The sequence below is a fragment of the Mytilus californianus genome, unplaced genomic scaffold (assembly GCF_021869535.1).
Source record: "Mytilus californianus isolate M0D057914Y unplaced genomic scaffold, xbMytCali1.0.p SCAF_7, whole genome shotgun sequence".
Classification (NCBI taxonomy): Eukaryota; Metazoa; Mollusca; class Bivalvia; order Mytilida; family Mytilidae; genus Mytilus; species Mytilus californianus.
In genome coordinates this window covers 113411827-113548517 of record NW_026262723.1, presented here as the reverse complement: position 1 = coordinate 113548517, position 136691 = coordinate 113411827, and the positions used below count along the sequence as shown (strand labels likewise).

Below are 136691 nucleotides of genomic sequence, written 5' to 3'. Positions count from 1 at the left end.
GTAAGAGACATAAATGACAAGTGATGCATTCTCTGTGTAAGAGACATAAATGAAAAGTGATGCATTCTCTGTGTGAGAGACATAAATGACAAGTAATACATTCTCTGTGTTAGAGACATAAATGACTAATGATGCATTCTCTGTGTCAGAGACATAAATGACAAATAATACATTCTCTGTGTAAGATACATAAATGACAAGTGATGCATTCTCTGTGTAAGAGACATAAATGACAAATAATACATTCTCTGTGTAAGAGACATAAATGACAAATAATACATTCTCTGTGTAAGAGACATAAATGACAAGTGATGCATTCTCTGTGTAAGAGACATAAATGACAAATAATACATTCTCTGTGTAAGAGACATAAATGACAAGTGATGCATTCTCTGTGTAAGATACATAAATGACTAATGATGCATTCTCTGTGTCAGAGACATAAATGACAAGTGATGCATTCTCTGTGTCAGAGACATAAATCACAAGTGATGCATTCTCTGTGTAAGAGACATAAATGACAAGTGATGCATTCTCTGTGTAAGAGACATAAATGACTAGTGATGCATTCTCTATGTAAGAGACATAAATGACAAGTAATACATTCTCTGTGTAAGAGACATAAATGACAAGTAATACATTCTCTGTGTAAGAGACATAAATGACTAGTGATGCATTCTCTGTGTAAGAGACATAAATGACAAGTGATACATTCTCTGTGTAAGAGACATAAATGACAATTTATACATTCTCTGTGTCAGAGACATAAATGACTAGTGATGCATTCTCTGTGTAAGAGACATAAATGACTAGTGATGCATTCTCTGTGTAAGAGACATAAATGACAAGTGATGCATTCTCTGTGTCAGAGACATAAATGACTAGTGATGCATTCTCTGTGTCAGAGACATAAATGACTAGTGATGCATTCTCTGTGTAAGAGACATAAATGACAAGTGATGCATTCTCTGTGTCAGAGACATAAATGACTAGTGATGCATTCTCTGTGTCAGAGACATACATGACTAGTGATGCATTCTCTGTGTAAGAGACATAAATGACAAGTAATAATTCTCTGTGTAAGAGACATACATGACAAGTAATACATTCTCTGTGTAAAAGACATAAATGACAAGTTATACATTCTCTGTGTAAGATAACTTAATGACTAGTGATGCATTCTGTGTTTCAGAGACATAAATGACTAGTGATGCATTCTCTGTGTCAGAGACATAAATGACTAGTGATGCATTCTCTGTGTAAGAGACATAAATGACAAGTGATGCATTCTCTGTGTAAGAGACATAAATGACAAGTGATGCATTTTCTGTGTAAGAGACATAAATGACAAGTAATAATTCTCTGTGTAAGAGACATACATGACAAGTAATACATTCTCTGTGTAAGAGACATAAATGACAAGTGATGCATTCTCAGTGTAAGAGACATAAATGACAAGTGATACATTCTCTCTGTAAGAGAAATAAATGACAAGCAATACATTCTCTGTGTAAGATACATAAATGACAAGTGATGCATTCTCTGTGTAAGAGACATAAATGACAAGTGATACATTCTCTGTGTAAGAGACATACATAACAAGTAATACATTCTCTAGGTAAGAGACATAAATGACTAGTGATACATTCTCTGTGTAAGAGACATAAATGACAAGTAATACATTCTCTGTGTAAGAGACATAAATGACAAGTAATACATTCTCTGTGTAAGAGACATAAATGACAAGTAATACATTCTCTGTGTAAGAGACATACATGACAAGTAATACATTCTCTGGGTAAGAGACATAAATGACAAGTGATACATTCTCTGTGTAAGAGACATAAATGACTAGTGATGCATTCTCTGTGTAAGAGACATAAATGACAAGTTATACATTCTCTGTGTAAGAGACATAAATGACAAGTGATGCATTCTCTGTGTAAGAGACATAAATGACAAGTGATGCATTCTCTGTGTAAAAGACATAAATGACAAGTTATACATTCTCAGTGTAAAAGACATAAATGACAAGTAATACATTCTCTGTGTAAGAGACATAAATGACAAGTGATGCATTCTCTGTGTAAGAGACATAAATGACAAGTGATGCATTCTCTGTGTCAGAGACATAAATGACTAGTGATGCATTCTCTGTGTCAGAGACATAAATGACTAGTGATGCATTCTCTGTGTAAGAGACATAAATGACAAGTGATGCATTCTCTGTGTCAGAGACATAAATGACAAGTGATGCATTCTCTGTGTAAGAGACATAAATGACAAGTGATGCATTCTCTGTGTAAGAGACATAAATGACAAGTAATAATTCTCTGTGTAAGAGACAAACATGACAAGTAATACATTCTCTGTGTAAGAGACACAAATGACAAGTGATGCATTCTCTGTGTAAGAGACACAAATGACAAGTGATGCATTCTCTGTGTAAGAGACATAAATGACTAGTGATACATTCTCAGTGTAAGATACATAAATGACTAGTGATACATTCTCAGTGTAAGAGACATAAATGACTAGTGATACATTCTCAGTGTAAGAGACATAAATGACAAGTAATACATTCTCTGTGTAAGAGACATGAATGACAAGTGATGCATTCTCTGTGTAAAAGACATAAATGACAAGTGATGCATTCTCTGTGTAAAAGACATAAATGACAAGTAATACATTCTCTGTGTAAGAGACATAAATGACAAGTGATGCATTCTCTGTGTCAGAGACATAAATGACAAGTAATACATTCTCTGTGTAAGAGACATAAATGACAAGTGATACATTCTCTGTGTAAGAGACATAAATGACAAGTGATGCATTCTCTGTGTAAGAGACATAAATGACAAGTGATGCATTCTCTGTGTAAGAGACATAAATGACAAGTTATACATTCTCTGTGTAAGAGACATAAATGAAAAGTAATACATTCTCTGTGTAAGAGACATAAATGACAAGTGATGCATTCTCTGTGTAAGAGACATAAATGACAAGTAATAATTCTCTGTGTAAGAGACATAAATGACAAGTGATGCATTCTCTGTGTCAGAGACATAAATGACAAGTAATACATTCTCTGTGTAAGAGACATAAATGACAAGTGATACATTCTCTGTGTAAGAGACATAAATGACAAGTTATACATTCTCTGTGTAAGAGACATAAATGAAAAGTAATACATTCTCTGTGTAAGAGACATAAATAACAAGTGTTGCATTCTCTGTGTAAGAGACATAAATGACAAGTAATAATTCTCTGTGTAAGAGACACAAATGACAAGTGATGCATTCTCTGTGTAAGAGACATAAATGACTAGTGATACATTCTCAGTGTAAGATACATAAATGACTAGTGATACATTCTCAGTGTAGGAGACATAAATGACTAGTGATACATTCTCAGTGTAAGAGACATAAATGACAAATAATACATTCTATGTGTAAGAGACATAAATGACAAGTGATGCATTCTCTGTGTAAGAGACATAAATGACAAGTGATGCATTCTCTGTGTAAGAGACACAAATGACAAGTGATGCATTCTCTGTGTAAGAGACATAAATGACTAGTGATACATTCTCAGTGTAAGATACATAAATGACTAGTGATACATTCTCAGTGTAAGAGACATAAATGACTAGTGATACATTCTCAGTGTAAGAGACATAAATGACAAATAATACATTCTCTGTGTAAGAGACATAAATGACAAATGATGCATTCTCTGTGTAAAAGACATAAATGACAAGTGATGCATTCTCTGTGTAAAAGACATAAATGACAAGTAATACATTCTCTGTGTAAGAGACATAAATGACAAGTGATGCATTCTCTGTGTCAGAGACATAAATTACTAGTGATACATTCTCTGTGTAAGAGACATAAATGACAAGTGATACATTCTCTGTGTAAGAGACATAAATGACAAGTTATACATTCTCTGTGTAAGAGACATAAATGACAAGTGATACATTCTCTGTGTAAGAGACATAAATGACAAGTGATGCATTCTCTGTGTAAGATACATAAATGACTAATGATGCATTCTCTGTGTCAGAGACATAAATGACAAATAACACATTCTCTGTGTAAGAGGCATAAATGACAAGTGATGCATTCTCTGTGTAAGAGACATAAATGACAAGTGCTGCATTCTCTGTGTCAGAGACATAAATGACAAGTAATACATTCTCTGTGTAAGAGACATAAATGACAAGTGATACATTCTCTGTGTAAGAGACATAAATGACAAGTGATGCATTCTCTGTGTCAGAGACATAAATGACAAGTAATACATTCTCTGTGTAAGAGACATAAATGACAAGTGATACATTCTCTGTGTAAGAGACATAAATGACAAGTGATGCATTCTCTGTGTAAGAGACATAAATGACAAGTGATGCATTCTCTGTGTAAGAGACATAAATGACAAGTTATACATTCTCTGTGTAAGAGACATAAATGAAAAGTAATACATTCTCTGTGTAAGAGACATAAATGACAAGTGATGCATTCTCTGTGTAAGAGACATAAATGACAAGTGATACATTCTCTGTGTAAGAGACATACATGACAAGTTATACATTCTCTGTGTAAGAGACATAAATGAAAAGTAATACATTCTCTGTGTAAGAGACATAAATAACAAGTGATGCATTCTCTGTGTAAGAGACATAAATGACAAGTAATAATTCTCTGTGTAAGAGACACAAATGACAAGTGATGCATTCTCTGTGTAAGAGACATAAATGACTAGTGATACATTCTCAGTGTAAGATACATAAATGACTAGTGATACATTCTCAGTGTAAGACACATAAATGACTAGTGATACATTCTCAGTGTAAGAGACATAAATGACAAATAATACATTCTATGTGTAAGAGACATAAATGACAAGTGATGCATTCTCTGTGTAAGAGACATAAATGACAAGTGATGCATTCTCTGTGTAAGAGACACAAATGACAAGTGATGCATTCTCTGTGTAAGAGACATAAATGACTAGTGATATATTCTCAGTGTAAGATACATAAATGACTAGTGATGCATTCTCTGTGTAAGAGACATAAATGACAAGTTATACATTCTCTGTGTAAGAGACATAAATGACAAGTGATGCATTCTCTGTGTAAGAGACATAAATGACAAGTGATGCATTCTCTGTGTAAAAGACATAAATGACAAGTTATACATTCTCAGTGTAAAAGACATAAATGACAAGTAATACATTCTCTGTGTAAGAGACATAAATGACAAGTGATGCATTCTCTGTGTAAGAGACATAAATGACAAGTGATGCATTCTCTGTGTCAGAGACATAAATGACTAGTGATGCATTCTCTGTGTCAGAGACATAAATGACTAGTGATGCATTCTCTGTGTAAGAGACATAAATGACAAGTGATGCATTCTCTGTGTCAGAGACATAAATGACAAGTGATGCATTCTCTGTGTAAGAGACATAAATGACAAGTGATGCATTCTCTGTGTAAGAGACATAAATGACAAGTAATAATTCTCTGTGTAAGAGACAAACATGACAAGTAATACATTCTCTGTGTAAGAGACACAAATGACAAGTGATGCATTCTCTGTGTAAGAGACACAAATGACAAGTGATGCATTCTCTGTGTAAGAGACATAAATGACTAGTGATACATTCTCAGTGTAAGATACATAAATGACTAGTGATACATTCTCAGTGTAAGAGACATAAATGACTAGTGATACATTCTCAGTGTAAGAGACATAAATGACAAGTAATACATTCTCTGTGTAAGAGACATGAATGACAAGTGATGCATTCTCTGTGTAAAAGACATAAATGACAAGTGATGCATTCTCTGTGTAAAAGACATAAATGACAAGTAATACATTCTCTGTGTAAGAGACATAAATGACAAGTGATGCATTCTCTGTGTCAGAGACATAAATGACAAGTAATACATTCTCTGTGTAAGAGACATAAATGACAAGTGATACATTCTCTGTGTAAGAGACATAAACGACAAGTGATGCATTCTCTGTGTAAGAGACATAAATGACAAGTGATGCATTCTCTGTGTAAGAGACATAAATGACAAGTTATACATTCTCTGTGTAAGAGACATAAATGAAAAGTAATACATTCTCTGTGTAAGAGACATAAATGACAAGTGATGCATTCTCTGTGTAAGAGACATAAATGACAAGTAATAATTCTCTGTGTAAGAGACATAAATGACAAGTGATGCATTCTCTGTGTCAGAGACATAAATGACAAGTAATACATTCTCTGTGTAAGAGACATAAATGACAAGTGATACATTCTCTGTGTAAGAGACATAAATGACAAGTTATACATTCTCTGTGTAAGAGACATAAATGAAAAGTAATACATTCTCTGTGTAAGAGACATAAATAACAAGTGTTGCATTCTCTGTGTAAGAGACATAAATGACAAGTAATAATTCTCTGTGTAAGAGACACAAATGACAAGTGATGCATTCTCTGTGTAAGAGACATAAATGACTAGTGATACATTCTCAGTGTAAGATACATAAATGACTAGTGATACATTCTCAGTGTAGGAGACATAAATGACTAGTGATACATTCTCAGTGTAAGAGACATAAATGACAAATAATACATTCTATGTGTAAGAGACATAAATGACAAGTGATGCATTCTCTGTGTAAGAGACATAAATGACAAGTGATGCATTCTCTGTGTAAGAGACACAAATGACAAGTGATGCATTCTCTGTGTAAGAGACATAAATGACTAGTGATACATTCTCAGTGTAAGATACATAAATGACTAGTGATACATTCTCAGTGTAAGAGACATAAATGACTAGTGATACATTCTCAGTGTAAGAGACATAAATGACAAATAATACATTCTCTGTGTAAGAGACATAAATGACAAATGATGCATTCTCTGTGTAAAAGACATAAATGACAAGTGATGCATTCTCTGTGTAAAAGACATAAATGACAAGTAATACATTCTCTGTGTAAGAGACATAAATGACAAGTGATGCATTCTCTGTGCCAGAGACATAAATTACTAGTGATACATTCTCTGTGTAAGAGACATAAATGACAAGTGATACATTCTCTGTGTAAGAGACATAAATGACAAGTTATACATTCTCTGTGTAAGAGACATAAATGACAAGTGATACATTCTCTGTGTAAGAGACATAAATGACAAGTGATGCATTCTCTGTGTAAGATACATAAATGACTAATGATGCATTCTCTGTGTCAGAGACATAAATGACAAATAACACATTCTCTGTGTAAGAGACATAAATGACAAGTGATGCATTCTCTGTGTAAGAGACATAAATGACAAGTGCTGCATTCTCTGTGTCAGAGACATAAATGACAAGTAATACATTCTCTGTGTAAGAGACATAAATGACAAGTGATACATTCTCTGTGTAAGAGACATAAATGACAAGTGATGCATTCTCTGTGTCAGAGACATAAATGACAAGTAATACATTCTCTGTGTAAGAGACATAAATGACAAGTGATACATTCTCTGTGTAAGAGACATAAATGACAAGTGATGCATTCTCTGTGTAAGAGACATAAATGACAAGTGATGCATTCTCTGTGTAAGAGACATAAATGACAAGTTATACATTCTCTGTGTAAGAGACATAAATGAAAAGTAATACATTCTCTGTGTAAGAGACATAAATGACAAGTGATGCATTCTCTGTGTAAGAGACATAAATGACAAGTGATACATTCTCTGTGTAAGAGACATACATGACAAGTTATACATTCTCTGTGTAAGAGACATAAATGAAAAGTAATACATTCTCTGTGTAAGAGACATAAATAACAAGTGATGCATTCTCTGTGTAAGAGACATAAATGACAAGTAATAATTCTCTGTGTAAGAGACACAAATGACAAGTGATGCATTCTCTGTGTAAGAGACATAAATGACTAGTGATACATTCTCAGTGTAAGATACATAAATGACTAGTGATACATTCTCAGTGTAAGAGACATAAATGACTAGTGATACATTCTCAGTGTAAGAGACATAAATGACAAATAATACATTCTATGTGTAAGAGACATAAATGACAAGTGATGCATTCTCTGTGTAAGAGACATAAATGACAAGTGATGCATTCTCTGTGTAAGAGACACAAATGACAAGTGATGCATTCTCTGTGTAAGAGACATAAATGACTAGTGATATATTCTCAGTGTAAGATACATAAATGACTAGCGATACATTCTCAGTGTAAGAGACATAAATAACTAGTGATACATTCTCAGTGTAAGAGACATAAATGACAAATAATACATTCTCTGTGTAAGAGACATAAATGACAAATGATGCATTCTCTGTGTAAAAGACATAAATGACAAGTGATGCATTCTCTGTGTAAAAGACATAAATGACAAGTAATACATTCTCTGTGTAAGAGACATAAATGACAAGTGATACATTCTCTGTGTCAGAGACATAAATTACTAGTGATACATTCTCTGTGTAAGAGACATAAATGACAAGTGATACATTCTCTGTGTAAGAGACATAAATGACAAGTTATACATTCTCTGTGTAAGAGACATAAATGACAAGTGATACATTCTCTGTGTAAGAGACATAAATGACAAGTGATGCATTCTCTGTGTAAGATACATAAATGACTAATGATGCATTCTCTGTGTCAGAGACATAAATGACAAATAATACATTCTCTGTGTAAGAGACATAAATGACAAGTGATGCATTCTCTGTGTAAGAGACATAAATGACAAGTGATGCATTCTCTGTGTCAGAGACATAAATGACAAGTAATACATTCTCTGTGTAAGAGACATAAATGACAAGTGATACATTCTCTGTGTAAGAGACATAAATGACAAGTGATGCATTCTCTGTGTAAGAGACATAAATGACAAGTTATACATTTTCTGTGTAAGAGACATAAATGAAAAGTAATACATTCTCTGTGTAAGAGAAATAAATGACAAGTGATGCATTCTCTGTGTAAGAGACATAAATGACAAGTAATAATTCTCTGTGTAAGAGACATAAATGACAAGTGATGCATTCTCTGTGTCAGAGACATAAATGACAAGTAATACAATCTCTGTGTAAGAGACATAAATGACAAGTGATACATTCTCTGTGTAAGAGACATAAATGACAAGTTATACATTCTCTGTGTAAGAGACATAAATGAAAAGTAGTACATTCTCTGTGTAAAAGACATAAATGACAAGTGATGCATTCTCTGTGTAAGCGACATAAATGACAAGTAATAATTCTCTGTGTAAGAGACATACATGACAAGTAATACATTATCTGTGTAAGAGACATAAATGACAAGTGATGCATTCTCTGTGTAAGAGACACAAATGACAAGTGATGCATTCTCTGTGTAAGAGACATAAATGACTAGTGATACATTCTCAGTGTAAGATACATAAATGACTAGTGATACATTCTCAGTGTAAGAGACATAAATGACTAGTGATACATACTCAGTGTAAGAGACATAAATGACAAATAATACATTCTCTGTGTAAGAGACATAAATGACAAGTGATGCATTCTCTGTGTAAAAGACATAAATGACAAGTGATGCATTCTCTGTGTAAAAGACATAAATGACAAGTAATACATTCTCTGTGTAAGAGACATAAATGACAAGTGATGCATTCTCTGTGTCAGAGACATAAATTACTAGTGATACATTCTCTGTGTAAGAGACATAAATGACAAGTGATACATTCTCTGTGTAAGAGACATAAATGACAAGTGATGCATTCTCTGTGTAAGATACATAAATGACTAATGATGCATTCTCTGTGTCAGAGACATAAATGACAAATAATACATTCTCTGTGTAAGATACATAAATGACAAGTGATGCATTCTCTGTGTAAGAGACATAAATGACAAGTGATACATTCTCTGTGTAAGAGACATAAATGACAAGTTATACATTCTCTGTGTAAGAGACATAGATGACAAGTTATACATTCTCTGTGTTAGAGACATAAATGACAAGTAATACATTCTCTGTGTAAGAGAGATAAGTGACAAGTAATACATTCTCTGTGTAAGAGACATAAATGACTAGTGATACATTCTCTGTGTAAAAGACATAAATGACAAGTTATACATTCTCTGTGTAAGAGACATAAATGACAAGTAATACATTCTCTGTGTAAGAGACATAAATGACAAGCAATACATTCTCTGTGTAAGAGACATAAATGACAAGTGATGCATTCTCTGTGTAAGAGACATAAATGACAAGTGATGCATTCTCTGTGTAAGAGACATAAATGACAAGTGATGCATTCTCTGTGTAAGAGACATAAATGACAAGTAATACATTCTCTGTGTAAGATACATAAATGACAAGCAATACATTCTCTGTGTAAGAGACATAAATGACAAGTGATGCATTCTCTGTGTAAGAGACATAAATGACAAGTGATGCATTCTCTGTGTAAGAGACATAAATGACAAGTGATGCATTCTCTGTGTAAGAGACATAAATGACAAGTAATACATTCTCTGTGTAAGATACATAAATGACAAGCAATACATTCTCTGTGTAAGAGACATAAATGACTAGTGATACATTCTCTGTGTAAAAGACATAAATGACTAGTGATACATTCTCTGTGTAAGAGACATAAATGACAAGTGATGCATTCTCTGTGTAAGAGACATAAATGACAAGTGATGCATTCTCTGTGTAAGAGACAAAAATGACTAGTGATACATTCTCTGTGTAACAGACATACATGACAAGTGATGCATTCTCTGTGTAAGAGACATAAATGACAAGTGATGCATTCTCTGTGAAAGAGACACAAATGACAAGTGATGCATTCTCTGTGTAAGAGACATAAATGACAAGTGATACATTCTCTGTGTAAGACACACAAATGACAAATAATGCATTTTTTGTTTAAGAGACATAAGTAATGTATTATGTGTGTAATAGACATAAATGACAAGTAATGCATTCTCTGTTCAAGAGACACAAATGACAAATAATGCATTCTCTGTTTAGGGGACATTGATGAAAAGTAATACATCTCTGTGTTAAAGACATAAATGACAAGCGATGTATCTCTGTTTTAAGAACATAAATGACAAGTGATACATTCCTAGTGTAAGACATAAATGACATGAAATGCATTCTCTGTGTAAGAGACACAAAGGACAAGTTAATGCATTCTTTTTTTAACAGACATACATGACAAGTGATGCTATATCTGTGTAAGACATAAATAACAAGCGATGCATTCGCTGTATAAGAGACATAAATGACAAGTGATACATTCTCTCTGTAAGACACAAATGACGAGTAATGCATTCACTGTAAGTAGTATGGATGTCTTGTTTTTTTTTTTTCCTTTTTTTTTTAGGAGGGCAGTTTGTTTGAATTCATAGAATGTAACATTATTGCTGACGGACGTCGTAAAGTGGTGGTAATAATTAGTCGCACAGACCCTTTAAACCATATGCGCTAAAATATAACTACTATGATTTTTACTGATATAACTTTTTGTTGCAAAAGGGAAGCATTCATCTGTATTCTGTTGTCCTTTTTTTCAGAAAAAGACCTGTCAGAAATGTTGAGCTGCAGAAGATTTAAACGAATGGTGCCAGTTGTTCTTGTCCTACTGTTTATGTGCTTTTATAAATTCTACTATGACAACACATCAAAGATGCCAGGTGAAATAACAGAGGAATATTACCCGCAGAAATCATTCATACATGAAAAAATTGCCGATATCAAAACAGAGGCACAGCCCCTTCAGGAAACATTAGATGCAGTAAAATATATCAGAATGGATTGTGGAAAACTTTGTGAAACAAATGGTAAAGGGGTACCCGGACCTTACTTTGATCAAATAACTGTCCCAATTGATTGTCAAGCGCTCTTTAAAAATGAATACATAGATCGTGGCCACGGCTTATCTATTGCCCCCAAAACAATACCTAAAGATCTGCATATGGACTTTACGATGAACAACAGACTAAAAATGTCATCATGGTATTTCAATGATGAAGAATATTTGGGTAAGACGGCCAAACTGGCAGTGTGGACAGAACAAATAATCGAGGACTACATTTCTTTGGCAAAAGATAACAAGTTAAAAGGAACGTATGGAGTATCAGAAACAAATGCTTTACGAGATGGTTTAAAGCATGCACCTGGCATTATCAATGGTCGAGTTTTGGTTATAGGTTCAGAAATTCCCTGGGTAGAAGCATGCGCTTTGGAAGCAGGAGCACACGAGGTTGTCACGCTAGAATATGGTAAAATTGTTTCAAAACACCCTAAAATAAAAACAATGGTTCCCGATCAATTTCGGAAAAGTTACTTAAACAAAACTTTAGGAAGTTTTGATGCTATTGTTACTTTTAGTTCAATAGAACATTCCGGTTTAGGCAGGTATGGTGACGGACTTAATCCATGGGGAGACATTATTGCCATTGCCAGGGGATGGTGTGTAACTAAGGAAGGGGGATCGTTAACCATTGGCGTTCCATACAGTTATGAAATGGATTATATCAAATTTAATGCCGGTAGATGGTATGGGAAGATAAGGTATCCATATTTGACGACAAATTGGAAACAGCATTATCGAGGCTATGGACAACACCGCGTGCATGTTTTTACTAAAATCAATGTAAATTTTACAAGACAGCTTGACCATTACAAGCTGAAAGAACCGCATCCGTATTTTCCTTTAAACAACACTGATAAACACTACTCGCAAGCAAATCAGGATGAAACTGTGTATCAAATTTCCCGAAAAAAAAATGGATTTTTTGTTGAAATGGGAGCATACAATGGTGAAACGTTTTCAAATACTTTGTGGTTAGAAAGAAAACATAACTGGACTGGACTGTTAATAGAAGCTAACCCGGATCTTTGCCGTCAAATAGATGCGCTGAAACGGCAAGCTTGGCGCCTGTGTGCTTGTATATCAGATAAATTAAAACAAACTCAATTCATTCAGAGCGGTGCAGTAGGTGGCATGGCGTCAGAACTAGATAATGATCAGATGAAGATGGTAAAAACTATTCGAACAATTTCAGTTCCTTGTTTTAATATGATAGAAGTCATAGATCGGATAGGCGTGCAACATATTGATTATTTTTCGTTGGACGTTGAAGGATCAGAAATGATTATTTTGGAGTCAATAAGAAACGAACTGATATCCGGAAAAATAGTGGTAAATATTTGGTCTATTGAATACAGGACATGGGATGGAACGAAAAATATTGTTAACAAGTCATTCCAAAAATTACAGAATTTACGAAATTTTTTTGAAAATATTGGAGGTTATGTGGAACATTCTCAGTTAAATAATGAACATGGTGATAACAGGGATGGTATGGCATTGGATGTTGTGTTTGTTCGTACTTAAGCCTTGGATGCTTTCGAACGGCACAGTGTACTCAGTATACATAATAAGGAAATGCAGTATATCTGGTTATTAAACCGCCTTAGTTTTGATTTATGGAAACATTTATAATTAGGCCTTTTAACATCAAATGGTGGGAGGGGTCGTGTATCCTGTTTGTTTAAGAGGAACCAACGGTAAATTGATATGAGGATCCATAAATTTAAATCAAGTCAATTTTCAAATGAGTCCTTAACATGTTATATGAGTCGGTCAAATCAGGGTAGATTGGTATGTACTACGTGAAGAACTTCCGATCATATTCCACAACTATGTAAACATGATGATGAAATCAAAACGTACTCCCATAGGCTACAGCAATTTTAAAATCTCTTATTAATTATCACCTGTACATTGTATTAGAAATTGTAAAAAGTGAATTGTTTCTAGATCAATAACAGTAATTTGTATTTACAAATAATTACATAATACGAATTCGTACTTTTGACATCAATCGGGACGCATTCCAAAATTATCTTTAATTTCTCAATAAAATACAACCTTCATGAATGTACATGTTCCCATGATCACGTCACAACAAAGCACATGAAAACATATTCAAGCTTAATTATTGACATTAAATAAATACAACTGTTAAACAGACATGCTACTTAAGAACTGGATACGGAAGTGCTTCATATAAATTTAAATATGCTTTGTCCGTGATAAAAAGCTGTTTGTTTGGAATTTGATTTACCAGCACCGGAGTGCGTTTCAAGTTTACAAAGAAGATTAAAAATAAGCTACAGGCAAAATCAGCATATTGAGATGACGAGAACATTGGTTAGAAATAAGCTTATGTTACAAACTGTTCTTGTGGAGCTACGAATGGTGAATTTCTACAAAATGATTGTTTTAATAAAAACATTTGTTAGAAACTTATATGTTATAACTATATTTTGCCATATTATACTCTATTAATTTCATACTCTTATAATATTTTTTTTATTGTTTGCTTTTAATTTTTTTCCAGTAAAGGTTGCAACGTGTACGTATACATTAGGCAATTTTTGTCTCGTCTCGTCTTCAGAAAAAAAAACCATAAGGATTGCTTTTCCGGCGAAGGGGACGATGACGACGACGGCGTCAACAATTGTTAAGTTTTTTGCTCAAGTGAGTTTGATAGAAACTACTTGTGATAGATCATTGATATTTAATATAATGTTGAATTACTATCAGTACATATCGGTTTGACGACTATTTTGAGGTCCTGCACCCTACGACATGGTCCAGTGACTTTGAATTAATTAGCAATTTTCAATGTTAAGTTTTCTGCTTAATATAGTTTGATAGGATCTACTTGTGATAGATCAGTAATATTTTGTATGAAGTCGCATTACTATCAGTACATATCAGTTTTCTGCTAAAGTTAGGTTGATATGAACTGCTTACAATAGCAATATAAAGATATTTTCTTTAAAGTTACATTACTGCCTGTTCATCTCAGTTTGTCGACCATTTCGAGGCCCTGCCCACTAGATCATGGTCCAGCGACTTAAATGTTATACAGAGAGAAAAGATCAGAAGCAGACAAATACAAAATTAACAAATATGCTTTAAAACATAAAATTTACAAGTTCTTTCATAAAAACACCCTAAAATTTATAAACTTGCTAGTTGTAATCTGAAAAGTGATTTAAAGGTAGTATGGCAGGTTAAACAAGATTACTGTCACTGTAGAAATGTAAAGTTAAATTAAAAAAAAACCAGTCCATTTTTCAGAAAAAATAGGAAAAGGAAAGTGAAAAAACTCAAGATGGTGCTATCTCATGATTTTGAAGAAAGAAATTTGTCAATGTCTTGTAAAATTCCATTATGACAAAGTTAGCCAGATAAAATCAATTTTTTACTCTAAATAGTATCCCTTGATTATGAAGAAGTTTCTGTAAAGATTCAAATAGCTTATTCATGTTTTAACACTTTTAACAGGTCGGGAACTCTACCTAATATGGATATGCATAAATTAGCATACTTATGTCCCTGCACATGTAACTGTTTATTTACGTATGACGCTTTTTCTTTACCTGGGTTTTTGCCCAATCCATTAAATGAGTAACATTTTTGCCCAATCCATTAAATGAGTAACAATGCATGATGGACTACTACGTGTTTACGATCAACCCAGAACACGTGTTATTTACTGAAATACAACCCATTTTTTCATGCATTGCGGGATTAACAATTTCGCTTAGTTTTTATTTTTTGTATCCACACTTATAGTCCGTGATATAAAGTATTTGTTCCATGCTCAGATTAACAAAGAGTTGTTTCTATCCAAAGAAACGAGTGTTTGGATAACCCGAAATATAGCCATTAATATGATTGATGATCACACGAAGAATTCAGGTATTCGTCCACAAGACAGCAACGAAACAACAGTGAAAAACACAATTACCCATAAGACAAACTTTCATTCAGATAGTTAAAAAAATAAGGGATCCTTAAATTTTGGGTTCGTAAGAAAGGGAAGACTTAGAGTGTGTCAAATATCTGTTGGCGTTACTAAAATTTCCCAGCTTTTCATAACATTGATGTTATGATATTGTACCTTCTTTTATGATCAAAAAGTCATTTAAATCGAGGAAGGGTATGTATTTAATAATTTGTGTTTAAGAAACAAACACGTGTAATCGTCAATCAGGGCCATGTATAGCCGACTAGACGGTATTGGTTTTTCTCATTGTTGAGGCCCTTACGGTTGCCTATAATTACATCCACCTGTAGTTTTGAACCTTGGTGGATAGTTGTCTGATTGGCAATCATACCACATCTCCATATTTTTATATACAAACACCTTTCAGAAAGATTGGTTTTCCAATACCTTGAAAAGATTGATTGATTGTTGGTTGCTTAACGTCCAGTGGCAAATATTTCATGCATATTCAGGACGACACCTTGAAAAGAGATATTTACTATAGAATACTGTGTAATATTTTTATATTCAGAATTTGACAGGTACAGAACATGAATAAAACCTATATCATCTATCATATTTTATCAAAACTGCTCAAGACATTTCTTAATTCTAATCTATAAGTATTGATTTTTTGGCATATTCAGATGTTTTGACTTTTTTTTTCTATTTCAAACAGTTCCCTTTGTTCTGAAGGCAATATGTTTCCTCAATCAATGCAAGTAGCTGTTTTCGTCTTTGCAAAGTTCGTTTTCTTCTAATGTAGATATTGTATTATTTTTAATTTTAGTTTCTTGTGTACAATTTGGAGTTTAGTATGGCGTTCATTATCACTGAACTAGTATATATATTTGTTTAGGGGCCAGCTGAAGGACGCCTCCGGGTGCGGCAATTTCTCGCTGCATTGAAGACCTGTTGGTGACCTTCTGCTGTTGTCTGTTCTATGGTCGGGTTGTTGTCTCTTTGACACATTCCCCATTTCCATTCTCAATTTTATTGGAACTTTTGATATTTTTAACGGACTCGGATATTTGCCAATCTTAATAAAAAGCAATTATGATGCTATCCATGTTTATGTGCGACAAGGACACGAACTTTGATAAGTTTTGTGAAAATTGCAGCGTTGGATCTAAACTTATTATGTTTCTCTCATTTGTTGGATACTTTCTCTTCTCGTTTTGTATAGAAATTTGGCCGTTGGTTTTTTCGTTTAAATTGTATGCCAATTTTCGTTGAAAAAAATCACCGTGGGATCAAAACTGTATCGTATGCCCTTATACAGGATACGAAAAATCCAATAGCATATATATATATATATAGATAGATAGACGTGTAACCCATTCCTTCAAACTGTTTTGACAGATTTAAAAGAGCTCAAATGATTGTTATACTGGACAGCGGTCACTTCATTGGAAATTTCACTGTTTCATGTGTAATTAATCCACATGTACAATGCATAACAATGGACAAAACCTGTTCAACTACTTTTACAAGGCGAAAAAGAAAGTCGAATCGTGAAGCCAGTAAACAATATTTTTTTAATCTGAGCATGCAAATAGAAGATTATGTTATATATTTTACATTTATCTAAACACATTCTCCTATATAAAAACATTTATTATTAGAGTCCCAGACACTATACTAATTGACAGTTTTCCCACTAATTCCACGTGTTGTTAAGTGGTAGTAAACTTGTAGTAGCCCACAATGCATTGTAGTTCATTGAGACGATTGGTCAGTTTTTTCAAGGTCATGTTTACCTTCTATTGGGGAAATTACTATGCAAATATATTTTGACGTCAAGAAATAGATAGAGTTCACGACCTGTTTAACCCTAGAATGTTTCTAAACGTTAACCAAGAATTAAACAAACTAAGTCCCTGTTCAAAAATTGAAGTCTCTGTATCAGTAAAATGTGGAAAGTTGCATCTAAATATTTTATTCAGTTACTATCTTCTGACCATTAGGAAGCTTCTACTCAAGTTTTAAAAAATTCCATAAAAGAAAAAAAAAATCTGTCTCGTGCAACTCTTCTTTTCATCGCAATGATTTTTTATACTTTAAATAAATGATAAGCGGTTTTTTATAGGTAAGCTCAATTTGCGAAAGTAAAACCCATGTTTTACGTACTATGCTAAGCTTCAAATATTATACAGTTATCTCCTAATTTTATAATATTTCTTAACTAATAATTTGCTGTCATTTGTAATTTAAAATCACGAATGACTCCCATACTACCCCAATTTTTTATAAGGGGCATTACCTGTCAAATTCATGTTCACCAATTTGACCCAAATTTTCATATTTGATTTAAAACATACTAATTTGGACATTCAAATTACAAAGTCCAAAAGAAACAATTAACAATGCATGACCTAGTTATAATGTATCAGCATTCCATGCATATTTTAAACAAAACGCCATCTAATTGTCCTTGGAAAAGACTCTGAAGATAGCTGATGGTTATATAACCATATGTAAGAATAAATATAAAAATATAAAGACAGTCAATCACGTGAAAGTGTATCATAACGATTTTTTTTAGGTCTGTTTGATTTCACGTTTTATATAAAAAATATGTGTATATTTTCGTTTAACATGTATAAGAATATTTTTTTATTTTCTGGATCAGTCAAAGAAATGGTTATTCCCGTTGATATCCCCTTGTTTCATTTTTCAATGTTGACATTCTTTTCTTTTTAATGAATGAAACACATGTGTGCCCATCTCCTCTAAAGGTTAAATCTATAAATGTTTGAAAGAAAAAAAAATATATCTTAATTTTTTGTCATAGCAGCAGCTAATGAATGCCCATTTAAAAATCTGCAAAGGACTCCACTTTCTCCTTTATTCTTAAGAGAAGTTTATTGGCATGCGTTAAATTAAAACTATGACACCAAATGTCCTTCAAATTTACAGCCTCACACCAGGCCTCTCTTTTTCCTTTTATCCCTGGTACTGCCTTGGTACAAGGGGCCCATGGTCTAGTTTTTGACCCCTTGTACCAATGTAAATTTCTGTATATTTTCATCCACCTCAATTTTCCCAGCTTTTCCCAGCTGTGGCCACTCCCCGGCATATTAAGCTAAATTGGTTAATTCAAAATTGCCCATAGCTGGAATTCATCAAATTCCTTTTGTTTTTTTTTTACTCTCTTTCTCTTTCTTTCCTATTATAACCTGAAAAAAATAAGTCCACAGTTAATAAAATTCTCATAAAATATTAAATTAGTATATATATAAAAAATATTTCACAATACACAAACTAATATATTGTTAACTTTGCCGCTGGAAACAACACGCCTTAGTCTTACTTCTTTCACTAGGTTGATGCAAGACAAAAAGAAAGATGTAAACATTTCCAACATAAAAAAGTCCTCTATATGTGTCTCTAAAAATAACAAATGAAGCTATTGAAAAAAGTCTGTTTTTTAAGAAGAAAATGTATAATAAGCTAAAAAATAACGATTAACTGTCACATAAAGACATGATCTACATAACCTGTTACACTTTATTTAAAATATATTAATGTAGCCCTTGCCAATTCGATTTTTAGATAACACCATCATCTATAAACTTACAAGAGGAACTATCAATATGGACAGTACATTCAGAATCAACAGTCATAGTTTCTTCAATTCTGAAATTTACCTTGAACAACTTTTTTCTCTTTTATTAATTATATCATTGACCGCAGCCATTTAATGAACATAAGTTTCAAATTTCGTTAAAAATAATCCAATAGTCTCAAGTTCAATTATTTCATTTGCTGTCTGTTGACAATAAATTTTACTGGTGTATAAACAGAGTTATTATAAACACTGTTTTTTTTTTTTTTTTTTTTTTTTTTTGCTGTACATCATATCTGCTTTTTGTGTATTATTTTGTACATAAATCAGGCCGTTAGTTATCTCGTTTGAATTGTATTACATTTGTCATTTCACGTTCTTTTACTGCTGACTATGCAGTATGGGTTTTTCTCATTGTTGAAGATTGTAAGGCGACCTATAGTTGTTAACTTCTATGCCATTTGGTCTCTGGTGGAGAGTTGTCTCAATCATACCACATCTTCTAATTTTAATATTAGCATACTGTGAACAGCTTTGAAGCAATAATTGGTAATCTTAATGTCATCATTTTGTATGGATGACAACCAGCGTAAAATTCTCTATTTACCTGTCTGCAAGTAAGAGAATGTAATGGCATATAATTTCTTTAATAATAAACAAAAAACTAACATCTTTCAGCTAAAACTAAAAAAAAATCTTTTAATCAAATTTTATTACATTCTGAGGCGTACCAGAAGCCTGAAAACGCCTGGTGTTTATGTTTGATGCAGTAAGCAAACCAATGACACCACCTTGTTTATTTGTAAAAGAAGATAACATCATTTTGGGGAATTTGTGTTTTATGAAATTTTCATCAAAGTAATGACACTAAAATAAAGATCATTTGTACATGTAGTTAGAGCCACCGTATCAATTTCATGACTAATTGATTTTAATAATTTTCCAAATAAACAACAAATTCAAAAACCCATATGTTAGAATTAAACACTAGAAAACTTGAAATTTCACAAAATTATTAAATTTTCTTAAAGGGGTATTAGCTACAAGATATACAAAAAAAAATATGATTATTTTTTTCTTTTAATTCGCTTTTAAATTCGCTTTTTGCAGCCAGTTTGGTTCAATTTTGTCAAAATAAGCTAAGAAAAATCGCTGATGAATTATTCACCTGCAAGTGAATAATTCGACCTCATTGAATCCGTATTCACGTGACCTTCAATTTAACCCCCTAGCTAGAGATGGGTTACGCATAAATTAGGCGTATTCGGCTATTAAAAGGAAAGGAATGTAGACATTGAAAGTGAAACAAGGGTAAACCATTTGATTGACTGATTCGATCCACACAAACTCATTCTTATACAGGTGAAAACGATGATTAACATAATTTTCAACCTATAATATGAAATCAAACAGACCAAGAAAAATCCAATTGCACATGTTCGCTATCTATTTATATCTATATTTATGTTTATATCGGGTTATATGACCGTCGGCAGTCTTCTCGGTCATGTCGATGATTATTTAGATGGCGTCTAGACTAAAATACACACGAAATGCTGATATATATTATCGAGCCCATGCAACGTAAATTGTGTATTTTATAAGTTAGATAGATATAGGAAGATATACGCTTTATTTTTATATAAATCAAATATGAGTCAAATCGGTGAACATGAATTTGACAGCTAATACCCCTTTAAAGTTCTGAAATAATTCTTTGTACATCAGAACTTAAATTTGAAACTGGAAATTTAATATTAGAATAAATTTGGTAAACGTATCATTTCATGCAGTGCAAAAACATGGCGAACGAGTTGGGAAATATATATGTTACAGTACAAATTGGAATTCAGTAGGATCCAGAACCCTCCTTGTACAAATAGTACTGCAACTAGAGTTTATTTTTAAAACTTTAATGTACCGGAAGAACACACTCCTATATTGCATATCGATGTAAAGAGGAAAATGTGTACAATAAGAAAAAAATTTGGTCGAAAAAACCCAGAGTGGTCACATTTTTGCGAAACTGAGGTCAAAGGTCAAAGGTCAAATATATCATAAATTCAAACATGAACAAAAAAAGAAGGAATTTTCTAAGATATATTCAGTAGAATGCTACAAAAACGATTTAAAAACAAGCATATACTGCAAACGATGTCAAAACGACAAATTTAGCTATTTGTATGAACAGCTGCCATTACAAAATGGCGTCTATAAGGACTCTTCTGATTTTTTTTCAATTTATGACAAAGAAAATGTAGATGCTGCCTTGACCTTTTCACATCCATTGACTATTACATTGCTTATAATTTTTCAGCGCAGCATATCACAGAATTATTTTCTGAATTGTAAAACACCAGTTTCTCGATATATTTCAGTAATTTTTCTTCCTTTAAAAAAACAAAATTTAAACACTGAAACCGTGTTTTTCCATTTTGCATACACAGGGTTTTTATTTTGGAAAATTAGTATGTGATAATAGATTAACAAATATCATGTACTTAAAAGTCGAAAGATCAGTTATAACCCAAATAAAAGACGTTGTCAACAGAGGCGAATGCGAGGTTTAAAAAAAATCATAGGTGTAACATGCTTTGTTGGTTCAGTGTAAAACAAAATTAGTTTTATGCCATGAACATTCTCTTTTCGGGATTATCCTGGTAAAAATGTATAGTCTCATTATTTTTTTAGCAAAGTGATTGATTATAATGTTAATTTTGCTAATGTTGTAATTTGACAATCGACCAAAACCCTTATATAACTTGTCTTTGAAGAGCTACAAACATTAGTTTTGGTCTTCAAATAGGGGTAAACAGTAAACAATGCTTCACAATGAGAAATTATATACAAGAATCTTAGCTACACTTCAATCTTTTCGTCATTATTTGCGAATCCGGTCAGAGTATTAACAGGCTTCACTACCTTGACACGGACAAAATTCGGTGCGAGACAGATTTACAGGTTCAAAGTTAATCTTGCAAGTAATCTGAAGATATTTGCAGGGAGGATTCTACGACCATATTTATTGCTGGTTATTGTCCCTGTTTGAATCAACTCATCATAGATACCCGCAAAAAACATTTGTACGTCAGACGCGCGTTTTGTTTACAAAAGACTCATTAGTGACGCTCGAATAAAAAAAGTTAAAAAGTCCAAATAAAGACCGAAGTTGAAGAGCAAATCAGAGGACTGGGCAAAATGACGCTCAAAAGAATTTTCAAGTCTGGTCAAAATGCCTGCCATCAAACTTTCTTTGATGATTTTGATGTAGTTTTGTGAAAAATTACACATGCCCCCATATAGTTTACTCTGTATCTCTTACAAACTTAGAATATTGTAAGGTGTTCAAGGCTCAAATAATCTCTTGTTTTGCTTTAATGAAGAATTCGTTTCATTGTCAGTGCAATGTTAAATTATAATTAATGCATGACGTTCTTTTTAGGCATTTCATTTATGGATATGTCTAGGTTATATAGGGATAGATTAATTAATTGTGTTTTAGGCATAAGGTGACACAACAAATACGATGAAATAGTAGGAATTTCCCATTTGTGAGAATGAATGTTATTCAGTGAGAACGTGTCCTATTGTTTATTTACAGTTCAAATCAATAAATTCTATCTTTTAGTTACATTTAAATCTTATTCCCCGGATAATATTTGAATCTAACTCTTTATATCAAATACGATTTCATTAAGTAAGGTAATTAGATATAAGAAGATGTGGTATGAGTGCCAATGAGACAACTCTCCATCCAAGTCACAATTTGTAAAAATTAACTAAAATTAAAATGTTCCAATAAAATGCCTTTAAAATGAATTTCAAAGGTTCAACTTGATTTAACCCCTTATGTAAATACTATTCTTACCAACCGTGGATCCAGTAAACTGAAATGTCGTGATATATGTTAGTTTTGAGATTTATATTGTTTAATTTAAAAGGACTTTGCACTTTCTTTCCTTTTCCGTTGCTTTGATAATATTAGAAGTAGGCCTAAACAACAGAACAATCACTTACTAAAAAATGATTTACATTCATTCCTCACAATTAAGACACACCAAATCCTACAATTTCATTGGTGGAGAGTGTAAGCGTACTTTTATTCCGTCGTAGATTTTCAGATGAGAAAAGTGTGAAACAAAACAGGTAAATTTGGTTTATTATAAATTACTTTTTTCATGCACTCTCTAGGTAATTTCTTGGTGACCGTCATTATCTTATTTCCTTGAAGAATATCTTCAGCCAAATGCAGATAACATAAATTATCCTTTGTTTATTTTGTGTATAATTTTACCAGGATAAGTTATACCTAGGACTATTATACTAGTCCCATATTATACTAGTGTGAGGAAATCAATTTTACTATATTTTAGTTAAAACATACAATTCACAATTCTGGTAAAATTATATTTTAATATTATCAAAGCAACGCAAAAGGAAAGAAAGTGCAAAGTCCTTTTGAATTAAACAATATAAATCTCAAAACTAACATATATCACGACATTTCAGTTTACTGGATCCACGGTTGGTAAGAATAGTATTTACATAAGGGGTTAAATCAAGTTGAACCTTTGAAATTCATTTTAAGGGCATTTTATTTGAACATTTTAATTTTAGATAATTTTTACAAATTGTGACTTGGATGGAGAGTTGTCTCATTGGCACTCATACCACATCTTCTTATATCTAATTACCTTACTTAATGAAATCGTATTTGATGTAAAGAGTTAGATTCAAATATTATCTGGGGAATAAGATTTAAATATAACTAAAAGATAGAATTTATTGATTTGAACTGTAAATAAACAATAGGACACTTTCTCACTGAATAACATTCATTCTCACAAACGGGAAATTCCTACTATTTCATCGTATTTGTTGTGTCACCTTATGCCTAAAACACAATTAATTAATCTATCCCTATATTACCTAGACATATCCATAAATGAAATGCCTAAAAAGAACGTCATGCATTAATTATAATTTAACATTGCACTGACAATGAAATGAATTCTTCATTAAAGCAAAACAAGAGATTATTTGAGCCTTGAACACCTTACAATATTCTAAGTTTGTAAGAGATACAGAGTGAACTATATGGGGGCATGTGTAATTTTTCACAAAACTACATCAAAATCATCAAAGAAAGCTTGGTGGCAGGCATTTTGACCAGACTTGAAAATTCTTTTGAGCGTCATTTTGCCCAGTCCTCTGATTTGCTCTTCAACTTCGGTCTTTATTTGGACTTTTTAACTTTTTTTATTCGAGCGTCACTAATGAGTCTTTTGTAAACAAAACGCGCGTCTGACGTACAAATGTTTTTTCCGGGTATCTATGATGAGTTGATTCAAACAGGGACAATAACCAGCAATAAATATGGTCGTAGAATCCTCCCTGCAAATATCTTCAGATTACTTGCAAGATTAACTTTGAACCTGTAAATCTGTCTCGCAACGAATTTTGTCCGTGTCAAGGTAGTGAAGCCTGTTAATACTCTGACCGGATTCGCAAATAATGACGAAAAGATTGAAGTGTAGCTAAGATTCTTGTATATAATTTCTCATTGTGAGGCATTGTTTACTGTTTACCCCTATTTGAAGACCAGAACTAATGTTTGTAGCTCTTCAAAGACAAGTTATATAAGGGTCTTGGTCGATTGTCAAATTACAACATTAGCAAAATTAACATTATAATCAATCACTTTGCTAAAAAAATAATGAGACTACATTTTTACCAGGATAATCCCGAAAAGAGAATGTTCATGGCATAAAACTAATTTTGTTTTACACTGAACCAACAAAGCATGTTACACCTATGATTTTTTTTAAACCTCGCATTCGCCTCTGTTGATAACGTCTTTTATTTGGGTTATAACTGATCTTTCGACTTTCAAGTACATGATATTTGTTAATCTATTATCACATACTAATTTTCCAAAATAAAAATCCTGTGTATGCAAAATGGAAAAACACGGTTTCAGTGTTTAAATTTTGTTTTTTTAAAGGAAGAAAAATTACTGAAATATATCGAGAAACTGGTGTTTTACAATTCAGAAAATAAGTCTGTCATATGCTGCGCTGAAAAATTATAAGCATTTTCTTTGTCATAAATTGAAAAAAAATCAAAAGAGTCATCATTGACGCCATTTTGTAATGGCAGCTGTTCATACAAATAGCTAAATTTGTCGTTTTGACATCGTTTGCAGTATATGCTTGTTTTTAAATCGTTTTTGTAGCATTCTACTGAATATATCTTAGAAAATTCCTTCTTTTTTATTCATGTTTGAATTTATGATATATTTGACCTTTGACCTTTGACCTCAGTTTCGCAAAAAATGTGACCACTCTGGGTTTTTTCGACCACATTTTTCTTATTGTACACATTTTCCTCTTTACATCGATATGCAATATAGGAGTGTGTTCTTCCGGTACATTAAAGTTTTAAAAATAAACTCTAGTTGTAGTACTATTTGTACAAGGAGGATTATGGATCCTACTGAATTCCAATTTGTACTGTAACTGTAACATATATATTTCCCAACTCGTTCGCCATGTTTTTGCACTGCATGAAATGATACGTTTACCAAATTTATTCTAATATTAAATTTCCAGTTTCAAATTTAAGTTCTTATGTACAAAGAATTATTTCAGAACTTTAAAGGGGTATTAGCTGTCAAATTCATGTTCACCGATTTGACTCATATTTGATTTATATAAATAAAAAACGTATATCTTCCTATATCTAACTTATAAAATACACAATTTACGTTGCATGGGCTCGATAATATATATCAGCATTTCGTGTGTATTTTAGTCTAGACGCCATCTAATTAACCATCGACGTGACCGAGAAGACTGCCGACGGTCATATAACCCGATATAAACATAAATACGTATAGATATAAATAGATAGCGAACATGTGCAATTGGATTTTTCTTGGTCTGTTTGATTTCATATTATAGGTTGAAAATTATGTTAATCATCGTTTTCACCTGTATAAGAATGAGTTTGTGTGGATCGAATCAGTCAATCAAATGGTTTACCCTTGTTTCACTTTCAATGTCTACATTCCTTTCCTTTTAATAGCCGAATACGCCTAATTTATGCGTAACCCATCTCTAGCTAAGGGGTTAAATTGAAGGTCACGTGAATACGGATTCAATGAGGTCGAATTATTCACTTGCAGTTGAATAATTCATCAGCGATTTTTCTTAGCTTATTTTGACAAAATTGAACCAAACTGGCTGCTAAAAGCGAATTTAAAGGCGAATTTAAAAGAAAAAAATAATCATATTTTTTTTTGTATATCTTGTAGCTAATGCCCCTTTAAGAAAATTTAATAATTTTGTGAAATTTCAAGTTTTCTAGTGTTTAATTCTAACATATGGGTTTTTAAATTTGTTGTTTATTTGGAAAATTATTAAAATCAATTAGTCATGAAATTGATACGGTGGTTCTAACTACATGTACAAATTATCTTTATTTTAGTGTCATTACTTTGATGAAAATTTCATAAAACACAAATTCACCAAAATTATGTTATCTTCTTTTACAAATAAACAAGGTGGTGTCATTGGTTTGTTTACTGCATCAAACATAAACACCAGGCGTTTTCAGGCTTCTGGTACGCCTCAGAATGTAATAAAATTTGATTAAAAGATTTTTTTTTAGTTTTAGCTGAAAGATGTTAGTTTTTTGTTTATTATTAAAGAAATTATATGCCATTACATTCTCTTACTTGCAGACAGAAAATAGAGAATTTTACGCTGGTTGTCATCCATACAAAATGATGACATTAAAATTACCAATTATTGCTTCAAAGCTGTTCACAGTATGCTAATATTAAAATTAGAAGATGTGGTATGATTGAGTGTTTATAATAACTCTGTTTATACACCAGTAAAATTTATTGTCAACAGACAGCAAATGAAATAATTGAACTTGAGACTATTGGATTATTTTTAACGAAATTTGAAACTTATGTTTATTAAATGGCTGCGGTCAATGATATAATTAATAAAAGAGAAAAAAGTTGTTCAAGGTAAATTTCAGAATTGAAGAAACTATGACTGTTGATTCTGAATGTACTGTCCATATTGATAATTCCTCTTGTAAGTTTATAGATGATGGTGTTATCTAAAAATAGAATTGGCAAGGGCTACATTAATATATTTTAAATAAAATGTGTAACAGGTTATGTAGATCATGTCTTTATGTGACAGTTAATCGTTATTTTTTAGCTTATTACACATTTTCTTCTTAAAAAACAGACTTTTTTCAATAGTTTCATTTGTTATTTTTAGAGACACATCTAGAGGACTTTTTTTATGTTAGAAATGTTTACATCTTTCTTTTTGTCTTGCATCAACCTAGTGAAAGAAGTAAGACTAAGGCGTGTTGTTTCCAGCGGCAAAGTTAACAATATATTAGTTTGTGTATTGTGAAATATTTTTTATATATATACTAATTTAATATTTTATGAGAATTTTATTAACTGTGGACTTATTTTTTTCAGGTTATAATGGGAAAGAAAGAGAAAGAGAGTAAAAAAACAAAAGGAAGTTGATGAATCCCAGCTATGGGCAATTTTGAATTAACCAATTTAGCTTAATATGCCGGGGAGTGGCCACAGCTGGGAAAAGCTGGGAAAATTGAGGTGGATGAAAATATACAGAAATTCAGATTGGTACAAGGGGTCAAAAACTGGACCATGGGCCCCTTGTACCAAGGCAGTACCAGGGACAAGAGGAAAAAGAGAGGCCTGGTGTGAGGCTGTAAATTTGAAGGACATTTGGTGTCATAGTTTTAATTTAACCCATGCCAATAAACTTCCCTTAAGAATAAAGGAGAAAGTGGAGTCCTTTGCAGATTTTTAAATGGGCATTCATTAGCTGCTGCTATGACAAAAAATTAAGATATATTTTTGTTTCTTTCAAACATTTATAGATTTAACCTTTAGAGGAGATGGGCACACATGTGTTTCATTCATTAAAAAGAAAAGAATGTCAACATTGAAAAATGAAACAATGGAATATCAACGGGAATAACCATTTCTTTGACTGATCCAGAAAATAAAAAAATATTCTTATACATGTTAAACGAAAATATACACATATTTTTTATATATAACGTGAATTCAAACAGACATAAAAAAAAATCGTTATGATACACTTTCATGTGATTGACTGTCTTTATATTTTTATATTTATTCTTACATATGGTTATATAACCATCAGCTATCTTCAGAGTCTTTTCCAAGGACAATTAGATGGCGCTTTGTTTAAAATATGCATGAAATGCTGATACATTATAACTAGGTCATGCATTGTTAATTGTTTCTTTTGGACTTTGTAATTTGAATGTCCAAATTAGTATGTTCTAAATCAAATATGAGAATTTGGGTCAAATTGGTGAACATGAATTTGACAGGTAATGCCCCTTTTAAAAAATTGGGGTAGTATGGGAGTCATTCGTGATTTTAAATTACAAATGACAGCAAATTATTAGTCAAGAAATATTATAAAATTAAGAGATAACTGTATAATATTTGAAGCTTAGCATAGTACGTAAAACATGGGTTTTACTTTCGCAAATTGAGCTTACCTATAAAAATCATTGCGATGAAAAGAAGAGTTGCATGAGACAGATTTTTTTTTTTCTTTTATGGAATTTTTTAAAACTTGAGTAGAAGCTTCCTAATGGTCAGAAGATAGTAACTGAATAAAATATTTAGATGTAACTTTCCACATTTTACTGATACAGGGACTTCAATTTTTGAACAGGGACTTAGTTTGTTTAATTCTTGGTTAACGTTTAGAAACATTCTAGGGTTAAACAGGTCGGGAACTCTATCTATTTCTTGACGTCAAAATATATTTGCATAGTAATTTCCCCAATAGAAGGTAAACATGACCTTGAAAAAACTGACCAATCGACTCAATGAACTACAATGCATTGTGGGCTACTACAGGTTACTACCACTTAAAAACACGTGGAATTAGTGGGAAAACTGTCAATTAGTATAGTGTCTGGGACTCTAATAATAAAATTGAGAATGGAAATGGGGAATGTGTCAAAGAGACAACAACCCGATCATAGAACAGACAACAGCAGAAGGTCACCAACAGGTCTTCAATGCAGCGAGAAATTCCCGCACCCGGAGGCGTCCTTCAGCTGGCCCCTAAACAAATATATATACTAGTTCAGTGATAATGAACGCCATACTAAACTCCAAATTGTACACAAGAAACTAAAATTAAAAATAATACAAGACTGACAAAGGCTAGAGGCTCCTAACTTTGGACAGGCGCAAAAATGCGGCGGTGTTAAACATGTTTATGAGATCTCAACCCTCCCCCTATACCTCTAGCCAATGTAGAAAAGTAAACGCATAACAATACGCACATTAAAATTCAATTCAAGAGAAGTCCGAGTCTGATGTCAGAAGATGTAACCAAAGAAAATAAACAAAATGACAATAATACATAAATAACAACAAACTACTAGCAGTTAACTGACATGCAAGCTCCAGACTTCAATTAAACTGATTGAAAGATTATGTCTTCAATAAATGTTTTTATATAGGAGAATGTGTTTAAATAAATGTAGAATATATAACATAATCTTCTATTTGCATGCTCAGATTAAAAAAATATTGTTTACTGGCTTCACGATTCGACTTTCTTTTTCGCCTTGTAAAAGTAGTTGAACAGGTTTTGTCCATTGTTATGCATTGTACATGTGGATTGATTACACATGAAACAGTGAAATGTCCAATGAAGTGACCGCTGTCCAGTATAACAATCATTTGAGCTCTTTTAAATCTGTCAAAACAGTTTGAAAGAATGGGTTACACGTCTATCTATCTATCTATATATATATGCTATTGGATTTTTCGTATCCTGTATAAGGGCATACGATACAGTTTTGATCCCACGGTGATTTTTTTTAACGAAAATTGGCATACAATTCAAACGAAAAAACCAACGGCCAAATTTCTATACAAAACGAGAAGAGAAAGTATCCAACAAATGAGAGAAACATAATAAGTTTAGATCCAACGCTGCAATTTTCACAAAACATATCAAAGTTCGTGTCCTTGTCGCACATAAACTTGGATAGCATCATAATTGCTTTTTATTAAGATTGGCAAATATCCGAGTCCGTTAAAAATATCAAAAGTTCCAATATCTACATAAGAAGAAAACGAACTTTGCAAAGACGAAAACAGCACGAAACTACAGCTACTTGCATTGATTGTGGAAACATATTGCATTCAGAACAAAGGGAACTGTTTGAAATAGAAAAAAAGTCCAAAAATCTGAATATACCAAAAAATCAATACTTATAGATTTTGTTAACATTGTCAGACAAGAATTAAGAAATGTCTTGAGCAGTTTTGATAAAAATATGATAGATGATATAGGTTTTATTCATGTGCTGTACCTGTCAAATTCTGAATATAATATATTGCACAGTATTCTATAGTAAATATCTCTTTTCAAGATATTGGAAAACCAATCTTTCTGAAAGGTGTTTGTATATAAAAATATGGAGATGTGGTATGATTGCCAATCAGACAACTATCCACCAAGGTTCAAATCTACAGGTGGATGTAATTATAGGCAACCGTAAGGGCCTCAACAATGAGAAAAACCCATACCGTCTAGTCGGCTATACATGGCCCTGATTGACGATTACACGTGTTTGTTTCTTAAACACAAATTATCAAATACTTAAATGACTTTTTAATCATAAAAGAAGGTACAATATCATAACATCAATGTTATGAAAAGCTGGGAAATTTTTGTAACGCCAACAGATATTTGACACACTCTAAGTCTTCCCTTTCTTACGAACCCAAAAATTAAGGATCCCTTATTTTTTTTAACTATCTGAATGAAAGTTTGTCTTATGGGTAATTGTGTTTTTCACTGTTGTTTCGTTGCTGTCTTGTGGACGAATACCTGAAATCTTCGTGTAATCATCAATCATATTAATGGCTATATTTCGGGTTATCCAAACACTCGTTTATTCGGATAGAAACAACTCTTTGTTAATCTGAGCATGGAACAAATACTTTATATCACGGACTATAAGTGTGGATACAAAAAAATAAAAACTAAGCGAAATTGTTAATCCCGCAATGCATGAAACAAAATGGGTTGTATTTCAGTAAATAACACGTGTTCTGGGTTGATCGTAAACAAGTAGTAGTCCATCATGCATTGTTACTCATTTAATGGATTGGGCAAAAATGTTACTCATTTAATGGATTGGGCAAAAACCCAGGTAAAAAAAATGCGTCATACGTGAATAAACAATTACATGTGCAGGGACATTAGTATGCTAATTTATACATATCCATATTAGGTAGAGTTCCCGACCTGTTAAAATTGTTAAACATGAATAAGCTATTTGAACCTTTACAGAAACTTCTTCATAATCAAGGGATACTATTTAGAGTAAAAAATTGATTTTATCTGGTTAACTTTGTCATAATGGGATTTTACAAGACATTGACACATTTCTTTCTTCAAAACCATGAGATAGCACCATCTTGAGTTTTTTCACTTTCCTTTTCCTATTTTTTCTGAAAAATGGACTGTTTTTTTTTTTATTTAACTTTTCATTTCTACAGTGACAGTAATGTTTAACCTGCCATACTACCTTTAAATCACTTTTCAGATTACAACTAGCAGGTTTAGGAAATTTGTGGGTGTTTTTATGAAAGAACTTGTAAATGTTATGTTTTAAAGCATTTTTGATCATTTTTTATTTGTCTGCTTCTGATCTTTTTTATCTGTATTGCACACCTTTGTTCTGGTTTATATGAACAACTGTGCACTAAACTTGTCAAGAGCAATAAGGAAATAACAGTATTATATATAAAAATATGCCATCATTTCTACTTGACATTTGTTTTTGTCTCGACTGCGACTTTCGTCGCAGTATGCGAGACATAGGTATTACTATCCGGCGTCGTAAACTATTTGTATAAATCTTTATATTTCAGAAGGTAGAAGACCTGGATGCTTCATACTTTTCATGCAGATACCTTATGTTACAAAGTTTCTGTCTGTCATATACCTCATTTTCATGGTTTAGCGACTGTTTGAAAAAAAATTACATGTTTTTTTTTTGTCATGTGAATTTCTCACTTATTATGAGTAGTAGGATAATTATATTTGGTATATGGGTTCCTTGCAACGCCTACATGTCGCTCAAACAGGGTTTACCTGACCCCAACCTCATTTCATGGATCAGTGATCAAGGTTAAAGTTACGTGATTAGGTCCGTTTATTAGATACTATAAGCAGGAGGTCAACTATATGTGGTGTATGGAATGATTGTAAGGTTTACATGTCAGTCTGGCAGGTTTCATCTGACCTTGACCTCATTTTCATGGTTCATTGGTCAATGTTAAGTGTTGTGTTTTGGTCTGTTCTCAAGTATTATAACCAAAAGGTCAACAATACTTGGTGTATGGAATGAATGTTAGGTGTACATGTCGATCTAGCCGGTATCATCTGACGTTGACCTCATTTTCATGGTTCATTGGTCAATGTTAGGTTTGTGTTTAGGTCGGTTTTCAAATACTAATAGCATACTAGGTCAGCTATGTTTGGTGTATGGAACAATTGTAAGGTGTACATGTCTGTCTGGTAGGTATTATCTGACCTTGACCTCATTTTCATGGTTCATTGGTCAAAGATAAGTTTTGTGTAATTTTGTCAGTTTATCAGATTCTACAAGCAACAGGTTAACTATATTTGGTGTATGAAATGATTGTAAGGTGTACATGTCTGTCTGGCCTAGTTAATCTGACCATGACCTCATTATCATAGAACATTGTTAATGGTAAGTTTATGTGATACTTGTAGTAATACCTTCATGTTAAAGACTTTCAATATAAATTCAATGATAATTAAAACAGACGAGCCATTTCAGCGTGTGCACTCTTGTTTAAGTTTGTTATCTATGTGTCTAATTGTTGATATAGGATACTGTTGTAGAACTGTTAACTGAATTTGTTTTGTATAATTTAATGAAAGAATGTATCACATGTTAACTTTATGCATCTGGTGAACAAAATGAAAAAACATCTTTAATTTAAATGTTCTTATCTTATAAATCATTGGAAGTGTATTTCAAACTCATGTTGTGATCTGTAGATAATGTTGCTGTTAAACATTAATGCTTTTCAAATAGTGAAGGCAGGGAAGTTAAGTCTTCAAAACAACTTTTAAGTATCTTTAGGTAAAGCATGGAATGCAATTGGGTATATAGATATAAGAAGATGTGGTATGAGTGCCAATAAGACAACTCTCCATCCAAGTAACAATTTATAAAAGTAAACCATTATAGGTCAAGGTACGGCCTTCAACACGGAGCATTGGCTCACACCGAACAGCATGCTATAAAGGGCCCAAAAAATTACTAGTGTGAAACCATTCAAACGGGAAAACCAACGGTCTAATCTATATAAAAACGAGAAACGAGAAACACTTATGAACTACATAAACAGACGACAACTACTGTACATCAGATTCCTTACTTAGGACAGGTGCAAACATTTGCAGCGGGATTAAACGTTTAAATGGTACCAAACCTTCTCCCTTTTCTGAAACAGTAGTATTACATCACAACATAGAAAGACGCACTATAAAATATCAATTGGAAGGCTTAACTCAATCAAAAAACGTAAATTAACACACAATGAATAAATTTGATCTGTGATACCTGAATGCAAATACATAGTCAATAAAAATTATAAGGGATAAATAATTAAGGTCAAAAGTAAATAAACAGGTTTAAAAAAAGTTAAAGTATGATACCACTGTGAAATGTTAAACAATATTTAGAAAATCATCACTTTTAAAAAAAACTGCGTCATATTATACACAGGTAAAGGAAAATAATTTTGTTGTTAAGTATACTTCTTCTTCTGTGTGTATAAAATCTTCCGTTTAGGAGTACCAAGAAATTTCTTTAATATCAATAAAACTTATTTAACACTTGGTACATATGGGATGAATATCAACAATAAAACTATACAATAAGTGCTAGATAAAACTTCCTGTACAGGTGCAAGAACAGTATTTAAGGAGAAATGAAATAATTTTGATGTTCATAGTACGAAGAAGTGAAAATTTGTAGTAATACCAAATAATCAAAGCTGGTATATAGACAAGATCCATGTTAACATTAAATAACACAAAAGCATTACAAATAGTATCAACAGGTCAAATTAAAAAGAAAGTACAATTTGAGAGTACTCGCAGTTACTGACAGCTAGTTAAAAGCCAAAACAATTAATAATAAAACATCATGCATCAGAGACTGAAATCAACTAAAACACATCCCAGGGATTTAGTATTTTAACGTCATGAACAGTCAAAGAAGACATGACTTGTGCAATGCCAAAAATAAATGTATCGACAGGTAGTAGGATAGTTAGGAGTGATTTCTTTATAGATAAAAATGAACGTGTGTGTGTCTCTATACATCCCGTTTGAAAAGAAAATACAAATTAAGTTATGTTTTAATTTGCTAATCATTGTTATGACAAAATCGATATTAGTGCCAATGTAAACTATATTCAGAGATCTAATTACAACATTGGTACGATAACCCTTACTAATAAGTTTGTTTAAAGGTTCGATGAGTTTACACGGATCACATAGCTTTAAGTACAATATTACCGTAAAATTTAGGATGTGAAATACCATTTTTAATAAGTTTTCTACAGGTACAGCCAAATTTACTAATCAAATCTTTGTATCTATGAAAGAATTTAGTAAAAGTTTTAGTTAGTATAGCAGGTTATATAAAATCTAATCTAAAAGACTTTCTGTTATTCATCTTAATGATTTTTTTTCATATTTGAATACTATATTAATTATTTACATTGTCAACTCCTCCAAAAACACAAGAAATCATGAACCATGCCATTTCTTTATTTGTGGGTACCTATTTTGTATCATCAAATCATTTTAAATCCCCTATGACAATTTATTCAAGGTTTCTCACAATTTTTATCCAGACAAAGCCATTGTGTACCTCTTATTTGCTTTTTGGTCTTAGTAATTTTTTAGGTTTTCCTGTGCAAATATAGGACTATGCAAGGGATGGAAGTATCATTTTGAAAGCTTTCCTCCCAGCACTTCTTGTTTCTATAATTATGAATAATGTTATCTTGTTCAAACTTGAATCTAAAGATTTTGTTTTTGGAAATAGTTGCAAATAGCCAGTCTCATGATCATTTCCACTAATACATTAGAACGTATTTAAAGCAAATAGCGTACACATATAATTAGAAAATTATGTACATAATGCGTTTCCTACTGCCTGTCGTTACTTTTATTTTGGCATTGCACAAGTCATGTCTTCTTTGACTGTCCATGGCGTTAAAACACTAAATCCCTATTTGGGATGTATTTTAATTGATTTTAGTCTCTGATGCATGATTTTTTATTATTAATTGTTTTAGGCTTTTAACTAGCTTTCAGTAACTGCGAGTACTCTCAAATCGTACTTACGTGTTAATTTGACCTGTTAAATTTGTAATGCATTTCTGTTATTCAATGTTGACTTATTTTGTGTTATATCTCGTCTTACTGTTTTTAATATGTACCACCTTTGATTAGTATTTAGTATGACGATAAATTTTCACTTCTGTACTCGTACTATGAACAACAAATTTATTTTGTTGGTTGTCCTGTTTGAATTGTTTTACACTAGTCTTTTTGGGGTCCTTTATAGCTTGCTGTTCGGTGTTAGCCAAGACTCCGTCTTAAAGGCCGTAATTTGACCTATAATTGTTTACTTTTTACACATTGTGACTTGGATGGATAGTTGTCTCATTGGCACTCATACCACATCTTCTTATTTATAATAGACATATCAGATCATGGGATTAAGGTACATAAGTGACTGTGTGGTTCCTACAGTTCCCAATTTCCTAAAAGGATAATACTATTGCAATATTTCAGCAATGTAAAGCAAAACCATACATACAATGTATGTTAAATGAAAAGCGAAGAATGCAGTCACTTAATTTGACTAACATGGTCAACTAACGTTGTGCATGGCACAGCCTCAGTCAACTTACGTCATAAAAATGGTTCATGACAATAATGTATTAGAAAATAGCTGTGTGTACATCTGTATGGAGTTATGGATAATATAATCGTACATAATAGACATACGGTAAGTCAGTAATCAACATTAAAATTAAGATACTATGTTCAGTATGGATATGATGATGACATGACATATTTTCTTATTCACTTTTAAATTTATAAAATATGTCACTCCTACAAATTAACCCAAATTCCAATTGAATAATAATTCTAGAATTTGTTGTTTAAAGGTTTTAAACTTAGCTTACATATACATTTATTTTCATTACAAACCAAACTACTAATATTAGATAATTTTAACTGAAATTTATTTTAGATTAAATAGCAAGTTTTATAGAATGAACTTTAATTCAGTAAATTGGAAATTTAAAGTCAGTTTCTCTGTATCTTTTGATTTTAAATGTATGCAGAGAAATAAAAGTTACTATGACTAAATTAGAGAATCTAGAACCGACAGGTATAAGTAATAAATAATGTCGATACTATTTGACATCCAGAAAAAAAAATTACAATTTAAAACTACTTTTTTTGTATCATGACCAAAGACAAAATTTTGTATATGTGGTTACAACGTGTACAATGAACTTTTTTTAACCGTTTACAAGACGACATTACGAAAGGGCTAAAAATCACTTGCCAAATAAATAAAAAAAAGAAAACAGTTTTGTTGCAAATACATTTACAACTTACGTAAGAAAATATTCCCATCTTGAATATCCCAAAATGATTCGGAATGTCCAGGAGATGTATTGAGACCCAAGTAACGGTCGTATTCATAAAGTAGTTATCAGATTTTCACAGGCATTCTGGTTTATTTTTTCAATACTATCCGATGGAACAGAGAATACAAAACACAACAAATAACAAGACACTAAATAAATATCGTATCTTTGATAATGGCCAGAGCTAAATTTTATCGTCCAAGAATTTATTCAGTTCAGATTATCTTCCTTATAATAAACTAACTATATTTTGATAATATTTTGAATAATCATATATTATACAATTATTGACTTTTGATGAGGTTGGTACAATGATTTATCAACCCCAGAGATATGATATTCAACGAGGACAACGACCGAGGGTGATTGTCATATATCTGGGGCTGATAAATCATTCAAATTGTTTTATTATATGACTTTTATCCTTCTCCAATTTTCTAGTATTTGCTCAAGATACTTTTAAAACTACTCCTTGTTTTTATACTAAATATATCATCGTTTAGTTTGCCGCGGTGAATATAATGTTTTATTAAAGAGGATTTCCTATGCTTTTAGCCAATGAAAAAACAGAAAGTTTATAGTCATATAATAAAATCTATTATTGACAAACTATGTTAAAGCATATTTTGTTTTTAGTTTCGGTTATCTCCCATTACATATGCTAAAAGAATTATGTAGGTTTTTTTGTATTCCATACAGTATGGGTAATTCATAATTATATTATTGCACGTGTTTTTGGACTCACCGTTATTCAAGAAATGCATCTGCGATGAATTTCACAAAAATTCTTAAGAGAAAAAATTACTCTTAAGTCATGAACATTTCAGTATAACTTACAATCAATTTTTGTCGAAAGATTTTTGTGAAAAGAGCCCCAGTATCATTAGCTAGTTTTTTTTAATTATCTGTGACCCGTCACGTTTGGTGTTTTTCTGCGATTTAACGATCTGATGAGTTAAGCCTTTTTCAACTGATTTTTATAGTTTGTTCTTATGTTGTGCTGTTACACCACTGTCCCAGGTTAAGGGGATGGTTGAGCGCTCACAAACATGTTTAACCCCGCCACTTTCTTTACGTGCCTGTCCCAAGTCAGGAGCCTGTATTTCAGTGGTTGTCTTTGGTTCATGTCTGTCATATTTGTTTTTCGTTTAATGAAAGTGAAATAGTGAAATAACAATACGCTTCCAGCAGCCAGTTTGATTCAATTTTGTCAAACAAGCCAAGAAACATTGCTGATGAATTATTCACTTGCAAAGGAATAATTCGACCTAATTGAATCCGTATTCATGTGACCTTCAATTTAACTACTTCGCGATCGCTGGAGATGGGTTACGTATGTATTCAGCTATTATAAGGAAACTAATGTCAATATTGAAAGTGAAACAAGGATGAACCATTTGGTTGACTGATTCGATCTTCAAAATCACAGGTAAAAACGATGAAAAACATACTTTTTAACCTACAATATGAAATCAAACAGACCAAGACAAATCCAATTGCACATGGTCGCTATCAATATCTATTTATATTTATGTATATATCGAGTTATATGACCGTCGGCAGTCTTCGGAGTTCAACTCGAAGAATAATTAAATGACGTCTAGACAAAAATACACGCGAAATAATATCGAGTTCACGCATTGATAATTGTTTATTTTAAACTTTTTGTAATTTGGATATACGCTTTAGTATGTTATTATTCAAATATGAGAATTTGAGTCAAATCGATGAACATGAATTTGACAGCTTATACACCTTTAAGAATGTAACATGAATGGACTCCATTAAAATAACCTGTACGGATGTATGGGCAATCCGGTTTAAGAATCAACACTTGTGTCAAAAAGAAAAAAAATTATATATTATTTGTTTGCAAGAAACACATACTGATAGTTCCAAAACAGTTGAAAATAATTGGCAAGGGCAGTATTTTGAACCACGGGTCTAACCACTCTATGTTTATGTTTCAATAATTTAAGTTTTCCTATAGTGCCTGCAAACCACGACTTTATGGTTAAAACCATATATAAAGAATGAGAACACCAATCTTTGAAGGGGCTGTAAATATAACATAAAGAAAAAAGTGTAACTAAAATACTGAACTCCAGAGCAAATTCAAAAAGGGGAAGTCCATAAAAACTGACAAAATCAAACGCTATCAAACACGGAAAAAGTGAAAAAAAACCAACTGCCATACACCTGACTTGGAACAGGCATTTTCCGAAGAAAATGGTGGGTTAAACCTGGTTGTCGAGCCTGCGACTTTTGTCGCAAAAGCGAGACATAGCGATCCTAAATTCCGTCGTCGTCGTCGTCGTTGTCGTCGGCGTCTACAAATATTCACTCTGTGGTTTAAGTTTTTGAAATTTTAATAACTTTCTTAAACTATCCTGGATTTCTACCAAACTTGGACAGAAGCTTGTTTATGATCATAAGATAGTTTACAGAAGTACATTTTGTAAACATAAACTCCTGTTTATCTATTTTACATATAAATGGACTTAGTTTTTCTGCCAGTTAACATTCCATTCACTCTGTGGTTAAAGTTTTAAAAAATTTAATAACTTTCTTAAACTATCTTGGATTTGTACCAAACTTGGACAGAAGCTTGTTTATGATCAAAAGCTAGTATCTAGAAGGAAATTTTGTAAAAATTTATATCCTGTGTTTCCGTATATTACTTATAAATGGACTTAGTTTTTCTTCCAGTTAACATTATATACAGTCTGCAGTCAAAGTTTTTAAATCATTTATTAGATTCATAAACCATCCTGGATTTTTACCAAACTTGGACAGAAGCTTCTTTTTTATATCTTTCATTAACTGAAAATCTATTATGTGCATTCCACTATCACACTGAAAACATGCGGAACCCTTACAATTTTTTTTATAGCTAGCTAAATCTCCCATTTGTATTGCAGTTATTTATAGTTCCGTAATATTGACAAAATATAAGCAACCGAAACAGACATAATAGGTTAATGTGACAATAATTGGGATCTAGCAGTCAACGCAAATGACTAAACAAATCCAGACAAACACTCAAATTAATACAAAGACGCCAACAAAAAAGGTGAAGTAAATAGTAATACCCCATCATAGATACCAAGACCAAAATCGCGTCCCGTCTAGAAAAGACTCATCACTGACATAAATTAGACAATAACGTCACCAACAAAAAAAATTGTCGTTGACAGTACACACCGTATAAAGTATACACTTTCTCGAAAAAGTAAAAACTAAGTAAATAGAAATACAAGGATAAACAAAATAGAAACAACACTGTAAAAACCCTTAGTCTCCTAATCGAACCTTAGAACCCACCTGCACCAGAAATACACACAGTTAAAAAGTCAAAAATTCCGATGGCGGGATACTCAAGTACCGAGTCACGTCAAAAGTCATACGACCAAAATAAACAAAGAAGCACGAACACAAATAACGGGGAAACTAAAGTTAAATTAAAAAATACACAACTGCAGCACTTAGACTCTATAACTCAAGACCAACTTGTATTATTTGTGAAGAAGACACTGATTATTTATCTATTAGGTCTTGGTACTTTCCAATGAACTTTTTGAGAAAAAGGACGAGACTTTCTTTGACAAAACCATGACTCATTATTTTTTTGCTCAAACACTGATGACGTTTTACAAAGTCTGAGTAGCAGCTGCAAGCTTTTGAATAACGTATGAGTTGAGAAATGTATACTCAATATGTGGGTGAAGTTGGAATATTGCTGCTAAGGTGAGGAAAATTTATAATTTCAAAATTGAAATCGTCTTGTTTGCCATAGATTCTGGTATCGTGATGACCGCTGTTGTCAATTTCGAGGTAAATGTCTTGAAGTGATGCGGCGGAAGCAGAGTTTGTAGTTTCTTTAATCTGTAATTCAGGAGGATATTTTAATGGGACCCAATCAGAAAAGTTTGGAGGGTTAATGGAAAGAACATCATCTATACACTTTTATGTGAAATTAAATAATATAGCTCTTTGATCTTCTTGTTTTTACAAGTGTCTGAAGGAACTCCGACTCATATGAACGAGAGCATCAATATTTGAAGGGGCTGTAAATCTAATATAAGGATCGAGAACACCAAATCATTGACGGGGAATTTAAATTTAATATAAAGAGCATGAAATATTGGACTGGGACTGTCAATTAAATATAAAGAATAAGAGAACCAGATCTTTGAAGGGACATATGAATTCAACATGAAGAAAGAGCGCATCTAACTTTTGAAGGGACCTGTTAATCTGATATGAAGAATGAGAGCACATCTATGGAGGGTCAATTTAATCTTGTTTGAAGAATGGGAGCATGCAATCTTTGAAGGAGCCTGTAAATTTAATATCAAGAATAAGAAAGCAAATCTTTTTATGGACCTATCAAATGTTTATGAATAAAGAAAGTGCCACATCTTTGAAGAGACCTATGAATTTAAAATGCAGAATGAGAGCGAGCACAACAAATCTAAGGGGCCTTTAAATTTAATACTGTTAATTCAGAAATTATTGCGATGTTTTTATAGATTTTTATTGTGAATAATGAGACTTGTTGAGTATTGCCAAAAAAAAAAAGGACTTCGCATTTTGATATCTCATGCATTATATCTGCATACATCTTTTCTTGAAATCACCATTATAAATCTAGAACTTTGGTTGGTTATGTCAAGATGGCAATAGTAAATGCTAGAAATATTTTCAGAATTTACAGTATGAAGAATGTGAGCAACACATCTTTAAAAGTGGCCTTTGGATTAAATATGAAGAATGACAGCACCACTGAAATATTTGAAGGAGCCTGTAAATTTAAATCAGAATTTCTGACCATACAAATTGCATCACTGTTTCCTTATACAGACCAAACACACAGCTGGTTTCTTAATCTAGTAAAAGAGGTCATCTAAACAAGTTTTAAGTTTCATAATTATTATGGAATCAATAAAAATCATAAGTTAGTCGTATGAATTTTGACCTGATTGGGTATTTATGCAACCCGCCATCGGATTTTTGCCTTTTTACCTTTAGGCATTCCTGAAACAGGTGGGTCCTGGGGTGCAATTGGGACACAAAGGGTTTTAACAGTGTTGTTTCTATTTTGTTTACCCTTGTATTTATATTTACTCAATTTTTACTTTATCGAGAAAGTATATACTATATACGGTATGTACTATCAACGACAAAAACTTTTCCTAATTGTCTAATTTACGTCACTGATGAGTCTTTTGTAGACGTAGTCCGTCGTACAAAATTTTAATCCTGGCATCTATGATGAGTTTTTTACTATCTACTACATATTTTTTGTTGTCGTCTTTAAATTTGTTAGATATTGTATGTTTGCTTGAATTTTTAGTCAGTTGTTTTGTATCGTTTGTTTGTGATGTATTTTCATACAGTTATGGCTGCTTGATCCCAATCTAGTATTTGAAAGAGACCAACATGAAATGGAGGTCAAGGTCAGATGATACCGACTAGACCGACATGAACACCTTACAATCATTCCATACACCAGATATAGTTGACTTATTTCTAATAGTACTTGAAAAACAGACCAAAGCACAAAAACTTGACCAATGAAACATGAAAATGAGGTCAAGGTCAGATGAAACCTGCCAACCTGATATGTATCCCTTACAATCATTTCATACACCACATATAGTTGACCTACTGCTTAAAGTATCTGAAAAATAGACCTAATGACGTAACTTTAACATTGATCACTGATTCATGAAAATGAGGTCGAGGTCAGGTAAACACTGTCTGACGAACATGTAGACGTTGCAAGGAACCCATATACCAAATATAATCTCATAAGTGAGAAATCACATGAAAAAAAACAACATTTTTTTTCAAGCAATCACTGAACCATGAAAATGAGGCCAAGGAAAAATGGACATATAACAGACGGAAACTTCTTAACATAATGTATCTGCATACAAGATATGAAACATCCAGGTCTTCTGAAGTATAAAGCTTTATACAAATAATTTACGCCGCCGCCGCCGAATAGTAATACCTATGTCTCGCATATGGCAAATTTCGTCAGAGGCGAGACAAAAAACGATCCTGCTTCAATTATTTAAGCAAGTACAATATAAAAACAAGAGCACTAAATTGAACGGGACTGTAAATTTAATATAAATAATGAGAGCATATTTGTAAATTTAAAATGAGGAATGAGAGCTGAAGAATTAGAGCGAGCACCACAGATTGAGAGGGGCTTGTTAATTAAAATGAAGAATGAGAGAACCACATCTTTTAAATGGCCTAAGGATTTAATATGAAGAATGAGAGCACCACATCTTTGAAGTGACCTATGAATTTAATATGAAGAATGATAGCATCAAATATTCCAAAAGGGACATGTAAAATACTTATGAAGACAAAGAGTCCTAAATCTTTGAAGGGGCCTGTAAATTTAAAATAAAAAAATAGAGCACTACATCTTTATAGGGGCCTATAAATTTAAAATGAAAAATTAGAGCAACATATCTTTAAAGGGACCTATGGATTTAATAAGAAGAATGAGAGCATCACATCTTTGATGGGACATGTAAATTTAATATGAGGAAAGACAGCATCACATCTTTGAAGGGACCTATGAATTTAATATTAAGAATTTGAGCGAGCACCACAGCTTTGAAGGGGCTTATTAACTAAAATGAAAAATGTGAGCACAACAACTTTTAAGTGAACTATGAATATAATATGAGGAATGAGGCCGCACCACATCTTTAAAGTGAACAATTTGATATGAACAATGAGAGCACCACATCTTTTAAGTGAACTATGAATATAGTATGAGAGCATCAAATATTTCAAAAGAGACATGTAAAATAAGTATGAAAATCGAGAGTACCAAATTGTTGAAGTGGCCTGTTAATCTAAAATCAAGAATGAGACCGACAAATCTTTGAAGGGATCTATGAATCTAAAATAAACGAGCACAGATAATGGCATGGCAATACATAGTCCCCTACCGGTTCAAAATTCATTGTACTGGAACAAAGTGCAAGGACAACAACTCTCCACAAAATCACCAGAACGGAACAAAATTCGAACATGATCTGTTAACTAGTCATAATAAAACTACATACAAAATATCAAATCAATATCTTCAAGCACGAAGACAAAAAGTGTGGAAGACTGATTATTTGCATGAATTTTCTAAGTGCAAGGACCATAACTCTTCACAAAATCATCAGACTGGAACAAAATTCGAACTTGATCTGTAACTGGTCATAATAAAACTACATACGAAATATCAAATCAATATCTTCAAACAAGAAAGATTGTGGAAAACTGATTTGCTGCACTAACAACGGACGGACCAACAGACAGACAGAGGGAGTGCTAACCTAAAAATGGGAGCAATAAATCTTTGAAGTGGCCTTAATAAGAATTTCTGACCAGCCACAATACATCCTTGTTTTCTAAGACCGATCAAACCAAAGGCTGTTTTCTTTTCCTACAAATAATATATTGTTATTTCTCTCATGGATGATTATTGAAAAAGCATTAAATAGTTTCAATTAGGAATAAAACATTCTATAACCAAATGTAGTTTTGAGATGCCAATTTTGGAGTTATCATGCAAACAAGAAAAAAATAAATAGGAAATGTGTCCATGGGACACAGATGATGACCCAGCTTGCATATAACATTATAAAGGGACATAACTCAAGAACTGTACAAGTGACGCTACCCGAATTTGTACTTGATCTGAGTTTTGTGGAAATAAGCATTGTTTATAAGTTTCATGACATTTAGTTGAAGCAAATATTTCAGCAATTTTTCCATTTGTAAAGCGGCTTAACTCTAGAACGGTAAAAGTGACGCCACCAAAATTCAAACTTGATCTGTGTTTTGTGGTATTAAGCTTGTGTATAAGTTTCATAACATTTGGTTGTTGAGACAAACTAAAGTTAGAAATTTTGGGACGTACGGACGGACAAGGGTCAAACTTAATGCCCCCTCCACTACGGCAGGGGCATAAAAAAGTGTCCATTGAACATCATTCCCTGCTCTGGGTCAAAACCTTAATCTGGCATACAATTCAAAGTATTCACATGATTATAAATATGTGTACTTCCAAGTTGATGTGACCACAAATTCAGGGTAGTCTACCTTAAAACATAACTTTATATTGATACAGAGCTGACAGATGGACACATAGACTGGAAAACAATATACCCAACTTATATCTAAGATTGGCACAAAAATCAACAAAGTTTCTTTGCAATTATGTATCGTGATTATTTTTATGTCAAACTTAATATTTTCATTATACAAATGCAAACATTTGGTTAAAACATTGAATTAATTTACTGTATGCATACAATTCACCATAAAACATCACTTTATTGATACAGCACTCATGTTCAAATAAATAACACAATAATAAAATAACATCAAGAGTAATGAAACTTAAATTTCTCTTGACACTTGCTGCTACGATATATTTACATTTGCATTACAGTGAAACAATCTAAGTTTTTCTGTTTACAAAAGTAAAGATTCTAATGCAGTAAAGATGTACATTACAGGCTTATGCAATAAACATTAACCAGTATAATGTTGTAAGTTTATCAGAAAAACCAATAAAAGTCTCTCTTATTCGTAATCGATTTCTTCCTAGCTGGTTAATTTTTAATTTGCATTTAATGGTAAAATGTTCACACTAATAAGGCAGATTATGAAAAATTATCAAATCCCATTGTTAGTTAATCAAAAAATTATATAAACCATATGCGAGTTATTCAAAATCTTTGGTGTCTCCTACATTTATCCTTGTTTATCTATTCCTAAATGAGATGAACCCCTATCTTTCTTGTTTAAAAAAGCATTAACAGAGAGGCGAAAGATACCAAAGGGACATTCAATCTCATAAGTCGAAAATAAACTGACCATTCCAGTGGAAAAAAGAAAGACCAAAAGATAAACAGTACACACTTAGAAAACTGCAAACTAAGCAACAATGTGATTATTCTTAATATCAATGACTAGGTTTAACTGAATATTGAACCTACTTTCATTTCATTCTTACACAATGACCATATCAGTGTTTATGATGAGCCCTTCATGTACCTTTGCTGTGTAAGGATATTATGGGATAGATTCATACGATTGCTTTGTTTGTTTGACCAAGGTTCTTATTTGTTGGAATTTTAAATCAAGATTTTCAAGCATAATTGTGTTAATCTTACCCCCACTCACAGATATTTGAAAACAGGATGTACAACGAAGGTGTCTTGACAGATAGAAAATGTGCTAACATGTTACAACTGATTACTGTCATACAGCTGACCAAATATCAAGTCATTCTATCTGACAGTATATTCTGAGAAAAGTACCTTGAAAATATTTGTCTTCATTTAACGTATTGGAAAATTTAAAGTATAAGCAAACAGAAAGTAGGTTTCTGACAGATTGAAACCTTTAAACAACTCATCACTTCCAAAATAATGAGAAAAAGGTCATGAGGGGTATATGTCAATGAGACGACAAGTCAACAACACAAAATATTTCAAGACATTTACAGAACCAGACTGTGTATTTCCTTAATTCCCTTGCTTGAACGTTATCTGTATCTTAACTAATTATCTTTCATACATATAAACAGTAACTGTCAACCTTCTATGAGATATTTATCACATGCCCCAAGTATTCATTGAAAGGCACACATTTCAAATGAATATTTTCCTTTCTTGTAGATTAATTGATTTTTGGTGTTTAATGCCACTGTCAGCACTATTGGCTTTATAGTCATGATAGTGGCAGTCATTATTTATTGATGCAGGTAAAACAAAAAATACCATTCGGAGCAAAAATTTGAATTTCAATAGACAAATACATAAAGTGTTTTATTTTAGCATGACTGTACAATATCCCATCAAATCCTTGTTTTACATAACAAAAGTCCCCTATATTCAATAGTCATGCTATATTACTTCCAGATCAGCTGATATTTTACTTTTCATACTTATATTTTTTTTTTTAAATTATCAAAAACATGAATAGGAACAAAAACAATGCCTGAAAAAATTTAAATTCCCAATAGGAAAGTTAATTAGGAGAAGGAGTCTAACAAGAAAAAGAGGTTAGCAATTATGGATAAATAAAAGGAGATGTACGGCATTCATCAATTTAAAAAAAAAAAAAAAACATCAAATGTACTGGAACCATTATGCAAAACAGTTTATACATTAATTACTTCTAAGGCAAGTAAATTATACAGAAATAATATTTGAAAATTTTATCATAGACAGCAACATCTTTCTAAAGCAGAAGATATTATTTGACCATTAAGTATTGTATCTTATAGGTCACATACAAGTTAACTTTGTTAATTTCATTCCATTAATTCCAAATGAAGACAATTATCATTTCTAATAATATATATCGTTATATATTTACGACATATTATATTCCTGTACCATTCTTTTTTATTAGACAGGGATTGTAAACCTAAAGTTACCTTACTGGATTACTAAGGTAATAGGAAAGTGTAAGAGAAATTGAAAGATCATAACTGTAAATATGTGTTTTATGAGTAAACAGGACATTCATGTCTTTTTTTCCAACATACTATTTAATAGATAATGTTATTGTATTTTTCACTTGGCCTACCTAAAACATGAGTAAACTGTCTCAAATTGAGTTTTCCTAGTGATGCCTAATGAAGCTAGGTAATCTGATATTTGCAACAGTAAAACCAGTTTTACATAGGTCAAGCTTCAAACACTATAAAGTCACTTCTATTCTAATGCAAAATAAACAAATCAGTCCATTTCAGTCATTATTTAGGTGTATGTGTTCATAAAACTGAACAAAGGGACGTCATTAGTACTCTTTGGCATCAACCGTAAAAAAACAACTGTTTTTTTGCTTCTCATACACTTCAGATAGTAATAAGCTTTAAAAAGAAGACTTTTAGGTCAAACATAAGCTTGACAGAAGGCCCAGGTGGAATATAACCATATGTAATCGTTTATCTGATGATGTTAAAATGAATCATTTTAGATAGCATCATTTCTTAACACATGGTGGGATATATCTATATAAGCATGAATTTGTTAAAAAAACATTTAAAAATTGGTGCAAAATGCAATTTTCAATTAAAATATAGCAATTATAATCCAAACCTTAATGAACTAAATTGTAAATCATCAGTTAATTTACAATTCAATCGATATATTCATTATTTACTTTACATGCACATGCAAAGTAATTCAGTCCTATTCAGCAATGAAAAGTGGTCACATGGATTGTATAACACCTGGCTTTACTGATGGGAAGAGGAAGTTGGGCCAGGATGTCTGTCTAAGTGAAAAATGTGAGTAAAAAACTTATTGAAGAAATCACATGTCAATATATTCCTTAATCCAAAATTTCTTCTTCCCTAAGATACACACAGGTAGATTGAGAATTTTAGAGTGGTAATCAGAACCATAAATACAAATTAATTGTGTTAGAATTATTTTTTTACACTACATAGCAGATGATTGGCTGTTATTATGCAACAACTTTGATTGCTGTGGTATGATATGATGATGATCTTGATTGGTATTTAAATCAGAGGTATATAAGTATTGTAGATTCATCTTCCTTCAAGAGATCACATTTCCCATGCATTTCTCCTAAATCATGAAGTTAAGTTTGCATAGGTGTTCACAAGATTTTGAACCCTTCTGTAAAGTTTTAATCTAAAAAATCCTGACCTATTCCCTATTCCCTATGCATCAAATACTCTTATCAATAAGTAGTGCAAATTTTTGTTTTGATATAACATTTTTTAGTAATACATGTTTATTAATGTATGTAACAAAATCTTTCAGTAGAGCTGACAACCTAGCTTTCATTATATCACTATTTTTATCAATGAATTGAATCATAAACACACAACATTGTAGATATTTAAGTCCAATATTCTCGATCTGATCCAGACACACATGCAAAATGTGAATCAGATACAATGAACTTCATCTCCTGTGGTTGTCTGTCACATAATTAAGTCCAATATTTATGGATCTGATGCAGTGACCTCAGTCCCCTGTTGTGTCTATCACATATATTAATCTCTAACAAAACATATATAAATCTCTAACAAAACTGTCTATCAGCTTCGTCTCACTGCCGTGGAATACACTGAGATAAATGAATCATTTCCTCCAGCTGCTAACTTGACCTGTAAAATAAAATGTTTTTCTCTTATTCTTATCAGATTTAACCTTTCCAAGAACAGTTAGATATCTTTTTTATAACAATGTGTGATTTGGGTTGTACACAATACCTCATTTTTTTCATCTAATGTTTGGTACAGCAAAAATAATTTGATAAACTTAACAATTAAATATTTCTTAGGACATGTTTTTGAGAAAAGGCAATATAAAGTCAACTTATTCAATATCTTTTTTTATTCTTATTGTCTTATTTTGATTCAATTTTTTTTTAGCACAATATACTTTTGTACTTCCATCTGCAAAATATGTGTATCCTGAGGAAGAAAGTGTTACCTGTTGTCTCAGATAAGATATCCTGAGGAAGAAAGTGTTACCTGTTGTCTCAGATAAGATATCCTGAGGAAGAAAGTGTTACCTGTTGTCTCAGATAAGATATCCTGAGGAAGAAAGTGTTACCTGTTGTCTCAGATAAGATATCCTGAGGAAGAAAGTGTTACCTGTTGTCTCAAATAAGATATCCTGAGGAAGAAAGTGTTACCTGTAGTCTTAGTTAAGATATCCTGAGGAAGAAAGTGTTACCTGTTGTCTCAGATAAGATATCCTGAGGAAGAAAGTGTTACCTGTTGTCTCAGATAAGATAAGTAGAAATGACTACGGAAAATCATAACAATCACTAAGATCTTGGATCAAAAACTAAAATACAACTTAAGGGCATATGATACAGAAGGAATCTCTCCTTGATTTTTCCTTCAAATTTTGACACATTCTCAATTTTGATATGCACTATCGAATATGTTAGGATAAATGTACCTTCCTGACTTACTTTTCAAGATATTTCAACTGGATTTTGGCATGTTTGAGTTAAAATAAAAATTTCTATATTTCAAAACTTCACAGAAAAAAGAAAAACTTTCAAACAAAAAGATATTTTATTGTGTTTTTTTGGAAGTGTTCCTCAGTTTATAGGCTTTTAAGATAGTTTCTAAGTTGAAAGCTAAAATAAAATAACGATGTAGTGAAATCATGCAATTATTGGTGAAAGCTGACATCTTTCTTAACAATATAAATGCATGCAGAAAAATTTCTTGGAACTATGACAAAACATTCTTGAAGCAGTACAAGATCTATCGCAAAAGAAAAAAAATGTTGCTAAAAGTGTTGGTTTTTGGCTAAAAGCAGATAACTTCATTTTTTAAAGATTAAAGATAGCATTTCTGTTTTTTTTTGCACAAAATAAAGTTGTAGTGCATTTCTAGAGAAACACATGTAAGCATTCCTGCCATTTACATACCACATCTTTATACAAAACCCCACATTTATTGAATATTTAAGTGACAGAGAAAAGTAACAATTATTTTTTACTCTAGCTTATATCCCACAGTTGATTTCACTTGCTTCCATCAACAACAAACTCTTTTCTTTTAAGCTGCTTTCAACATCATGCAAACGATCTGATTGCCTCAGAGTGTTTTCTGTATTTCTTTTTTCAAAGAGTTGCCTGTGACAAAGTTCAATGTAGACAAATATGCCACAATGAAATAAATCGACTATTGATTTTTCTTACAACATCTCGATATTACATTTAATATGGAAACAGCACAAAGTTAATTGCCAAAAAAAGGGGGCAATGTGTTCATTTTATAACTAGAAATAGAATTCCTATTTTTTTAAATGCAAATTATCCTTTTTTGGCACTAAATTACATAGCAATATATTCTAAATGAAACATTACCTTGCAACAATGATTCTGGTCATGAACATTAAAAAAACTAAATGAATTACTGCCATATACAAATTTATTGATGATAGATAAAAGTAAACCATCTTCATTAGCCTTGAATTTTATGCCCATGCAGTAAATTTTGAGTGCTTTAGTATACCACAAGTTTGTCTTCCTTTGCAATTTCTTTCAAATAAATGTAGCCGATTTGATGACGTAAATGCATTTTTTGTAAAACATAAGGTGTTAAATTTGAGTGCATTATTATCTGCCCCTGCTACTGTATTGTATGCCCTTAATTAATATTAATGAAACTAGTCAGTACAATTTTGATTAGATTCTATGAAGGGCATTTTAAAATTTTTACAAGTTTCAAATACATAGTGCTCAGGTAAGACTGTTTAATTCCAATAACCTCTCAAAATGACTTTGACCTTGTTTCAACAACTGACATTTATTTTATTTGTAAATTAACCTTCCATGAAAATTGTTAACACATTTATTGTGTACACACTCTTAAACATTCAGTGAAATATTCCTGCTTCCTAACAATGATTAGGTAGTAACAAAGCAAGGTCAGAGTGTTGACTGAGTTCTTGGTATTCCAACAATTTGATATAGCAATACACACCTTTCAAAGAACTGAATGACAGATATGTTGGTGAAATGAAATACAAATACTCAAGTATCTATACTCGTATTAACAGGGCATTAAAATTACTATTGACAAAAAGTTCTCTGTCCAAAGAATTCTCTTAACATATAACTCTCACATAAAAAACAATTGCCAAAGAAATAACTGATTAACTTCTTTTTACACAATGTCTAACAGCCATTTTATATCATTCCTGTATTATGACAAAAGGTAAGAGAGCTCAATGGTGACGTTTTCAGTCCTAAAGTAACTAAGTGTACCTCTACTCACCTTATAAGGATGGAAAGCTAGGCAATTGATTGAGCCTATTCTCTGTCCTAGACATCCTTCATGATATTTAATGGTACTAAGTGTATCTCTACTCACCTTATAAGGATGGAAAGCTAGACAATTGATTGAGCCTATTCTCTATCCTAGAAATCCTTCATGGTATTTAATGGTACTAAGTGTATCTCTACTCACCTTATAAGGATGGAAAGCTAGACAATTGATTGAGCCTATTCTCTGTCCTAGAAATCCCTCATGGTATTTAATGGTACTAAGTGAATCACCGGACTGGTTATAAACTCCAATCATTTGATTGAAAGAACCACTGCAAAAGATTAAATGTATCTGTATAAGCTTACTTATGTATAATTTATAAATGTATCTGTATAAGCTTACTTATGTATAATTTATAAATGTATCTGTATAAGCTTACTTATGTATAATTTATAAATGTATCTGTATAAGCTTACTTATGTATAATTTATAAATGTATCTGTATAAGCTTACTTATGTATAATTTATAAATGTATCTGTACCAGCTTACTTATGTATAATTTATAAATGTATCTGTATAAGCTTACTTATGTATAATTTATAAATGTATCTGTATCAGCTTACTTATGTATAATTTATCAATGATATCTCATCCAGAATATGAATGAGATATTTGTCACTTGACATTACACCAACAACAATAAAACAATGTAAATATAGGGAAGAGAAATATTTTCACATTATCTTGAACATGCATGAAATATTTGCCACTGGACATTTAGCAACCAACAATCAATCAGTCATATTCTCACATGTACCTTTCTGCAATTTGTTTTTCCTGTTTCTTCCTAGAATAATGGGAGACAGACTAAGTCTCATTGTAGTTCCTATGAAGATAACCAGGAGAAGTATTGGATTTGGTTACACAAATGGTGTAAAGTAGGTCATCAGTATTTGTTCTTTGTAACATCTTAATATTATTGACATTTCAGACATTTGACTGAAGACCTATGATAATCTTTGTTGATTAAATTCACAACTTGAGAACCTATTTATTTTTGAAGAGAATGTGTTAACTTGTAGATGTCCTAATGAAACCCCACAAAGCTTTTTCATGTTACATTTATACAAAAATAATTTAATTCTGTATGTAACATGTCTTCTGATTGGCTGAAAGTTTGCTGTTTATCAGCTCATAGACATAATTTTGTCATGTGACTGTGACGTCATCAACGTTTTTCAATGATTTACTCCCTTAAAAATGAGAATTTAAAATGTTATAAGGAATGACTGTTATATTTTTTCTGTCTATTTGAAATATCCTCAAAAATGTGGTGCACACTTTTTAATAACCCGCTATGCGAGTTATTCAGTATGCACCAAATTTTTTATGTTGTTTCATCATAGACAGAAAAAATATTACAGTCATTCCTTAAATATGTGCACAGGAAAATAAGGGATCATAGATTTATTCTTACGAGGAAGCTCCGAGCATGCTTGGAGGATGCTCGGAGCTTTTCAGTAGGCTCTTCTCAGCAGTTAATGTGACAATAATTATCATGATCCATTAAGATGTCAATCAAATCTATAGCACTTTTATAATAAGGAAAGTAGAGCATTATAGAGGAAGCTCCATTAACACCTGTGTAAACATCTGGTCTATTCAAACAAATCTTGCATTAATTTTACAAAACTATGAAATAGATGAGAAATTCTTCAATATTACTGTACAATGCTTGGTATCAAGTCTTCACAGAAAGAAAATGATTTCAAAACATTTTCTTAATAATTATCATTCTTTTTCAATACACATGATATAAAAAAACACTCAAATTTTATATTTGAAATATAAATATATTTTAAATTTATACTATATAAAATGAAATATAAAAGTCATCAAAGACGCAAACTATGGTTATTGATTTATAACCATACTACCAAAACATAGTACATTCAGTTTCATACGAAAAAGGGTTGATCTTTTTTATATTCCATTTAATTTGACAGTTGTTTGAAATAAATCCTCCATTTCATTGCAGAAAATTTTTTTGAGACGCAAACATGTTTCTTGGGTGTTTCAAAGCAATAAAAATATATTATATTCTACAGGGAAAAAAGGGGGAGAGAATTTGATTGGTTAACTTCTGGTGATGTTTACTTTCTTATATGCACTGAAAAGTTATGCTATATTTTCACTGTAGTACAGGACATTTATTTATGTCAAGTATTTCTTTATTTAAAACATAGATAAATTCTGCACATTTTTTTTGAAATATAACAATCATGACAATTAAACAAAGACTTATAGGGGGAAAATAATTTTACTCATGCCAAGTATTTCTTTATTTAAAACAAAGCTAAATCTGCACAATTAAAATAAAATGCCAAGTAAAGAGAGACGTACTAGAGGGAAAACAATGGTGGTATTACCCCCTCAAACCAGGCATCCACTAATGAATTAAAACTTTTCTTAAAGTAGCCATAATTTTCTATAAAAGAACTTAGTTTGCTATTTAAAAAAAACATATTACCATTGTTTAGTTAGGGGCATTACTTAAACAAGTAATTTTCAAAATTACCTATACAAGTTATGTTGAAAACAAGGCTGTTTCAAATATTACTTCTATATCATGAATAAGTAACTTCTGTTAATATTATTTTGATAGGTGTTCATTCATACAGGTTTTACTAGCTTTAACAAATTTTCACAGACATCTGGTTATTTTCCCCATGAAATATACTTGTAAAGCTATTTAAATCCTCAACAAGCACTAATTGCTTTTCTGATGCCACACTTCTTGGTCAAAGATTGGCCTCTTGGGGCTATTATAATATCATTTCCCCTTAAAATCTTAGAGATAGACAGTTATAACTAGATATGGAACCTTTAATTAAGACTTGAAGTTATTTATAATTTGAATCTTAATCGAAAGCAATTACATATATTCCTTAATAATTGTAAGTACTAAGTTTTTTGAAGTTGTATAAAATAATTTATTAAAGTAATATTTTTGTCATTATTTTTTAAAGTAACCTCTCTATACTCATCTCAAATTGGATAAATACTTAATTTTATTTAATGAAATGATATAAAAATTCTTGAAAACTACATTTAGTCCATGCTTTATTTGTCATTTAAAATAACTATTGAGTTATTAAATAATTTTTAAAAACAAAACATATTTATAAAAGTGACTAAAAAAAATAACTTGTTTAGTATCGCCACCTGACTGTTGTTTGTGTCTTGATAACTTTTATGTAGCATAATATCTATTTTTAAATCATATCATCTAATTATAAAATTTGAGAATTTTTTTATTATAAAAAAAGGAATGATTATTAAATATAATAAGAAAATATTTAAATGACTTTTACTTTTTGTGGAGACTTGAGATTTCTTTCTAAGCATTACACAGCACTGTTGAAGAATTTCTAATCTATTTTATAGTTTTGTAAAATTTAATGCAAAATGTATTAGAATAGACCAGATGTTTACACAGGTGTTTATGGAGCATCCTCTATAATGCTCTACTTTCCTTATCATAGAAGTGGTGTAGATTTGATTGACATCTTAATGGATCATGATAATTATTGTCACATTAACTGCTGAGAAGAGCCTACTTAAAAAGCTCCGAGCATCCTCCGAGCATGCTCGGAGCTTCCTCGTAAGAATAAATCTATGATCCCTAAGATATGTATGTGCGAAGCTAGGGAAATACAAACTAGTTAATGTAGTTTGATTGGGGTAAAAAACAAACTTTTAAATAAATTCAATAGTCAAAGGAATTTTGTTTAAATGGTGTCAATTTTAAGTTTTGATATGAAAAATTAAATGCACGCAGTATGCCTTTCAGTTTTTGTTGTCAGTTGTCGATCTTTTGAAATAGAATATACAACTATACTTTGTGTACTAATGGGTTTACATATCTGATCAACCTATTTCTATCCAAAAAATAAAAAAAAAACATGTTTTGATTTTTAGTTTAAAACAATTAAATACTTTAATGTGTGTAGCATAACATACCAAGCTAAAACATCTGCATGTTTGTGGATATCAACAGCAGTAAGTCCTTGTTGTAGATTAAGTGTTCTCACAGATTCTGTAAATCTTGGATCCCAGAATCTTACATCACCAGCATTACTGAAAATAAAAGTAGAACATATTAAGTTAATATTGCTATCATAATATATCTGTTAATTATATCACTGAAAATGTTACAATACTTATAACAAATGAACCTCTTAATGAAGCCAAACTAAACATGATAAGAGTTGTTGAGTTGCCCAAACAACTCTTTTTGTTATGCCTTAAAATTACTCTTTTAAAAAAATTAATTGCACTTCTTTCCCTATTTTTCTCAAGCAAGAAAACATCAAAAAATAATGATTTGTTTACATCTGTCTGAACCAAAGACTTTGTAACAAAAAATTTACAGATAATGAAATCACCTTGATGCATCAAATACACATTCCAAAAATCTATTTTTCATCAGTTGTACTCAAAGCCCAGTTAATGCTGCATGCTGTCTAAACAACTGCCTTTACATGTTGAAGAAAGTATAAACAGTAAAATGCCTTTTGCATTCCTTAATTTAAGACATACTTTTGATTCAAAATTTTATGCTAACTGATTTAACTTGCAAAGATTTTATCTATTTTGGCTGATATTTTAATATTTAAATACATTGATATATATCAAAACTGCTTAAGTTTAACCATAGGGCTGTTCCAGAAAATACTATGTCCCCCCCAGGCAGCACTTTTTTTTAACCCCCACCACCCACAGAAATAAAAATAAATTAGAACAACACTCCCTTTGCATTTTGGTATTTCAAATACAACCACCCACATAAAATTAAAATAAACGGTTAACACAGAGATATGTCTCGCCTATTTGTTATTTTGATAATGCAAATGTTGAAATTAAAATAGCAATACTCTAACATGTAAGTTATGCAAATATTCAAAGTCAATGAACCATGACTGAAGGTACAGGGCTAAACAATCTCCATGGAAATGAGATGTGCCAATGCTAATACAACTGCAAACCAAATACCATTGACAATACCAGTGAATTTTCATAAGTCGTTCCCTTTAAACAAACCTAAACACAAACTAACTTGTAAACTATGTAAAAGTTTCAAAGTAAATGAACCATAATTAGGGGGTGGGGTTATATAATCTCCATGGAAATGAAACTTGCAAATGCCAATACATTTGCATACCGAATATCATTGACTTAACATTAGTGGTTCATCTTAAACTGACCTTATCACAAACTAATACATGTAAACTAAGCAAAAGTTTCAAAGTCAATAGACCATGACTGAGGGGTAGGGACCAAATATTCTCCATGGAAATGAGATATGCCAATGCTTATACAACTGCATACCAAATATCATTGACCTACCACTAGTGGTTCACCATGAACTAGACCTAATCACAAACTAATAAATTGTTGACGCTGCCGCCGACACCGGAAACAGCATACCTATGTCTCGCTTTTTGACTCCCTCACGGCGAGACATAAATTGCCTTCCCTGGGGGGGGGGGGGGGGGGGGATAGTATTTTCTCGAACAGCCCTTAATGTAATCAGTCATCATAAAAGGTACTTACCTTGCACTAACTATTTTTCCTTCTGCACCTTTTTGTAAATGCACTTTTACAACCCATCGTGGATGCTCTCTTAAAGTCATTACTCGGCTAAAATGTAATATAAAGTCATTACTCGGCTACAATGTAATATAAAGTCATTACTCGGCTACAATGTAATATAAAGTCATTACTGGGCTAAAATGTAATATAAAGTCATTACTCAGCTTCAATGTAATATAGTCATTACTTGGCTACAATGTAATCTCCAATTTAATTCTGAAATATTGGTGGTAACACATATTTTATGTGTTAAATTACCTCAATCACACATGGAAGTTGAATTATCTCCCCTTTATGACATTTATCAAGTTTCCTGTACATCTTCATCGAGTGAATGACCATTTTATATGAATTTAATAAAATTTGAATTATCTCCACTCAGAGATTATTTGGTTTCCTGTACATCTTCTTTCAGTCAGCAGCCATTTTATAAAATCACTTAAATTTAAATGAAAGTTAATTGAAACATCTCCCCTCCATTAGATATTGAACTTAATTATTCAATTTCCTGTACATCTTCATTTAGATAAGAGCCATTTTATAAAATCATTTAAATTAAAATGATTTATATTATTTCCCCTCTAAGGTGTTTCGCATAATTATCTAGCTTCCTGCATATCTTCATTGAGTGAGCAACCATTTTATGTGATCAAATCTAACAAAAATTAAGTTGAATTATCTGCTTTACTCTATGAAATGTTACTTTAAAAATTCATCTAGCTTTCTGTACATCTTTATTGAGTGGGCAGACGATGAATTAAATAAAAAGTAGGTTGAATTATCTCCCCTCTTTGATTTAGACTTCATATTTTAGTTTTCTGTACATCATCATTATAAAAAGACTTATCAAATCATATGATGGATTTAACAAAAATATGTGTACATAGGACACAATGCCCTGCTCACACTATCTTATTTCTATATATGTTCAGTGAATCATAAAATCTCTATGAACTGTTGACACAGAGATATGTCTTGCTTGTGTGCAGAAAATCCAGAAAAAGACAATCCGATGGACAGCAATAATGCTAATTAATTCAAAATTGCAGGACCATGACCTAGGCGACTGGGACTCGAAATGGTTGCCAAACTGAGATGTACTGATAGTAATGCAACTTTATAGAAATAAACTGTTATCACAGAGATATGTCTCACCTTTTTGTAATTTTGATAATGCAAATGTTGAAATTAAAATAGCAATACTTTAACATGTAATTTATGCAAATATTCAAAGTCGATGAACCATGACTGAAGGTACATGGCTAAACAATCTCCATGGAATGAGATGTGCCAATGCTAATACAACTGCATACCAAATACCATTGACTTATTATAAGTCGTTCCCTTTAAACAAACCTAAACACAAACATTAACTTGTAAACTGTGTAAAAGTTTCAAAGTCAATGAACCATGATCAGGGGTGGGGCTATATAATCTCCATGGAAACAATACTTGCAAATGCCAATAAATTTGCATACCAAATATCATTGACTTAACATTAGCAGTTCTTCTTAAACTGATCTAATCACAAACTAATACATGTAAACTAAGCAAAAGTTTCAAAGTAAATAGACCATGACTGAGGGGGCGGGGCCAAATATTCTCCATGGAAATGATATGTGCTAATGCTTATACAACTGAATACCAATTAACATTGGCCTACCACTTATGGTTCCCCTTGAACTGACCTAATCACAAACTAATACATGTTAACTTAGCAAAATTTTCAAAGTCTAAAGACCATGACTATGGGGGCGGAGCCAAATTACCTCATGGAAATGAGATATGCCAGTGTTTATACAACTGCATACCAAATATCATTGACCTACCACTAGCGGTTCCCCTTAAATTGACCTAATCACAAACTAATACATGTAAACTATGAAAAGTTTCAAAGTCAATAGACCTTGACTGAGGGGGTGGGGCCAAATAATCTCCATGGTAATGAGATGTGCCAATGCTAATACAACTGCATACCAAACATCATATGCATTGACCTACCACTAGTGGTTCGCCATGAACTAGATCTAATCACAAACTAATACATTGTTGATTCCGCTGCCGCTGACACCGGAAACAGCATACCTATGTCTCGCTTTTTGACTTTGTCAAGGCGAGACAAAAATCATTGTCTATCATGAGAAGTACCTATAAAACTAACTTTAAGCAGAAAACTTAACATTGATAAATTGCTTCCCTGAGCGCAGCTGCATATGACCGCAGATGTCCAACCCTGAAAAGTTGGGGCCAAAATGGACACAATATTCATGCTTGATACAGGTCTGAATTTGGATTGTAATTAAATTTTTGACACATAATAGGTTTCTGACACAGATTAACTGTAGTCCACCTCCAATTTTTTTCACCTCCCCCCTTTCCCTTATTCCAAAAAATAATTCTTTCCCTCAAGTTATGGTCAGTATCTCAGACAATCATCATTTCTTAATACATAATTTACAAGCAGTGTAAGGGAGGTAATCAAACATTGTTATTTAAATTGATTTGGATTTTGATTTGGATTACCTCCCTTACACTGCTTTTAAATTGTCTCAATTGTCCTTTAACCAGAAACACCCTTGTTTTCCCCCTTTTTTTGCCCCTAATTCATAAATGGTTTGAGCCATAACCCCCCCAAAGTCAATTCTAACCATCCCTTTGTAGTATGGAAACTTGTGGTATAATTTCAGAGAGATTCATACACTTTAACACAAGTTATTGTCTGGAAACTACAAAAATGCTTATTTGGGCCCCTTTTTTGGCCCCTAATTCCTAAAAAGTTGGCACCATAACCCCCAAAATCAATCCCAATCTTCCTTTAGTGGTTATAAACCTTGTGTTAACATTTTATTGATTTATATTTACTTATACTAAAGTTATTATCCGGAAACCATCTGTCTTTGGACGACACTGACGACGACAACAACAACGATGACAATGTGATACCAATATACGACCAAAAATTTTTTAATTTTTGCGGTCGTATAAAAATTGGTAAATAATTGAAAGTCACTGGATCATGTCTTATGGGGGCAGGGCCTCGAAATGTTCATCGAACTGATATGTACTGATAGTAATGCAGCTTAACACAGAGTTCGCGAAAATGGTCGGTCCTGTCGGTCAAAATGAGGCTCGGACCAGTATTTTGAAGGCTAGTGCCTGTCCCGATGACCGATGTTAAAACGGCCATTGTAGTGCATATTACGTCACTTTTTTACATCGGTTATTAGATGTACCGCAACTGTTTCCAATAAGTGTTTACATCGGTTATCAGATGTACCCGTTGTTAATTTCCGTTAATAGTTTACGGAATTATTATAAACAAACCAAAGCGGCGATCTACACGTGGCCTTCTAAATTTGTTCATAGAGCCATCCCTGGCAAACAATAGGCGATTGAACCCTACAATGGAGCATACAAATACTGTAACAGCCGAGAAAGTGATTCAGATGATGAAATGGATAGTGAAGATGACTTTAAATAAGAACAATCAGAAGACCTGAACTTGTCCTTCATTGTTAATTTGCCTGTGGGTGCGAAGAATAAAACTAATATTAATAGTTATTTTTCGATAAAATATGTTATTAATTTTATTTCAGGATAAAATTGACAGATTTTGTAGGACTGGCTAAAATTTTGATGGACTGACAAATAATCATGCTTTGTCGGTCCCATGACCGACGGGTCAAAATAAGTTTTCGCAAACTCTGCTTAACAGAAAATATCATTGATCTATCACAAGAAGTTCCTATCAAACTGACTCAAGCAGAAAACTTCACAATTGTTGATGCTAACGATGCCAATGCCTAGCGCCGTCGCAGCAATACCAATCAGCTTCTGCAACTTTCATGGCAGGCTAGATAAGAGCCCCAATTTGGCATACATATTAAATAGCTTAGCCCATAATTAACATGCATACTACATTTCAAGCTGATGTAAGGGGGGGCGGGCTGGGATAATCAGTAACATCAAGATTTGTTTCTTACCATTCTGTTGGTGCCAGCCTTCTGTCAAACAGTCTGACTGTCCCATCCCCACAACCAGCTATCACTAATGATCTACCATCTGAGTCTGATGCTAAACTTGTCACACAACTATCAGCTCCTGTTGGAATATCCTGCAATACAAATTTGTTAATAAACTTGAGAAGTAAAAAAAACTATTTTTATATAGATTACTTTGCTGAATTTTTTCACACCTTCAAATAATGGCAAATCTTGGAATGATTTAACAATCAATTGCCTATCTTCCATGGCTGAAAACAAGAGGTCCTGTCACTAAGATCATACATATTGAACTTTGTTAAGGGAATTAATCATTAAAATATTTATTCAGTATGCATGCATGTATAATAATGCATTTGAAAGACTCACTGGCTGATGAGGATTTGACAAAGATGCATCTTTTTGACATAGATCTTTCAAATTGTGCTTCTTAGATATTGTGTACACTTTATGGGGTCATCAGCAGTAAGATTTGTTGTTCCATTGTACCAAGCTATTGTTGTTTAGTGATATGAAGTTGCTTTATGACCTATGAACATGATATTATTCTGAAATTTATGTCATAATTCTGCAAGGTCACATTTAATGGTTTAAGAAGGAACAAACAAACTTTGTTTTTCCTGTATTAGCTTTCTAAACTGAACTTTTTTTTTCTTTTTTAATAATTCCTGTTGGAATATCAAATTTTCTTGATTATTTTTTTCTTACTTTCAGATAAATCCAAACTCATTTTAAACTTCCTTGTGACTGCAACTTTTGATTTCGACAAAGCAATAAAGTAAAGGGAGATAGCACAATTAATTTAAACTGGTTCCTGACTAAGCAACAATTACCAAACCAGTTCATGTTTTGAAACATGGACACAGTCAAATGTTGGTGTTTTTAAATATATAATGTCAATGGTATCTATTTTTGCCAAAATTCTTATAGTATAGATAAATAGTCTGCTACGTGTGAATACGGCCAACTTGAATTTTAAAGGCCTGTGATAAGAAATTTAAAACTTGCCAAATTTCCCTTATATTCATACTGTATTAAATTATAAGTGCACACAGAAACCAAAAGATGAATTATTATTAGAATATTTTTTCGTAAATATCAACTAAATCAAAAGTTAACCCACAGAAGCCAGATCCAAGGATGCATATGGATGTAAATTACACAAAATAAGAAGACAACATAATTTTATGGTAGTCTCAATACATACATAGTTTTTAACATACATAGTTTTTAACTTACATTGTTTATAGTTTTTAACTTCAAAGGCATGTTCAAACAGGATTTTATTCATGTTTTAATTCTAATTTTTTCTAATTGACCATAGTTCATGTATGGTTCAATTTCATGATTTTTTTAATTAAAAGAATTTGACCATTTGACATTCATTGTTCCATGTTATCATGGTTATGTTTTCTTGATTTAATTTCTGGATTGAATTAATGCCATGAAAGATTTATTTTGTGTGGCCTTACCTGTAATTGATGCCATAAAAGATTTATTTTGTGTGGCCTTACCTGTAATTGATGCCATAAAAGATTTATTTTGTGTGGCCTTACCTGTAATTGATGACAAAATATGTATTTTGTGTGGCCTTATCTGTAATTGATGACATAAAAGATTTATTTTGTGTGGCCTTACCTGTAATTGATGCCATAAAAGATTTATTGTGTGTGGCCTTACCTGTAATTGATGACAAAATATTTATTTTGTGTGGCCTTACCTGTAATTGATGACATAAAAGATTTATTGTGTGTGGCCTTACCTGTAATTGATGACAAAATATTTATTTTGTGTGGCCTTACCTGTAATTGATGACATAAAAGATTTATTTTGTGTGGCCTTACCTGTAATTGATGACATAAAAGATTTATTGTGTGTGACCTTACCTGTAATTGATGACATAAAAGATTTATTTTGTGTGGCCTTACCTGTAATTAATGGCATATAAGATTTATTTTGGTGGCCTTACCTGTAATTGATGATATAAAATATTTATTTTGTGTGGCCTTACCTGTAATTGATGGCATAAAAGATTTATTTAGGTGGCCTTACCTGTAATTTGAGTTCTGTAACAGAATCCCAAACTCTTATATAACGTACATCACCAGATGCTAATAATCTACCTGATTCTTGTTCCCAATCAATCACCAACCCTGATCCTATAAAATAAAAGGTAAAAAGTGAACAAGTGCTTAATACTGATCTGATGAGTCAAGCCAGTTCCAACTTCCAACTGACATTTACAAATTGTTCTCATATTAAATTGTTTGGACTGTTGTTACACAACTGTCCCTGGCTAGAGGGAGGGTTCAGACTGTTGTTACACAACTGTCCATGGCTATAGGGGGGGGGGGGGGGGATGGGTTCAGACTGTTGTTACACAACTGTCCCTGGCCAGAGGGAGGGTTTAGTACTTACAAACATGATTAACACTACCACAATTTCCAGGATTTTGAAAAAGGGGCCCGTAGAAAGTTAACGTTTGGAGTGATACTATTGTATATGAAGCTCCATAAGGGGGAGGGGGTCAGGAACCCTGGACCCATCCCCCTTAATCGCCCTCTGATTTTTATGTGCTTGATATATCCTGTAATCCAGAGGATGTCCTGGGTTGTAGTTGCATTACTTGAGCCCTTCTTACTATACACTAGGAGTTTGTACTAGAGACCTTCTTACTATACACTAGGAGTTTTTGCATTACTAGAGCCCACCTTACTATACACAAGGAGTTTGTACTAGAGCCCATCTTACTATACACTAGGAGTTTGCACTAGAGCCCACCTTACTATACACTAGGAGTTTGCACTAGAGCCCATCTTACTATACACTAGGGGTTTGTACTAGAGCCCTTCTTACTATACACTAGGAGTTTGTACTAGAGCCCACCTTACTATACACTAGGAGTTTGTACTAGAGCCCACCTTAATATACACTAGGAGTTTGTATTAGAGCCCATCTTACTATACACTAGGGGTTTTTGCATTACTAGAGCCCACCTTACTATACACTAAGAGTTTGTACTAGAGCCCATCTTACTATACACTAGGAGTTTGTACTAGAGCCCTTCTTACTATACACTAGGAGTTTTTGCATTACTAGAGCCCACCTTACTATACACTAGGAGTTTGTACTAGAGCCCACCTTACTATACACTAGGAGTTTGTACTAGAGCCCACCTTACTATACACTAGGAGTTTGTACTAGAGCCCATCTTACTTTTACACTAGGAGTTTTTGCATTACTAGAGCCAACCTTACTATACACTAGGAGTTTGTACTAGAGCCCATCTTACTATACACTAGGAGTTTTTCTTAATCTTGATGCCATACTGAGCCCATCTTACTATACACTAGGAGTTTTTCTTAATCTGGATGCCATACTGAGCCCATCTTACTATACACTAGGAGTTTTTCTTAATCTTGATGACTGAGCCCATCTTACTATACACTAGGAGTTTTTCTTAATCTTGATGCCATACTGAGACATGTAGCTGTTTTACATCCTTGTCCTCTCTTCTTGTTTGAAAGCTGTCTCATTGGCAATCTTACAAACAGAAAGCTGTCTCATTGGCAATCTTACAAACATCTGTTTGTTTTTTTCACATTAATAAACATTAAAATATCTGACCTCCTGCAATATTAGAATTATTTTATAAAGGACATAAAACTCTAAAGGTCAAGTAAGACCTAATCAAATCTATCTGGTACGGGAACACAGTTATATTCCTTTGATTTATTTTGTCTTTTATTTCTGTCTTGTTCAGACAGTGTATTACTTGCAAATTGTTTTCAACACCTTCCAAATTTATTTCTTCATATTCTATGCGTAAAAATAGGGGCCTCGGTGGCCGAGTGGTCTAAGTAGTTACTACTGTAATCACTAGCCAGTCAACACTGAGGTTGTGAGTTCGAACCCCGCTCGTGCTCTCGACTCCAATCTTAATTGACTAGGATTGTCAGTTTTCCTATCGAAGGTCGGTGGTTTTCTCCGGGCACTCTGGCTTCCTCCACCAATAAAAACTGGCCGCCACGAAATAGCCTAAAAGCGGTGCTTAAAAGTGGCGTTAAAACACCAAAAATCAAATCAAATCTATGCGTAAAAGTAAGTAGGAGAATCAAATTACATGTAAATATAAGAAGATCTTTTGGACACAGAAACTGCTGCTTGTAAATGTGCAAGAGTCAATGTACTTATTTATACCTATTGGTGATTTTGTTTTCTTTGAAAATTAAGACTGATCATTGGTATATATTTCCTCATAGAATTTTCTTATCCTCTCGCCAAAATGAAGATTTTTCCATGCTTTTGTTCAAAATCATAACAAGAGGCTGTCAGAGTGACAGCAAACCAGATTTTCCTGCATAAAAATGATATTTGCAAATCTGGACCAGACATGATCAAGTAAAAAAAAAGTTTGCATTCAGCATTTCAAAGAACCCCATATATTCAATTTTCGTTGAAATCAAACAGTTTTATTTTGGACCCCTGATTTTGACCAACTTGAAAACTGGGTTCAAAATCAAAAATCTAAATACATGTTTATTAATAAGCAATATAAGTTTTAGTTTTCAAAGGAGTTTGCTACATAAAAAAAATATATATATTGCATTCAGAAAATTAGTTTATACAGAATAACAAACAAGTCTACCACAAAATTCTTCAAAACATTTACCTAAAAAAAAAGCAAACAAATTTCCAAAATATCATTATCATTAATACTATAATAATAATTAATACTAATCTATAAAACTTAGCTGTAATTAATTTCAAAATATAATCTATAATACTTATCTGTAATTAATTTCAAAATATAATCTATAAAACTTATCTGTAATTAATTTCAAAATATATAATAATGAGCTGTAAATTTCAAACTATATTTATACTGTCCTACAGAGCTTATTATCAACAACACTTAAGAAACACAAAATTTTCAAATAAATCTGTCACTCCAATTATAATTTTGTTAGTTGATAATTACCACACGTTTGTTATCTTCATAAAAGTGGAAATTATTGCATGAATAAAACAGATACAATCATGGAAAGACTGTCTATCCATATACTTATTAATTACACCATTTCTGTTCAAAGGGAAATAACTCAAAATAAATAAATCATATAATAAGTATCACTTTTGCTACTGAAAGGTCTACAACTCAACAATGAGAACAGCTAAAATCTTGAAAATTGAACTTGACCTTCATTTAGTCACAGGAAACAAGATATCTAAATTTGAAAAGATTTCGTCAAAGCTTTTTCATGTTAATGAACAGACACTGTTAGGCAGACGCCCGCCCTACATCCCCAAATCAATAACCAATTTTTCCTTCGAAAATCTGGTTAATAAAAAGTATGGGTCACCATGCTATTTTTCAAGCTACAACATTTACAAGTTGTGCAAAGTTGCCCAAATTTGCATAGATTGTTCATGAAAAATACAGTTTTTTGTGAATAAAAAGAAATTTATGAGATAGAATTTTGAAATACAATATGAGAAGATAGGTTTTAAGATATGCTTTAAGAAAATAAGAAAGAAAAAATGTTGTCACTGACCTTGTTTTCTTGCTACAAATAAAAATTGACTATTTCTCTATCATTCCTTTATCAAAATTTTACTTTTGAGTTACCTCCCCTTAAATGTTGACATTTTGATTTGAACAAACACAAATATTTAGTATTTTGTAAAGTGGTCTGAATAATGCAATAAACCCCTGATTTTTCTTGATTCCAATAAACAGTCTAACCCATTAATTGCCAATATGTCTCAAAATTTGCAGATTTAAGCAAAGAGCTAGACCTATTGTGAACTGCTATTTTAAAATCCAAGATGGCAGCATACAGTTAATCTACCTAAAGACATTTGTTTCTGTATGTTGTCAATAGAGATTGCTTGGGAACTTGAGTGCTCTCATTGTTCAATAACAAACAGTAATGGGGTAACTAGAAAGTGGTGAAAGTGACACCACCCAAAAATCTGTACTTGTTCTCTGTTCATGTTAAAAAGTACTGTGTATAAGTTTCATAACATTTGGTTGAGGCAACATAAAGTTTGAATGCAGAACAGCAAATTTGTCAATTTTTCCATCTATAAAGGGACATAACTTACGAACAGTCAAAGTTACACCACCCATGTTTCAAACTTGTTCTGTGTTTGTTGGTAATAAGCATTGTGTACAAGTTTCAGAACATTTGGTTGAGGGAAACACATGCAGACAGACAAGGGTAAACCTTAAAAAACATACGTATGTAAAGACAGACGTATGGATGTACAGACGGAAAAAGGAAAATCTTAACATACCATACGTATGTACAGAAGGACAAGAGTAAACCTTAATGCCCGCACCATTTGGCGGTTGCAAAAAATTTTTTAGGTCACAGACATTTCATTCTTCCGGCAGGAGTCAAAATCTCCTGATTTTCAAGCCCTCTTCTGTCCCTCCATGTTAAATATTCAAATCTTCCGTTTTTTGAGTCTTTCAATCCCAAAATTTTTTTCAGTCTCTGTTTTTTTTTCTCATCGATGACAATCTCTAATTTCGATTTTGTAACACTGATGAAGGTAATGTTTACCTGTAAATTAAAGAACTTATTATGTAAACAATGATCAGTGTATTAGAAAACACTAGATAGAAATTTCAAGTTACTTCCCCTATTCTACCATGTTTTTCAAGTTATCCTCCTCTCAAAATAATGTAAATGAGTACAAAATATAAAGGAAATACAAATTAAACGTAGAATGGTATAAGAATGATACTTAAACGGTTTTAAATTTCTTAAATAAAATTCTTAAAATAATTTGAGAGATCTATACTTTTTTTCAATGCTTAAATTGAAATTTATAACAATGTTTTTTTCATCAGTTAACTTTTTTTACCAATGTGCAAGACCCTCATGGGTAGTCAAGATCATCATAAACCACCTTGTCTATAACTCTCTAGAAATATGACCATGTTTAATTTCACATAAAACACATACACCATTTTTGAGTATGGGAACAAACTTCACCGTTTGTGGAACACAAAAAGAAAGACAGAAAAGATAAGAAAGGGAAAAATGTTCATATACATATTGTAAAGATTATTATGGAGGTGACCAGACAGTTAAATCTATACAGTACACATACATTATATTGTTGTTTACTTAATAAATTTTTATGAATAGATGCTGGAAAACTCATTTTTTTCTGCAGCAATTCTAAACATGACAAAGTAAAAATTGAGTTTTGTATTTATCTTGGTAAGAGAATACAATAAATACTTCATTTTAGTGGATAGTTGTCTTATTGGCAAATAAAAGTTTTATAAAAATCTGGCAACAATTGTACACATGAGAGTGCTAAAGATGCAATTTTCCATATAATTAATGTTTCCAAGGGGCACAACTTTTTTAAAAACAAGCATTCTGAGAGTATTGCATGGCAATACATAGTCCCCCTACCGGTTAAGAATTCATTGTACTGGAACAAAATGCTAACTTGATCTATAACTTGTCATGGTGTAAACTATCTAACAAATATCTAGTCAATATCTTCAAGCATGACGATAAAAAGTGCAGAAAACTTATTATTTGAGTGAATTTTCTAAATCCAAGGACCATAACTCTGCACAAAATCATCTGACCGGAACAAAATTCAAACTTGATCTGTAACTTGTCATACTAAAACTATATACCAATTATCAAATCAATATCTGCATGCATGACGAAAAAAAGTGTGGAAAACTGATTATTTGAGTGAATTTACTAAGTTCAAGGACTATAACTCTGGACAAAATAACCAAACCAGAACAAAATTCGAACTTGATCTGTAACTTGTCATGATAAAACTATATACCAAATATCAAATCAATATCTTCAAGCATAAAGAAAAAAACTGGAAAACTGATTTGCCGGAATAATAGATGGACAGACAGACAGACAGACAGACAGACAGACAGACAGACGGACGGACAGAGTGCAAACCTAAAGTCCCCTTCGGCTTCGTCGGTAGGGGAATAATAATTGATCAGCACTGATTTTCCAACTCATCCAAGACATTGCTGATATAAACCTATGATATAAGTTTCATTAAATGCTTCCCTGAGCGCAGCATGATACGACCGCCGAGGTCGAACCCTGAACAGTTGGGGCAAATTTGGACACAATATTCAAGCTTGACACTGTTTGAATTTGGATTGTGATCAAATTTTTGACATAATATAGGTTTCTGACACAAAATAAATGTGGTTAAAGATCTTAAAAATCTATTGCTCAATACTGTGCAATGGAAGATTTCTTCTTGAAACTTTTGAAATAAAATATGAACCCCTTAAAAAAATTGGAAAAAAATCCCCCCCCCCCCCCAAACTTTTTGAACCCCTCCCCTTGGAGCAATTACCCCCACACTTACAATTTAAGAGAGATCCATACACTTAAACACAAGTTATTGTCTTGAAACTAAAAAATGTTTGTTTTGGCCCCTTTTTTGTCCCTAATTCCTGCATGTTTGCGGCAATTACCCCCAAACTCAATCCCAGTCTTCCCTTTGTGATATGAAACCTTGTGGTACAATGTCAGACAGATCCATACATGTACACACAAGTTATTGTCTGGAAACTACAAAAACGCTTGTTTTTGGCCCCGAATTCCCAAACTGTTGGTACCATAACCCCCAAAATCAATCCCAACCTTCCTTTTGTGGTATTGAACCTTTTATTGTAAATAAATATACCGATACTGTTTTCTACCTATAATATATAGACCAATCTCAAGGTGTTATGAATTCTACCTATAATATATAGACCAATCTCAAGGTGTTATGAATTCTACCTATAATATATGGACCAATCTCAAGGTGTTATGAATTCTACCTATAATATATAGACCAATCTCAAGGTGTTGTTATGAATTCTACCTATATAATATATAGACCATTATCAAGGTGTTATGAATTCTACCTATAATATATAGAACAATCTCAAGGTGTTGTTATGAATTCTACCTATAATATATAGACCAATCTCAAGGTGTTGTTATGAATTCTACCTATCATATATAGACCAATCTCAAGGTGTTGTTATGAATTCTACCTATAATATATAGACCAATCTCAAGGTGTTGTTATGAATTCTACCTATAATATATAGACCAATCTAAAGGTGTTGTTATGGATTCTACCTATAATATAGACCAATCTCAAGGTGTTATGAATTCTACTTATAATATATAGACCAATCTCAAGGTGTTGTTATGAATTCTACCTGTAATATATAGACCAATCTCAAGGTGTTATGAATTCTACCTATAATATATAGACCAATCTCAAGGTGTTGTTTTGAATTCTACCTATAATATATAGACCAATCTCAAGGTGTTATGAATTCTACCTATAATATATAGACCAATCTCAAGGTGTTGTTATGAATTCTACCTATAATGTATAGACCAATCTCAAGGTGTTGTTATGAATTCTACCTATTATATATAGACCAATCTCAAGGTGTTGTTATGAATTATACCTATAATATATAGACCAATCCTAAGGTGTTGTTATGAATTCTTCCTATAAAAAAGAGACCAACACCAAGGTGTTGTTATGAATTCTACCTATAATATATAGACCAATCTCAAGGTGTTGTTATGAATTCTACCTATAATATATAGACCAATCTCAATGTGTTGTTATGAATTCTACCTATAATATAGACCAATCTCAAGGTGTTATGAATTCTAAGTATAATATATAGACCAATCTCAAGGTGTTGTTATGAATTCTACCTATAATATAGACCAATCTCAAGGTGTTGTTATGAATTCTACCTATAATATATAGACCAATCTCAAGGTGTTGTTATGAATTCTACCTATAATATAGACCAATCTCAAGGTGTTATGAATTCTACCTATAATGTATAGACCAATCTCAAGGTGTTGTTATGAATTCTACCTATAATATATAGACCAATCTCAAGGTGTTGTTATGAATTCTACCTATAATATAGACCAATCTCAAGGTGTTATGAATCCTACCTATAATATAAAGACCAATCCCAAGGTGCTGTTAAGAATTCTACCTATAATATATAGACCAATCTCAAGGTGTTGTTATGAATTCTACCTATAATATAAGACCAATCTCAAGGTGTTGTTATGAATTCTACCTATTATATATAGACCAATCTCAAGGTGTTGTTATGAATTCTACCTATAATATATAGACCATTATCAAGGTGTTGTTATGAATTCTACCTATAATATATAGACCAATCTCAAGGTGTTGTTATGAATTCTCCCTATAATATAAAGACCAATCTCAAGGTGTTGTTATGAATTCTACCTATTTTATATAGACCAATCTCAAGGTGTTGTTATAAATTCTACCTATAATATATAGACCAATCTCAAGGTGTTGTTATGAATTCTACCTATAATATAATGACCATCATCAAGGTGTTATGAATTCTACCTATAATATATAGACCAAACTCAAGGTGTTGTTATGAATTCTACCTATAATATATATACCAATCTCAAGGTGTTGTTATGAATTCTACATATATTATATAGACCAATCTCAAGGTGTTGTTATGAATTCTACCTATAATATATAGATCATTATCAAGGTGTTATGAATTCTACCTATAATATATAGACCAATCTCAAGGTGTTGTTATGAATTCTACCTATAATATATAGACCATTATCAAGGTGTTGTTATGAATTCTACCTATAATATATAGACCAATCTCAAGGTGTTATGAATTCTACCTATAATATATAGACCAATCTCAAGGTGTTGTTATGAATTCTACCTATAATGTATAGACCAATCTCAAGGTGTTGTTATGAATTCTACCTATTATATATAGACCAATCTCAAGGTGTTGTTATGAATTATACCTATAATATATAGACCAATCCTAAGTGTTGTTATGAATTCTTCCTATAAAAAAGAGACCAACCCCAAGGTGTTGTTATGAATTCTACCTATAATATATAGACCAATTCAAGGTGTTGTTATGAATTCTACCTATAATATATTGACCAATCTCAAGGTGTTGTTATGAATTCTACCTATAATATAGACCAATCTCAAGGTGTTATGAATTCTAAGTATAATATATAGACCAATCTCAAGGTGTTGTTATGAATTCTACCTATAATATAGACCAATCTCAAGGTGTTATGAATTCTACCTATAATGTATAGACCAATCTCAAGGTGTTGTTATGAATTCTACCTATAATATATAGACCAATCTCAAGGTGTTGTTATGAATTCTACCTATAATATAGACCAATCTCAAGGTGTTATGAATTCTACCTAAAATATATAGACCAATCTCAAGGTGTTGTTATGAATTCTACCTATAATATATAGACCAATCTCAAGGTGTTGTTATGAATCCTACCTATAATATAAAGACCAATCCCAAGGTGTTGTTAAGAATTCTACCTATAATATATAGACCAATCTCAAGGTGTTATGAATTCTACCTATAATATATAGACCAATCTCAAGGTGTTGTTATGAATTCTACCTATAGTATATAGACCAATCTCAAGGTGTTATGAATTCTACCTATAATATATAGACCAATCTCAAGGTGTTGTTATGAATTCTACCTATAATGTATAGACCAATCTCAAGGTGTTGTTATGAATTCTACCTATTATATATAGACCAATCTCAAGGTGTTGTTATGAATTATACCTATAATATATAGACCAATCCTAAGGTGTTGTTATGAATTCTTCCTATAAAAAAGAGACCAACCCCAAGGTGTTGTAATGAATTCTACCTATAATAAATAGACCATCCCAAGGTGTTGTTATGAATCCTACCTATAATATATAGACCAATCTCAAGGTGTTGTTATGAATCCTACCTATAATGTATAGACCAATCTCAAGGTGTTGTTATGAATTCCACCTATAATATATAGACCAATCACAAGGTGTTGTTATGAATTCTACATATAATATATAGACCAATCTCAAGGTGTTGTTATGAATTGATTGAAGCAATAGAATTAGTATATTTTTGGTACCTTAAGATAAAGTGATAAGACCTGTCATGGTTTGAAAGTGAACCTACCTTTAGTCAAAGGAATAGGTTCAGTAATGGCTTGGAAGGCAGTGACTAATTCTTTGGTATCTGAATTTTCTGAAAGACAATTTCTCCAAATCCTGACGGCACCATCATCTTTAATATAAAACATCATTCATGACATAGGACATGTACAATTAATTTTCTGTTCTTAATAATACTCAATCTATATACACATTAAATATTAACAGCATTACTTCAGAACTCATGTCCATTTTATTTTTTTAAGTCTACAAAAGCTAAATAATTATAAAAGTTTAAATCCATAATGAAGTTCTTCCTCCAAACAGTTATATCCCACATCCAAATGATAAAATGAAATGCTATCATACATCTTTTAGGGACAAAATTATCCTATATTTATACTCACCAGATCCACATAAAAGCAGTGTACTGTCATGTGGATTGACAAATTCCATCGTGGATATCTTAGATGATTTAATATTCTCGTTCTGTATACTACCCATCTTTGTGCCTTGTTCCCAATCCCAAAAGCTGAAAAAATAATCACATCTGTTACAATTTACTTTGACAAACTTGAGTTACATGGGAGCCCCAGGGGATCTCCTGTACAAATTTCTTTACCATGAGGGACCTTGGATCATTTTAGTCCAGTTTATTTCTAACTGTCACAGGGTTCCAAGGAGAAAATACTGTAATTAATATATAATTTGAAGATGGATAATAACATTAACGCACTTTTGGAAACATTATCAGCAAAATATTGGACAATGTTGTTTATTAACCCATAGGCCCAAAAGTATATATACGGTATATATGGCATATTAACAAATCCTAAAAAATTACACGTTTTACGCTTACGCATCAGGTAATTTGCGCATGTCTGTCGATACTTTTGTAGTTTTCAATGTTTTGACAAGTTCTGCACTCAATAAGCATTTATCTGATTAAAAATTTGAAAGAATAATCCAATGGAAATGGGATTTATGGTCAAATAAGACTCATACATGTCATAATGCTTTTTCTTCAATGAATATTTGGAAAGGCAATAATATGTTTAAGGATCGGCGATCAAACTTTAGGGTCAGTTTGGAGGCAGGATACATGCATATATTTTTTTTCACTTTATGTGAATGTCTTGCCTTTAGGACAAAGGAAATATAGAATAAGTCTTTCTCTTAAGATATATAACTATTTACCTTGGGGTTTCCTAACAAAGGGAGCTAACCCATTAATCTTTCTATAAACAAGATATACATTTACCTGATACTCTCTTTATCAGCTACAGCTATGTAGGACTCATACGGATGAAACTTGATCACAGTTGGAATTCCTTGGTTCTTATTTACAAACACCTGATCATCAAGTCTATTAAAACCTGGAAATAATCAAGGGAGATAACTCATTGCCATGAATCAATTTCCATCAATGTTCTCCCAAGTTCTGTTGGCTTATAAATAATGTCTAAATGTATATAAAGGGAACTTCAATCTTTATCAAGGGGTAAGTTTTTAGGTAAATGATGGATAATTAAAATTTCAGGCTTAACAAATCAATAGTCAGTGACATCTATTTTTTTGTGCAGACCATCTTCACTTGTAACTAATTCAAACCTTAAATGTTCACTTTCAACCTTAACGTTTAATTTCATTCAATGTACCACGAAATATAGGTTATGCCACCCTATTGTTATATATTTGGATAGTTTATATCTTAATTCATTCATGCAGTAATTTTTATCTTGATTGCATGAATATTTCACATTGAGAGCCTTAAACCTCAACAATTTTCTAAAGAATTTAACCTTGAGGTTTTATCCCCTATTTTGAGGAAAAAGAAAAGTTGTCACTTAAAAAGTGGATTTGATATACCTGCTTTAATCTGCTCATCTTTGGCTTCATCTCGTATCAAACAGTTCCGTCTAAACTTAAAATCTCTATCATGATGAGATAAACTCTCGGGATCCTTCTCTTCTGACAACCTCATTACAGGTTCGGCGAACCTTTTACAACACCACTGAAAGAACTCGGTAGAAGATATGGAAAACTGCAGAGGATTCTTAGAATCTTCTTGTATAATAGGTTCCTCCATCTAAATAAAATAAAATTATCTTCATGTATACAAAAAATGTGCTTCATAAGTTTAAAAGAATTTGATGTTATGCAGTACAAAAATGATAGAGTTGTCCAAAACTGCATAATTGGCATACTTTTTTTGAATAAAATTAGGTTAAAATATAACTACTTTACACAAAAAGTAAAAAAAAAAAAAAAAACGAACTCCAAGGAAAATTCAAAACGGAAAGTCTCTTATCAAATGGCAAAATCAAAAGCTCAAACACACATCAAACGAATGGAAAACAACAAAGACAGCTAACATTAAGTTTTGTTCTTGAATAAAGACCATTCTTTTTTATTATTAATATCATTATAAGCATTATAACATGAATGTATGTAAAATTAAAGAGATGTGGTGTAATTGTAAATAGGACAACTATTCACCAAAGACCAAAGGACATGGATGAGAACAATCACGGGTCACCATACAGCCTTCAATTCAAATTGGAATCAAACATCCTGATTATAACATTTAACAAAAACAAATATATTACACAGCAACTAAAGACAACCAATAATCTATTTTGTTAACCTATTCACCGTAATCTTCAGTCAACTGTACATGGTTCAGTAACCATGACATAAATACCATGTACATTACGGTTTTTACTTACCCCATTTGGACCTTTGTCAAACAATTTTCGGCTCCGTGAAAACTGAGCAGAATAAGAATATTGCATGCCTGGTGAAGAAAAATCTTTCTTAATCCCCACATTCTCATCTATACCATTATTGGGTGGTGTACTGAAAAAAAAAACAAAAACATGTGTCAATAGGACACCAGCTCACACTATCATGTGTCCTTGTTCAGTGAACTATGAAATCAGGGTCCAAATTATAATTTGCCATAAAATCTTAAAATGTTCACCTCACAATGAAATTGCGTCTATAAGCTTTATGTTAATGCCAGCTTCTTTTCAGTTTTCCTGTGAAGCTTCTACATGGTCTACCTTGTAAGAATAAAGGACCTAGACAGCAAACAGAAGGACACAGATGTTTCCCATATGATTGTCCTTTGAAAAACATGTCCTCTAAAGATATAACAAATATGTTATACATTATCTTGATGATGTCAGTTTTCCCTAAATTTTTGCTGGAAACAAGGACAGTTTTGTGCACGTGTTTGATTTGTCTTTTCTTTAAACAATATATTTATATCTGCATTGGCCATTTTTTTTTACCATATAAAATAAGTAGATGTGGTATGATTAGCAACTTTAGGTCACCATACAGCCTTCAACAATGAGCAAAACCCATATCACATAGTAAGCTTTCAAAGGCCCTGAAAATGATACATGTATGTAAAACAATTCAAAAGAGAAAAGAAACAGCTTGATTCATTCACAAAACAATAAGTGAATAAAATTCTCCGCTGGCCACAGCTTGATACGAGCTCAGAGGTCGAACCCTGAACAGTTGGGGCAAGTATGGACACAACATTCAAGCTTGATACAGCTCTGAATTTGGATTTTGATTAAATATTTGACACAGCATAGGTTTCTGACACAGAATGAATGTGGTTTAAGAAGTTAAAAAATTTTAATTTACCTATTCAAACCATATCATTATTATTTGCTTTTATATATAAATCAGAAATAACCAATTTAAAATGGAAAATTTTAAAGAAAAAAAAAGGAAAAATTTTTTGAACCCCCTTATGATTCATCACCCCCAAACTCAATCCCAGCCTTCCCTTTGTGGTATGGTGCCTTGCAGTACAATTTCAGAGAGATCCATACATTTGAACACAAGTTATTGTCTGGAAACTAAAAGAATGCTTGTTTTTTGGCCCCTTTATGGCCCCAAATTCCTAAACGTTTAGGGCAATTACCCCCAGACTCAAACCCAGCTTTCCCTTTGTGATATGGAACCTTGTAGTACAATTTCATAAAGATTCATACACTTACACAAAAGTTATTGTCCTGAAACTAGAAAAATGCTTGTTTTTTGCCCCTTTTTTGCCCTTAATTCCTAAAATTTTGAGGCAATTACCAAAAAAATCAATCCCAGCCTTCCCACTGTGGTATGGTACCTTGCAGTACAATTTCAGAGATATCCATACACTTGAACACAAGTAATTGTCTGGAAACTAGAAAAATGCTTATTTTTGGCCCCTTTTTCCTAAACGTTTCGGGCAATTACCCCCAAACTCAATTCCAGCTTTCCCTTTGTGATATGGAACCTTGTAGTACAATTTCAGAGAGATCCATACACTTACACACAAGTTATTGTCATGAAACTAGAAAAATGCTTGTTTTTTGCCCCTAATTCCTAAAATTTTGAGGCAATTACCCCCAAAATCAATCCCAGCATTCCCTTTTTGATATGGAACCTTGTGGTACAATGTCAGAGAGATCCATACACTTTTTTTTGTAACTTCCAGACATAACTTGTGTGTAGCTGTATCAAGCTTGAATACATAGTACATAAACCACATGTATCTCTAGTCACTGGAATGGATATGTCTTCTTATTTTAAAACAAGAACTGACATATCTTTTAAGTGCCACAAACGCACAAATGACATAATATAATGTTGTCTAAAACCAAATACTTTGAAGGAAAGATAACAATTGTAATCAAGAGTTTATGACATACACTTACCCTATATGATTCAGATTGGAAGCTCTATTTGAGGGACTGGACGGTGCTGAATGTGGGACTCTGGCATTCTGGATAACTGGTTTTGGTTTTGCACTAGTGGAAGCCTAAAAAATAACAATATTTCTCTAGATATTGTATATCTTTGTAATCAAGGGTCAGAAAACTTTTTGATACTTATTTTTTTTAAACTGTCAATAGTGGCTAAAGTGAATCGATCTAAAGACTTAAAATTGCTAATTTGTCTAAAATCCATCATACTTCTTTCGTTTAAGGGAGAAGAAATATAAATGGAAGTTTCAGGTTGATTATAAAATATACACTGTACAGATTAATGATATGTTTTTCTTCTGTTTGTATAAACCGCAGTGAATCAACATATTTCTAAATTCATATACTTGTTAAAGAGTTTAGATATGACTAATAATTTGACATGAATTTATTCTATATTTTATGACAAAGTATTTAATCTTGTACTTGTGAAAAAGAGAAACACTTGTAAAAATAGGAATTACACACTAAATACAAGCATGCTCCATTTGTGTAAAACTCTTGCTTCTACAAATTTGAATTACTACTTTTAATTTCTAAAGCTATATTGTTGAAAGCCTATCAGGATATAGTGATTGATAAAAACAAGAGTGCACACGCTGAAATGTCTCGCCTTCTTTACTAATCATTGATATTATGTTGATAGTCCTAAATATAAAGCTTTATTACAACTGTCATATAAACTTAACATTAACCAAGAAAACTAAACATTGACCAATGAACCATGAAAATGAGGTCAAGGTCAGATGAACCATGCTAGGCAGGCATGTACAGCTAACAATTCTTCCATACAACAAATATAGTTGACCTATTGCTTAAAGTTTAAGAAAACAGACCAAAACACAAAAACTTAACACTGAGCAATGAACTGTGAAAATGTGGTCAAGGTCAAATAAAACCTGCGCAACTGACATAAAGATCATAAAATATTTCCATACACCAAATATAGTTGACCTATTGCATATAGTATTAGAAAAAAAGACCAAAACTCAAAATCTTAACTTTGACCACTGAACCATAAAAATGAGGTCAAGGTCAAATGACACCTGCCAGCTAGACATGTACACCTTACAATCATTCCATACACCAAATATAGTAGACCTATTGCAGAAAAACAGACCAAAACACAAAAACTTAACTATAACCACTGAACCATGAAAATGAGGTCAAGGTCAGATGACACCTGCCAGTTGGACATGTACAACTTACAGTCCTTCCATACCCCGAATATACTTGACCTATTGCTTATAGTATCTGAGATATGGACTTGACCACCAAAACTTAACCTTGTTCACTGATCCATGAAATGAGGTCGAGGTCAAGTGAAAACTGTCTGACGGGCATGAGGACCTTGCAAGGTACGCATATACAAAATATAGTTATCCTACTACTTATAATAAGAGAGAATTTAACATTACAAAAAATGTTAACTTTTTTTTCAGGTAGTCACTGAACCATGAAAATGAGGTCAAGGACATTGGATATGTGACTGACGGAAACTTCGTAACATGAGGCATCCATATACAAAGTATGAAGCATCCAGGTCTTCCACCTTCTAAAATATTAAGCTTTTAAGAAGTTAGCTAACGCCGCCGCCGCCGGATCACTATCCCTATGTCGAGCTTTCTGCGACTTTTGTCGCAGGCTCGACAAAAATATATATCATTTCTTACAAAATGGTGCAGAAAATGCAGCTAAATAATTCTATTTTTAGATTCTTAGATTTTACCAAAATTGGGAATTTCTAAATTTACAAATGAGACATGACCACTAAATAAACAATTTTCTCTTTTTTTACCATTATTATTATTTTTAAGTTTGTCAAATGATTCAAAATATTTACTATATGTACTTGTCTCAATTTTGCTGATGTACTATGGACTTACTTACTATGAAGATTTATATATGTACCTTTTGCCAATAAACACATTACAAAAAAAAAAATAAACGAATGAGACATGACCACTAAATTTACAAATGAGACATGACCACTAAATATGACTGCTTCATGACCCTCATTTGTATGTTTGATTCCAATTTATTTTCCTTTTTATCTGAAACTTTAACAGCAAATGAAACAAGCATTCTGAGAGTATTGCATGGCAATACATAGTCCCCTACCGGTTAAAAATTCATTGTACTGGAACAAAATGCTAATTTGATCTATTATTTGTCATGGTGTAAACTATACAACAAATATTAAGTCAATATCTTCAAGCATGACGAAAAAAAGTGCAGAAAACTGATTAATTTAAGTGAATTTTCTAAGTCCAAGGACCATAACTAAGCAAAAAATCATCAGACCGGTTAAAAATTCGAAATTGATCTGAAACTTGTCATGATAAAACTATATACCAATTATCAAATCTATATCTTTAAGCATGACGAAAAAAGTGCGGAAAACTGATTATTTGAGTGAATTTTCTAAGTCCAAGGACCATAACTCTGCACAAAATCATAACTTGATCTGTAACTTGTCATGATAAAACAATATACAAATATCAAATCAATATCTTCAAGCACGTAGAAAAAAAGTGTGGAAAACTGATTGCAGGACTGACGGATGGACAGACAGACGGACAGACAGACAAACAGACACAGACAGACGGACGGTGTGCAAACCTAAAGTTCCCTTCGACTTCGTCGGTAGAGGACTAATAAAAAACAATTCATAAGCCTTAGTAAATAAGTTGACAAGATCATATACACAAGTTTAAGACCGAAAGACTTGATCAATTTCTTATTCTAACACAATTTCTAAGTAACAATTTACCATCCAATCCATAATTGACATGTCTCGAGCCGCCATATTGAACATGTTGAATTGTTGGGATCCACAAATGTTCGATTAATACAACATAATTAAAAATAAAACATCACCTACCTCAAAAACAGTGTTTAATTAGATATGATCCAAATTTGAATTGTACGTAAGTAACAGAATTACTTTCAGCATGTTCAGTTTGAAACTTTCCATTTCTACAACGTCAAGTTTTGACATGACGTTTATGCACCGAATGTTTCACAGAGTTTGATTTTATCTGATGTGCATGTCATATGTGTTTTATAATATAATGCAATAGAGTCGCGGTAACAGTATTGAAGTTGAAGAGTTGCAGCTGTCAATTTTGAATTTGATGGTGGCAAATAGCCATTTTATTGACTCCACTAAGCATCGCCAGCTATACTGCATTTGTAAAACCCCTAATTAACAGCAGTAAATCTTCAACTACAGTACTGTTATTACTTAAATACAACCTATGAAATAGATACCAACCTTTAATTTAATAGAGTTGACTATGTATTTGACAACCTCTCGAACCTGAGGGTTTGGATCTGCTGTAAGACTAAGTAAAGTTTTCCATAGATTGGTATAGATTGTACTACAACCATAACCAAGATTACTGTTTGAAGAATTCCGTCTGAGAGTGCTTGTATCAGTACTAGAACCACTATCAACTGATGCCACAGAACTGGACTGGACAATGCCTAATAAATGACTAGAGCTGGCTACAACAAAAAAACAAAACATCTCAATACCACAAAAGGTCTACATTTTTTTATAAAACTGGTCAGATTTTTAAAGTTTATCTACACTAACAGCTTATGTCACAAAAAATACTGTCTTCATTCATGGCAGCAATCACTTTGTTTTATCATTGATATAATTAAAATATCTGGTGATGTTTTCAGGCTGTCACATGATTCATAATAAATTACTTTCTATAGAAACATCAACAGAAAACTATGTTACTAATGTTTTCACAGATATGTTGTAACAGAAAATGTAAGATTTAAGACCAACTTGGCCCTAAATTTAAATGTTCTTTCAATTTTTATTATTATCCAGAATAGAAAGTTTAATGTATGCACTTTAATAAAAAAAAAAACAATTCGTATAAAAAAGGCAATACACTTTCTTTAACCATAATCATATCACATTTGTCACATTTATTCCTTAGGCATGACAGAAAAAAGTATAGAAAACTGATCTTTTCAAGCAATTTTCTTTGTCCAAAGGTTACAACTTCTGAAAATAACTGTTAAGTAAGTATGTAAGTAAATTTTAATTAAAGACAGCATTTATGTACACAATGGACCACAATTTCAGCTAAAATCGCTCAACCAGAACAAAACAGAACTCTTGATCTGTAACTTCTTGATATAAACAAATACATATAATCAACTGAATAAGGCATTACAAAAACAGCCGCAAATTGAGGGGGTCAAAGAATTTTCTATTTCCAAAAGCCACAATTTTTGTAAAAATTGTTAATCTGCAATAAATAGGTGATTAAACTAAAACTCAATCAGTAACTTCTTTATGATATGTCTATATACCATATATCTAATCAATAGATAGATAGAAGCGTCAAACAAAAGAAAATATGAAATTTTACAAGACAGACGACTGACAGTGTGCAAACCTTTTAGTCCCCTTTGGATTCACAGACATGAGACTAATAAATATAAATGAAAGTACTAATCTTATCTATAAAAATAATAATTGCTAATTATATCTATAAAAAAATAATACTCACTAATTATGTTGATTAAAATAACAATCACAATGAAAGTAATAAACAAATAAATACAAAAGTATGCAAAGAAGAAAAGGAAAGATGCTAAGCTGTTAACCAAAAAAGTATCTAAATAAAAAATTTCCTAAAATTCCAATGAAAAGAATAATAAACTGTCTACACACAGAAATGTCTCGTCTGTATGTAATTTTGATAGTAAAATGATGATTTCAAAAGATAATACTCTAACAAAACATCAAAAGTCAATGAACCATGACTGAAATAAAAGTTTAAAAGTCAATAGGCCATGGATGACTAAAAGGGGGAGGTGGGTATAGGCCAAATATTCTCCATGGATATGTGTTAATGCTGATACAACTGCATATCAAATATCATTGACTTTCCAATAGTGGTTTCTCTTATACTGACCTAATTACAAAATTCCAACATTTAGAATAAGCAAAAGTTTCCGTCAATAGACCATGACTGACAAGGCAAGTTACCATGGAAAAGTGATAAGTAAATGCTCCTTCAACTGCATACCAATTATCAATGGTTAACCATAAAAGGTCCCCTTTAAACTGAAATAATCACAAACTTTAAAAAAAATTGTTGACACCGAGGTGTAGCAGACAAAAGTGACGCCTAAGTCTCATATTTGCGACTTTGTCAAGTCAATACAACAAAACTATAAACAAAATACATGTAGAAATAAAGGCACTAAAAGTGCAGAAATTATTTTAACATGCCTTTAAAAAGAAAACACCATAAAATCATGAGAGAACTGATCTACAGATGTTAGATTATGATCAGATGACAATTATCGGTGTTGTTGGTATAATACACCACAAAGATTTACAGCTTAACTAAGCATACTTGAAGTATGAATTCATAAATTTGCTTATTTGTTACACGTTAGGTAAAACATGTAGTCTTTATTGCCTCTTGAAAATAGAAAAATTACCTGGTAAAAAAATTCCTCCAAGATACCAGGCTTACTATTAAATATGCCAGGAGTGCAATACATTTATATATTACCCATTAGGTGGTCTAAACAAAGCATTTGCAATCCCAAATCAATTTGAAATTAATAAACTGTTGACACAGAGATATGTCTCGCCTGTTTTGTAATTATGATAGTATAATGCAAATGTTGTAATCAAAATGGAAATATCTAAATATGTAAACTAAGCAAATCATTCAAAGTCAATGAAAAACATGACTAAAGGTGCACAGCCAAATAACATCCATGGAAATGACGAATGCAAATGCCTTTTAACAGCATACCAAATACCATTGACTTATCATAAGTCGTTCCCTTTAAACAAACCTAAACACAAACTTTAACTTGTAAACTATGTAAAAGTTTCAAAGTCAATGAACTATGATGAGGGGATGGCGTTGTATAATCTCCATGGAAATAAAACTTGCAAATGCTAATACATCTTCATACAAAATATCATTGACTTAATATTAGTGGTTCATCTTAAACTGGTCTAATCACAAACTTTAACATGTGAACTATGTTGTCTCATTGGCACTCATACCACATCTTCCTATATCTATATGCATAACTTTTTAAGTCAATAGACCATGATTGGAGGAGCAGGGCCAAATAATCTCCATGGAAATGAGATGTGCTAATGCTAATACACCTGCATCAAATATCAATAACCTAACAATAAAGGTTCCCCTTAAACTGACCTAATCATAAACTAATACATGTGACAGAAAAGTTCAAAGTAAATATATCATGTCTGAGGGAGCTGCACCAAACAATCTCCATGGAAATGAGATGTGCCAATGCTTTTACAACTGCATACCAAATATCATAGATTTACCACTAATTGTTTCCCTTTACTGACCTTATCAGAGCCAAATAACCTCCATTGGAAAGAGAAAGGCAAACACATATCTAACAGCATACCAAATACCATTGACTTATCATAATTCGTTCCCTTTAAACAAACCTAAACACAAACTTTGACATAAAAACTATGCAACACATTCAAAGTTAAAAGACCATAACTAAGGGAGCGGGACCAATTAATCTCCATGGAAATGAGATGAGGTAAAGCTTGTACAACTGTGTACCAAATATCATTTACCTACCACTTATGGTTCCCCATAACCTGACCTCATCACAAACTGATACATGTAAACTAAGCAAAAGTTTCTAAGTCAATAGACCATGACTGAGGGGGCAGGGTCAAATAATCTCCATGTAAAAGAGATGTGTTAATGCTAATACAACTGCACATAAATATCATTGACCTAACACTAGTGATTCCCCATAAACTGACTTATCACAAACTAATACATTGTAGCTGCTGCTGACACCGGAAACATCACGCATGAGTCTCTTTTTTTTACTTTGTTTACGCAAGACAAAAAGCATATAAAACCAAAAATTCCCCAAAATTGTGTAACATCAAGCTACAGCCTTCTTTTATGGGAATTTTATACTTTCATAGTCAATTTATTAATCAGTCCATTTTATTCCCCATATAACCTTCAGCAGAAATGTGATGGACATATTTTATACTGATCCAAACTCCCAGACAAAGTAATAAACATTTACACATTCACACAATTGCCTAGAAAAATTAGTTTATCAGGTTTATTTCAAATAAGTATGTAAAATATCGGCCAACAGTATTAATCGTTATATATACCCTGAAAAAATTAAATATATATTCTAAAAGACTAATTATTTCTGTATATTATGTTCAACTTGTAGATCTAAAACAGGTTAACACTTTGTTTTGTATACACAAGTTAGATATTGACAGTTAGAAGTTTAAATAGCAACCCAGGTAAAATGGTTTAGCAGAAGGTGAAAGGCTTACATGAGTTTACAAGACCTTTAAAACTGCTCCGTGATGTACTCTTTTTCATACCAGTAAATGGTTCTGAAATAAAATGGCAATTGCATGTGTAGCTAGGATGGGGAAGGGTAATTAGGTAATGCTGGAGAGACAATTTTTAATTCTAACATAAGTTCCTTTTTTGTAAATCGCCAGAAATAAAATTAACCTTCAAGGAAAGTATATATAAGTGATATATATCGATGAAGATTGCTCCTTTTTGCTTGCAAGCAAACATCAACATACAATGTTTTCTTAGTGTCTGAGGAAAGTAAAAGTTGCAACACATCAAATTATGTCTTAAACTATTTAAAAAATGAATTCATATGTACTATGATACAAAATAATACAGTGTTTAAGTAATGTTTAATGTTAGAAATGATAAAAAGACATGTTAACAAACTAAAATAGAAATATTCTGAACATTTTATTTACTGTTATCATGGTTATTGTAAACTTGCAAGTTATGTGAAAGGATAAGAAATAGGGAATCACAAGAAAACATCATTTACACATATATTAACTCTATTAACATAATTTGTCTTTGATCTTGCTGTGTGATCAAGCTTCCATATCAAGCTGCTGATCGCCTGAGATGGATTTTCCCAGTAAAGTAGAGTGAGAACGCAATGACATCAAAAGCTAACGTCATTGACATTGTCTTGTAAAATAGTGATAACCAGATTATCTATGGTCTTTCTAGAACAAAAGATAATCATTAATTAAGTCAAAATTAAACAATGGAAGTAACACTATCCAATTTATATAGTTAGAGGAGAGTTTTCTTTATTTAGCGAATTCTAAATGTATTTTTTAATAAAAAAGTTCAGCCAATTTAAACAAACTTCCCTCTTTTTTACAATATTTATTCCTAACAATATCCAATGATAAAATTCTGATGTTTTCTGGTGAGGGAAAAATGTGAAGGAAATAATTACCAGACTGCCCAGTAACAATATTCCACCCACCAGAAGTTTCAGCAGCCACAACAGGTGCTCCTTTCTCTTTCTTCTTCTCGTCCTCTAAATGCTGGGCAGCAACGGCAGTAAACTGACTTTCAAACTGGGCAACCAAGGCAGAAAAGGCAACTACTAGTTCCTGAAACACAAAGTAAACTGGCTATTAACTGATACAAAAGGTAATTGTCCATTCCTATAAAAAAAAAACTTCAAAGTTTGTTTCAAAGAAGGTATGTAAAACAAATTGTGATATGATATTTCACATTAGTCTTTTGAAACAGTACTGCTAATACATTTATATAGTTCAAAACAAAACCTAACAAACCTTTCTAACTAAAGGACTTCCATCTTGTGCTATATTAGAGAAAGTCATTCCAACACTGAGATCTATGTTGTTAGCATGGTCTGTTCTTTCTGTATTACAAGCAATAAATGTCCCCAAGGCAAACACAGCTGCTGCTCGCACCTGTAAAAATGAAATATAATAGCTCACACTTACGCTATTGGCCAAATCATATTATATCATAGTCACAATTATCCTGAAGGCTAGATCAGCAATAAGTTCCCTCAAAAATGTTGTTGAAACCAAAAAATAACCAAAGAAGCAACAGTTTTAAAGCTTAATCTTTAAGGACAAATCAGAGTACTTACCTATATTAAACATGAGACAAATTTCAGTAAAACAAATAAACTGTAAATTCAGAAATGTTTTCATTATTACAAGGCACTTTTATTACAAGGCATAATTAAAGCGCATTATATAACACTACAATTACTCTAAGCGTTTTACATGCTTAAATAAATTGCTTCGCCTAGCGCAGCTGGATACAACTGCAGAGGTCCAACCCTGAACAGTTGGGGCAAAAATGGACACAATATTCACATTTGATAAAGGTCTGAATTTGGATTGTAATTAAATATTTGACACATAATAGGATTCTGACACAGAATAACTGTAGTCAAAGAACTTAGAATTGGTTATATGATTTGAATTCATATTCAATTTTTTGCTTTTGTGCAATACACTATGCTGTTGCGAATTAACCTACCCCTCCCCCCCCCCCAAAAAAAAACTTTTTTTAACCCCCACCTTTCTTTTTCAAAAAATTTTTTTTTTACCCCCCACCACCAATTTTTTTTTAACCTTCCCACCCCCCCCCTATTTTCCAAAAAAAAAAAAATCCTTCCCTCAAGACATGGTCATAATCTCAATTCAAATTTCCAATGGAGTTTGCAACCATAATAACCCATTTAAATACATCATTACAGTCTTAAAATAGAAAATGACATACATAATCATAGCTAAAATTAATTTACCTTAATCAACATTTTTAAAATTATTAAAATAGTAACTTCTAAAAATGAATTGACAGCTAATCACCTCAAGACAATACAACACATAATTTAAAAGCAGTGTAAGGGAGGTAATTCAAAGTTGTGTTTAAATTACCTCCCTTACACTGTAATTTGTACTTAAGTAATTGTCCATTAACCAGGACACCCTTGTTTTTTCTCACTTTTTTGCCCCTAATTCCTCAACAGTTTCAGCCATAACCCCCAAAGCCAATCCTAACCATCCCTTTGTGGTATGGAAACTTGTGGTATAATTTCAGAGAGATCCATACACTGTTCCACAAGTTATTGTCATGAAACTAGAAAAATGCTTATTTGGGCCCCTTTTTGGCCCCTAATTCCTAAACTGTTCGGACCATAACCCCCAAAATCAATCCCAACCTTCCTTTTGTGGTTATAAACCTTATATTTAAATTTCATAGATTTCTATTTACTAATACTAAAGTTATTGTCTGGAAACCAAATGACTTCAGACAACGTGATACCAATATACATTTGTGGTCGTATAAAAATATACACAAATTCGTACATACACGAAACTACAAAGTATAAAATATGTTTAAAAGCATACAAAATCAAATCAAATATAGAAAAATTACATTTACTATTTTGATTGTTTAAAAAATCTACACGAATGTGCATTAAGGTAGCTGGGGTGTCTAAATGTGCAAAGATAGATTTTTCCTAAACTTCTGTAAAAGACTTTTGGACTAATGTACTTTCAAATTTCAATATATAAACTGGGAGTTACGGACCTTGTTTTTTCGATTAAATTCATTGAAATTCATGAAATCACAGATACTGTATATAGGTTATATAGGTTATATAGGGGAAACTTGATTTTTCCTTATCGAGGACACATTAAATGATAGAATTGATCAAAATTCAATAAGAGAATGGATTTTCATAAACACTTCCGAAATATCAAATAACTAGAGGCTCTCAAGAGCCTGTGTCGCTCACCTGATTCTACTTTGGTTTTGGAAATCATGTAAAAATAGATTAAAATCATAACAGATACCCTAATAATGAGTAAAGCCAAATTTGGTTTAATATTGCCCTGTAATTTAATATTATATTCTGGTGGCCATCTTGAACAGTAAATCAGCAACAAAGTAGCAACACTTCATCAGCACCTCATAAGAAACATTTATGCCATGTTTGGTTTCATTCCATTCAGTGCACCTCTAGAAGAAGCATTTGTATGTATTTCCCATAGGGTTTTATGTTAATGAAATTCCCCCGCTGGCGGCCATCGTGGATGAAGGATAAGCTTCAAAGTAACAACACTTGGTCAGAACTTCATAAGGAACATTCATGCCATGTTTGGTTTCATTCCATTTAGTGGTTTTCTAAAAGAAGACATCTGTGTGTATTTCCCATAGGGTCCTATGTTAAACTAAGTCCCTCGCTGGCGGCCATCTTGGATAATGGATCGGCTTCAAAGTAACAACACTTGGTCAGCACCTCGAAAGGAGTATTCATGCCATGTTTGGTTTCATTCCATTCAGTGGTTCTCTAAAAGAAGACATTTGTTTGTATTTCCCATAGGGTCCTATGTTAAACTAAGTCCCCCTCTGGCGGCCATCTTGGATTATGGATCAGCTTCAAAGTAACAACACTTGGTCAGCTCCTCATAAGGAACATTCATGCAATGTTTGGTTTCATTCTATTCAGTGGTTCTCTAAAAGAAGACATATGTAAATATTTCACATAGGGTCCTATGTTAAACAATGTCCCCCGCTGGCGGCCATCTTGGATTATGGATCGTCTTCAAAGTAACAACACTTGGTCAGCACCTTGTAAGGAACATTCATGCTATGTTTTGTTACATTCCATTCAGTGGTTCTCTAAAAGAAGTCATTTGTATGCATTTCCCATAGGGTCCTATGTTAAACTAAGTCCCCTCGCTGGCGGCCATCTTGGATGATGGATCGGCTAGAAAGTAACAACACTTGGTCAGCACCTCATAAGGAACATTCATGCCATGTTTGGTTTCATTCCATTTAGTGGTTCTCTAAAAGAAGCCATTTTATGTATTTCCCATAGGGTCCTATGTTAATCTAAGTCCCCTGCTGGCGGCCATCTTGGATGATGGATCGACTTCAAAGTAACAACACTTGGTCAGCACCTCATAAGGAACATTCATGCCATGTTTGGTTTCATTCCGTTCAGTGGTTCTCTAAAAGAAGACATTTGTATGTATTTCCCATAGGGTCCTATGTTAAACTAAGTCCCCCACTGGCGGCCATCTTGGATGATGGATCGGCTTCAAAGTAACAACACTTGGTCAGCACCTCTAAAGGAACATTCATGCCATGTTTGGTTTCATTCCGTTCAGTGGTTCTCTAAAAGAAGACATATGTATTTCCCATAGGGTCCTATGTTAAACTAAGTCCCCCGCTGAGAGGCCATCTTGGAATATGGATCGGCTTCAAAGTAACAACACTTGGTCAGCACCTCATAAAGAACATTCATGCCATGTTTGATTTCATTCCATTCAGTGGTTCTCTAGAAGAAATCATTTGTATGCATTTCCCATGGGGTCCTATGTTAGACTAAGTCCCTCACTGGCGGCCATTTTGGATGATGGAACGGCTACAAAGTAACAACACTTGGTCAGCACCTTGTAAGGAACATTCATGCTATGTTTTGTTACATTCCATTCAGTGGTTCTCTAAAAGAAGTCATTTGTATGCATTTCCCATAGGGTCCTATGTTAAACTAAGTCCCCCGCTGGCGGCCATCTTGGATGATGGATCGGCTACAAAGTAACAACACTTGGTCAGCACCTCATAAGGAACATTCATGCCATGTTTAGTTTCATTCCATTCAGTGGTTCTCTAGAAGAAGTTCAAAATGTAAAAAGTTAACGACGACGACGGACGCCAAGTGATGAGAAAAGCTCACTTGGCCCTTCGGGCCAGGTGAGCTAAAAATAGAGGGTCATGAGCCTTATTTTCTTGGAAAATCAAAAAAACACAAATTGTCCTATAAAATTCAGTATAATTATCTGCCCTTGATTTTAAAAGGGATTTTTTTTCTGAAAATTTTTAATACACATAAGCAGTGTTCTCCCCAGACCATTAAAGGACCACGGGCCCGCGATGTATATTTTTTTACCGCGGTGGTATCGTTCTTACCGCGATGTATAATTTTTCTCCGTGGTGCTAAAATTTTCAGTTAAAAAATCGTAAATCGGTAAAAAAGTGTTAAACGACTTGTTTAATCTTTTCCGTGTGGTATAAAATTCCAGGTGAAATTTGACCAGTTCAAACCAGTTCAACACGGATTGTTTACACCACGTGATCGATTTACCTTTATGAGGTTAACCTTTGTTGATTGGATTTAATCGATGTAATTAACACTTTTTACATGATTCTTTCGTGTTTTAATTTAGAAATCATAACTTTATGATCATAGATAACTATTTTAAGGCTTCACTCACCACCTGACAAGTCGGCAAATACTTTGTACACAAACCGTGTGACCCGATAGTTGTACACACGACGGTACATATTTTGTACATTATAAAGTTAGCTCAATACTTATATTATAGTTTTATATGTCTCTGATTAAACCATGGCCAAAATTATCTTTAATTATGACATAACATAGTTATTGCATGATATTCCGGTTTCAAACTGTCAACAAGTAATTCAAAGGGGAAGGATCCCATGACCCAGTTAGTTCATGTAGAATATTCAAATTTATTTACAATTAACTGCAATCTATTCTATTTTATAAATAAAATGCATGACTGTACCTTCAAACTGGATATCTATATCCATATGATCATTAATGAATAACAAAAGTGATCTTGCAATTTTAATCCATAAGCACATGTTAAATCTATTTATATCTACTTCCTGTCATTTAGGCGGGAAAATAGGGAGACTTTGTTGTTGACATTGAATATGTTACTTATAGATCTATAGACCTAAGATAAATTTATAGATTTAGGAATTCTTTTTAAATGGATCATGACAAATAAAGATTTAGATTTCAGTGCAGTATTAAGTCTGTATCTATGTTTGATCATCACCAAAGACAAGAAAGGTTAATATTTACATGTACATGAAATCTATGGCAAAATGTTTAAAAATTTGTGAAAAATTTCTTTTTATTAAAATTTAAGATAGAAACTGGTTCAAATTATAACACAATTTTGTTCTTGTTAATTTTATATCTCCTTATGACAGGAATCCTTTCACATACAACAACTTTCTTTCTAGAAACTAGAAAGTATTTTTAAATTGAACATTTTTGTTCTCTTTTGAATCTGGGAACAGTATATCTAACAATATATATGTTCCTGTTTGAATGATATTTTATTTTTATTGATCATGGATAAAAGATTTAATTACTTTAAATTTAGATGAATATTATGTAATGAATCATGTTTTATTTATTTTCAAAAAATATTAAAAAGAATACAAACTGTTTTATTGATCTTTTTAACCAATAATATTCTGACATAACACAGTACCACAGTATTAAAACAAAACAAGAGACATAAAAACTGCAGTAACTAGAAATATAGCGACGCCACGCTACACAACTGATTGTATGAATCATTTCACCAAGCTGTTCACACGTGTTACCCTGGTGCTATCCAAAAATCCTGGGGAGAACACTGCACATAAGGACACTTAATTTTTGATAGTTTAATCTTTAAATAATCTAGATTTAGATTTTTTGTTGTAGATTGAATAATACTTGGTAAAATATTTTTAAACAAGAAAAGTATTTTTGCAACATGCTCAAAAGGGATGCTCAAGAAAAAGACACGGGATCTACCTTAAATATTGTTGTTTCAGAAAATACTGCATAAAAATAACACTATCAAATTTTTAAAGCAAATCTATGTGAAACTAATCCCGTTGCAATTTTCACAGTAAAAAAAACAGCACATAAATTTCTGGATTTTCAATAACAAATTTCGGTGTAATAAAGAGTAATGCCTTCTTTTTGAATAGATTGACCTTCACTATTGTGAACAATCATACCTCAGGGGCATCATCTTCCAGTAGTTTATACAACTTCTCATGAGCTATATCTCTTACTCCACACCATCTAGCATTGTCAAACTGTGTCCAGACCTGTAAAAATAGCAATTATTGTCAAACTGTTTACATAAAATTGAGAATGGAAATGGGGAATGTGTCAAAGAGACAACGACCCGACCATAGAGCAGACAACAGCCAAAGGCCACCAATGGGTCTTCAATACCTGGAAAAATACCAAGATTCACATTTGTACAAGTCATTGAATTTCTTGCCAAGACAACCATAAAATTTATGCTATAGCTTGATCATTTAAAAAAAATAGCTTAAATTTTCTCCACAATAAATGTAAATAGATTAACAAAAATAGTGAATTCTAATGAGAGGGAACAATGGAAGAACTTACCTTATAAAAATTGAGAGCTAATCACCGACAACATAAAACTTACTTTGACATGACAGACAGCAGCTAACTACAGCTGACTTAGAATTTTCCTAGCAATGACAGAGAGCTTAAAAGTGATTATTTAGACCTTACCCTTCTTAAACATAAAGTTAACTACAGCTGACTTGGAACTTATCTTGGAATGACATAGAGCTTACAAGTGACTATTTAGACCATACCATGCTAAAACATAGACTTAACAACAGCTGACCTAGAACTTACCTTGCAATGACACAGATACCTTACAACTCACAATCAATAAAGGCTTAAAGCTGCTGCATTAAAACTTACCTTTCCAAGACAGAGAGCTAACCACTGACGTAATGATGAATTTAGATCACATAGTTGTTCTAAAGATAGGGCTATCAAATTTCCTTGTAGAGCTGCTTCCTGTAATAAAATAGTATAATGAAAAGAATTAGTTAAGTCACACAATATTTCACCTGGTTAATATAGCTAAGAAAACTTGTATTGCTGTGTTTTTGTTTATTCTACATTGGCTAGAGGTATAGGGGGAGGGTTGAGATCTCACAAAACATGTTTAACCCATCTGCATGTTTGCGCCTGTCCCAAGTCAGGAGCCTCTGGCCTTTGTTAGTCTTATATGTTTTTTTAATTTTAGTTCATTTATATATTTCGGAGTTTAGTGTGACGTCCATTTTACTGAACTAATACACATTTTTGTTTAAGGGGCCAGCTGAAGCCCGCCTCCGGGTGCGGGATTTTCTCTCTGTGTTGAAGACCCATTGGTGGCCTTGGGCTGTTTTCTGCTCTTTGGTCGGATTGTTGTCTCTTTGACACATTCCCCATTTCCATTCTCAATTTTATTGACCAGTAATATTGAGAACTTCAAAGTGGGCATACCTTCCTAACTAAATTTCATATTTTCTATTTTAGGATGAAGAGTAATATATAAAACACAGAGATATGTCTCGCATGTATGTAATTTTGATATAAATTTGCAAATGTTGAAATTAAAATACTGTGGATTCATTTATTTTCATGGGTACAAACTTTCGTGGATTGATAAAAACCTGCATTTTCGTGGATATTTAATTTCGTGGTTTTGCCAAAATCTGCATACAACCCTAAAGAAAATTTGCAGTTCGTTGAACATTTGAATTCGTGGTTCACCTGTACCCACAAAATCCACGAAAATTGGTATCCAACGAATAAAAATGAATCCACAGTAGCAATAATTAAACATGTAAATTGTGCAAAATTTTCAATCAATGAACCACGACTGAGGGTATTCAAAGGGCCAAATAATCCCTATGGAGATGAGATGTGCCAATGATAATACAACTACATACCAAATATCATTATCTTATCATATGTGGGTCTTCTCAAACTGACCTAATCACTAACTTTAACATGTAAACTATGCAAAAGTGTTTAGTCAATTAACCATGACTGCGTTGGGGGGAGGCCAAATAATCTCTTTGGAAATGAGAGGTGTCAATGCTTACACAACTATATACCAAGTATCATTGATTTATCATTAGTGGTTCACCTTAAACTGACCTAATCACAAACATTAACAAATTGTTGACTCTGCCAATGATGAAAACAGCATAATTAAGACTCGCTTTTTTACTCAATCAAGGTGAGACGAAAACCTCTTTATAGTGCTTAAAAACAATATCCTCAAAGGCTTTAAAAAGTTGTCAGTTATGTAAGATTTTGCAGATAAGAATATGTGGAATTATAAAGAGACGGAGGATACCAAGACGATATCCAAAATTTATAAGTTGAAGAAAAAATGACTTTGGCATGGCAAATAATTTAAAATAAAGAATAGAGGATTAAATCCACAAAACGCTACATAGAAAACTAAAGTCTGAGCAACTTAACATTCTAACATTGGAGACAGCAAGCCTTAGTCAAAATACCCTCTTGTGAATGGCAAAAAATAAAATAAAATATAAATAAAGTTCTGAACTAACAGGACTTTCATAAATAGACAAGAAGTTTTCTATATACAGCTGTCTCTTCATTAACATACCTGTCCCTGTCTGTATTCATTTACTATCATAGCTAAAACAAAAGCTGCCATAGTTCTATGTTCTGCCTGTAAAATATGATATTTACATTATGAAAACTTAAAAGATGTATTTTTTCAATTTACCAGTCTTTTTCAAAGGGAATCATTTTTAAAACTGTTCAGTCGGTTATTGCAACTATATGGATTCTATGCAACATATAACTTTTGTCAGTAGAAATGATGCCAGGAATTTTATTTCCAGTGCACTATTTTTCACACTTGTTAAGTTACACAAATATAGCATAAATGACTAACCAGAATAATTGACTTTACGGTTACCTATAATTATTTACATCCACTTCATTTGAACTTGGGTGAATAGTTGTCTCATTGGCAATCATACCACATCTCCCTATTCTTATATAGTTCTTCTATTTTGCCATAATATAATTATTGTCATAAGTTATTGGAAAATTCCAAAATTTCTTAAAGCTACTTCTGTTCATAAAATTCAATAAGGGTTAATACTATATGTCATTGTGGTGTAAAAACTGATGAAAACACAAAAAGATCCAAAGACCGCATTCCCAAGAATTCTTTGACCTTTAAACCAATGGACAACAAAAATGAATCAAAGTAACTACTTACAGGCATGTATGGATCAGACAAAACAGAAAGGAAATATTTATGTCCATTATCTTTGACTAAATCTGCCTGGCAAGACTGAAATGTAAAAGTATAGTATAGATTAATAAGACAGGAAATATTTATGTCCATTATCTTTGACTAAATCTGCCTGGCAAGACTGAAATGTAAAAGTACAGATCAGACAAAACAGACAGGAAATATTTATGTCCATTATCTTTGACTAAATCTGCCTGGCAAGACTGAAATGTAAAAGTATAGTACAGATTATTCAGGATATACTTTGGTGTCTTTGACAAGACTGAAATTAAGAATAGACATCAGATAATTTTGAGGATTGATGTGTTTTGAATATAACACAATGAGAGACATTTCAATGTGCTGTGTTCTCCCCAGGACCTTATAGCATCATGGTGCTATCTGAGTAGATGTTATAATAGAATGTGTCATAAATGTATAGGTACTGCAGTTATTTAAGTGAAACAATGCCATTTCAATTCCCACTGTGCTTTTCAAATATACTGGGGAGAATATTGCTATATATATATATAGATAAGTCAGGTCTTATATAGCTATTTGCCAATCATTCCAATATTCTTTAATTCCCTTAAGTTACAAGTCATAGTTGTCAACTCACATGATATTCGTGTGTAATGCACGCTTTTTCAATGGTTTACACACGAAGATTTTGCCATATGGCGTGTGCACGCTTTTCACCACTTTACAAGCTATTACGCTTTTTCTTTGTTTTAATTTTTTGGTCGTTAGTGATATCACGATTCTCAGATTTTGACATCATTAGCGTTAAATACCGAAAATTTCGAAGTATTCGTTGGGTTGTATTGTTTATTTTTCGATATGTACGAACAACAAAAGCCCTTCAGGTAAATTTATGAACAGTTTTTAAGGGTTTGTGACTTTCTTTCTTTCAAATTCACTTTGGGGAAATGTCCAGCAGAAAGAGATCACTTTCTGGACTTGTAACATCGTCTCTAAGAGCCGAGTGCTAAGTGAAAACGATACGTGTGTAAATCTGCATACACATGAACTTACTACAGGTTTACTAGTGATGACATAATAAATCAAATCAAATATGTTTATTTTCCTAATCAAAGGACCATAAAAGGCATATTAATTACAAAGTATTATGCATCTTAAACATAATCAATCATTTACAATCATAACCACATGTGTGAGAGGAGAACTACCTATTTGATAAAGCATTCAATGGTATTCAAATTATAAAATTATTTTTCTTTTTCAGTTTCAAATCTAGCCAACAGATTTCCACAGTCCATAGGGGATAATGACAAAAAACGTTATGACATTCTTTGAAAGCTTGCTAACGCAATTTTAATTCTGCCAAATAACAATTCTGACTGTGAGAGAGCATTTTCAATTATAAAGAAGATTTACACTGAATTCAGATCAGAACTCAACAATGATATATTGTGTGCATTGTTATTATGTAAATTTAACCAAACTGGCAGTTCTTTTGAATATGTGTCTAGTTGTGTTGTTTTGAAAGCAGTAAAACAGGCCACTGTTTAATACAATAAAAGTTTACAGTAGAATATTGTTTTTTATATTAACAAATTTGTATAATGTTCATATTAAAAAGTCCCCATCTACATCACGCGTTTTGACACGTTTTTTGACATGTCATGTCATGTCATGACATGACTTGTCATTGTCAGAGGTTGGCAACTATGTTACCAGTGGAAGTATATATTTCAATATTTTCAAATGCATTTGCTTTCCCCTATTTTCATATGCTTTTTTCAGACATTTGTATAACATCTTATCTTTACAAATTGTAATTCCATTTAAATCAATGTAATAATAAATAATATACTAAATGGCATAAGCTCAAAAAATACAAAGTCCAGTCTATACAGCTTGTTCTAACTGACTTGTATAATGACTTTAGAGTGACTTACACTGTCTACAGATAAAATTTTGGCCCAAATAAACACCAACAAAGGTCTAAGTTCTCTGGCAGAGCTCTGTAATAGTTTTAATACATAAGGAAATATTCCAACTGACAATGCCTGCAAGTATAAATAAGTAACGTTATGCATTTTAATCTCCTCTAAAACACTTTATATACACGTGTCAATAAGATGTCCTGTGAACCCTTACTCACTTATAATAAGATGTCCTGTGAACCCTTACTCACTTATAATAAGATGTCCTGTGAACCCTTACTCACTTATAATAAGATGTCCTGTGAACCCTTACTCACTTATAATAAGATGTCCTGTGAACCCTTACTCACTTATAATATCCTCACTAAATATTGTTGATTCTATTTTGCAGTTTAAGATACAAGTATACCACAAACAGGAAGCAGAACATTGGAGGAAATGAAAACATGTACAAAATATGGCATTATCATGTGATGTTTTAATTTAATATGCATCCATCCCCACTATAAATATTGAATTCAACTTCTACTCTCAGGATTCTCATATAAACTTCATGAACATAATGCAATTAATGACACAGTACTGTTGACCATGTTATTTTATGTCCTTTATTCATAGCTTCGAAAGCTTACATAACATTATCAAATTTATTTGTTCAGTGTATGTTCACTGGTGTTAATATGTCCTTTGATTGAGTTAAGCCATTTCAGTTGATATTTTATAGTGTGACTTTCTATGTTGTGATGTTACACTATTGTTTCAGAAAAAGGGTGAAGGTTTGGTACCATTAAAATGTTTAAACCCGCTGCAATTGTTTGCACCTGTCCTAAGTCAGGAATCTGATGTTCAGTAGTTGTCGTTTGTTGATGTGATTCATAAGTGTTTCTCGTTTCTCGTTTTTTATATAGATTAGACCGTTGGTTTTCCCGTTTGAATGGTTTTACACTAGTAATTTTTGGGGCCCTTTATAGCTTGCTGTTCGGTGTGAGCCAAGGCTCCGTGTTGAAGACCATACTTTGACCTATAATGGTTTACTTTTATAAATTTTGACTTGGATGGAGAGTTTTCTCATTGGCACTCATACCACATCTTCTTATATCTATCAATGATTAAAACAAAAATCAGTAAAAGCTGAGATAAGAAGACTGAGATCCCAGACTTATAATTTTGTAGGCCAGATGGGCCTTTTGTCTACAAAACACACATCAGTAAAGCTTGAATAAAAAAAGTTAAAAGGCCAAATACAGTAGAAGTTGAAGTGTACTGTGGATTCATTAATTTTCGTTGGATACTAATTTTTGTGGATTTTGTGGGTACAGGAGAACCAGGAATTTAAATGTTCAACGAATTACAAATTTTCTAAAGGAATGAATGCAGACTTTGCCAAAACCACGAAATTAAATATCCACGAATATGCAAGTTTTCCTAAAACCCCGAAAATTGGTACCCACGAAAATAAATGAATCCACAGTATTTTACAGATCTCTGAGGATATGATAGAAATAAGAACAAGAATAAATACCTACCAAGCTAACAGCCCAGGAGCCTAGATCTAGGAACCTGCCCAGTAATTCTAATGCTCTTAGTCTGTGGACTTGACTTAATAATACCTGAAAAGAAAACACATCATTAAAATTTGATATTCATAAAAATATGTTTATAGATGAGATCTGCTTAAGAGGCTATCCATAATTTTCTACAATCAACCTTCCCAAATCTTGAAAGATCTTTTTTTTTTTAAAATAAGACTAAGATAAATATAAAAGTATACAATTTGATAAAAAAAATATCATCAAGTTAAACATCTGCAATTTAGTGAACATAAAAACTTTAACAATATTAAGAAATCTTATAAAATAAAAATTATATCTAGGAGCATTAGCTATAGGAATAGACAAATTGATTAGGAACTCATTATAAACTGTATACTCCATTTTGGACATGAGGATTTCATACAGTGTCTTAAATAATTTAATACATGTATTAGATGTAAGTTTCTCATACATGTATCACAGTGTCTTAAATAATATAATACATGTATTAGATGTAAGTTTCTCATACATGTATCACAGTGTCTTAAATAATATAATACATGTATTAGATGCAAGTTTCTCATACATGTATCACAGTGTCTTAAATAATATAATACATGTATTAGATGTAAGTTTCTCATACATGTATCACAGTGTCTTAAATAATATAATACATGTAATAGATGTAAGTTTCTCATACATGTATCTGTAACCAGAAGATATGAGACAATTACATCTAATTTACATAGAAAGAACAAGTGAAACTGTGAGCTACTGCTCACTGATGATACCCCCGCCCAAATACTTGACGGTAAACAGGAAGTTGTTGAGTGATGAATCTTAATCGCATCACACAGCATAACTGACTTGTTATATAAACCCTGAAACCAAATTTCAGAAATCCTTGTACTGTAGTTCCCGAGAAAGATACAACGAAAAATATTCATGGGACAGACGGACAGACTGACGAACAGATAGACAGAGGTAAAACAGTTTACCCCCACTTTTTCAAAGCGGGGGTATAATAAATATTTTATCTTTTCTCCTGTTCTAAAAAGAGCATTTAGTTTTGGTAAAACAGGAAAAGTGTCGTTATCTCAAATTTACCAGATGCAGTAACCACTTTTAGATGTTTTGTAATCTTAATTGAGTCTATTTTTCTGTCATCAAATTGATATTTCTTATCACAGCTTTTGTATAGCAATATGAATTGCTGTACTATCTATCTTTTTCTGGTTTAATTGCCAAAATCTGAACTTTTTGCTGATAAATGATAACTCTTCTATGTAAATAGGCTAAGAAAAGATGATCATATGTATTTAAGATTCTGTAAAAGTTTTTGCAAAATTCTGTGAAATGGTTCAGGTACATTATTATAGAGGACACAAAAAGGGGACAAAAGAATGAACAGACAGACAAATGGATGGACATTCCCATTACTAGAGGATCAAATGTGAAAGTATAACAACCTAAAGTGATTCAGACCCAAGTGGTTTAAGATAACATGTCTGATGATGATGATGATGATGATAATGGATGACTGCTTGATGTCCAGCTGCAAATTTATATGCATTTTAAGGACGAGAACATGATAATGTAATATGAATATTAACCCTGTTTTGTACTAGACCAACACGCTGACATGGCTGAGTGGGATTTTTAACGTGCTAGTTCACAAGGTAAGTCAACAGAAAGGCATGTCACTTTACCAAGACACATTATTCCGACTCCAAGCTGATCAGTCTTTGCTCTTACTTCTTAATGCTGTGTTCTTAGCGGAGAAGCAGCAAATACTAATTCTAAAGTCTTTGGTTTCTAGGCAGCATATATACAGAATAGGAAAATGTCACGTTGTATAGAAGAATTCCAAATTCATGCATTTTGTCATTCATTTACTATGTCACAATGCTTATGTTTTTACGTCACATTAAAATGACATCATTTACCATGATTGACCTCGGGTCAACCAAAGTAATTCATTCATAAAAACAACTTGAGATTGGTCTATATATATTTAGGATACAAAGTAACTTGCCATCCATATGATTTAAATATTACTTATTACTACCTGTAAAACAATAGGGAGTTGTTCTGGAGGACTTCTGTGTTCAGAACCATATGATAACCACACTTGGAATGCAGTCAGCTGATCTGTGAAGAATGGACTATGTTGAAATGTTGCATTTTCATCTTCTAATAAGGCTGGTAATTGTCTGAGACAGAGATCTAATGCCAGGTCCCAAGCTTGCCTGAAATAAAACATGTACATGTAGCTATGATCTAATTGTCTAAGACAGAGGTCTAATGCCAGGTCCCAAGTTTGCCTGAAATAAAACATGTACATGTAGCTATGATCTAATTGTCGGAGACAGAGGTCTAACACCAGGTCCCAAAGCTTGCCTGAAATATTACTTGTTCATGTGGCTATGATCTAATTATCTGAGACAGAGGTCTAACATCAGGTCCCAAGCTTGCCTGAAATAAAACATGTACATGTGGCTATGATCTAATTGTCTGAGGCAGAGATCTAACGCCAGGTCCCAAGCTTGCCTGAAATAAAACATGTACATGTAACTATGATCTTATTGTCGGAGACAGAGGTCTAACACCAGGTCCCAAAGCTTGACTGAAATAATGCTTGGACATGTAGCTATGATCTAATTGACTGACACAGTGGTATCAAACCAGGTCCCAAGCTTGCCTGGAGATTACTTTGGACTTGAAGTTGGTGTACATGGGTGTAGATTGGTATAACCTATTGGTAAACCTACCACATGGGGTGCTGGTATGTTGGAGGTAACTTTGGACTAGAGGTTGGTGTACAGTTGTATGATCGCATAATTCTTTCTGCCAGCAGAAAGTTACGAAACAAACTTGCCACAAGTAAATCCTGACGAAACAGCTTCTGAAACAATTCTGAAATATCAATTACATCAGATATTAAATGAAAGATGTTTGTTCCTGGCATATTTTTTTCATTTTATTAATTTTTTTTTAGCCATTTTTGTTGAAATTAGCACCAATTATCAAAGTGTAAAAAGTGTATTGTTTGGAAAATGTAAATTGCTACTGTATCATTTGAAAACAGTGTTTGCCTTGTACTTGGTATTACATGAAGCTTTTTAAATCTTGATGTTATTTCCACATGAAAATTGTTGGAGCTTTTTTAATTATCATACATACCATCTTCACAATTACACCCTTGTCCTATGGCCTCTGGTAGATAGTTGTCTCATTGGCAATCATACCACATCTCCTTATTGTTATAGAGATTCAATTGTGATTCATTTTAGAAAATAATATAAATGCAATGTTTTAAAATTATCGTTTTGATGATAATGAATAAAAAATAGTAAAATTGTTGAAGAAAAACTATGATGTAAATTTTATTTCACTTTTTCTAAACTATCTTTATGGATGATTTTATAAATTATGTATCATTTTCAAATTTAAATACAATAAAAAAAATTCTTTGTTTTTCAGATTTAGAAATAAAAGCAACCTCTGGGTAGAATATTCCATGCTATTGTATCAGTTATGGCAGTAAATATCCAATTCAGTTCTCCCAACATTGTTCTCCTATCATTCAATTGTCCTGGTACTCTAAAATAAAATGTTTCCGGTTATTTTTGTTGTTTCATTTATATGGGTTCTATATATTTGTACAATTTTATTGAGTATTACAAGTTTAGAAAATAGTTTTCTTCTCTGTCAAAGTGCCCAAAAACATCTATCTTTCAGAGTTTCCCAATGGCCTTTTAGCATCATGGTTATGTGATGCTATATTGCTAGGATGTGACACTATTAAAAATGATTTTCTTATAGATTGTGTTATGGATATGATGCTATAATTTCTAGAAACAAGAAGGTATTAAATAATTCTCTTTTTACCAGGATGCTATTTGAAAGTTATGTGGAGAACACGGTCTTTGTAACACATAATATATATTTGCTCGCACAGCTTGTTATAGATTTATAGATATTAACAGGAAATTTAAACATCAAAAAGTAATATGATGAGTAATTATGTTATATATATAAACAAACTAAAACTTACTTGTCAACTGATTCCTCTGTTAGACCTGGAACCAGTTTACTGGTATTCTGTAAGACATACCTACAACAGACAGCAAAAATAGTACTCAGATTTGAAACCAGTCTTCCTAAGATCCTGCTTGAAAACATAACAGTATATAAATAACACATAGCTGAGAGGGTGATAGAGCAGATTGTTACCCCCGAGAAAACATTGTCAACTGAGGCGAAGCCAAGGTTGACAATGTCTTTTCGAGGGGTTACAATCTGCTCTATCACCCTCTCAGATATGTGTTATTTAATTTATTATACTGAATGTTCTGTTATTACTGTCTATTACATTTCAAATTCAAAGTAATAAACTATGAAGTCTTGTACATAACAACCATCCGTATTTAATAAAGCGCACACTTGATCAAGCGTCTCCGTGAATGGTAATAGAGTATTTACCATAGGATAAATTTAATTGTCGCCCTCATATCAACCAAACAAAATCTGGCATTTTGACATGAAGTATAACAAATAAATAATTTAGATAAAGAAGCATGAATTTTTTCATAAGTGCATGAGCATTCATAATTGAGAATCTTTTATCAGGACCGAAATTCAAAGATTAGTAGATATGCTTCCTGTACATATTGTAGTAGAATATTTTTAACAAAATACAAGTTTTAACTATAACTATTGAAATATTTAACCTGTCACATTTATCATATAAATAAAATCATTGCATTAATTCATCATTAATAATATCTCACAAAAATCATTCTTCAATGTTTTCAAATATAAAGGCACATCAACTTCACATCAACTTTTCAAGCATAATACTTTAAGTAAAGCCTTGTTTTGGTTTTGATGTTCTCCATTGTTTTATAAATTTGTTTTTGAAATTTTTCTGACTATACCAGATGAGCTATATGTAATGTACACTGAAGCTAGTACCCTACACCTGTTTTACTATTCACACCTTACCATTTTAGTGCTATTTTGATTGGCGTAGTAAGACAGGAAGTAAACAGGTCAGCAGGAAGTTCAGGATTCATAGGCAGTAATTCTTTGGCACCACATGCTGCTAACTGTATACAGTTCTTCACTGATGAGATAGGAGATCCACTTCCAGAATATCGGCTGTTTCCATTCAGAGCAGCAGACTATACAGAAATATGTTAAATGTGTTATTACAATTGATTTGAAACAAGAAACTGACTAGCCTAATTTTTACAGTTTCTAATTTTGTGTTGTTACACCACTGTCCCAGGTTACAGGGAGGGCACTCACAAAATATGTTTAAACCCACCTTATTCTATATGTGCCTTTCCCTAGTGATGACCCTGTGTTTCAGTTGTTGTCATGGTTAATGCCAGTCTTATTTGTTTTATCACAAATCAATCAATTGGTTTCTCATATGAACTGTATCACATTATGTCGTGTCAAGGCCTTTTATAGCTTACTATACAGTACAAGTTTTGCTCATTGTTGAAGGCTGAATGTTGACCTATAGTTGCTTACATCAAGGGCCTTTAGTCTCTGATGGATAGTTGTCCCATTAATAATTCAACCACATAACTCATTTTTATATAGTCAAACCTGTCTTGACCGGTACACCAACATGTATATTTAGACAAGAGTGCACACGCTGAAATGTCTCGCCTTCTTTACTAATCATTGATATTATGTTGATAGTCCTAAATATAAAGCTTTACTACAACTATCACATACACTTAACATGATCCAAGAAAATGAGGTCAAGGTCATATAAACCAAACAAGAAATACATGTACACCTTACAATCATTCAATACACTAAATATAGTTGACCTATTGTTTATAGTTTCTAAGATACAGACTTAACCAAGAAAACTAAACATTGACCAATGAACCAAGAAAATGAGGTCAAGGTCAGATGAACAATGACAGGCAGACATGTACTACAGCTTGCAATCCTTCCATACAACAAATATAGTTGACCTATGCTTATAGTATTAGAAAAACAGACCAAAACACAAAAACTTAACACTGAGCAATGAACCGTGAAAATGAGGTCAAGGTCAAATAAAACCTGCAAGACTGACAGGTACATCATAAAATATTTCCATACACCAAATATAGATGACCTATTGCATAAAGTATTAGAAAAAAAGACCAAAACTCAAAAACTTAACTTTGACCACTGAACCATGAAAATGAGGTCAAGGTCAGAAAACACCTGCCCGCTAGACATGTACATCTTACAATCATTCCATACACCAAATACAGTAGACCTATGGCATACAGTATAAGAAAAACAGACCAAAACACAAAAACTTAACTATAACCACTGAACCATGAAAATGAGGTCAAGGTCAGATGACATCTGCCAGTTGGACATGTACACCTTACAGTCCTTCCATACACCGAATATACTAGACCTATTGCTTATAGTATCTGAGATATGGACTTGACCACCAAAACTTAACCTTGTTCATTGATCCATGAAATGAGGTCGAGGTCAAGTGAAAACTGTCTGACGGGCATGAGGACCTTGCAAGGTACGCACATACCAAATATAGTTATCCTATTACTTATAATAAGAGAGAATCTAACATTACAAAAAATCTGAACTTTTTTTTCAAGTAGTCACTGAACCATGAAAATGAGGTCAAGGACATTGGACATGTGACTGACGGAAACTTCGTAACATGAGGCATCCATATACAAAGTATGAAGCATCCAGACCTTCCACCTTCTAAAATATAAAGCTTTTAAGAAGTTAGCTAACGCCGCCGCCGCCGGATCACTATCCCTATGTCGAGCTTTCTGCGACAAAAGTCGCAGGCTCGACAAAAACTACTGCATATAAAGGGCACCTTAGAAATATTTAATAAATTCAAAAAATTTGTGTCTGAAGCACTTATTTTGATTTACCTTCATCAGGAACACTTAAACATTAAAACTTAAAAGTCATGGATGTATAAGATCCCAAACAAGACAAGTTGATTGGACTATACCTCCCCCCCTTTCCTAGAGTGAGGATATAATATATATTATTATTAAATACAGTAAAAGACCCTAAAGTTACAACATATCTAATGCATCACTTGCTGTTAATAAGAAATCAAACTTTTTACCATGAAAAAATATTGACCAAGACTCTTAAAATATGTTCAAATTTCCATTGCAAAATGTAATATCTGAGTCCAAATCAATTCCACAAGTGGAACTCCGAAACTACCCTATGGAATAGATTATTAAAAGATATTGGACAAAAACAACACTTTCATAATATATTCTAGACTAAAATTTTCAAATAAAAAATGTTAATAATGCTCAATATGCTTTTATAAATAAAGGCAACAGTAGTATACCGCTGTTCAAAGGTCATAAATGGATTGAGATAAACCATTTCTATTTCATACTAACCTCCATCTCATTTTCTCGCTGTACAGAAAACTGATGGAATGACTCTACGATAATGCCAGCTTTAGAACAGTCGTATACATATATGGATGGACTTCCCATCCAAGTCTGTAAGTCATATATAGATAATGGAATATACTGGGTGTAACTCTGAAAAGAAAACAAGTACATTGATTCTGGACATATCTAAAAATTACATTGGCAAATATTTATATGTACATGTACTATAGATAATGCATTATACAGTGTATCCAAATTTTTCTGAAAGTTTCATTAAAATGAAGTCACTTGTTAGAGGTGACAGTTTTGGGTATTTAAAGCCTTGGCTCATATCTTTTTTGACAAAAAATTATGTGTAAATTGGCCACTTTAGGTCTAATATGTCAATTTGCAAATGTGTATGATGTCATAGCACATCACAAGCATGACAAGTGACTTTTCTGCACTAAAATGTCCAGATGATATTCATTTGTAAATAAAATTGACAAAATTTTGAATGATTCAAATATTAGCACTTATCGTCATGATTTTGTCACCTTTTTATTTGATAACTTTCTAATCTTTGGGTGATTAGTTAGAGCTTGGTATATTGAATAGACACTTGTCTATAGTTGAAGACCATATGTTGACATCTAGATTTCTTTTTTTTTTTGTATCACTGGGTTGCTATCGGAAATATTCACTACTACTCCTTTTATTCATAAATATCAATAAATCATTGTAACTTAATTCTTCAAAAAGACTTCAAAAAACTTAAATTTAAACACTAAATTTTCAGCTACATATAGATTGGATGCTTGGAATAATTCAAGAACCTTAACACTAATCACAAAAGGAAAAACTTCAAATTTAAAATCTGAAGTAATGAAAGGACCATACATGTTCATACATTGTTTTATTTTATAAATCCAAAGACAGCAATCTATCTCCTAAATTGTCCCCTAAGTTGTGCTTTTTAAGCTATTACCTTATTAAATACCCAGATTTCTCCATTTACTGTTGGCTTTGGCACACCATGTCCATTATAATGAAACAAAACTCTTTCTTCCTATAAATAGAAATACTATTAGTATGTGTACTATAAATATAAATTCTCTAATAATACCCTATTAAAATAAACACTTTTAATCAATATCAAGCTTGGCCTTCTTTTTGTCATCTTCGCTAGCCAAGGGTTACGATCCACTTCCCTCCTCTCCACCCTTGGCGGATTCAGAAAGAATTTCGGAGACACAAGGTAATGATTTTCATTGGTTGCAGTCTAAACTCGCTGCATCCAATCAAAAAGTGCCTATAACATGATCACATGTAAATGTAGAAAGTGTATGTAAACAATTGCCACGTGCTTATTATGCGACAAATCTTTACATCCCTAAACATACAACTATATTTAGTGACAATTTGAATGTTTTTAATCAATTAATAGAAGTTCCTGTGTATGTTTCTTGCACAAATGCATGAATGGCAATGTATATTTTCGTTTCCTGCTTTACCAAGTGTGTAGAATCTAAATGCTACCGTGTTTATACCTCCAAATTGAAGAGTTCAAGTGCTACCATTGGTCAAGAATAATGTATTCAGAATAGGCGTGACTTTAATCTACCGATAGATGGCGCAACATTGTTATCACAATTGTTGGCTTAATCTGCCAAGGGTGGAGAGGAGGAAAGTGGATCGTAACCCTTGGCTAGCGAAGATGTCTTTTTGTCATCAGTATCAACATACTAATATTTTGTAAAGCATTGGTTGAGCAATTCTCAATAAAATGCTCCGCTGGGCGCAGCTTGATATGACCGCAGAGGTCGAACCCTGAACAGTTGGGGCAAGTATGGACACAACATTCAAGTTTGATACAGCTCTGAATTTGGATTGTGATTAAATATTTGACACAGCATAGGTTTCTGACACAGAATGAATGTGGTCTAAGAACTTAAATTTTTTTAATTTACCTATTATGGTCCAATATCCAAAATCTAAATACATGGTTAGATTCAGCATATCAAAGAATCCAAAGAATTCAATTTTTGATGAAATCAAACAAAGTTTAATTTTGGACCCTTTTGACCTCAATGTGGACCAATTTGATAACAGAGCCCAAAAATCAAAATACATGGTTAGATTCAGCATATCAAAGAACCCCATATATTCAATTTTTGTTGAAATCAAACAAAAGTTTAATTTTGGACACCAACTTAGACTAACTTGAAAACTGGGCCCATAATCAAAAATCTAAACACATGTTTAGATTCAGCATATCAAAGAACCCAAAGAATTCAATTTTGTTAAAATCAAACAAAGTTTAATTTTGGACCCTTTGGACCTTAATGTAGACCAATTTAAATAAACTGCTTCGCTGAGCGCAGCTAGATACGCCCGCAGAGGTCCGACCCTGAACAGTTGGGGCAGAAATGGACACAATATTCAAGCTTGATTCAGGTCTGAATTTGGATTGTAATTAAATATTTGACATATTATAGGTTTCTGAATAAATGTATTCAAAGAACTTAAATTGGTTATATGAATTGAATTTATATTCAATTAAAAATTTCTTGCTGTTGTGCAACACTTAGTAAATCTGTTGTCAAGACTATAAACAAATAAAGTTCAATTAATTCTCAATGCCATATTAGAAATTTATGAAAATAAAAAGGGAGCTTACATCAATAGATATAAACAATTCACCAAAGTTTCATAAGAATTGGTGACAGCATTTTTGAGTTATTGTCTGAAAACTGGAAAATCACCCTTTTTTTAATGAATAAAACCCCATAACTCAGAAATGTTAAATGTAAAATTTATAAAATTCTAAAGAGAGTTTACATTAATACATACAAACAATTCACCAAAGTTTCATAAGAATTGCTGAAAGCATTTTTGAGTTCTTGTCCGAAAACTGAAAAATCCCCCCTTTTTTTATGGATAAAACACTGTAACTCGGAAACGTAAAATCTAAAATTTATAAAAATCAAAAGAGAGCTCATGTTAATAGATATAAACAAATCACCACAATTTCTTGCAAGTTGGTGAAAGCATTCTTGACTTATTGTCCGAAAACTGGAAAATCCCCCCTTTTTTTAATGAATAAAACCCCATAACTCGGAAACGTAAAATCTAAATTTTATAAAAAATGAAAGGGAGCTCACGTCAATAGATATAAACAATTCACCAAAGTTTTATGCAAATTGGTTAAAGCATTCTTGAGTTAATGTCCGACATGTTGACGACGGACAGACGGACGGACAGACGGACAGACGGACGGACGGACAGACGGACAACGGTATACCATAATACGTCCCGTAAACGGACGTATAAAAAGGGGACCCAAAATTAAAAATCTAAATACACGGTTAGATTTGGCATATCAAAGAACCCCAATAATTCAATTTTTGATGAAATAAAACAAAGTTTAATTTTTGACCGTTTTGACCTCAATATGAACCAATTTGATAGCGGGGCCCACAAATAAAAAATCTAAATACATGGTTAGATTCAGCATATCAAAGAACCCCATATATTCAATTTTTGTTGAAATCAAACAAAGTTTAATTTTGGACCCCCATTTGGACCAACTTGAAAACTGGGCCCAAAATCAAAAATCTAAATACATGTTTAGATTCAGCATATCAAAGAACCCCATATATTCAATTTTTGTTAAAATCAAACTAAGTTTAATTTTGGACCCTTTGGACCTTAATGTAGACCAATTTGAAAATTGGACCCAAAATTAAAAATCTAAATACACGGTCAGATTTGGCATAACAAATAAATAAATGTGGTCAAAGATTTAACAAATCTAATGCCCCATACTGTGCAATTAAAGATTACTTCTTGAAATTTTCAATATTTGAAATTTGAAAAAAAAAAATATTTGAAGAATAATTCTTTTTAATTTCTGAAATCTGAAATGAGAAAAAATTGACCCCCCACAATTTCTTTTTATGGATTTTTTTGTAAAAAAAAAAAAGATGCAACATTTGCAGATATTTTTACTGGTCTTCCTTTATAAATATGCATTTCTTTAAACATAATTTAAAAGCAGTGTAAGGGAAGTAATCAAAACGTTGTATGTGGATTACCTCCCTTACACTGTTTTAAGTTGTCTTAATTGTTCATTAACCATTACTTTATACATAATTTAAAAGCAGTGTAAAGGATGTAATTCGAATGATGTATTTGATTTATCTCCCTTACACTGCTTTAAATTATGTTTTGTACTAAAGTATTTGTCCATATAAAAATGCTTGTTTTTTCCCCTTTTCTGGCCACTAATTCCTAAAATTTTGAGGCAATTACCCCCAAAATCAATCCTAGCATTCCCTTTGTGATATGGAACCTTGTGGTACAATGTCAGAGATATCCATACACTAACACACAAGTTATGTCTGGAAGTTACAAAAATGCTTATTTTTGGCCCCTTTTTGGCCCCTAATTCCTTAACTGTTGGTACCATAACCCCCAAAATCAATCCCTACCTTCCTTTTGTGGTATTGAATCTTATGGTAAAATTTCATAGAGATCCATTCACTTAAACTAAAGTTAGAGTGCGAAAACCACTGTGTCTTCGGACGACGACGACGACGTCATACCAATATACGATCGCAAAATTTTTTTGCGGTCATATAAAAAATTGCAGGAAAACAGATGGAGCCAGCTGACCGTACTACCCTGTATTAATAAGTGAATTTTTCGACACAAAACCAGGTTAATAAAAGGATTTACTGTCTATATGTTTTATTGTTTACAACTACCCAAGTATCAATCAAATTTTGAGAACAAATACTTAAGCATAAATATTGTTTCAAGGATACTTTACTTTATGATTTATCAATGAAATAGTGCAGACCAGTAAAATGAATTGACATTGATTGAAACTGATTTTTATAGTTCGTTCTTATGTTGTACTGTTACACCACTGTCCCAGGTTAGGGGGAGGGTTGGGATCCCGCTAACATGCTTAACCCTGCCACATTCTGTATGTATGTGCCTGTCCCAAGTCAGGAGCCTGTAATTCAGTGGTTGTCGTTTGTTTATGTGTTACATATTTGTTTTTCGTTCATTTTTTGTACATAAATTAGGCCGTTAGTTTTCTCGTTTGAATTGTTTTACATTGTCATTTCAGGGCCTTTTATAGATGACTGTGCGGTATGGGCTTTGCTCATTGTTGAAGGTCGTACGGTGACCTATAGTTGTTAATTTCTGTGTCATTTGGTCTCTTGTGGAGAGTTGTCTCATTGGCAATCATACCACATCTTCTTTTTTTATACTTCTTAAAGACAGATTACTCAGGGTGAATCATCTACAATCATAAATACTGATTGGTGAAACTTGTGCTGAACATGCTTCTATCATGTCTATAGAACCTGCAGAAACCTTTTTTTTTTGATCTTACACATAAGCACATGATAAAAGTCATCAAAATTAAATATCTTAGTCCAGTGTTCTCACTAGAGCACTTTAGCATCATGGTAATGTGATGTTATATTGGTAGTTAAAAAACGTTTTTTTTTCTCAAAATTTTCAGTTTACCAGGATGCTAAATGAAATTTATGGGAAGAACAGTGTTCACTTATAAAGCTGCCGGGACCATTTTAATTCTGAGCTTACTTTAGCATTTCTTCTCAGCGATGAACACAACTTCTTGACTTCATCTACTGTTGGATCAAGACTTTGTTTATAACGAGCTCTTGGCTGCCATCTTTCATATTGCTTCTGTAAATTTAACCCAATAGCCTCCAGAGTTTTCTGTGGTCCTGCTGTTACTGGATCTGTTAAAACATATAAGTATCATTATAAGACTATTTAAAGGGCAGTTAAAGACTTTAATTGTTGATATCCTTGTCCAAGCCTCTTTTTCCCCTTGTTGAAAAAATGCAAATCAGTTCTTTTACCATGTTTATGGCAGCATGCTACATACATGTAAACAGTTTTGTCTCACTTCTACTTTTTTACAGTTCTAAAACTTGCCATAAGTCTTATACGGGTCAAAAGCAAATCACACAGGTTTTCATTCAAATACAGTATATTTTTTGGACCAAATATAAGGATGATTGTTCAACTGGTTCACATTGCTTTCTAATGCTAGGAAGATTTATTATGGTTTAAATTGCCACCTAAGAGTGCAATTCCATCTTTTGCAAATTTTGATATTACAACAATGTACAATGTACAATTATCTTTGTTTTGGGGAAACACATCCTCTAGGGACAAAAAAATTGTGTTTGTGGTTTGTTTGATGGGCTACAAATTGTTACGGGAAAGCGGATGAAATACATAAATCAATATTCTAACAACCATTACCTATCCAACATTCCAGTCTGGCACATGGTGAAGTTTTGACTATATCTGGTGGATCTACACCCACATTCAAACAAAGAACTAATGCAACACTGACAGTCTTCATCTGTAAAATAAGTAGGCAATTTTATTCATACATATAAATATATCAAAATTAGTCGCTCTGCTAAAATACATATATACTATTAAAATTATTTTTGGCTCTGGAGAGTCTGTTCATTATGTGACAAGGAGAGAACATTAAGGAAAGTGTAATTAACTTCCTTAAATTAGTCAATAATCTTTAGTCTTTTTTAAATTATAAATGTACTGCAGTTCAGAGTGAGTTCTTCAAATGCAAGCTTGACTGATGGAAGTAGGCATATAAAAAATTCACAGACATTTAACAAGTTTAATCAAACAGTTTCAAAGTAACCATGGTAACAGCTGGTCTAAAAATCTACCTACATGTATTGGCAGTTTTGTGATGATTACTTATAACAGACATTTGGTCAAACACCTGTTAATCTAAAAATAAATTTGATTGACATATCTGGCAGTCAGATTTTGAGGCCTCTGTAGTGTTAAAAGTACAGCATTAATCCTTCCTCATTCAGTAGAGATCAAGCAAACACAATTTTTGCCAAAAGAAACAGAGAGTTTATACTTAAATTGTATTTTATTTGTCTATCCACCATGTCCAATCAAGTCATTGTCTTACAGAAAGTTCCCTTTATGTTTTGCAAATAATCACATTCAATTTTTTTATAAATCAGCATGATCAGGTAAACAAAAAAATAAATACATATATATGTGTATGTGTTTGTTTCCCGCCTCCTTACATACCCTAATTTTCATTCCTAGCCAATTTACACTAGAATATCATTAGTGAATATCACGCCTTCAGAAGAAAAAAAATCCTGACCTACTGACCAAGGCTTCCAAAACGGTCATATTTGCCGGACAAATATTAAGAAGGTCCGGTAAGGGCTAGTTTTGGCCTAAAATACGAAGTACATCTGATGAAAGATTTTTGACATTTTTTAAACACTTAAGTGTCTACTTCAGTCGAATCAATTAGTTTATGTAAAAGATTTGAACTGATTTGATCTTTAAAGACACTCAAATTCAAGCTTAAATATGAAAAATCCCATAAAACGTCACTTTTCAGATGGTTTTTGTCTAAAATGTAAGTGGCCGCATCCGTCTTCTGTCTCAACCTCTATATATGTTATATATTATCATCAAATACAATATATATTTAAATATTAAGACTGAACACAAATGCGGCCTATTCAATTTTAGACAAAACCATCTTAAAAATAGCACAAATGCTAAAATTGTGAAGAATTCTGTAATTTTGCATGAATTTATGATGCTAGTACCTGACGCATGTGCATAGTAAAAAACAACCCATATTTATGGAACATAAGTATTCTACTTTCCAATTAATAGCTTTAAGTTTGCATTTCAACAAATTTGTAAAAATGCTATATTTTGGGGCCAAAAAGGGGTCTTACCGAGCCTAGTTCTTTATTGGACATTGTCCGACTGTGCCAAGCATGAAACAGACATCCTACGTAGATTGCCATTTCAACGTTCATGTAATTCCAAATAAACTGCTTCGCTGAGCGTAGCTGGATACGCCCGCAGAGGTCCAACCCTGAACAGTTGGGGCAAAAATGGACACAATTTTCAAGCTTGTTACAGGTCTGAATTTGGATTGTAATCAAATATTTGATATATTATAGGTTTCTGAATAAATGTAGTCAAAGAACTTGAAATTGGTTATATGAAAGATTTCTTGCTGTTGTGCAATACACTGTGCTGTTGCGCAATACTTAGTAAATCTGTTGTCAGACTATAAACAAATAAAATCTTATAACTCGGAAACGTAAAATCGAAAATTTATAAAAATCAAAAGGGAGCTTACAAAAATAGATATAAACAATTTACCAAAGTTTCATATAAAATGCTGAAGGCATTTTTGCGTTATTGTCTGAAAACTGGAAAATCCCCCTTTTTGTAATGAATAAAACCCCATAAATTGGAAACGTAAAATCAAAAATTTATAAAAATCAAAAGGGAGCTTACAAAAATAGATATAAACAATTTACCAAAGTTTCATATAAAATGCTGAAAGCATTTTTGAGTTATTGTCTGAAAACTGGAAAATCCCCCCTTTTGTAATGAATAAAACCCCATAAATTGAAAACGTATAGTCTGAAATTTATAAAAATCAAAAGGGAGCTCATGTCAATAGAAACAAACAATTCACCAAAGTTTCTTGCAAATTGGTGAAACTGTTTTTGAGTTATTGTTTGAAAACTGGAAAATTCCCCCTTTTCAATGAATAAAACCCCAAAACTCGGAAATGTTTCATACATATTGGTTAAAGCGTTTTTGAATTAATGTCCGACATATTGACGACGGACGGACGGACAGACGGCAACGGACAGAAGGTCAACGGTATACCATAATACATCCCGTAAACGGGCATATAAAAATTAACCATTTTGACTTGACCTTGTGCATTAAACAGCCACACTTTTCCGGTCATTAAAGTGACAGTACTCTATAAACAAGCCCTACTATAATTGAACATTATACAAATTTGTTAATATAAAAAAAAAACAATATTCTACTGTAAACTTTTATTGCATTCAACAGTGGCCTATTTTTGCTGCTTTCAAAACAACACTACTAGGCAAATATTCAAAATAACTTCCAGTTTGGTTACATTTACATGATAATAAGGCACACAATATATCATTGAGTTCTGATCTGAATTCAGTGTACATTTCTTTATAATTGAAAATGCTCTCTCACAGTCAGAATTGTTATTTGGCAAACTAAAATAGCTTTAACGTTTAAATAACAAGCTCTGAAAGAATGTCATGACGTTTTGTTTTTTTTGCCATTAAAAATGTCATCAACGTCTGCCATTGATCCCCACATATTATATACAGTCAGGGATATAACTCTATAGGGTTATTACAGAAAAATAACATACATTTGTTATTGTGGACTAAAAAATCAAAGAACTGTGATAACTTATGTATGTTATATGTTTCAAAGGGACAATATACATAATTAGTTTAGTTAAAATGTATAAAAGTTCTATTGGTACTACTTTTGTCTATATGTATACTTAACTATTGAAAGATATAACAGTTCATAGTTTGCCAATTTTGCATAGTACACCTATATGTTATTACAGAAAAAGTATGCCTGTAATAACTAAAGGGTGTTATCACAGCTTCTCTATATCACTTCAAAGCATTTGCTCAGACATACATCATGCTTAATTACAATGTATTTTAATTTATTGTAAGAAATAATGACCAGAGCATGTAATGAGGTTCTGCGCAAGTTTCTCAGTAATTCCCAAGTGTCTTATATAATAAGTTAAATTCCTTTAATAACTGAGCCTTGTTATCACAGCTAAGTTTATCCCTTAATAGCCTTGTCTCATTGATTTACCATGGTTAATCAAAAATGTATTAATTTAATTAAAAAATTAGTTATCAAGGCTATGCATTTAGTTTCTGCGCAAAGTCTCAAGAGATCCCTAGAGGCCACTATAAATGAAATAATTTTACAAATAACAAACATATGTTATTACAGATTAAGAAAATTTAAGGAATAAAGAGTAGACAACTCATGAAAGTATCTGTAATAACACACACAAGTTATTTTCTGTAATAACCCTATAGAGTTATATCTCTGACTGATATATGTTGCTATTGTCTGGTCAAAACTGGGTTGTTCATCAGAAGACAGCTGGTACTCTGAGAACTGATCCAACAGTTCTGTGATATTCCCTTCCCATATGGCCTGTGGAAATCTGTTGGCTAGATTTGAAACTGAAAAAGAAAAATATTTTATAATTTGAATACCATTGAATGCTTTATCAAATTACTTCCTCTCACACATGTTGTTATGATTGCAAATGATTAATAATGTGGATGATCCTATATAAATATGAGAGTAACATAGGGTGCACAGTGCATTGTTCGGCCCTCGATCACTTTCTTTTGATTCATTTTAACATGGACTCCAAACTTTTTTGGTACGTACACACGTATTGTTTTCGCTTAGCACTCGGCTCTTTAGACGACAGTATAGGTCCAGAAATTGACCTCTTTCTGCTGGATTTCCCCAAAGTGAATCGAATTTGAGAGAAAGAAGTCACAAAATCTTAAAACCTACTTACAAACTTACCTGAAGTGAAGGGCTTTTGTTGTTCGTCCATATCGTAAATAAACAATGGCGACTCAACAAATACTTCGAAATTCTCGGTATTTATCGTCTATTAATGAAAACACCCGTGAATCGCGATCTCACTAACGACCAAAAAATCAAAACAACGAAAAAGCGTGTAATGGCGTGTAAAGTGACGAAAAGCGTGTACACGCCATGTGACAAAATTCTCGCGTGTAAACCGTCGAAAAAGCGTGTATTACACACGAATATCATGCGAGTTGGCAACTATGACCGTAGGTGTTGACACAAATATCATTGAACATTACATTCATAATTTATCAGGTCCTAACCCAACCTAGTTTTCCGGCAATTAGTGTCAAATGTAACAATTAATTTTTTATTATTGTTACATTTCAACGTAATCCTAGCCAGCGGCTTCATAAAAAGGAACTCGAAAGTGGTCAATTATCATGATTATTGGCACAGGAGTGAGGACTAATAGTCTCTACATTTAATGAACATCAATGATCATGAATCCATTATTAATGCAAATATATTAACTGAACATTTGACAGAACAGTTGTAAAATATTGAATATGCACCCTTTCTTTCATTCTCCAAGTCTGGGTTACTTTCTTTGAACCTTCAATCTTTTCCCAGTGACGAAGTTCGTTAAAGGCAACCAGAAGATTCCAGTCTGACAGCTCATCATCATCGTCAATCAAAGGCGTCAGTTCAAAATCACTTGTCATTTTAAATATAGAAGCTAAATAGTAAGCTATTGGCAATTATCAGATACTGTCAATGCGATGGAAAAGAATAAATTTGACTGAGGAAGGTGTCATGCTTTCTTCATCGGCCATGTTTACTTTTTTTTTACATTCATAGCCTCTATATTAATTTAACGGCTTTATTCCATCGCTATTGATTATTGTTGTATTTGTCAAATATTTTAAATAAAAAAAAAATTGATATATTTCATTACGAAATTTGCAATTTTACCAATAAAAAGCTATTTTTAGATTGTTAAAGACTATTTGTTGTCGAAAATGAAAGTAAAAGTTGTAAAGGCGGGAAATATGAAAAGGAAAATAGGAAAGTGGTATAGATGCAGAATCATGGTTACTTCATTTTAAAGAGCTTAATACTGTAAACACTAGCAAGCTCAATTTGAATAATAAATACTGGAATGCTTTAAATCTATGTAAAATTCCAGAGGGTCATTCTTATCTTGATTGTAATATTACTGTTAGTGAAATAAGTAAAGCCTGTCAAAAGTTAAAGAATAACAAAGCTAGTAGTATGGACAGTATACTTAATGATATGTTGAAATATGGACAATTTATAATATTGCCTGGACTAGAAAAATTGTTTAATTTAGTCCTGGATTCAGGTTTTTTATCCAAGAAATTGGTCAAGCGGTTACATTTTTCCAATTTTTAAAAGTGGTGATCCCACTGAACCAAATAATTATAGAGGCATTACCATTACTAGTTGCCTGTCAAAACTTTTTAACTCTATTTTAAATTCCAGATTTGAAAAGTTTTTACAACTTAATTGTATCATATCAGATGAACAAATTGGATTTAGACCAGGTTGTAGAACATCAGATCATATTTTTAAATTAAAGACTATTCTGGATAAATATTTAAATAAATCAAAAATGGTATATGCCTGTTTTATTGACCTTAGAAAGGCATTTGATTCTGTCCTGCACCCTGCACTCTTATTCAAATTAATAAAAGCAGGGGTGGGTGGAAAGTTTTTATCCTTACTGAAATCCATGTATAGCAATATAGAGCTTAGAGTTAAATTAGATAATTCTTCACTCTCAGAGGTTTTTTCATCTAGTGTTGGCGTGTTCCAGGGGGACAATCTTAGTGCAAGTCTTTTTAATGTATTTATTAATGACATTACTACGTTATTTGATGCTTCATGCTGTCCTGTATCACTTGGATCACAGTTACTAAATAGTTTATTGTATGCAGATGATTTACTTCTTGTATCAGAATCAGCTGAAGGGTTACAGAATTGTATGAACAAGGTTCATAACTATTGTGAAAATTGGGGGCTTGAAATAAATTATGATAAATCTAAAGTGATGATATTTAATAAAAGTAGACGGATGATATCTAGAAAGTTTTTTAACGACAAGAGTATTGAGTCTGTTTATCAATATAAATATTTGGGTGTTCTATTTAGTTTGAATGGGAGTTTCAAACGTGCCCTCAATGACCTAAATTCTAGAGGTCAGAAGGCATTTTTTAAATTGACTAATATATTTAAAAATACTCCTTGTGACATTCAAAATTTTACATTTATATTTGACCATACTGTGAAACCAGTTGTACTGTATGCTTCTGAAATTCTGGGCATATTTGACACCAGAAAATGTAATAAATATAACATGTATAACAGTGAAAATATATTTGACCAGATTTTTAATACTGTACCAACTGAAAAGATAAATCACAATAAGTGCAGATATTTGCTGAAAGTAAATAGAAAAACATGTAAACTGGCATTGTATGGTGAGCTAGGCCGTTTTCCATTCTATATTGATATTATTATGTCAATGGTTAAGTTGTAACTAAAGATAATGATAGAGTAAGTATGACAAGGTTCAGAACCAGCAGTCATAAACTTCATATTGAAATTGGTAGATACACTATACCAAAAACTCCTATAGATAACAGGATCTGTAAGAACTGTAATATAAATTTGGTTGAAGATGAGTTACATTTTTATTAGACTGTCCAAAATTTTCTCATTTAAGGAAGGAGTTAGTCTACAACTGTTTAAATAAAAACATTACTAATACTACAAATATTAATTCTAATTTTATGTGGTTGTTAAGTAATGAAGACACTGATGTATGCAAAAGTATAGCTAAGTACCTAAACATGTGTTTTTTACTTAGAATAAAAGTGTGAAATTTTTGTTTGCTATTTATAATGGACTTATCTTTTTACACTAGAGTTACTCCCCCTTGAACACATAACACACATAATATTTTGATACTTGTGTAGTATTAATTTTAGTTAGATAGTTTAAATGTTATTCTTTGTTGTATCTATGCTATTAATGATTATGTTCATAATTGAGCTTTATTTAATAAAATATTTCGTATTTCGTATGATCAATAAAGGCAACAGTAGTATACCGCTGTTCGAAATTCATAAATCGATTAGTTACAAACTAAAACTGAGGGAAACACATCAAATATAAGTGGAGAACAAAGACACAACAGAAACACTAAAATGCAACACACATAGAAACGAACTATAAGATAACAATAGATATTTTCCTGACTTGGTACAGGACATTTTAAGAAAAAATGGTGGGTTGAACCTATTTTTGTGGCTAGCCAAACCTCCCCTCCCGCCTTAATGGCAATGTTAAATATTACACTAAAATGACAACATTACATGACAAGACTACAATACAAATAAATGGAAGAACATACAGGACAGAGAAACACACAAATAAACAATACAATAGAACATTACGACAAGCTAATAGTTATCAAAGGTGTCAGACCTAAAGATGAAGAGCATTGATGACCCAAAATTCCCAAAAGTTGTGCCAAATACGGCTAGGTTATCTGCCTGGGATAAGAAAATATTTAGTATTTAGAATAATTCATATTTTTGCAAACAGTAAATTTATAAAATATAAAAATGACCATATAATTGAAATACATGTTAACACCGAAGTGTTGACTAACTACAAATATGGGTAAACAAAATCAAAGTTTACCTGGGTGACTAAGGATTTACAGAGGCGGATCCAGCCATTTTTAAAGGGGGATTGCTACCCATGATAAAGGGGGGGGGTTCATCCATATGTCCCCATTTAAAAGCATTGATCGTCAAAATAATTTTAAAAGGGGGAGTTCCGAACCCCCTATATCCTCCCGCTGACCGAGTAAATTCGGATTCCCTCCGACCGGGTCCCGACCCAAAAATAAAAATCGTCATTATTTCAATAATTTATCACTTAGACTAACCATTCTTACTTTTTTTATAAACTCTGAATATGTTGCTTTCCATTGATCATTCACCGATAACTGTTCATTCTTTGGTATTGGAGGAAAAAAGGATAATATTTTAAGAACCCTATTCAAAATTTGATTCCCGCTGGCCGGATATACACCTCGTTTAAAAAAATGCTTTATTTTTTTTACTGCGCAAAATAACCGTGCCATTCAAGGCTAAACATTTAAATATGGACATATATGAATAACCGAAATAGAACCCATTGATTTATTTCAACAACCCACTCGATTTTTAAGGTAAAACAAGTTAGTGTCATATTTTGATATTTTAGGATTTTGATATTTCTTACCCATGGTCATATACAAATACACAAATTTGTCTATTTAGCTGTTATAACTGTATTTCTTCAAGTGTTTATGATAGATTATGTATTGTTTGTTAAGAATCAATTAGTTTCCCCTCAATAGATGAATACAAATTGCAGAAATGCAATATCAAAAATTTACAAAAATATACACTCCGGAAAATTCCGGACTGAATGAGAAATTAGAAAAAAAGGACCCATAAAAAGCTTCTTATTTTTGTAACCATGTGATATATATCGGAATAATGATGTTTTACATTAAGGATAATCAATATACTACCATAATATCAAAAACCCATCGATCAGTTGTTACAACCGACTCGATTTTTTTGGTAAAACAAGTTAGTGTCATATTTTGATATTTTAGGATTCTGATATTTCTTACCCATGGTCATATACAAATACAAAAATTTGTCTATTTAGCTGTTATAACTATATTTCGTCAAGTGTTCATGATAGATTGTGTATTGTTTGTTAAGAATCAATTAGTTTTCCCTCAATAAACGAATACAAATTGCAGAAATGCAATATCAAAAATTTACAAAAATATACACTCCGGAAAATTCCGGACTGAATGAGAAATTAGAAAAAAAGGACCCATAAAAAGCTTCTTATTTTTGTAACCATGTGATATATATCGGAATAATGATGTTTTACATTAAGGATAATCAATATACTACCATAAAATTAAAAACCCATCGAACAGTTGTTACAACCCATTAGATTTTAAAGCTTGAATATGTTTATACTATAATTTTAGAATATAACATATGATAATTTATTTCGAAGGGTCACTTATTTTATTGATTTTTTTTATTTCTAACAATCAAAACATATTTTCTTTACACGTTTGCAACAGTGTTGATGTATTTCTGTTCGAATTTATAACTATTTCCCACATTTATTCTAATTTAATCACTTAATTAAACACAAGGTCAAAATTTTTCAAAAAATATTACTCCGGAATATTCCGGACTGAATAAGAAATTAAAAAAACCGCACACATAAACAGTTTCTATTTTTTTCACCATATGAAATATATCGTATTAACGATTTTTTACAATAAGGATAATCAATATACTACCATAAAATCTAAAACAGATCTACCAGTTGTTACAACCCATTAGATTTTTAAGCTCGGATATGTTGGTACTATAATTTTAGATTATAACATATGAAATTTTTTTTGGAGGTTCACTTATTTAACTCATATTTTTTTATTTCTAACAGTCAAAACAAATTCTCTTTAAACTTTTACGATAGAATTGATGTATTTCTATCCGAATTTATAACTAATTCCCATATTTATTCTAATCTAATCATATAAAAACAAGGTCTAAATGTTTCGAAAAATATCACTCCGGAATATTCCGGACTAAATGAGAAATAAATAACGGACACATATAACGCTTCTTTTCTTATCACCATGTAATATATTTCGGAATATTGACGTTTAACAATAAACGTAATCAATATACTACAATAAATATACGTAGTAGGCGCGTCTTAAAACAGGAAACACGAGAAACCAACCTAAAATGTTAGAAAACCAACATAAAGGCAATTACCCAAAAGCAGTAAAAATCTTTTCCCAGCACCGCACAGGCATACCATGGGAGTACATTGTAGCTTAAACGAATGCTCAGGGTCTCTGCTACATGCCTAAAACTTTACTTATACTAAATTATGCGAACATAATCCAAAAATATATTAAATCGATCCGTATCCTCAATTTGGATAGCCAGACGCCAATATTGACCATACCTACCTCGGATCTTTTTTCCCTAGGGACCAAACTGAGCATATTATAGGTCTATACAAGGTGTAATTTTCATTGTAGAGGCCTTGGCTAACTTTTAGTTGTGTTTTCCTACATAAATAGGTGCTTCAGAAGCAGAAAACACGATAAACCAACATCAAAGCCTAGAAAACAAACATAAAGGCAATTACACAAACGAGTGAAAATCTTCCCCCAGCACCGTCCAGGCATGCAATGGGGGTATATTATAACTCAAACGAATGCTCAGGGTGTCTGCTACATGCCTGAATCCTTACTTATACTTAAATATGTGAACGTAAGCCAAAAAAATATTTAATCGACTCCTACCCCCAATTTGGATAGCCAGACGCCAATATTGACCATACCAAACCCGGATCTTTTTACCCTAGGGACCAAACTGAGCATATTATAGATGTATACAAGATGTCATTTTCATTGTAAAGGCCTTGGCTAACTTTAAGATGTGTTTTCCTACATACATAGGTGCTTCATTAAGCAGAAAACACGATAAACCAACACCAAAGCCTAGAAAACCAACATAAAGGCAATTACCCAAAAACAGTAAAAATCTTCTCCCAGCACCGCCCAGGCATGCCATTGGGGTATATTATAACTCAAACGGATGCTCAGGGTGTCTGCTACATGCCTGAATCTTTACTTATACTAAAATATGTGAACGTAAGCCAAACAAATATTTAATCAACTCCTACCCCCAATTTGGATAGCCAGACGCCAATATTGACCATACCAAACCCGGATCTTTTTACCCTAGGGACCAAACTGAGCATATTATAGATCTATACAAGACGTCATTTTCATTGTAAAGGCCTTGTCCAACTTTAAGATGTGTTTTCCTACATAAATAGGTGCTTCATTAAGCAGAAAACACGATAAACCAACATCAAAGCCTAGAAAACCAACATAAAGGCAATTACACAAAAGAGTGAAAATCTTCCCCAAGCACCGCCCAGGCATGCAATGGGGTATATTATAGCTCAAACGAATGCTCAGGGTGTCTGCTACATGCCTGAATCTTTACTTATACTAAAATATGTAAAAGTAAGCCATTAAAATATTTAACGACTCCTACCCCCAATTTGGATAGCCAGACACCAATATTGACCATACCAAACCCGGATCTTTTTACCCTAGGGACGAAACTGAGCATATTATAGATCTATTCAAGACGTCATTTTCATTGTAAAGGCCTTGGCTAACTTTAAGATTTGTTTTTCTACATAAATAGGTGCTTCATTAAGCAGAAAACACGATAAACCAACACCAAAGCCTAGAAAACCAACATAAAGGCAATTACACAAAAGAGTGAAAATCTTCCCCCAGCACCGCCCAGGCATGCAATGGGGGTATATTATAACTCAAACGAATGCTCAGGGTGTCTGCTACATGCCTGAATCCTTACTTATACTAAAATATGCAAACGTCAGCCAAAAAAATATTTAATCGACCCCTACCCCCAATTTGGATAGCCAGACGCTAATATTGACCATACCAAACCCGGATCGTTTTACCCTAGGGACCAAACTGAGCATATTATAGATCTATACAAGACGTCATTTTCATTGTAAAGGCCTTGGCTAACTTTAAGATGTGTTTTCTTACATAAACTGGCTTACCCAGCATACCATTTAAGCCAACTGGCTTACCCAGCATACCATTCAAGCCAACTGGCTTACCCAGCATACCATTCAAGCCAACTGGCTTACACAGCATACCTTTCAAGCCAACTGGCTTACCCAGCATACAATTCAATCCAACTGGCTTACCCAGCATAACTTTCAAGCCAACTGGCTTACCCAGCATACCATTCAAGCCAGCTGGCTTACCCAGCATACCATTCAAGCCAACTGGCTTACCCAGCATACCTTTCAAGCCAACTGGCTTACCCTACATACCATTCAAGCCAACTGGCTTACCCAGCATACCATTCAAGCCAATTGGCTTACCCAGCATACCATTCAAGCCAACTGGGTCACCCGGCAAACCTTTCAAGCTAACTGGCTTACCCAGCATTCCATTCAAGCCAACTGGCTCACCCAGCGTACCATTTATACTAAAATATGCAAACGTCAGCCAAAAAAATATTTAATCGACCCCTACCCCCAATTTGGATAGCCAGACGCTAATATTGACCATACCAAACTCGGATCGTTTTACCCTAGGGACCAAACTGAGCATATTATAGATCTATACAAGACGTCATTTTCATTGTAAAGGCCTTGGCTAACTTTAAGATGTGTTTTCTTACATAAACTGGCTTACCCAGCATACCATTCAAGCCAACTGGCTTACCCAGCATACCATTCAAGCCAACTGGCTTACCCAGCATACCATTCAAGCCAACTGGCTTACACAGCATACCTTTCAAGCCAACTGGCTTACCCAGCATACAATTCAATCCAACTGGCTTACCCAGCATAACTTTCAAGCCAACTGGCTTACCCTTCAAGCCAACTGGCTTACCCAGCATACCATTCAAGCCAGCTGGCTTACCCAGCATACCATTCAAGCCAACTGGCTTACCCAGCATACCTTTCAAGCCAACTGGCTTACCCTACATACCATTCAAGCCAACTGGCTTACCCAGCATACCATTCAAGCCAATTGGCTTACCCAGCATACCATTCAAGCCAACTAGCTTACCCAGCATACTATTCAAGCCAAATTGCTCATCCACCATACTTTTCAAGCCAACTGACTTACCCAGCATCCCATGCAATCCAACTGGCTTACCCAGCATACCATTCAAGCCAACTGGGTCACCCGGCAAACCTTTCAAGCTAACTGGCTTACCCAGCATTCCATTCAAGCCAACTGGCTCACCCAGCATATCATTTATGCCAACTGCCTTACCCAGCATACCATTCAAGCCAACTGGATCACCCAGCATACCTTTCAAGCCAACTGGCTTACCCAGCATACTATTCAAACAAACTGGATTATCCAGCATACCATTCAAGCCAACTGGTTTAACCAGCATATCATTAAAGCCAACTGGCTTACCCTACATACCATTATAACCAACTGGCTTACCCAGCATACCATTCAAAAACAATAAAATGTAGATTTAGGATAGGATGTGACGTGCTTAACTAGTGCATTAGCTGAACTAGTATACATTATTGTTTAGTGGCCAGCTGAAGCCCGCCTCCGGGTGCTGAATTTTCTCGCTGTGTTGAAGACCCATCGGTGGAGTTGTTCTGTTTTCTGCTCTTTGGTCGGATTGTTGTCTCTTGGACGCATTCCCCGTTTCCATTCTCAATTTTATTAGGATGTTTAGAATTTAAAAACAAACTTAAATATATAAACATATAAACCTATATTTTGATCGAACGAAAAAGGATAAGACGTAAGATATATCTGTCGACATAGTGTCCACTACCATAAAGGGGCCTATAGCGGCTTACATCCCTGTCTTTTGGATAGAAGTCTCATTAACAATCATTATACCAAATCTCCTTACTTTCATCCAGCATACCATTCAAGCCAACTGGTTTAACCAGCATATCATTAAAGCCAACTGGCTTACCCTACATACCATTCTAACCAACTGGCTTACCCAGCATACCATTCAAAAACAATAAAATGTAGATTTAGGATAGGATGTGACGTGCTTAACTAGTGCATTAGCTGAACTAGTATACATTATTGTTTAGTGGCCAGCTGAAGCCCGCCTCCGGGTGCTGAATTTTCTCGCTGTGAACTTTTCCTGTTTTATCAAAACTAATTGCTCTTTTTAGAACATGAGAAAAGATAAAATATTTATTTATTACTTTTATGTAAATCAGATGTAGTCGTCTCATATCTTTTTGGCTGACGCCCCACAGATATGAGAAGCCTACATCTAAATTGAATACTTACAAGCGTCAAAGTTCAAAACGGGTTAAACTCTTGCTGAACCCGTATTTAATTTATCAATTATATAACCCTATACATTTCCAAATTCATATGATATAGCAAATGATGCGCTGGCTGTTGGATGTTGCTATCCTGCTATTTTTCGCTTAATATATAATTTCTTATCTAATTGTAAACATATTATTTAATTTGTATATCAACCTTGACCATTCTCATACAGGAAGATGTCACCACAAAAAGTCTAAAATTGTGTTATTGTTTGAAAAGTTGAAGACCCATCGGTGGAGTTGTTCTGTTTTCTGCTCTTTGGTCGGATTGTTGTCTCTTGGACGCATTCCCCGTTTCCATTCTCAATTTTATTAGGATGTTTAGAATTTAAAAAAAAACTTAAATATATAAACATATAAACCTATATTTTGATCGTTCAAAGTATAGTGGTGAATTGTTTTTAGAATAAGATCCATGAACCTTCAGTGAACTAACTACATGATTGATAATGGAAACCACTGCGTCTCAGTAGTTCGAAAACATGTGCATGACGTTGTGTATGTTAATTTTACATAGAAGTGTTATCCTTTAACAGCAAAAAGTTCAGATTTTGGCAATTCATCCAGAAAAAGACAAGATAGTACAGCGATTCATTTTGCCATACAAAAAGCAGTGATAAGGTATCAATTTGATGACAGAAAAAAACAGACGCAATTAAGATTTCATTTCAAATCCATCGACAAAACATCTGATGAAAAAGTTACTGCATCTGGAAAATTTAAGTTAATGACACTTTTCCTGTTTTATCAAAACTAATTGCTCTTTTTAGAACATGAGAAAAGATAAAATATTTATTTATTACTTTTATGTAAATCAGATGTAGTCGTCTCATATCTTTTTGGCTGACGCCCCACAGATATGAGAAGCCTACATCTAAATTGAATACTTACAAGCGTCAAAGTTCAAAACGGGTTAAAACTCTTGCTGAACCCGTATTTAATTTATCAATTATATAACCCTATACATTTCCAAATTCATATGATATAGCAAATGATGCGCTGGCTGTTGGATGTTGCTATCCTGCTATTTTACGCTTAATATATAATTTCTTATCTAATTGTAAACATATTATTTAATTTGTATATCAACCTTGACCATTCTCATACAGGAAGATGTCACCACAAAAAGTCTAAAATTGTGTTATTGTTTGAAAAGTTATATCTACTCTAATTATTTTTCAAGTTATCTACAATCTGATTAAAATCAGATTTTTCATTTGCTTCTTCAGATTTTTTGTCACTCGGTGTAACAAACATATCTAAATTAGCAAAGTGGTAGATTTTAATCTTTTAAAAATCGTTTAATCGTGCAAATCCTTAAGTTGTTTAAACGTAAAATTCCACAGTTGAAAAACATAAATCTAGGGAAAATCTAAGGACCTAATAAATGACCATTACAGCCTACATTGGAAATCGATGTTTGGGAACCCAAGGTAAGTGGAACACTATATATAACACATCGGTAACTAGAACTATTTCCTTTCAAAATGTTTTTAGAGTGCAGTTTCAAAATGCAGAACGGGACCTCAGTGGCCGAGTGGTGTAAGTAGTTCATCTTCTGTATCATTAGCCTGTCAAGTTTTTAACACTGAGTGTTAAAAACCCCCAAGTGGCAGGTGCGTTCGATCGACTCCAATCTTTATTGACTGGGATTGCCAGTGGTCCTGCCTAAGGTCGATGGTTCGGTCCGGGCACTCCGGTTTTCTTTGCCAATAAAAACTGATCGCAGCAATATAGCTAATAGTTTTGACAGGGGCGTTTAACACCAACAATCAATCAATGAATCGTTATCAATCAGTCAAAATGTAGAACCAGGTTGTTTGAAAGTAAAAAAAAAATAATTTACCTACCGAACCTCCTTTTGAAACCATTTGACTACTCCCCGGTTTTCTTTCTTTCTAGCGTTAACATTTGATATGAAGATGTCACGTCAATCAGTACAGACAGAAAATGAAAGAAATAATTCTTTCTTTGTCTTTTAATGTTCACTCCGCCAACATCTAGGGTCTGAATATTAAACGGAGATGCTGATCAAACGTCTAAATTTCAGTAACCAAATAAAAAAACAAGAGTGCACAAACTGAAATGTCTCGCCTGCTTTTCTGAACACGATTGATTTTATGATGAAAATTTTAAAGATACATATTTTAGAGTATCGCATAAACTTAACATTATCAATGATCCATGACAGTGAGTTCAAGGTCAGATAAACCCTACCAGACTGACATGTAAACCATACAATCATTCCATACACCAAATATAGTTTACTTATTGCTTGTGGTGTCCAAGAAACAGTCTAAACCATTATAACTTAAAATTGACCAATAAACCATGAAATGAGGCCAAGGTCATATCTTACATGCAAGATAAACATCTAAACCTTACTTTTTGTTTATAGTATCTAAGTATCAGACTTAACATTGGCCATTGAACCATATATATGCATGAAAATGAAATCGAGGTCAGATGAACCCTGCCAGACAGGCGTGTTCTTCTTACAATCATTCCATACACCAAATATAGTTGACCTATGGCTTATAGTATCTGAGAATAGGATCAAACTACGGAAACTTAACATTTATCAATAAACCATGAAAATAAGGTCAAGGACAGTCGATACTGTCAGAACTGTATACCTTACAATCATTCCATAAACCAAATCTAGTATCTGAGAAACAGACCCAATCACGTTACTTTAACTTTGATCACTGATCCATGAAATGAGGTCAAGGTCAGGTGAACCCTGTCTGACAGACACGTAGACCTTAAAAGGAACCCATATACCAAATAAAGTTATCCTTGTACTCATAATAAAAGAGAAATTCATATAAAAAATACATTTTTTTTAAGCAGTTACTTAACCATATGAAAATGAGGTAAAGCAAAATGGACATTTGGTAGACGAAAACTTCGTAACATGAGTTTATACGAATGTTAATGCCACTGCTGCCACCGGATTGTAATCCATGTCTCGCATTGAAAGTCTAGGACGAAACAAAGAAAAACCCACAAAATCGACAAAGTAGACATATTCAAAATAGCACAGGTGATTTGTTTAGTGTTGGTACTCTCTCCACCGTTCGACAGTTTGTTTTACACATTTACAGTGAAGTCCTATCCATACAAAATTTAACACAATTTACACAAGATAATTTATTATACAGTTAATATCCGACAGGTCTTGATCATGCGCTCTCTCCAAAAAAAAAAAAGCTCTGATATGCCCATTCTAGATCCTAATTCGAGTCGTTATGTTGTTTAAGTAATACAATGATTGTATAGATTGCACGCAATTTTGTAAAAGGCAACGACTGGAATAAACAAGACTAAGAACAAAAATGCACATTATTTTTATTTAAAATGCAACAGAAACCTAAACAGCTACAGATGACCATAAATATGTTCCCATTGAAACAATCATCCTATTCCTCATTATAAAACCATTGACTTCTTGCTCGATTTATACGGAGTATATTATATTATTAAAGGCAATCGACTTCTTGCTCGATTTATACGGAGTATATTATATTATTAAAGGCAATCGAGTTGAACTCTGGTTTTGGCGGCATCATGTTGCTAATTTCTTCAATTCGTTTTGTGGCTGGTTTGTATTTTTTAAAATATTTCTGTGTCCGTCTTTCTTTGGCTCGTGATTTTTAAGGTATTTTTTCGGCTTGTGGTTTTTAAAGTCTTTCTTCGGCTTGTGGTTTTATGAGACTATTTTCATATTGCCGTCTTTTGACTCTGGAGTCTATAATTTTTTCGACAGGTTACCGACATTGGGGTAACTTAAGACATATGGTACTCTGTCAAGTAAAGGCAACTAAAAAAGTAAAATCAAGTTTACAATCGGTGCAATTTTGGGGAAAAATTAACTGCTTTCAAATGATTGTCATTTTTCTCTCCAAATTGCACCGATTGTAAGCTTGGTTTTTACTTCTTTGAGTCGTCTCTATACTTGACCGAGTGCCAGAATATCCTAACACAGGATATGTAACCTGTCGAAAATTTATACAAAATTCATTTTGTTTTGCGAATTTGGTGCAAATGAAAATAATATTTAAATTTCTAATTTGTGTGTGTGTATAAATTGAACTGGTCACTGTCAAAAGTAAAGTAATGTATAGCATAGTATAAAAAACTTCAGATTTTTTTCTGGTCCTTGACAAAATTTGCACGCCAGGACTGATTAGATCAATGAATTTCAACCTCTTTGTTTAAATAATAAATATAAATATTTTGAAGTTAAGTGTACAGTGTTTTGAGATTTTATGTGGGTTATGGGTTAAATGGGGATATCCTCGATCTCCTATAGTGGAGGTGAAGATTGATTGATTGTTGGTTACTTAACGTTCAGTGGCAAATATGTTATGTCTGTTCAGGACTCTTGGTGGTGCAGAACACATACCAATTCAGATCATCATGGCAGATCTTGGATAGTTTCTGTTTAATTTAATCACAACTTGTATAGGCTAGGAATAGCTTGACATAATAAAAAGATAAGACAAAATTCTATAATTGTTAATTGAAAACAATTGCCTTCTATATGTCTTTAAATTATTTTTATTCCTTTACATTGCTCCCTCACAATTGAATGATCAATGTTTAACGAACAAAAGAAAATTTTAATACAACGTAAATACAATATTAAATTATGTAAGCTATTATGCAAACAGTACAAAATGCAAAATTCAGATCCTCAACACACAATTAACTAACTGTTAAAGAGTGCTAGCTAGTATATACAACAAGTCTGCTATTCTTAATGTCTAAACGCATCTGTAAAATTGGATTCCATGGATGTAAACAGTGGAAATCGATCAACAAATCAAACTGCATAAAATCATTCAATTAAACTAAAGTGATTCAAAATGCTTGTGAGCAATGAAGTGTTAAAGATTGCTTTCGTTTTGCAATTTTGTGAACTTTTAAATAAAACATTGAATTGTATTTTTCTAAGCAATTTTAAAATATGAGTTGGGGTTATCTCCCTTTGTTCATGATTGTATATTTGAAGTTGAACCTATTTTTATAACAGATTCATACACCATTCATTACTTGTGTAATTTTTAATAAATAAATGTTTTCTTGACAAGTATGGTAATTCAAATACACATCATATTGTAATTAAAATATTAAAGTATAACATATCATCTATAAATTGCATGACATTGACTGGATATGATCTAAATAATGATCACTTCACTGCACTATTTTGTTTGACCTACCAAAGGTAGTGATTAACCTTGGAAGATATAGATATCAAGTCAGTACCATAGGTTTTTGATTGCATTTCATCTTTACCCCAAAAAAAACATATCAAGTAATTTTTAACTCTTTAAAAATAAAAACGATATAATGAATGTTTTTTTTTTGTTAGCTAAACAGAACTAAATGATTTTTTTATGTTTTTTTTCTTCAAACTAAACGGAACAAAATGAATAATTGTTTTAGTTTTTTTTTAAAAACTAAACAAATTAACAAAATACAAAATTGATTTTCAATGCAATGACGAAGATTGTTAGTATGTACATTGTTCCTAACTTTACAAGTCCGCTATTCATGAAATGTTCAATCTTTCCTTGATGATAAATGGTTTTCATGATTGAAGAAAGCGGTAATCGCTGAGCAATGATAAATGGTTTTCATGAATGAAAACAGCAGTAATCGCTGAGCAATGATAAATGGTTTTCATGAATGACGACAGCGGTAATCGCTGAGAACACCTATCCGCTAACAGTCATTATTTAAAATGACTCAGTAAGTATTTATAGTCATAGTTATTTGTATTCAAGCCAAGAGCATTGCCGATATTGATCAGTTTAGCTTTTGCCGTTTCCAAATCCTTGTCCATTACAGCAATGTTAGCAAAAGGTTCCTCATCATTTTCACTTCCACATTCGTCTAAGGAAGCCTCGATCTGGTTATACCGAACAATATTTCCTGAAACCAACGCATTTAAGAATTTCAAACTGTTTGGATTTTTTAATTGTTGTTTGTGTACGGATGACAGACACATCATTCCCATAAGAGTGCATTTTGGTTCCATATTCGTAATAACTGGTCTGATACCCAAAGAAACCATGAACGCATAGAGTAAAAGATCGTGCCCATAGCAAGTCTTTATCCAGTCACGCAGATAGAAACCACCCATTCTAGCATTTATCTCAATCAGTTTTGGTCCCGTTTTTGTCATTTTCATTTCAACGTTGAAAACACCAGTAACGAGTCCAATTTCAGTACAACACTGATAAGCAGAAGTGATAAGCTGTCCTTTTCTATCCAATGGTAGGCATGTTGGCAGTAAGGCTGCTGTTTCAGTGTAAGAGCCCTTTCTGGTTGGTCCATTATCCGAGACAAATGCAGCAATGAGCTGCCTCTGGAATATAATGATATCTATATCGTGTTCTGTGCCATCTATTCTCTCCATAAGCATAATATCATTGCCATGCCCGAGCCCAACACCAGGGTGATCTTCGTCGGACTGAAGAATTGATGATAATTGTTGCCATATATTAATACACTCAACACGGTCTGCAACCGGTTTTACGCCGACGCCACTTGACCCGTATTCCAATTTTAAAACTGCAGGTAACCTTATCTTCTCTAAAGCCTTGTCGACGTCAGATTCACTTTTTATAGAACAGCATATACTGGAATAAAGATGAGATCTCGGAAAGTGCGGAATATCGCCAGTTCTTGATCGTAACACGTTTTGTGTCCAGCTTTTCCTTTTCGCAACGTGTGCTGGACGTTTTCCTGGACCATTCAATTTTAACATGTCGCAAATCGTTGCTGCTAATGGACCACAGTCTTCCCAGAAGGTAAGGCACCCGTCGACAACTATTCCTTCATCTTTGAGAATTTTAATTATGTCTATAGCATGAGCCTCGTCTTGTTTATGGTCAAGAAAATCGTACTGAATAAATTTTGTACACCTCGTTGCACCAAAGCTTGCACTATCTGGTTCAACAAGAACAACCTAGAAGATACAGAAAAATCAAGAAATTATAATATATTGTCCTATTGGTAAATTATTATGCTACATGTAAGAGTACATGCCAGTACTACATCTAAATACCAATAGTTAAAATGGTATGGTGTATAATTAAAGCACTTTAAATTTATGTTTGAAATAACCGGAATTTCTTTCCCGGGTCGTCTGTTTATCTAATTATAGAAAGCCTATGGTATTGTGTGTTGTCTATTGTAAAACGAAATTAATCCACTGCTTTCTAGTCATACAACAGGGACGGACCGATCCAGGGTTCGAGGGAAGGGTGCACAATTGTCCGTTATGGTAAAAATAACGGCAATCATGGCAAGACATACGGCGTTGTTTGATCTCTAATTGAGATATGTCACATTGGCAACCATACCACCTCTTTATACTTAAAGATATAGATATCTTTATCTATATGCAGTCTCAAATGGTGGTTCTTGAAAACGTTTTAAATACCAAGAACGGAACCAGATATTTTTTCAAAAGCCCTTTTAAAATGGGATTACTTTCCTTCCAATTTTTTTTTTTATTTTTGAGTGATTGTGTTCATATTTTCGAATATAAAGGGGTACAAAAAACCTTGAATCCATCCTCTATATCTCAAACAAATACAAATACAGCATGCCATCATAAATTGACTTACATTGATGCCAAATGATCGAAAGCTTTCCCATATAAACTTCTTGCTGAAGCCTCCAGCTCCGACTACAAGGACCAGTTTGTCTTGCATGGCAAACAGCTGAGACCGTCTTATCATAGTCTCCACTAGTGGTTTCACTGCTTCTCCCTGTCTATGGGGGTTCAAGAATTCAAACAACTGACAATTGATGGTACAATCATGACTGTTCACTTCTATTCCAACTGCTTCCAACTGTCCATCTACCATTCCCAGAACGTAGTCTATACCTATCAAAATTAAAAACGAAATATCAAATATTAATATCGTGTACAGCTGTAATCATTCTATAGTCGTCTTCACGTAAAATTGACTCAATGAACATAACATTTGATAAATTTTGTACATCCGAATGGCTTTCCTGTATCACCATGTTCACCAGGAACGAACAAATACAAACATTTGAATGCCAAGGATGTATAAATACGTAGCAACGTTAGGAGCTATATGACCAACAGAGACCTAAAACATTAGCCAAATTCAGCTAAGGTCAACTTGTGAGAAGTATTGTGCTCGGCTTGAGCATGTTTAGTGTTGAGGGTCTTGGGTTTGATTAGCAGTCCGGTCAAATCAAAGACTTGAATACTATCATTGGTATTTGCTGCTTCTCTGTTTAGCATGTGACATTTAGTAGTAGGATCAAATAATGGTCAGCTCGGATTCAGATTTATGTGTATTGATAGGGTGACATGTTTTTCTGTGGATTGTTCCTGATCTTGTGTCAACTAGCACGACTAAACATCCAACTCAACGTAAACAGCTAGTACAGAGCATGGTTCTTATACAAATCACATTATCATGTTCTAGTACTGATATGCATATAGTTTTTGTCACTAGACGTTAAGAATAACCAATTGCCGTGCGTGGCTCTCATGCGATATATCAGAAAGGGAGTGCTGAGAGGTTTGATTTTTATTAGACTGATATTTCCCTTGTTCGGATTTCCTACGGTAGAATAGGCTAGTGTTTTGAAAGGAAGTGTTGAATGGGGCTTTTCATAAACAAATTTTATCCATTATATTTTGAACTTTTCGTCAGTTGTAGGATAAGATAAGAGAAAAATGAAATTAAAGACCATGTTATTACGATCTTGGAGAGCGTGGCACTCGTACTGCACAGGGCATGGGATTTAATGTCTCCATTCTGACAGGATGTTGCTGCGGATTTATACATCCC

At 32.7% G+C, this 136691-nt stretch overlaps 2 protein-coding genes across 4 annotated transcripts in view; both read right to left on the bottom strand.

Annotated features, from left to right (window-relative positions):
• Positions 1-45564: 45564 nt before the first annotated feature.
• Positions 45565-118640, bottom strand: LOC127709824 (regulatory-associated protein of mTOR-like). 3 transcript variants are annotated; one of them, XM_052215484.1, is made up of 32 exons: positions 118374-118640; positions 113590-113692; positions 112897-113057; positions 108260-108340; positions 107296-107442; positions 104870-105048; positions 103920-103979; positions 103365-103465; positions 102634-102778; positions 101931-102111; positions 99857-99940; positions 98343-98453; positions 96406-96480; positions 95779-95844; positions 94065-94163; positions 93332-93424; positions 87295-87435; positions 86949-87108; positions 85993-86055; positions 81901-82133; positions 78576-78679; positions 76587-76716; positions 75727-75946; positions 75119-75233; positions 74265-74389; positions 73883-73990; positions 63861-63967; positions 61791-61921; positions 57769-57855; positions 56176-56292; positions 52353-52482; positions 45565-49520 (listed from the first exon to the last, which is right to left on the bottom strand). In XM_052215484.1, exons 1-32 carry the CDS (start codon positions 118521-118523, stop codon positions 49452-49454), a joined length of 3876 nt encoding a protein of 1291 aa, XP_052071444.1. In that variant the 5' UTR covers positions 118524-118640; the 3' UTR covers positions 45565-49451. The 3 variants fall into 3 exon arrangements, with proteins under 3 accessions (XP_052071444.1, XP_052071445.1, XP_052071447.1); XM_052215485.1 differs by having other exon boundaries at positions 86979-87108; XM_052215487.1 differs by lacking the exon at positions 85993-86055.
• Positions 118641-132341: 13701 nt separating this feature from the next.
• Positions 132342-136691, bottom strand: part of LOC127709825 (carnosine synthase 1-like) — a 24635-nt gene continuing 20285 nt past the window's right edge. Inside the window, exons 5-6 of the mRNA XM_052215488.1 lie at positions 135483-135745; positions 132342-134818 (exon numbers count right to left, since the gene is read on the bottom strand). Coding sequence (XP_052071448.1) covers positions 133580-134818; positions 135483-135745 — 1502 coding nt within the window. The 3' untranslated portion in view covers positions 132342-133579. The remainder of the gene's footprint in view (positions 134819-135482; positions 135746-136691) is intronic.

Bases quoted from the DNA above. Each gene is read 5' to 3' on its own strand.
- LOC127709824 (XM_052215484.1), bottom strand. From the start codon at position 118,523: ATGACAAGTGATTTTGAACTGACGCCTTTGATTGACGATGATGATGAG. The intron at 113,693-118,373 runs GTGCATATTCAA...CTTATTTTACAG, and splicing joins CTTGGAGAATGAAAGAAAGG to ATGAAGACTGTCAGTGTTGC. The intron at 103,466-103,919 runs GTAAGTTTTAGT...ATTTTATTTTAG, and splicing joins ACAGAGGAATCAGTTGACAA to AGTACCAGGACAATTGAATG.